The sequence below is a fragment of the Oryctolagus cuniculus genome, chromosome 3 (genome assembly GCF_051225735.1).
Source record: "Oryctolagus cuniculus isolate XC-2025 breed Fujian yellow rabbit chromosome 3, ASM5122573v1, whole genome shotgun sequence".
In the NCBI taxonomy this organism is placed as follows: Eukaryota; Metazoa; Chordata; class Mammalia; order Lagomorpha; family Leporidae; genus Oryctolagus; species Oryctolagus cuniculus.
The window spans coordinates 107514367-107658545 of record NC_142869.1 but is presented as its reverse complement, the minus strand read 5'-3'; the positions used below and the strand labels follow the sequence as shown (position 1 = coordinate 107658545).

Here is a 144179-nt window from a genome sequence, read left to right as displayed (position 1 = left end):
ATAAAATACAACGCTCTTTTATGATAAAAACTCTAAGAAAATTGGGTATAGAAGGAACATTCCTCAACACAATCAAGGCAATTTATGACAAACCCAAGGCCAGCATCCTATTGAATAGCAAAAAACTGGAAGCATTCCCACCAAGATCTGGAACCAGACAAGGATGCCCACTCTCACCATTGCTATTCAGTATAGTCCTGGAAGTTTGAGCCAGAGCCATTAGGCAAGAAAAATAAATCAAAGGGATACAAATTGAGAGGAAAGAAGTCAAACTATACCTCTTTGCAGATGATATAATTCTTTATTTAGGGGATCCAAAAGACTACACTAAGAGACTATGGATCTCCTAGAAGAGTTTGGCAAAGTAGCAGGATATAAAATCAATACACAGAAATCAACAGGCTTGTATACACAGAGAATGCCAGAGCTGAGAAAGAACTTTTAAGATCAACCCCATTCACAATAGCTACAAAAAAAATCAAATACCTTGGAATAAACTTAACCAAGGATATCAAAGATCTCTATGATGAGAATTACAAAACTTAAAAAAAATAGAAGAAGATGCCAAAAAATGGAAAAATCTTCCATGTTCATGGATTGGCAGAATCAATATCATAAAAATGTCATTCTTCCAAAAGCAATTTATAGATTCAATGCGATACCAATCATAATACCAAAGACATTCTTCTCAGATCTGGAAAAAATGATGCTAAAATTCATATGGAGGCACGGGAGACTTTGAATAGCTAAAGCAATCTTGGACAACAAAAACAGAGCCTGAGGCATCACAATACCAAATTTCAAGACATACTACAAGGCAGTTATAATCAAAACAGCCTGGTACTGGCACAAAAACAGAACAGATAGATAGACCAATTGAACAGAATAGAAATGCCAGAAATCAATCCAAGCATCTACAACAATTTATATTTGACCAAGGAGCTAACAAATAGTGCTGGGAAAACTTGATTTCCACATGCAGAAGTATGAAGCAGGACCCCTACCTCACACCTTACACAAAAATCCATTCAAAATGGATGGAAGACCCAAATCTATGACCCAATACCATCAAATCACTAGTGAGCATTGGGGGAAATCCTACAAGACATTGGCACAGGCAAAGAGTTCCTGTAAAACACCCCAGAGGCACAGGTAATAAAAACCAAAATTAACAAATGGGAATACATCAAACTGAGAAGCTTCTGTACTGCAAAAGAAACAGTCAGGAAAGTAAAGAGACAACTGATAGATGGGGAAAAATTACTTGCCAACCATTCAACTGATAAAGGATTAATACCCAGAATATATAAAGCTATCAAAAAACTCAACAACAATACAAACAACCCAGTTGAGACATGGGCAAAGGACTTAAATATACATTTCTCAAAAGAGGAAATCCAAATGGCCAACAGACACATGAAAAAATGCTCAGGATCACTAGCCATAAGGGAAATACAAATCAAAACCACAATGAGGTTTCACCTCACCCCAGTTAAAATGGCTTTCATTCAGAAATCAACATACAACAAATGCTGGTGAGAATGTGGAGAAAAAGATACCCCAATCAACTGTTTGTGAGAATGTAAACTGGTAAATCCACTATGGAAGACAGTTTGGAGATAACTCAGAAATCTTAATATAGACTTAGAATATGACCCAGGCATTCCAATCCCCAGAATTTACCCAAGCGAAGTGAAATCAGCAAGTAAAACAGCTATCTGCACCCCATGTTTATTGCAGCTCATTCACAACAGCTAATACATGGAATCTACCTAAATGCCTGTTAATTGAAGACTGGATAAATAAATTATGGGATAAGTATTCTATGGAATATTATACAGTGGTAAAAACAAATGAAATCTGGTCATTTGCAACAAAATGGATGAATCGAAAACATCATACTTAGTGAAATAAGCTAGTCCCAAAGGGACAAACACCATATGTTCTCCCTGATCTGTGAGAACTAATGGAGCACCTAAAAGAAAACCTGTAGAACTGAAATTGACACTATGAGAGGCAATGGCTTGAACATCCATTGTCTTGACTTTTGAGGAATAGTTTATTATTTTCTTATTTTTTCTACTTAATACCATTGGTTGAACTCTTTACTTAACATAGAATTAATCATAGGTATATAAAGTCAATTGAAACTAGATCCCAGTTAAAAATAAGAGTGGGAATAAGAAAGGGAGGAGCTATACAGTTCTGCACACATTCCCACAGACTTATCCCTAAGGATAAAGCTAAAAACTTGCCATGAGAATCCAAATCCCATTAAGGTAGGTTGTAATAATGCCACTTCATGTGTTTAAGTGATCATATTATATGTGTAATTGATCATATAGATAGGATTAAGTGTCAAAGGGATCACATAAATAAGACCAAGTGCTTGGTAATAACAACAGATAGAATTAAAAAGGAGAGAATGTTCCAACATGGGAAGCAGTCCACAAAGTTGACTCATAGAACAACAAATGCCCTAAACAGCACTGTGACCTCAGAATCAGCCCTTAAGAATAAGAGAGGGAGGAGATGTACAGTTAAGCACATGCTCAATCAGATTTGCCCCAAATGGTAGAGTTAGAAACGTGCCAGGGGATTCCAATTCAATCCCATCAAGGTGGAATGTACCAATGACATCTCACTAGTCAAAGTGATCAGTTTCAGTTCATAATTGATCATAATGATAGGATTAAGAGTCAAAGGGATCACATAAGCAAGACTAGTGTCTGCTAATACTAACTGATAGAATTAAAAAGGAGAGAATGATCCAACATAGGAAGTGAGATACACAGCAGACTCATAGAATGGCAGATGTCCTAACCAGCACTCTGGCCTCAGAATCAGCCCTTAAGGCATTCAGATCTGGCTAAAGAACCCATGAGAGTATTTCAGGCATGGAAAGCCAAGACACTCTGGCAAAAACAAAACAAAACAAAACAAAACAAAACAAAACAAAACAAAAAACCAACTGGCGCTGTGGCTCAATAGGCTAATCTTCTACATGTGGCGCCAGCACACCAGGTTCTAGTCCCGGTCGGGGCACCGGATTCTGTCCAGGTTTCTCCTCTTCCAGTCCAGCTCTCTGCTGTGTCTCGGGAGTGCAGTGGAGGATGGCCCAAGTCCTTGGGCCCTGCACCCACATGGGAGACCAGGAGAAGCACCTAGCTCCTGACTTCGGATCAGCGTGGTGCACCAGCTGCAGCGCGCCAGCCACAGTGGCCATTGGGGGTGAACCAATGGAAAAAGGAAGACCTTTCTCTCTGTCTCTCTCTCTCTCACTGTCTACTCTGCCCATCAAAAAAAAAAAAAAAAAAAAAACCTAAATGAAAGATCTCTGCGAGTGAGATCCTAGGGGGAAAGAACGGGCCATCAAAGAAGGAGGTACCTTTCTTTGAAGGGAGGAGAGAACTTCCACTTTGACTATGACCTTGTTAAATAAGATCCAAGTTGGCAAACTCAAAAGGCTTCCATAAGGCCGGCGCTGTGGCTCAATAGGCTAATCCTCTGCTTGTGGTGCCAGCACACCGGGTTCTAGTCCTGGTCGCGGCGCCGGATTCTGTCCTGGTTGCCCCTCTTCCAGGCCAGCTCTCTGCTGTGGCCCGGGAGTGCAGTGGAGGACGGCCCAAGTGCTTGGGCCCTGCACCCCATGGGAGACCAGAAGAAGCACCTGGCTCCTGGCTTCGGATCAGCATGGTGCGCCGGCCACAGCGTGCTGGTTGTGGCAGCGATTGGAGGTTGAACCAACGGCAAAGGAAGACCCTTCTCTCTGTCTCTCTCTCTCACTGTCCACTCTGCCTGTAAAAAAAAAAAAAAAAAAAAAAAAAAAAAAAAAAAAAAAAAAAAAAGGCTTCCATAGCCTTGGCAACTCATGACAAGAGCCTAGGGTGATTACTGATGCCATAAACAAGAATGTCAATTGTTAAATCAACCACAGGAGTCACTGTGCACTTACTCCCCATGTAGGATCTCTGTCCTTAATGTGTTGTACTATGTGAATTAATGCTATAACTAGTACTCAAACTGTACTTTACACTTTGTGTTTCTGTGTGGGTGCAAATTGTTGAAATCTTTACTTAATATATACTAAATTGATCTTCTGTATATATAGATAATTGGAAATGAATCTTGATGTGAATGGGATGGGAGAAGGAGCGAGAGATGGGAGGGTTGCAGGTGGGAGGGAGGTTATTGGGGGGGGGGGAAGCCACTGCAATCCAAAAGCTGTACTTTGGAAATTTATATTTGCTAAATAAAAGTTAAAAAAAAAAAGAATCAGCCCTTAAGGCATTCCGATCCAGCTGAAAAACCGAGAGCATTTAAGGCATGGAAAGCCAAGACGCTGTGGCAAAAAATGTTCTACATGAAGGATCTCTGTGAGTGTAACCCCAGTGGAAATAAGAGGCCATCGAAGAAGGATGTACTTTTCTCTGAAAGGGAGAAAACTTCCACTTTGCTTATGGCCCTGTCTAAATACTGATACAGTTTGTGGACTCAAAAGGCTTCTATGGCCTTGGCAGCTCATGTTAAGAGCCTTGGGTAATCACTGAGGTCATAAATAACAGTGTTAATAGTTAAATTAACAACAAGGAGTCACTGTGCACTTACTCCCCATGTAGGACCTCTGTCCTTAATGAATTGTACTATGAGAATTAACTGCAAAATTTGTTCTCAAATAGTACTTTATACTTTGTGTGTGTGCAAATTTTTGAAATCTTACTTATTATAGAGTTAGTCTTGTTTGTATAAAGTTAATTAAAAACAAATCTTAATGGAGAATGGGATGGGAGAGGGTGTGGGGGGTGGGAGGGCAGGTTTGGGGGGGAGGAATCACTGTATTCCTGAAGTTGTACCTATGAAATCTGTATTCATTAAATAAAAGCTTTCTTTAATGAAAAAAAGATTTCAAGATTTAAAAGTTTATTTGCATATTAGCTATAAACTAAAAAAACCTGGCATTTCTCTGCTCTACTGCACTTGAAAAAAAGGTTTTAACTCAAAATGAAAATAACAATACAGATAAGGGTTTAGACCAGTGAATTTGTCTACTACCACCATTTTGGCACAATTTCTTTCACCTTTTCAAGCATATGTATTTTACCTCAACAATTTACCTGTACTTTAACTTGCAAATAATTAATTCAATTCAAGTTCATTTTTTTTTTGTCTTCGGGGACAGGGATTCCATAACCCCTAACATCTACTTTTTTACCATGTGACACCTCAGAAAACTTTTTGGTTCCTATATCCAGAACAGTCATATGAACAAACATCTCACCACTGATGTCTCTTGGACCCTCATCTACCTCCATCTGGGTCTCTTTCTTTTGATCTAGATTGACATCAGGCATTTCTACATGATTGATTGATTGATTGATTGATTGATTCTCATGTTTATGTTGGACTTTAACCAATCAAAATTAAATTCAGTCACTCTTGATATTCCCATTGGTCTCCAGATGATCCCTCCCTGACTCCTCACCACACAATGACATCGCAGAACAAATTCACCAGAATGGCTAATACAGAACATAATACCAAGTGTTGACATGAATGCACATCTATCATTTACTGCAGGTAAAACATATAAATTGTTACAACTGGCAGTTTTAACTAAACAAATGCATAATCTATTACCTGAGACTTCCATTCTCCAGTATATAGTCACATAAATGTAAACATATAAGCATTATATGGACCAAAAGATATGGATAATCCTATAAGAACCCAAGCTGGAAACTTGCCAAATGTCTATTAACAGAAGAATTGGTCAATAAATTGTGGGAATTCATCAGTACTACACAATAGTAAAATCAAACAGAAAACTAAATGAAAAAAAGAATTATACCTTAAGTACCAATAAAAATGGAAAATTATCAAAGAATAAATTCAACAAAAAACATGGAAAAAATCATGAAGTTTAAAATACTACTGAGTGAAACAAAAGACTTAAGCACAAAGATAACAATATTTGCAGTAGTCATCACAACTATTCACAAATGTTTGCTGTTCTCATCCTGGGCATCTGGTAGGAAAGCACTCTCTATTCACTTGAACTTAGGTGGCCACTTAACTTCTCTGGCCATTGAAATGTGAGCAGAAGTGTCATTTCTGAATAGAAGATTAAGAGATGGTATGTGGGGCTGGTGCTGTGATGTACCCGGAGGAAGCTCCTGGCTCCTGGCTTTGGATCAGCGCAGCTCCAGCTGTTGCAACCATTTGTGGAGTGAACCAGCAGATGGAAAAATCTCTCTGTCTCTGCCTCTCTGTAACTCTGATTCCAAGTAAATAAATAAATCTTTTTAAAATTTTTTTATTTTATTTTTTAACGATATTATTCATTTGACAGGTAGAGTTACAGACAGTGAGAGACACAGAGAGAACGGTCTTCCCTCTGTTGGTTCACTCCACAAATGGCCACAATGGAACTGCACCAGGAGCCAGGAGCTTTCTCTGTCTCCTGTCGCTCCCCCTCTTCGTGGAGGAATGACACTAAACCCTGTCTAGGTTTCCTATCCGAGTCACGGCACCATTATGTCGCTCCCCCTCTTCGTGGAGGAATGACACAGGACCCTGTGCTGTTCTTTTGTCTGCTCGGCCCTCCCCGGGTTTGCTGCTGGTTCTTCGCGGGTTGGCTACTGACGCTTCCACCTCCGTGGAAGGGCGGTTCCCCCTGCCACTTTCCCCACTTCCGCGGGGGAGCGGCACACCACCGGCCGGCTCTCTCGGGGGCTGCACAGGTGTTCCTTCAGATAGATGTTCCTGGTGCATGTTGTCTCTCTCCTCCTTTATAGTCCTCTTCCACCAATCCCAACTCTGCTACCCACACGCCGAGTATGCTGCTCTCCTCCAATCAGGAGCAGGTCCTGCTGTTTATTGGTTGAACTGGAGGCAGCTGTGTAGAAGCTTTTTCCTCCTCTCCCAGCGCCATATTGTGGGAGAGCAGATGCATAGAATAAGTCTTAATTCCAGTAACAGTCTAGTCCGAGTTGCTCCCCACAATTCCCCCTTTCTTTTTATTTTTGGTGTTGATACGCGCCTGTCTTCGGTGCCCTGCGGCACACACTCTGCTCTGCTTGCTGGAGTTGCCCACAGGTGCTTACAAGCCCTACCAATCAGGCAAACCGAATCTGGGTCCTCTCTTCACCATGTTGTGAGGAAGTTTTTAGGTGCTGATGCGTGCCTGTGTTCGGTGCCCTGCAGCGCATGCTCTGCTCTGCTAGAACTGCCTGCAGGTGCTTACAAGCCCTAGCAATCAGGCAAACCGAATCCAAGCCCTCTCATTGCCGTCTTGTGGGGAGACTTATTGGTGTTGATAACGTGCCTGTCTTCGGTGACCTGCAGCCGCGCACAGGTGCTTATCGTCTTACTAATCAGGCAGACCGAATCCAAGCTCTCTCATTGCCGTGTTGTGGGGAGGCCTTATTTTTCTCTATTTCTCTATCTCCAGGCATTCCTATCTCTCCTATTTCACTTCTATCTGCCAGTATTCCTATTTCTCTCATTTTACTTCTATACTTCTATTTCTCTTATCCCCGCAGCTTCCCGGCGCCCGCCCCGAGGCTGCTTCTCGGCGCCTCGCCCCGTGGCGGCTTCCCGGCTCTGCGCGGCTTCCCGGCTTCACTCGCACTCCGTGGTCTCTGTGCCCTTCGCACCCGCACCATGGCCTCCGCGCTAGCCCTGCACTTCCTACTCGCTCCCCGTGCGCTCTCCCCATTCGTGCCCCGCGCGCGCTCTCTGCGCGCAGCGGCTTCCGCGAATCACACAGCCTAGCTTATGTTTCCGCCACCGGTATTCAGTCTAAGTTCCCCGGGCTAACCTGGCGAATTCAACCTAGCTCATGTCTCTGCTTCGGTTTGGCTTCCCGTCTTTTGCTCCCCGGGCTAATCTGACGGATTCCAACCTGGCTTACATCTCCGCCTCTGGTTTTAGATTTTTGCCTTTTGCTCCCCGGGCTGACTTGACGAATACCAAGCTAGCTTACGTCTCCGCCTCAGCCTGCCCCCGCAGCTTCATTTTCCCTAACATTTTTCTCTACCCGGTATGTTTCCCTAAGTTTCTTCCAACAATATTCCCCTCTCATTTCTCCTGGCTTCTCCCCACAGTCCGTATCCGAGTCTAAGTTTCTTCTAGCTTTCACTTTCGCTTTCGACCTTACAGATTTCTCCCAGCTTCCCCACCATAGTCCATATCCGAGTCTATGCCTAGGCTTTCGATAGCTTCTTCTGGCACCTTTTCCGTCCGGCTTTTCCCTAGGCTCTTTGCTAGTCTCTCTCTCCGGTATTTTCCCACTTCTTCCCGTTTCTTCCCTCCTAGGTTTCCTATCCGAGTCACGGCACCATTATGTCGCTCCCCCTCTTCGTGGAGGAACGACACTAAACCCTGCCTAGGTTTCCTATCCGAGTCACGGCACCATTATGTCGTTCCCCCTCTTCGTGGAGGAATGACACAGGACCCTGCGCTGTTCTTTTGTCTGCTCGGCCCTCCCCGGGTTTGCTGCTGGTTCTTCCCGGGTTGGCTACTGACGCTTCCACCTCCGTGGAAGGGCGGTTCCCCCTGCCACTTTCCCCACTTCCGCGGGGGAGCGGCACACCACCGGCCGGCTCTCTCGGGGGCTGCACAGGTGTTCCTTCAGATAGATGTTCCTGGTGCATGTTGTCTCTCTCCTCCTTTATAGTCCTCTTCCACCAATCCCAACTCTGCTACCCACACGCCGAGTATGCTGCTCTCCTCCAATCAGGAGCAGGTCCTGCTGTTTATTGGTTGAACTGGAGGCAGCTGTGTAGAAGCTGTTTCCTCCTCTCCCAGCGCCATATTGTGGGAGAGCAGATGCATAGAATAAGTCTTAATTCCAGTAACAGTCTAGTCCGAGTTGCTCCCCACAGTCTCCCATGTGGGTGCAGGGGCCCAAGCACCTGGGCCATCCTCCACTGCTATCCCAGGCCACAGCAGATAGCTGGACTGGAAGAGGAGCAACCGGGACCAGAACCGGCCCCCGTATGGGATGCCGGCACTGCAGGCGGAGGATTAACCAAGTGTACCACAGCACTGGCTCCAATAAATAAAAAGATATCATGGTGACCTTTTCTCTTTCCTATCTTCTGTCACCATGGAAACGTATGTCAAGACTGAACCTTTGCACCTGAATCTGAATGACATGAAGACAATAGCACTTTGTTGACCCAATGAATGTGTAGCATGAACAAAACAATTTTTTAAGCAGCTATGATTTTGTTTTTTGAAGATTAATATTTATTTGAAAGAGAGAGTACAGAGAGAGAAAGAGAGGGAGAGACAGATCATCCAGAGATCATCCATTCTCTGGTTTACTCTCCAAATGGCCACAATAGCTGAAGCTGGGCCAATCCAAAGCCAGGAGCTTAAAGCTTCTTCCAGGTCTCCCAAGAGGGTACAAGGGCCCAAGTACTTGAGTTCTTGGACCATCTTCCCAGTACTTTCCCAGGAATGATTTGGGAAGCAGAGCAGTTGAGACTCAAACCAGCACCCATATGGGATATCAGTGCCACAGGAGGCAGCTTTTACCTATTAGTCCACAGAGCTAACCCTGCAGCTATGAATTTTTACTGCAGCACAAGCTAGCCTATTCTAACTGCTACACTATTTCAGAACAGGAAAAATCACCACAAAGTATAAATTCATTAATATATAATTTTAATAAAAAAAAATAAAAATAAAGCCAATAAATACTAAGTTAATAACAGCCAAAAGAGAACAATGCATTTAAATTAACCCAACATTAAAAATGTGAAGCCCCTGGGGTCTACATCATAGTGGTATGTAGGGTTAAGCCCCCATTTGCAACACAGGCATCCCAAATGAGTGTCAGTTTGAGTGCCAGCTGGTCTACTTCCCATGCAGCTCTTGGAAACCAGCAGAAGATGGTCCAAGTATGTGGAACTGTGTCATCCATGTAGATCTACAGGGAGTTTCAGGTTCCTGGCTTTGGCCTGGCCTAGCCACAGCCATCGCAGCCAGCTGGGGTTGTAAACCAGCAGATGGAAAACAATGCTTAGGCTCCATCACGCTGTCTCTCCGTCTCGACCCCTGCCCAGTAACTCTGCCTTTCAAATAAATAAATATTTTTTTAAGATTTATTTATTTGAAATACAGAGTTACAGAGAGGCAGAGGTAAAGAGAGAGAGGTCTTCCACCCGCTGGTTCACTCCCCAGATAACCGCATTGGCCGGAGCTGCACTGATCCAAAGCCAGGAGCCAGGAGCCTCTTCTGAGTCTTCCACATGGGTGCAGGTTTCCCAAGGACTTGGGCCATCTTCCACTGCTTTCCCAGGCCATAGCAGAGAGCTGGATCAGAAGAGGAGCAGCTGGGACTAGAACAGGCATCCATAAGGCCAGGGCCTTAATCTGCTGCACCACAGCGCTGGCCCCTCAAATAAATAAATCTTTAAAAAATTTAAAAGGGGGCAGCACTGTGGCATAGTAGGTTAAGTCTCCACCTACAGTGCCAGCATCCTATGTGCATGTCAGTTTCTGTCCCAGCTGCTCCTCCTCCAATCCAGCTCCCTGCGTATGGCCTGGAAAAGCAGTGGAAGATGGCCCAAGTGCTTGAGCCCCTGCACCAGCAAGGGAGACCTGGAATAAGCTTCTGGCTACTAGCTTCAGACAGACCCAGCTCCAGCTGTTGCAGCCATTTGGGGAGTGAACCAGCAGATAGAAGACCTCTCTCTATGTATCTCCTTCTCTCTGACTGTAACTCTACCTCTCAAATAAATTAAATCTTTAAACAAAATAAATAAAAGTCATGTTGAACTAAAACTTACCTATGGTGAAAGAATTTAGCCTAGCAGCTACCTTGATGGAAAAAAAATTACTATTCTGACTGCAAAAGTGCATACTTTCTGGGGTGCTAAAATATTTCATGTTGTGATTTGGATGACAGACATGCAAGTATACATACATGTGAAACGTTATCAAGTCAGGGCTGGCACTGAGGCATAAGTGGTTAAGCCTCTGCCTGCAGCGCCTGCATCCCGTATGGCACTGCTTCGAATCCCTTTTTTTGACACTGCTTTGAATCCTGGCTTCCAATCCAGATCCCTGCTAATATGCCTGGGAAAGCAGTGGAATATGGCCCAAGTCTTTAAGCCTCTGCGCCAATGTGGGAAAACTGGAAGAAGCTCCTGGATTCTGTTTTCGGATAGGCCCAGCTTCAGCCGTGGCGGCCATTTGGGAAGTGGACTAACAGATGGAAGACCTCTCTGTTTCTGCCTCTCTCTCTGTAACTCTGCCTCTAAAATAAATTAAAATTTTTTTTTTAAAATTTAAAATAATGAAAAGCCCCATTTGACTAAAACACCATGGTACCAGTGTAAGAGCTGACTCAATGGAACATAATCAAGTTCAAAAAGAGATCTTAACAAACCAAGAGTATATAATAAAGGCATTACAAACCAGAGTCAAACAGATATTCAATAAATGATACTGTAACAACAAGAAACAAGTAGAGAGCATCCTGTGATTCACAGCTCACACTTTATAGCAGAATATCAAACATGTGGATGATTTAAATGCAAAAAAAAGAAACATCTAATTTCTACAAGAAATCTTTTTTTTTTTTTTACAGGCAGAGTGGACAGTGAGAGAGAGAGACAGAGAGAAAGGTCTTCCTTTGCCGTTGGTTCACCCTCCAATGGCCGCCGCGGCCGGCGCGCTGCGGCCGGCGCACCGCGCTGATCCGATGGCAGGAGCCAGGAGCCAGGTGCTTTTCCTGGTCTCCCATGGGGTGCAGGGCCCAAGCACTTGGGCCATCCTCCACTGCACTCCTTGGCCACAGCAGAGGGCTGGCCTGGAAGAGGGGCAACCGGGACAGAATCCGGCGCCCCGACCGGGACTAGAACCCGGTGTGCCGGCGCCGCTAGGCGGAGGATTAGCCTAGTGAGCCGCGGCGCCGGCAGAAATCATTTTTTAACACAATCTTAAGAGTGAGGAAGGCCTTTCTAAAAATAAATGCATAGATTTCAGGCATGGAAAGCAAAGACACTGTGGCAAAAAATGTACCTCATAAAGGACCTCTGTGGGTGAGATCCCAGTGGAAAGAAGTGGCCACCACAGAAGGACGTACTTTTCTCTGAATGGAGGAGAAAACTTCCACTTTGCTTATGGCCTTGTAGAGCTAGTGGATCCAAAAGATTTCCATCACCTAGGAAGTTCATGTCAAGAGCCTCGGAGATCACTGACGTCATACATGAGAGTGTTCATTGTTAAATCAGCAACAGGAGTCACTGTGCACTAACTTTCCATACAGGACCTCTGTCCCCAAAGAGTTGTATCATGAGACTTAATAGTAGAACTCATTCTCAAGAATCACTTCTTTTAGTGTTTTGAGTGGTATTCTTATGTTTTATAAGTTATAGTTATGTCTAAGAGCTTGCAAAAGATGTATCATTCTTGGGTTCTTCTTTAAAGATAATTAAGTTTCTAGAGGGAGAGAAGGGGTAAGAAAGAAAGAAAAAGAGGAAGGGGAAAAAATAGTGAAATCACCCTTAAGATGCAGTAACTTTGAACAGCCTTGTCTGGACTGTTGAGGAACAGTTTTTTTGTTTTCTTTATTTCTCTTTTTCTTCCTCAGACTAAGAGTTAAACTCTTTACCTAGAATAGAGTTAATTCTCTGTATATAAAGCTAAATGAAAATAGATCTTGGTTAAGAACAGGCCAGGGAAGGGGAAGAGGAGTGGGAGAGTGGGTACAGTGGAAAGAATTACTATGTTCCTGATATGTATTTATGAGATGTATGCAAATAAATAAAAATGCACAATGATTATGAACATTAAAGGACGTATCAAATAGCTTACATTTATATAAAAATACTGAATTTCCTCCAGAAAATATATTTGTGTGTGTATCATCTATGTGCATTTATTTTTACATCACGGGCATTTGCTACCCATTTAAAGACTAATTTTTATTTTTTTAAATTTATTTATTCAAGAGGCAAAGAGACATACAGAGAGTGAGTGTTTATCCACTAGTTCGCTCCTCAAATGCCTGTGATGGTTTGGGCCAAAGGCAGCAACTCCACCCATGTCTCCCACGTGGGTAGCAAGAGGCCAATTACTTAGACCATCACAGCTGCCTCCCAGGATCTGCATTATCAGGAAGCCAGAAATAAGCCAGAAATGAGTATCACACTCAGGCACTTGCATATGTGCTGCAGGCATATTAACTGCTAAATGAGATACCTGCGTCATGATGAATTTTTTTTTAATTTTTTTTTTAATTTTTATTTTTTGACAGGCAGAGTGGACAGTGAGAGAGAGAGACAGAGAGAAAGGTCTTCCTTTGCCGTTGGTTCACCCTCCAATGGCCGCCGCGGTCGGCGCGCTGCGGCCGGCGCACCGCGCTGATCCGATGGCAGGAGCCAGGAGCCAGGTGCTTTTCCTGGTCTCCCATGGGGTGCAGGGCCCAAGCACCTGGGCCATCCTCCACTGCACTCCCTGGCCACAGCAGAGGGCTGGCCTGGAAGAGGGGCAACCGGGACAGAATCCGGCGCCCCAACCGGGACTAGAACCCGGTGTGCCGGCGCCGCAAGGCGGAGGATTAGCCTAGTGAGCCGCGGAGCCGGCCGTCATGATGAATTTTTAAAAGACAAACAAAAGAAAAGGTACTAGAGATTGCCAACATATCACACACATAACAGTTATACAAAACTCATTCAGAAATTACTACAAACCCAAGAAAGCACAAATGTTAACATATGTTGGCATGGTTTTTAGGAATCCCCTTTTGCCAGGATTTAGTCTTTTTCTGCAGGTACACTGTAGTCCTCCAGGCATTCTATGCTCTGACTAAACTTTCCACCTTCACTCTAGAATGCCCTTTTCCCAAGATCTCTTGCCTATCAAATCTCTACATACCTCTAAGTAATTAAGTTTCAATGTCACCACTTATACACACTCGCCCTCATCTTTCAGGTGTAAGTAACTGGTCTCTGTACCCTTCGCTGGTGATGTTCTATCACAGGGATTTTCCTTGCATTTTTCAGAAGCTTAATGAAATACATGTCCTCCCCCCACCATCAGCAGCAATGCAAAGCAAAGGCTCTCTTCATCTTTTATCCCACACAAGGGCCTATTAAATGTCAGGTAAATCAAATAATATTAAATAAGTTAATGTGAAAGTACTTTATCAACAGGAAAGCACCAGAAAGCAAAGAATTTGAAAACATAAACAAAAAGGAACATTTTAAGTCAAAAATTTCATCTATAGGATAAAAAAAATGTTGATTGGAATCAGAATAGCAGTCACTTCTAGGGAAGAGGGCTAAGCCTGGCAGAGGAACCAAGGAAGTTTCTCTGATGGTGGAAACGTTTTCTATTTTGTGCTGACTGGTCCCATGAGATATTCATATATGTAATATATAAAAATATGTAAATAAATATGTATTTTACATATACCTATATATTATATATAAAATAGATTACCAACATGTACACTTTCCTCTATGTAAACAATATTTTAATTATACTACAACAAAACTGAAACCAAAATATTACAAATCTAATATTTAAACTGAGATAAAAGCAGGGGGCTTTGGTTGAAGAACAGCTACAGGACTTCAACGTCCTTCCATACTTTCCCAATGCCCTTTCCCTCCACCCCTCCAAACCCACTGATATATACTTGGAGCATCTAGGGCTCAAGGAACACTTCAATAACTGTATATTACACAAATCTAGGAAGAGAGTTCTCTGAATCAAAGGGCTGCATTCTTACCTATATCCCCAATCCAGAACGGCAGCACAAAACAGGGTCTCAAAACGCTTTTCCTGAATGGTTGTGAGTGGTAACTCAACTCTATAAGCATTCTATAATCTATGACATGACTATCTCATTACTATTCATCTATTATATTCAATACCGACTTGATAGTAATCTTGTTAAACAGAAAGTCCCAGTATCATGCATCCTGTGAGCACTTAAAAATTGTAAATACATCTGCAGTAAATTCTAGTGTTTCCCATATTGAAGATAAAAACATGCTACAAAGCAACAAATCAATTCCTCTTCTCACTTATCATGTCCAAGTGACTGATACCTCATCACAGCAGTGCATCCGGGCCTTGGCTTCACAGACACGGGTCACACACCTGGCTCCTGGCTTCGCATGTGCGCATTGTCCCGGCTGCAACACGCTGGCCAGTGTTGGCCACTGTGGGGGGGGGGGGGCGTTTTCCTGAGAGAAACATTCAGGAACATTTCGCAGACTATTGATTGGGGCACATGAAGCAGCTGCAACATTCTTAGTAAGTGACGGCTGAAATAAAACAATGTCCTAAGCTTAGACTGAGCATTCCCACTCTTTCCTCATAAAAAATTGCCCGTGGCTCCTCACAAATAAGATACAGGAATCAGTCCCATTAAAAGAGGAAAAGCCTCTTTCTCAACCTTACTAAAGAAACAAAGGGCTTTTTAGAATTTAAAAAAGAAAATTGAAAGGCGACGGCTTCCTCAGCCGCCGGTGCGGGGACGAGGCTGTGGCGCCGCGGACGCTCGGGCTTCGCGGCCTCAGGGCTCCGGCGCCTCCGCCCCCGAGAGCCCCGCCGCGGGCGGGGAAGGAGACGAGCGAGCGCGCGGGCGCCCGAGCCGAAACTGCCTTATTCCCGGCGCCGAGCGCGGCCCCGCCTGCCCGCGGGCGCCCACCTTCGCGTCTCCCTCCTCGCTTCCCTTCGCCGCCGCCCGCGCCGAGCCGCACTGTGGGTCCCAGCGGCCGCTGCGCCTCAGCGAGCGCTGGGCGGGCACGGAGGGGCGCCGTGGCGGCTGGCGTTCCCTGCACGCCGCACCCGCTGCGCCGCCGCTACGCCCGCGGGCTGCAGGGGCTGCAGCGGGTGGCCGCAGCGCCCGGCCCGCCGCCCTTGGGAGACGCTATCCGCTCGACAGGCGCGCCCCTCCGGAGTCCCAGAACTTAGTTGTTGTGGGGAATGGGGAGGGGGGTGGGTGCGCGGGCTTTCCTGAACACGCAATCGCTGTGACCGGGTTTCTTTCTTCCCTTCCCACGGCTCCTGGCATTTACCCCCTCCCGCCCCCTCTACCCGGGCGGGAGTTGTTTCCAGGATGAATTGAGGGCGAACCCGAGCAGCCCTGTGGCTCCGGTGGTGCGATGGAGCCCGGCCGCCAGAGGCGAGGGTGAGGCGGTCCCGGGCGCCCCCCTGCCCCGGCCATTCTCCCGGGAGGGTGGACCGCACTCCCCAGAACCTTGAACGGGGCGCACTCGAAGGCAAAGCTCCCGGGGAATGTGGGGCTCATCGCAGGGCTGCGGTGTTAAATCCCGGGCGTTAATCAGGCCTCAGCACCGCCGGAAGACTTGCACAACGCCCTATCACCTAGCCCGGTTCCCTCTGCCCTCACGTTCTCCTGGGCAGCAGCGCTGGCAGTCGCCTGGGGGAGCAAACCAGAGTGGCGGGAAGTTGGTCCTAACCTCGCTGTGGTCCCTCGTGGCTCCTTTGGGCAACAGCTGTCCACACCCGATATACCTCCAGTTCATGGCAAGGAAAACCCTGGAAACCCTCGCCCCTTCCTTCGCTACCGATTTTGCCCTTTCCTCGTGCCTCCCCATCAAGTGCAAGAATAACAAGCAGTGCCAATACATAGCAATAGTGACGTCTGCAGGAACTAACAATTAGCCATGGATCCGGCTGGATAATATCCAACGGGATGCTCAGTGTCGTCATCTACCCTTTTTTCAGTTTGTGGTTTTGTCTTGTACCTGGAAAACAAGGATCACATTTGCCACGCTCGGATCCTTTTCTTGATTCCTGTTTTTAAAATAAAGGGGTGAGGGGCATAAGGATGGACTGTAAGGATTGGGCTGCTGTCAGCTGTGCTTAACTACACACCTAAACCCTGGTAATAGGCTTTTCGTCTCCCCCAAAGCCTTTGTTTTGGCAGCTGAGCCAAATGTGCTTTCCAGAAAGTTCAACTATTTCTCTTCTTTCTTTCCTTCCTCCCCACTTGATGGCAAACATCATTATGAACGTGATTGGACAGCAGCTTGTTTCTTGACCCTGTAGAAGGCAGTCTCCTAATATTGCCAGAGGATGCCGTTGTGGGGTTACAGTTGTGATTTTAGCTGTTACATTAGCAGGAAAAAATGACGTGTTTGTTCTCGAGTGTTAAAAAAAAGTGCCCACAGTTTAGTAACAATTTCCAAAGGCTTTTTTTTTAAATTTATTTATTTTAGAGGCAAAGTTATAGAGAGAGGATGGAGAGACAGAGAAAGGTCTTCCATGTGTTGGTTTGCTCCCCAAATGGCTGCAATGGCCGGAGCTGGGCCAGCCTGAAGCCAGGAGCCAGAAGCTTCTTCCGGGTCTCCCACGTGGGTGCAGGAGCCCAAGCACTTTGGCCATCTTCTTCGATTGCTTTCCCAGGCCATAAGCAGTGAACTCGATCGAAAGAGGAGCAACTGGGATAGGAACTGGCACCCATAAGGGATGCTGGTGCCACAGGTGGAGGCTTAGCCTACTAAGCCACAGTGCTGGCCCCACCAGATGCATTTAAAAATGGGAGACTCAAAGTCCTGGACAAAATAAGCCCTGAACAGACTACATGCTCAGCTTAGAAAGAAAGAAGAATCGGTCTGGTGCTGTGGCATAGCGGGTTAAATCGCCTACATCTCCTGCATCCCATACTGATTCTTGTTTGAGTCCTGTCTGCTTCACTTCCCATCTAGCTCCTTGCTAATGGCCTTGGAAAGCAGAAGAGGATGGTCCAACTCCTTGGACCCCAGCACCTGTGTGGGAGACCAGCCTGACCCAGCCCCAACCATTGGGGCCATTTGAGAAGTGAACCATCAGATGGAAGACATCTGTCTGTCTCTCTGTTACTCTGCTTTTCAAATAAATAAATCTAATTTTAAAAAATCTCTACAGGACCAGTTAACTTCAAGGTGTATATTGGCTTTGTATTCAAGAAGAACAAAAGCAGTGCTTTTCGAAGCAGTTATATCAGTCATGGCAAATAAATATAAAGAAAATACCCTGAAGGGTGTGTGAGGTTCCAGCTGTTCTTGGAAAGTTCCATTGGGCTTTTAGAGAAGGTTTTGGTACAGCTCCATGCTCCTCGATACCAGTCTATCAGAAGGGATGTAATTGGCTGTATTCAGGAGATGGGTTTTATTCTTTGGCTTCAGAATGATATGGAGAAAATTGTCTCCTGTCTCCTAGTTGGAAGGAATCTGATAAGCCTTTTAGGCCTGTTCAAGCCAATTTTGAGTTCATCATGGTGGCTATGAAAAAATACTTTGTGCATAAACTGAGCCACAAGGGCAAGACTGGAATTGTCAACGATCCTAACAAGTCAGCGTTTGTCTTCGTTGATAGCACTTGAAGACTCCAAAAAAAAAAACAAAGCTACTATCTTCAAGTTACACAGCATCTACCTCTACCTGCCCCAGGAACAGCCCATCACTGGGCAGTGTGTGCCAGAGAGGATCACCTCTGTCCTTACATGGCAGAATAGAGACTGACCAGCAAAATGGAGACCAGAGAACGCAGGAGCAGTTTTCTTATTTTCTTACCACTTTATTCTTCCAATATTTAAAGAACATGCAGTCACGCACAGAGCACTATGTGTTTTAAAATTTGTTCCTCTTAGATTTGTTTTTATTCATTTGTATCTCAGAACAAATTACATGTGTTCTGCATGTTCTGTGTGTAAGAGTGTGTATAAATATTGCATATTTGTTACACTGCGTTTACCATCTTACTAAAAATGTGAATTGAAAAGACCATTGTGGCCGGCGCCGCGGCTCACTAGGCTAATCCTCCACCTTGCGGCACCAGCACACCAGGTTCTAGTCCCGGTTGGGGCGCCAGATTCTGTCCCGGTTGCCCCTCTTCCAGGAGAGCTCTCTGCTGTGGCCAGGGAATGCAGTGGAGGATGGCCCAAGTACTTGGGCCCTGCACCCCATGGGAGACCAGGATAAGTATCTGACTCCTGCCTTCGGATCAGCGCGGTGCGCTGGCTGCAGCTTGCCGGCCGCGGTGGCCATTGGAGGGTGAACCAACGGTAAAGGAAGACCTTTCTCTCTGTCTCTCTCACTGTCCACTCTGCCTGTCCAAAAAAAAAAAAAAAAAAAAAAAGACCATTGTACATGTAAATGGTTAAATACATCTGAAATCACAAGGTGATAATCACTGTTGATGGTCTTCCTGTTTGTCCTGGTTTTTGCCTCTGGTGTCTGTCTTCAGTATTTAGTGGGTAAGGAGCCAATTTTTTAAAACTTTTATTTAATAAATATAAATTTGCAAAGTAAAACTTTTGGATTATAGCAGCTTCCCCCCCTCCCATAGCCTCCCTCCCACTTGCAACCATCCCATCCCACTCCCTCTCCCATCCCATTCACATCGAGATTCATTTTCAGTTATCTTTATACACAGAAGAAGATCAATTTAGTATATACTAAGTAAAGATTTCAGCAGTTTACACCCACACAGAAACACAAAGTGAAAGGTACTGTTTGAGTACTAGTTATAGCATTAATTCACATAGTACAACACATTAAGGATAGAGATCCTACATGAGGAGTAAGTGCACACTGACTCCTGTGGTTGATTTAACAATTGACACTCTTGTTTATGGCGTCAGTAATCACCCTAGGCTCTTGTCATGAGCTGCCAAGGCTATGGAAGCCTCTTGAGTTTGCCAACTCCAATCTTATCTAGACAAGGCTATAGTCAAAGCGGAAGTTCTCTGCTCCCTTCAGAGAATGTTACCTCCTTCATTGATGGCCCACTCTTTCCCCCTGGGATCTCACTCACAGAAATCTCTCATTTAGGTCATTTTTTTTTGCCACAGTGTCTTGGCTTTCCATGCCTGAAATACTCTCATGGGCTTTTCAGCCAGATCCAAATGCCTTAAGGGCTGATTCTAAGGCCAGAGTGCTGGTTAGGACATCTGCCATTCTATGAGTCTGCTGTGTATCCCAATTCCCATGTTGGATTGTTCTCTCCTTTTTAATTCTTTTTAATTCAGTTAGTATTAGCAGACACTAGTCTTGTTTATGTGATCCCTTTGACTCTTAATCCTATCATTATGATCAATTATGAACTGAAACTGATCACTTTGACTAGTGAGATGTCATTGGTACATGCCACCTTGATGGGATTGAATTGGAATCCCCTGGCACGTTTCTAACTCTACCATTTGGGGTAAGTCGGATTGAGCATGAGCCGAACTGTACATCAAGGAGCCAATTTAACAGTGTATAAATATCATCTTTGCTAAAAAAAGATTACTTGAGAAGTGGAGTTACAGACAAAGAGAGGGAGATACAAATAGAGAGTTCCTCTCTCTGCTGGTTCTCTCCCCAAATGACCACAATGATCAGAGATGGACCAATCCAAAGACAGGAGGCAGGAGCTTCTTCCAGGTCTCCCAAGTGGGTACAGGAGTCCAAGCACCTGGGCCATCTTCCACTGCCTTCCCAGGTGCATTAGCAGGGAGCTGGATTGGTAGTAGAGCAGCCAGTACTCAATCGGGCCTGTATGGGATGCTGGCACCATAGGTGGTGACTTAACCTATTATACCACACCACAGTACCAGCCCTGTAACTAACATCTTAAAAAACCTGGGGCCAGCACTGTGGAGCACCAGGTTAAGCTGCTGTCTGCAGTGCTGGCATCCCGTATGGGCTCTCCACTTCTGATCCAACTCCCTGCTAATGTGCCTGGGAAGGCAGTGGAAGATGGCCCAAGTGCTTGGGCCCCTGTACCCATGAGGGAGATCCAGATGAGGCTCCTGGCTCCTGGCTGCGGCCTGGCCCATATCCAGATGTTGTGGCCATTTTGGGGGTGAACCTGTGCATGGAAGATGGCCTGATCTCTGTCTCTCCATTTCTGTAATTTTGACTTTCAAGTAAATAAATAAATCCATAAAAAATAATATAGCCTGGTGCTATAGCGCAGCAGGTTAATGCCCTGGTATGTAGTGCCAGAATCCCATATGTGTGCTGGTTCGAGTCTTGGCTGCTCCATTTTCGATCCAGCTCCCTGCTAATATGCTTGGGAAAGCAGTGGATGATGGCCCAAGTGCTTGGGCTCCTGTACCCATGTGGGAGACCCGAAAGAATTTCCTGGCTCCTGGCTTCATATCTGCTCAGTTCTGGCCATTGTACCCATTTAGGGAGTGAATTAGAGGATGGAAGACACCTCTCTCTCTCTCCTCTGTAACTCTTTCAAATAAATAAATTTTATTTAAAAAAGAATAAAAAACTTAATAGCTTTGCTATAATCACTTTTCCAGAGCACTATCAGATTCATTCTGATGACCTTAAGTGACTGTTGCCATATTTGTTTCCTAGTACTCTTGTATGTTTTTCTCAGATCTTTTTCCGCAAGATGCTGTTATGAAGTATTCTGAGTGTGGATGCAGTTGTACCCATTAAAGCACATCTGGGGTCTGAAGTAGCTAAAGTAGTTCTACAAATGGGAAATACTTTCATAGCTGCAGAGACTGATAGGTAGAGGACTTTGCTTTTTGGAGTTTTGATTTTAAAGAGAAGAGATTTGAATTACAAAAAAAAAAAAATCTGGTGATTGTGCAGTAATACTGGTTTCCACACCATCCTGAAGAAAGACTTGTTTCTGGAGTAGAAAAAAGTTATGAAAGTTGAGATCATAAATTGTAAAAAATAACCACTGAGTGTTGAAGTTCTCAAAGCAGAACTCATTTTGTACAATGAACATAAGTAAATACTGTATAGTTCTTTTGTCTTTTAAGTGAAGAAAAGCTGTGCTTAAGGGTTGCATACTTTTATTGGAGTAAACTTGAAGAAGCCTACCCCTTTGGAGTAAAACAATCCTTACCAGTTTCCAGTTGTTCTTAGCTCCTGGTTGGACCATGAAAACCTAAATAAAATAGGCAATAGCTCCCTGACTATTCAAGTGAATACACACAGAAAGAAATAAAACTAAAAAGCTAAGCAGGCCAGCACCGCGGCTCAATAGGCTAATCCTCCACCTGCGGCACCGGCACACCGGGTTCTAGTCCCGGTAAGGGCACCGGATTCTTTCCCGGTTGCCCCTCTTCCAGGCCAGCTCTCTGCTGTGGCCCAGGAGTGCAGTGGAGGATGGCTCAAGTCCTTGGGCCCTGCACCTGAATGGGAGACCAGGAGAAGAACCTGGCTTCAGATCAGCTCAGTGCACCGGCCGCAGTGCGCCGGCCGCAGCGGCCATTGGAGGGTGAACCAATGTAAAGCAAGACCTTTCTCTCTGTCTCTCTCTCTCACTGTCCATTCTGCCTGTAAAAAAAAAAAGCTAGGCAGATTTAAAACTTAGATTGAAACAGGAAGTACAAGCTATTTCCATATAACCTATTTGTTTTAATTCCACTTCAGTATACCTGCTATGCTTTATACCAGTACAAAAGGGCAGTTTACCTTGGATTTCAACTGTCTTGTCAAGAGAGAGACCTCCTGTTAATATCAATACACAAGATCAGTGGAGTCGTCAATTCTTGAAAGCACGTCCATTATACACCTGATAATGGCGTAATTGGTAACCTAAAATAACTTTTGATTAGTCACATCTACTCCAAATTACCCCAGGAAATAAATGATTGATTGCTAAAAACAAGCTCTAATATTTCACTGAAAGTAATGTTAATATATACCAAGTTTCTTAGAAAAGTTTGATAACCTTAAAACTTAGAAAATTTTTACTTTCCCTGCTCTAAACCTACAGAACTTTAATAACAATAATAGCACTACCGTTTATAGGGTCCTCTTTATATGTCTGACAACATTGCCATAAGCATTTGCAGATTTTTTTTTTTTTTTTGGACAGGCAGAGTTAGTAAGAGAGAGAGACAGAGAGAAAGGTCTTCCTTTGCCGTTGGTTCACCCCCCAATGGCCGCTGCGGCTGGCACTCTGCGGCTGGCACTACGCAGCCGGCACACCGCGCTTATCCGAAGCCAGGAGCCAGATGCTTTTCCTGGTCTCCCATGCAGGTGTAGGGTCCAAGCACCTGGGCCATCCTCTGCTGCACTCCCAGGCCAAAGCAGAGAGCTGGACAGGAAGAGGAGTGATCAGGACAGAATCCGGCGCCCTGACCGGGACTAGAACCCTGTGTGCCGGTGCCGCAGGTGGAGGATTAGCCTATTGAGCCACGGCGCCGGCCTTGCAGAATTATTAACTCATGCAATTTCCACAAAAACTTTATTAGGTAAGTGATAGTATCCCCATTTTTCAGATGAGCAAATTGAGGCCCAGAGAAGTTAATTTGTTCACGGTTACAGTGAGTAGTGCAGCCAAGATTTAAGTAATCTAGCTTCAGAGTCTGTTCTCTTAGCTACATTCAGAAAATAATCACAGAATTGTTAAGATAAAAAACTACCCTCATATTTAACAGGGATCACTTTTCAGTTAAATTTAAATACCTAAGAATAATTGTGTGTTAATTAAAGAGTTCAACCAATAGTATTAAGTAGAACAAAAAATACTAAAAGGAATAAAATAGTAAGCTGTTCCTCAACAGTCAAGACAAGGGTTGATCAAGTCATTGTTTCTCATAGTGTCCATTTCACTTCAACAGGTTTCCTTTCAGGTGCTCAGTTAGTTGTCACCAATCAGGGAGAACATATGATTTTTGTCCTTTTGGGACTGGCTTATTTCACTCAGCATGATGTTTTCCAGATTCCTCCATTTTGTTGCAAATGAGTGGACTTCATTGGTTTTTTTACTGCTGTATAGTATTCAATAGAGTACATATCCCATAATTTCTTTATCAGTCTTCGGTTGATGGGCATTTTGGTTGATTCCATGTCTTAACTATTGTGAATTGAGCTGCAATAAACATTGAGGTGCAGACAGCTCTTTTATTTGCCAATTTAATTTCCTTTGGGTAAATTCCAAGGAGTGGGAGGGCTGGGTAGTATGGTAGGGTTATATCTCGGTTTCCAGGAATCTCCAGAATGACTTCCATAGTGGCTTTACCAGTTTGCATTCCCACAAACAGTGGATTAGTGTCCCTTTTTCCCACATCCTCGCCAGCATCTGTTGTTGGTAGATTTCTGTATGTAAGCCATTCTAACCCGGGTGAGGTGGGAATAAGAGAGGGAGATGTACAGTTCAGCACATGCTCAATCAGAATTACACCTAATGATAGAGTTAGCAACGTGCCAGGGGATTCCAATTCAATCCCATCAAGGTGGTATGCACCAATGCCATCTCACCAGTCAAAGTGATCAGTTTCAGTTCATAATTGATCATAATGATAGGATTAAGAGTCAAAGGGATCACATAAACAAGACTAGTGTCTGCTAATACTAACTGAATTAAAAGGAATTAAAAAGGAGAGAATGATCCAACATGGGAAGCAGGATACACAGCAGACTCATAGAATGGCAGATGTCCTAACCAGCACTCTGGCCTCAGAATCAGCCCTTAAGGCATTTGGATCTGGCTGAAGAGCCCATGAGAGTATTTCAGGCATGGAAAGCCAAGACACTCTGGCAAAAACAAAAACAAAACAAAACAAAATCCAAACCTAAATGAATGATCTTTGCGAGTGAGATCCCAGGGGGAAAGAGTGGGCCATCAATGAAGGAGGTAACATTCTCTGAGGTAACATTCTCTGAAGGGAAGAGAGACCTTCCACTTTGATGATAGCCTTGTCTAGATAAAATTGGAGTTGGCAAACTCGAGAGGCTTCCATAGCCTTGGCAGCTCATGACAAGAGCCTAGGGTGATTACTGATGCCATAAACAAAAGTGTCAATTGTTAAATCAACCACAGGAGTCAGTGTGCACTTACTCCTCACGTAGGATCTCTATCCTTAATGTGTTGTACTATGTGAATTAACGGTATAACTAGTACTCAAACAGTACTTTACACTTTGTGTTTCTGTTTGGGTGTAAACTGTTGAAATCTTTACTTAGTATATACTAAATTGATCTTCTTCTGTGTATAAATAATTGAAAATGAATCTCGATGTGAATGGGATGGGAGAGGGAGTGGAATATGGGATGGTTGTGAGTGGGAGGGAGGTTATGGGGGGGGAAAGCCGCTATAATCCAAAAGTTTTACTTTGCAAATTTATATTTATTAAATAAAAGTTAAGAAAGATAAAAAACTATGAAAATATGCTAGTTATTCTAAGATGGTACATATTGATAAAGCAAACAAGCAAGTGGCTAATATGTGGGCAAGGTCAATACTATACACTAGTATACACTACTATAGTATACAATACCATATACTAGTATTTTTGTTGCAACTTTAAGTGTGAAATTATTCCCAATTAACGTTTTCAGAAGTTATCCCCCAATTTTTTGTGTGCCAGGAGTGGGGCCAGAGGAGCTTACTGGGGGTCAGAGTGCTGACCTGTGCGAGGTGAGGCTTGGGAGAGGCGGTGTTGAACAGGGATGTGCTTGTTTGGGGGCGGGACCTGCAGGGATACGGTCTCCAGTTCTGGGCAAGGTGTGAAGCTGAGCAGAGGGAACGGGGCAGGGTGCGGCGTGGGCTGCTGGAGCATTGGTAACCCTGGTCCTGTCCACCCCAGATTCGGGGCCAGACACACGCTGACCCTGCAGATGCCTGCGGAGCAACCCCAGCCAGCAGTGACCTTCCTGGAGGCGGCGTTCCCAGGGGCCGAGCTGTGTGAGGCACACGGAGGCCACATGATTTTCTAGTAGCAGCTGCCTGAGAGCTGGCGGTGCATGGCACGGAGTTCCAGATGGAAGTCTTCTCCAGAAGCCAGAGCAGAGTGGAAGGAAGAAGTGACCACAGCCCCCCCCCCATTCCCAACCCCATTCCACGTATCCCTTGGATTTTTAAAGGTATGTATCTTAAACTTACTTGTTCACAAAACTGATTAGTCATGCAGAGAAAAAGATATATACAATTCAAACAATGCCTAGTTTTCTGTGGTCAAATGTATCTGCATTTGTGAAGGGGAAAAACAAAGCCAAACAAAATCCAAGGCCTGCAGTCAGACAACAGATGGCAGCTTTTATTTAGCTGTCTTAATTTCCCATGGTAAGCTGGAGTTGTGCATTGTGCTGAAAGGAACATAGAACACTTCCATGCTTAGTAATTAAAATGTAGCCTGTAATACTAGTATTAGCTCTGACATGGTCATTTGGTAGTTCTGTGCACATCTGAGCTGTGAAGTATTGCTAAATATTAAGTAATTCCAATGAACGAATGTCATAATTCAAGTAAATCTGAAAATTTTCACTCAAGTCTTAAACTATCACATAAAGGGATGAGGAAGAGAGTAATGCACATTCAACAACTTAATGGGAAGAAAAGGGAAAACAAACGCCTCATGATTTTACAAAAAAAAATGTCTTGGCATTGGAGCTTTCTTCAAGGTGACTGAAAAACAAAACAAAACAAAACAAAACAAAATCTTTAAGAGTATGGACAGTAGTCGACTGTAATTTGTTTCCTTTCTTTAGGGAATTAAAAAGCAGTGTGGGGTTTCCTCCAAGATGGCGGAATAGGGAGGGAGCTCACTGATAGTCCAGGAAAAGATAGTTTAATAAAAGTGGAGATCCTGTAGTTTCAGGGAAGAGTTAGGGAAAAAACTGCAGAGGAAACTCTTCTGGAACTATTGGGACATGGTGGACCTACGAGGAGGGCACGGGTGCCCACAGCTCAGGACCCAAGCCGCCGAGTCTACGCGCCAGCACTGGAAAGGGAAGTGAGGCAAAACCTCAGTAGCCCAAGACACTGGTGGGAGAGCAGCAGGAAGAGCCTAGAGGAAACGAGGCTTGAAGCCCCATGAGGGAAATTTCACCAGGCTAACTAGAGGAGAGAAAAAAATAAAATAAAAGGGACCGGTACGGACAGGATTCTCTCTCTCTACTCACCTTACAAAGGCGAGCAAGACAAAGAGCAGGCACCATTTTGGACATACGTAAAAGCTGCACCACCTCTGGGCTGCACCCGCCCTCAGCCAAGCAGAAAAACCTGACTCTGGTGGGGAGAAATAACAGCATGTTAAGATCTAGTGAATGTGAGGAGCTAATGAACTGAGACTGAAAAAAAAAAAAAAACAACTGAGGGTGTGTGAGAGAACTCACGGAGTGCCTGAGATGCCATAAACTCTTGGCAACACGGTGGGAGATTACAGGGGAATTTGAGCTTACACTGAGGATGGCAGATTCTTTGTGTGGTCCTTGGGACAGAGCAGACAAATATTATACCCACTGGGGCCAAGATCAGACACTGACTGCCTTCAATTCCACTCAGCTGTGTGGAATTACTTCCCTTCTGAATAAAAAAAGAAAAAAAAAGAGAGATTAGATTTACCACGCCTAACCTGGGTGTGTCACCTTTGGCACACCCTTAACCCTGAAGAACCAGAGCTCTCTGGACACACCCACCACAAGCCTCTAAGGATCCATCAAAGCAGACAGTCCACTTAATCTAGAGTCGTAGTATAATGAGAAAAACCACCACAGCAAGGAAAAAAAAAAAGAAGAAGAAGAAACCAAAGAATATCTCCACAATGCCAAGCAACAAATGCAGAAACCAAGGAAACAAGAACAAGGAAGACATTATGGCACCCCCAAATGAACAAGTTATCCCAATCCAAGATTATGAAGATGATGAGATAGAAGAAATGCAAGATACGGATTTCAAAAAATTTTTGATAAGAACATTTAGAAGTTTTCAAAAGCAAATTCTTGAACTACAGAAATCCTTACTGGACAGGATAGAAAATCTCTCTCGTGAAAATGAAATTTTAAGGAGGAATCAAACTGAAACGCAGAAACTAGTAGAACAGGAAAGTGTGATAGTGAAGAGAAATCAAAATGAAATGAAGAACTCAATAGATCAAATGACAAACACATTAGAGAGCCTTAAAAACAGAGTCAGTGAAGCAGAAGAGAGAATATCGGACTTAGAAGACAGAGCACAGGAAAGTATACAGTCAAACCAAAGAAAAGAAGAGGAAATTAGAAATCTAAAAAATATTGTTGGGAATCTACAGGATACTATTAAAAAACCGAACATTTGGGTTCTAGGAGTTCCTGAAGGCATGGGGAGAGAGAAAGGATTAGAAGGCCTTTTTAGTGAGATACTAGCAGAAAACTTCCCGGGTTTGGTGAAGAACAGAGACATCCAAGTACAGGAAGCTCATAGTACCCCTAGTAAACATGACCAAAAGAGATCCTCACCATGACACGTTGTAATCAAACTCACCACAGTGAAACAAAAAGAAAAGATTATAAAATGTGTAAGAGAGAAACATCAGACTACTCTCAGAGGATCTCCAATTAGACTCACAGCATACTTTTCATCAGAAACCCTACAGGCTAGGAGGAAATGGCGAGACATAAGAGAGACTAAGAGAGAAAGACTGCCAGCCCAGAATATTATATCCAGAATATTATACCCTGGAAAGCTCTCATTTGTGAATGAAGGTGAAATAAAGACCTTTCATAGCAAACAGAAATGGAAAGAACTTGTCACCACTCGTCCAGCCCTGCAAAAGATGCTTAAAGATGTGTTACACACAGAAACACAGAAACATGGCCATCAATATGAAAGAAGGTAAAGGAAGCAAACGTCACAGTAAAAGATCACAGGAAGTTTAAAGCACATATTAGAAAATATCTTTGCTGGTTTGTGCCATGGCTCACTAGGCTAATCCTCCGCCTGCGGGGCCGGCACTCTGGATTCTAGTCCCAACTGGGGCGCTGATTCTGTCCTGCTTGCTCCTCTTCCAGTCCAGCTCTCTGCTGTGGCCCAGGAAAGCAGTGGAGGATGGCTCAAGTGCTTGGGCCCTGCACCTGCATGGGAGACCAGGAGAAGCACCTGGCTCCTGGCTTCGGATCAATGCAGCGCCAGCTGTAGCAGCCATTTGGAGGGCGAACCAATGGAAAAAAGGAAGACCTTTCTGTCTCTCTCTCTCTCTCTCTCTCTCTCACTGTCTAACTCTTGCCTGTCAAAAAAAAATAGCTTTGGGAAAATGGCAGGGCAAACTTACTACTTATCAATAGTCACATTGAACATTAATGGCCTCAACTCTCCAGTTAAAAGACACAGACTGGCTGAAGGGATTAAGGAACAAAATCCATCTATTTGCTGCTTACAAGAAACACATCTTTCTAACACAGAAGCATGAAGACTGAAAGTGAAAGGTTGGCAAAAAGATATTCCATGCCAACAGAAATCAGAAAAGAGCTGGTGTAGCCATCTTAATATCAGAAATAAATAAACTTTACCACAAGAATTGTTAAGAGAGACAAAGAGGGACACTATATAATGATTAAGGGATCAATTCAACATGAAGATGTAACTATTATCAATGCATATGCACCTAATTATGGGCACCGGTTTATTTAAAAGATTTGTTAAGGGACTTAAAGGGAGACTTAGAATCCAATACAATAGTACTGGGTAACTTCAATACTCCACTCTCAGAAATAGAAAGATCAACTGGACAGAAGATCAACAAGGAAACAGATTTAATCAACACTATAGCCCAAATGGGTCTAACAGATACCTACAGAACTTTCAATCCTACATTTGAAGAATTTACATTCTTCTCAGCAGTACATGGAACCTACTCTAGGATTGACCATATACTATGCCATAAAGCACGTCTCAGCAAATTCGAAAGAATTAGAATCATACCATGCAGCTTCTCAGACCATAAAGGAATGAAGGTGGAAATTAGCAACTCAGGAATCCCTAGAGCATATGCAAACACATGGAGATTGAACAACATGCTCCTGAATGAACACTGGGTCATAGAAGAAATTAAAAGAAAAATCAAAAATTTTCTGGAAGTAAATGAGGATAACAGCACAACATACCAAAACTTATGGGATACAGCAAAAGCAGTGTTAAGAGGAAAGTTTATAGCAATAGGTGCCTATGTCAAGAAATTGGAAAGGCACCAAATAAATGAGCTTTCAATGCATATCAAGGATCTAGAAAAACTCCAGCAAACCAGACTCAAATCTAGTAGGAGACGAGAAATAATTAAAATCAGAGAAGAAATCAACAGGATTGAATAAAAAAGATTACAAAAAATCAGCCAAACGAGGAGCTGGTTTTTTGAAAAAATAAACAAAATTGACACCCCATTGGCCCAACTAACTAAAAAATGAAAAGACCCAAATCAGTAAAATCAGAGATGAAAAAGGAAACGTAACAACAGATACCACAGAAATAAAAAGAATCATCAGAAATTACTACAAGGACTTGTATGCCAGCAAACAGGGAAATCTATCAGAAATGGATAGATTCCTGGACAAATGCAACCTACCTAAATTGAACCAGGAAGACATCGAAAACCTAAACAGACCCATAACTGAGACAGAAATTGAAATAGTAATAAAGGCCCTCCCAACAAAGAAAAGTTCAGGACCAGATGGATTCACTGCTCAATTCTACCAGACATTTAAAGAAGGACTAACTCCAATTCTTCTCAAACTATTCATAACAATTGAATAAGAGGGAATCCGCCCAAATTCTTTCTATGATCCAGCATCACCTTAATCCTTAAGCTGGGAAAAGATGCAGCATTGCAAGAAAATTACAGACCAATATCCCTGATGAACATAGACCCAAAAACCCTCAATAAAATTCTGGCCAATAGAATGCAACAGCACATCAGAAAGATCATCCACCCAGACCAAGTGGGATTTATCCCTGGCATGCAGGATGTTCAATGTGCACATATCAATCAATGTGATACACCACATTATCAGACTGCAGAAGAAAAACCATTATTATCTCAATAGATGCAGAGAAAGCATTTGATAAAACACAATACCCTTTCATGATGAAAACTATAAGCAAATTGGATATGGAAGGAACATTCCTCAATACAATCAAAGCCAACATCCTATTGAATGGGGAAAAGTTGGAAGCATTTCCACTGAGATCTGGTACCAGACAGGGATGCCCACTCTCACCACTGCTATTCAATATAGTTCTGGAAGTTTTAGCCAGAGCCATTAGGCAAGAAAAAGAAATTAAAGGGATACAAATTGGGAAGGAAGAACTCAAATTATCCCTCTTTGTAGATGATATGATTCTTTACTTAGAGGATCCAAAGAACTCTACTAAGAGACTATTGGAACTCATAGAAGAGTTTGGTAAAGTAACAGGACACAAAATCAATGCCCAAAAATCAACAGCCTTTCTAGACACAAGCAATGCCACAGCTGAGAAAGAACTTCTAAGATCAATCCCATTCACAGTAGCCACAAAAACAATCAAATACCTTGGAATAGACTTAACCAAGGACGTTAAAGATCTCTACAATGAAAATTACAAAGTCTTAAAGAAAGAAATAGAAGAGGATACCAAAAAATGGAAAAATCTTCCATGCTCATGATTTGGAAGAATCAATATCATCAAAATGTCCATTCTCCCAAAAGTGATTTATAGATTCAATGCGATACCAATCAAAATACCAAAGACATTCTTATCAGATCTGGAAAAAATGATGCTGAAATTCATATGGAGACACAGGAGACCTTGAGTAGCTAAAGCAATCTTGTACAACAAAAACAAATCCAGAGGAATCACAATACCAGATTTCAGGACGTACTATAGGGCAGTTGTTATCAAAACAGCGTGGTACTGGTACAGAAACAGATGGATAGACCAATGGAACAGAATAGAAACACCAGAAATCAACCCAAACATCTATAGCCAACTTATATTTGATCAAGGATCTAAAACCAATTCCTTGAGTAAGGACAGTGTATTCAATAAATGGTGCTGGGAAAATTGGATTTCCACATGCAGAAGCATGAAGCAAGACCCCTATCTTTCACGTTACACAAAAATGCACTCAATGTGAATTAAAGTCTAAATCTATGACCAGACACCGTCAAATTATTAGAGAACATTGGAGAAACCCTGCAAGATATAGGCACAAAGACTTCTTGGAAAATACCCTGGAAGCACAGGCAGTCAAAGCCAAAATTAACAATTGGGATTGCATCAAATTGAGAAGTTTCTGATTGCAAAAGAAACAGGAAAGTGAAGAGGCAACCAACAGAATGGGAAGAAATATTTGCAACTTATGCAACAAATAAAGGATTAATACCCCAAATCTACAAAGAGATCAAGAATCTCCACAACAACAAAACAAACAACCCACTTAAGAGATTGGCCAAGGACCTCAATAGACATTTTTCAAAAGAGGAAATCCAAATGGCCAACAGACACATGAAAAAATGTTCAGGATCACTGGCCATCAGGGAAATGCAATCAAAACCACAATGAGGTTTTACCTCACCCCAGTTAGAATGGCTCACATAAAGAAATCTACCAACAACAGATGCTGGCGATGTTGTGGGGAAAAAGGGACACTAACCCACTGTAAAAAAACAATGAAATCTGGTCATTTGCAACAAAATGTAGGAATTTAGAAAACATTATGCTGAGTTAAATAAGCCAGTCTGAAAGGGGCAAAAATCATATGTTCTCCCTAATTGGTGACAACTAACTGAGCACCAAAAAGGAAACCTGTTAAAATGAAATGGACAATATGAGAACAGTGACTTGATCAGCCGTTATCCTGAATGTTGATGAACAACTAATAATTTATCCCTTTTAGTATTTTTTTGTTCTACTTAATACTAATGGTTGAACTCTTTAATTAATACACAATTATTCTTAGGTGTTTAAATTTAACTAAAAAGTGATTCCCATTAAATATAAGAGTGGGAATAAGAGAGGGAGGAGATGTACAATTTGGGACATGCTCAATCTGACTTGCCCCAAATGGTAGAGTTTGAAATGTGCCAGGGGATTCCAATTCAATCCCATCAAGGTAGCATGTACCAATGACATCTCACTAGTCAAAGTGATCAGTTTCAGTTCATAATTGATCATAATGATAGGATTAAGAGTCAAAGGGATCACATAAACAAGACTAGTGTCTGCTAATACTAACTGAATTAAAAAGAATTAAAAAGGAGAGAACAATCCAACATGGGAAGTGGGATACACAGCAGACTCATAGAATGGCAGATGTCCTAACCAGCATTCTGGCCTCAGAATCAGCCCTTAAGGCATTCAGATCCGGCTGAAGAGCCATGAGGGTATTTCAGGCATGGAAAGCCAAGACACTGTGGCAAAAACAAAACAAAACAAAACAAAACAAAACAAAACAAAACAAAACAAAAAACATGACCTAAATGAAAGATCTCTGTGAGTGAGATCCCAGCAGAAAGTATGAGCCATCAAAGAAGGAGGTACCTTTCTCTGAAGGGAGGAGAGACCTTCCACTTTGATGATAGCCTTGTCTATGTAAGATCGGAGTTGGCAAACTCAAGAGGCTTCCATAGCCTTGGCAGCTCATGACAAGAGCCTAGGGTGATTACTGACCCCATAAACAAAAGTGTCAATTGTTAAATCAACCACAGGAGTCAGTGTGCACTTACTCCTCATGTAGGATCTTCTATCCTTAATGCGTTGTACTATGTGAATTAATGGTATAACTGGTACTCAAACAGTACTTTACACTTTGTGTTTCTGTGTGGGTGTAAACTGTTGAAATGTTTACTTAATATATACTAAATTGATCTTCTGTATATAAAGATAATTGGAAAGGAATCTTGATGTGAATGAGATGAGAGAGGAAGCGGGAGATGGGAGGGTTGCGGATGGGAGGGAAGTTATGGTGGGGGAAAAGCCACTGTAATCCATAAGCTGTACTTTGGAAATTTATATTTGTTAAATAAAATAAAAATGATATTTATGTAAAAAAAGAAGAAAACAAAACAAAACATGAATAATGGTAACGAGTACTAGTTAATTGATTTAACTTTCCTTTTATGCATCCTTGTTTTCCCAAATTTCTGCAGTGATCTTATTATTTTCATAATTTAAAAAATGAGTTTGTAAAATAAAATGTTAGCAAGAATCTCATTTAAAGTTTTGTCAACTTTAAAAATACAACAAGGTGATTTAAATAATTCTGTAAAATGGGGGTAAACCACAATTTTTAGAAATATACTTGTAGAAACATCAAGTACCTCAAATCAGTTTGCCTTCAAGGCAGCAAAATATAAACCTTAGACAATGGTTCACAAAAAAATGGTTTATGATCTTTGAGTGAGGAAATCCCTCCTTAACTATTATCTTTTTAAAAAGTACACATGGAGGCCAGCGCCGTGGCTCAATAGGCTAATCCTCTGCCTTGCAGTGCCAGCACACCAGGTTCTAGTCCCGGTGGGGGCGCCGGATTCTGTCCCAGTTGCCCCTCTTCCAGGCCAGCTCTCTGCTGTGGCCAGGGAGTGCAGTGGAGGATGGCCCAAGTGCTTGGGCCCTGCACCCGCATGGGAGACCAGGAGAAGCACCTGACTCCTGCTTTTGGATCAGCGCAATGCGCTGGCCGCCATAACATAGTGGGTAAAGCCACTGCCTGCAGTGCTGGCATCCCATATGGGTGCTGGTTTGAGACTTGGCTGCTCCACTTCCCATCCAGCTCTCTGCTATGGCCTGGGAAAGCAATAGAAGATGGCCCAAGGCCTTGGGCCCCTGTACCTGTGTGGGAAGAAGCAGCTCCTGGCGACTGTCTTCAGATTGGCGCAGCTCCAGCTGTTGCAGCCATCTGGGAAGTGAACCAGCTGATGGAAGACCTCTTTCTTTCACACACACACACTCTCTCTCTCTCTCTACCTCTCCTCTCTTTGTATCACTATGACTTTCAAGTAAAATAAATAAATCTTTAAAAAAAAAGTACACATGGTAAAAAAAAAATTCAAATCAGTACATAAGGCTGTAACATTTAGTCTGCCTGCTTGGAACTTATTGCTTATACTATTCCCCAGATCAAATTTTTATTAATAGTTTTCTTATGTAATTTTCAAAAAATTTTTATGCATATGTAAGCAGATATGTAATCTTTATTTTTTAAATAAATTGGATCATATTATATTTAGTATCCTGCATCTTTTTTTTTTTTTACTTAGTTTTGAATATCTCCTCTGTCAACACATAGCCTCCTCATCTTATAAGTGGCCACAAAACATTCTACTTGGTGAATGTACCCTAACCTTTGATCCATGCTCTGGTGGCGGTTATTATAAATTGTTTTTCTATTAAAAACAGTGAACATCCTTGAGGGAAGATAATTCTCACTGTGAAAGTATCCTTGTAGCATAAGTTTGTATAATTGCCAAGTCAAAGGGTGTTTGGATTGCTAAAGATGCTGCCAAAACTTTCTGCTTTCAATATAAAATGTAAGCCAAAGCTATAGCTCTAAAGATTGTACAAGGGGGCCAGCACTGTGGTGTAGCAGGTAAAGTTGCCGCCTGCCATGCTGTCATCCCATATGGGACTAGTTCGAGTCCCAGCTGCTCCACTTATGATCCAGCTCTCTGCTATGGTCTAGGAAAGCCAGTAAGTACTTGGGCCCCTGCACCCATGCGGGAGACCTGGAAATGAAAAAGCTCCTGGCTCCTGGCTTCAGATCAGCCCAGCTCTAGCTGTTGTGGCCATTTGGGGAGTGAACCAGTGGATAGAAGACCCCTCTGTTTCTCCCTCTGCCTTTCAAATAAATAAGTAAATCTATCTATCTATATATATGTACATAAAGAAGATTGAATGAGTCCAAACCTCCACTAGCAGGGAGTGAGCATGTGGTCTCCCCACTCCCTTGCCAAGACTGTCTTACCATGCTTTCTCCTCTCTGCCAACAGCATGCCTGAAAACTTTATTATGCTTCTGACATGGATTGTATTTATCACTGATGAAGCTGAGCATCCTTTTATGTTACTGGTCATTTTCACTTATTTTGAAACTATTCTTTACCAATTTTTATTTTCACAATTTTTCTTACTGATTAGCATCTTGTGTACATTAAGAAAATTAGCACATTGCTAATAAATGTCATAAAATTTCCTTTCTTTTTTGATGAATATACTGATGGTAATTTTCCTGCCACAATGTTTCTGTCATCAAACTTATCATTTTCCTTTATGGCCATCATGTTTCAGTCTTGTTTAGAAATACATTACCCATTTCAAATTAAATTTTTTGTATATAATTCCAAGGTTTTCTTTTTTGCATGTTTCAGTCTGGTATCCAAGGAAGGTGTCTTGGCTCCATACCATATCCATGGCTAACATCCTCAGGAGCTAACCTCTTGACCCACAACCAGCTTAGGAATCATTCATCTTTCCCCCTGATTTGCAATGCCCCTTTTGTCTCATAATCATTCTCTTAAGTAATTGGATCTATGTTAGGCTCTCTTTTCCTTTATTAATTTCATATTTGCTCTCTGCTATCAGACTACTTTAATAACTAGCTTGCTTTATAATATGTTTTAATATCTACTCCTATCTCCTGTAACTTTATCCTGGCTCTTTTTTTAAAAGATTTATTTATCTATTATAGAGGCAGAGTTGCAGAAAGAGGTAAAGACACAGAGAGAGGTCTTCTATCTACTGATGCACTCTCCAAATGGCCACAAACAGCCAGAGCTGGAACAATCTGAAGCCAGGCACCAGGAGCTTCTTCTGAATCTCTCACATGGGTGGAGAGGCCCAAGCACTATGGCCATCTTCTACTGCTTTCCCAGGAGCATTAGTAGGGGGCTGGATTGGAAGTAGAGCAGCCAGGATTTGAACTGGCACCCATATGGGATGCCAGTGCTGCAGGCAGAGGTTTAATCTACTATGCCACAGCACCGGCCCCATCCTGGCTCTTAAACCATTATTTCATTTGTAAAATTTCATTTTATTTGTGTTCCCCCACCCCCACTACATAAATTTTAATGAATTTGAAATTAAATAAAATTGACTCCTTATGCTACTGAGTTTTTATTCCATGGAAATACCTTTAATGTCAGTTTTATTACCACTCCCACCCTTATCTGACAGACGTTTCCTGTCTATGGATGCAGAAAAAGTGTACTTATGCACAATAAGGTTGGGACTGCCAGGCTGGGACTCAATAGTGGATTTGTTCTTTAAAGATTTATTTAAATTTTATTTGAAAGTCAGAGTTTGAGAGAGATCTTCCATTTTCAGGTTCACACCACTGATGGCTGCAAAGGCTTTGGCTGGGCCAGGCAGAAGTCAGAAGCCAGGAGTTCCTTCTGGGTCTCCTATATGGCAGGGACCCAACCACTCAGGCCATATTCTTAATGTTCCCTCCAGGAACATCAGCAGAGAGATGGGTTGGATGTAGAGCATCTGCGACATGTACCAGCACCTATATGGTATGCTAGCATCAAAGGCAGTGGCTTACCTTGCAATGCCACAGCACTGTCCCTGGTGGTGGATGTTTTGATACGAATTTTCTATAGAAAATTCAGTTAAGAAATACTTATAAAGAAACAAAATTTCAAGCATGATCATACCTTTAAAACCAGTGAGAAGTAATATCTTCAAACATTTTTCAACTCCCTGGAAACACTATATAGATCAATAAGTTCTGTTTTGTTTTTTACCTGACAGAGAAAGAAACAGAACTATATCCTCTGGTATAGTATACAAATTCCCAAAACAGCTGGACTTAGAGTGAAACTGGGAGTCAGGAACTCAATCCTGGTCTCCCTAGTGAATGGCAGGAACCCAAGTACTTGGGTCATCCTTGCTGCCACCTAGAGGACTCATTTATTACAGGAAGCTGGAATCAGGTGCTGAGTCAAGACCTGAACCCATGTACTACAACATGGGATGCAGGCATCCCAAGCAGTGTCAACTGGTACCTCACACAACCACCCCAAACAGAATAGTTCTTTAGTGTTTTCACACTGAGACTGTCTCAGCACATTCAAGGGGATTGAAAAGACTACATCCTTCTTGTCTCCTACCACTGCTCTGGATAAGTTCTTTGAAAGTATAACTACAGGAGCAGATATATTTTCCATTGCTCTCTCCAAAATGTGCTTCCCAATGACAAGACAGAGTGCCCAGCCTCAAGAAGCTGATGGCTCAGAAATATGCACTTCCAGTATAACGTGGCTCAGTTATAGTGGGGGATATTTACAGTCAAGATAGAGGAAGAAGCTTCTGCCTGGAACACTCGAAATTAAGAAGCCATTTTCTCTCCAGAGGAGGAAGTTCATTATTTCAACTGAGACTTGAAGGCAATTTCAGAAGAACATCCTAGGCAGAAGGCATAACATTTGCAAAGACACAGAGGAATATGGGATAGTGGAGGACCTACAGGCAGTTCAGAAGTATCACAGATTGGGAGAGGAGGAAGAAAATGGGCCAAATGGGCCTAGGTTATTCGTGGGACTCCTTAGGGTCATGCGATAGATGGGGTGAGCATTTGGTGCAGTGGGTAAGATGCCCCTTGAGATGCCCTATCCCGTATCAGAGTGCCCAGATTTGTATCCCAGCTCTGCTTCCTACTCCAGCTTCCTGCATATGGGCACCGTGGGGGACTGTGGGTGATGGCTCAAGTACTTGGGTTCCTGCCACCTCTTGGGAGGCCTGAATTGAGTTCTAGGCATCTGGCTTTGAGCTGATCCAGCCCCAGCTGATGCATGCATTTAGGGAGTGAACCAATGGATGAAAGTTCTCCCTCAGCTTACCTCTGATTCTCTGCCTTTCAAGTAAGTAAAATCAAAGTGCTCTGGTAGGAGAGCCAGGGATGACATAAAAGGCGGCAGTGGTGGGGTTTGGGATAGGGAACTGAGGATGGATCAGACGCCATCTCTGCATGTTAACTGCATCTACCCCAGGGAATATAAAGCAGGGAGAAAGCCTTGGTCTGGTAGGAAGCTTGGTAAGAGCCCCAAATGGCTTGTGTGGCTGCCTAGCTTCTGATGCACCCACCTTCTCACAGAGACACAACCGTAGGAGATAGGACACAGTGTGCGGTACCATTTTTATTTTCTGGGAATGCCAAGTAGGGGGTAGGAGGGAATTGAAGAGAGGGCAGGAGGTGAATGACTGTGCAGTCTGTCTGCACAGTGGAGTTGATTCCTTCTTAGGAGAGGATTTCTGTGGTTTCAACTCAGGATTCCACCTTCAAAAATTCTGAAACTTACAACACCCTGGTAAATTCAATTTGGTGGTTTAAAGACCACCAGACCAGTTTAGTATCTGCACATTTCCACAAGAGGTCTTCTGATGCCGGAATGAACTCACAGTACAGGGGCAATTTACAACATTTCCAGTTTAATCAGAACTCAAAATCCTTCAAGATTCGAGTCATCTCAACAAGAGAATACAAGACCTGAGGAGTCTGGTGGCTGGCACAGGTATAACAGAGAAACTAGGCCTGCATGACTTGTCAGAATGAAGAAACGGGGCTCAGTTCCTGTTGGCTTAGTTTTTTCCTTTGTTTGGAGCTCTTGCACAATGCATATGATAAAAACGCCAAGCCACAGACTCCAAGCAGCATGAGAGAAAAGAGCACGTACAAAGCCGTCTCTGCTTCCGTCGAGCCGAGCGACAGCCCCAGGAACTGGACTTCCTCCTGGCTCACGGGGCTCATGGTGGGGTCAGTGTCTAGGGAAGGACAAGAGAGAGCAGTTTGTGCTGTGGTGCTGACTCATTTATCACACCCACGTGCCCTAGAGTAGGCCCAGGCTGGGTCCCTGGGGTCCAGAGGCTACGTATTCCCCAGATCTGCACAGCGAGGGTGAGTGCCTTGCTGAGGTGAACATGCTGTCCCTTTCTCTGTGTGGCAAGAGCCTCTGACTGCAACTAAGCAGTTTTCTATTTTAAACATCTGTATCAGCAGTTGGGATATCATCTAAGTTGGATCGCTGCGCACTGGTACAGTGATTTATACTTTCGCAGCCTTCGACACACATTGGCCCCATGTTGTACAGGCCCTCCCTGCACTTTCCCAGTTCTTCAGCTGGGTCCTTCCGACTTCCCAGAGGCACCTGCCTAGTTTCTTGTCTGAGGTCACACAGCAAGGCAGTGGGAGGGCTGGATAAGAACCTAGACCTGCTTTTCCCGCACCAGGGCTTCGTTCTGGGGGATAACATTAGCCCCAAGTTTCCTTTGTTCATCCCAGGAGTGTCTGAAACATTCAATAAAATAAATCCTGGCCTAATGAATGAAGGGGTTGGAGAGGCAGAGGAGCATAATTAGCTGGACAGAGAGACAGGCCCTTGCTCTGGCCCCTCATCCTTTGGTTTTCGTCCCTCCCAGAGCCCCATCTCACCTTCTGGCTGGAGGAGACAAGGGTGAGGTCCCTCTGCAGGGTCGGGGAAGCCGTTGCACCGGACTATGGAGGCATAAAACTTGGCAGACTCTCTGGGGATCCTTGGCAGAGAAGGGTCACTGTAGTTCACAAAATGCAGACCAAACTTATCTGAGTAGCCATAGGCCCACTCAAAGTTGTCCACCAGTGTCCAGACTGTGTATCCTCGAAGGTCCACCTTGTCCTGCTGCACAGCTGCACAAACACAGAGTCTGGATTTGACCTTTCCTTATCCCAGTAAGACACTTCTGCCAGGTCCCCACAGCCAGCTCAGCCCACAGTGCTCCCCACTGTGTGACTCCAAGTAGAGCTGAAATTTGGCTTTAGCTCTTGGAAAGTGTAGCCTGCCCTTTCCCTGGTGTGTGGTGCCACCAGCATTTTTCTAGGTAGATTCAGCCCTGTGTGTGAGTTAGGACACAGGTAGATTGAGATAATCCCTTTGGGGTATCTATACTCCCTTCTCTCTGCATTGCAAGTTACCAATCTTGGTGTGTGCCTTAGAATGTTAGTGCTCCCACCTGTACAAAGTAAAGCACCCTTGGGACAAGGGTTGTGGTGCAGTGAGCTGCTACGTGTGACACTGGCATCCTATATCAGAGTGCTGGTTTAGTCTGTTTGCTCTGCTTCTGATCCATATTCCTGCTACTGCTACTGCTTGGGAAAACAGTGGAGGATGGCCCAGTTACTTGAGCCCTTGCCACTCTTGTGGCAGATCTAGATAGAGGTTTGCTATCAAAGAGCTGAACAAAGAACCAAAGAAGAAGAGAGGAAAGGAAGGAAGAAAGGAGGAAATGAGGATAAAATGAAGGAATGAAGGGAGAGGGGGAGGGAGGAAAGAAAGAAGGGAAGGAAGGAAAGAAGGAAAGAGGGAGGGAGGGAGGGAGATGGACCAACCATCTCACACACACACACAAAAAAGCCCTAGACGTGGATGAAAGATGTCTGCTGGGACAGATTTTCTAGCCATTCCCTTTGCCTGCTGCGAGGCTCTCTGTTACTCAGCATGGCTTTCTGTCCCCTTACTCTCATGGTCCCATCTCCAGTTGTTAGGGCTGGGCCAAGGGTCTCAAAGTTTGGTTTGGGGAACGGAAGACCCTACATGTGGACAACCGCACAGCCTGCTCCTCCTGGCTCTTCACAGTCCATCCTCAGGAAGGAGCTGCTGTCCAGAAACACCAGGCCTCAGGGAGGAGAGAGGACAGCAGGAGACTCAGGCCGGGAGCGAACATTTAGGGTGTCGGGCAAGTGGGTTTGCTTGCTGAGCTTAGAGGAAGGAAGACATTCAGAACGTGGCTCAAATTTGAAAGGCTTTACTATGATGGTGGTGGTGGGGGGTAGACATTCCCCTCCTGCAGATGCTGGCCATGTTTCCAACAGTGAAAGGGGTGGGCCTGGCATACCTTTGAGGGCCTCGTTGATGTAACTGCGGAGGTAGTAGATCCTGGTAGTGTCATTGAGGTACGAGTCTCCCCGATGGGACACCCCGTTCTCTGTTACATAAATCGGAGGGTTGTTGTACTCCTCCTTTATCCAGTTCAGGATCCTCCTGAAGCCAAAAGGTGTCATCTTCAGCCAGAAAGAGCCAGAGTCTGGCCAAGATCGATCTGTGATGGAAGCCACTCCCCTGTGAGTTCAAAAACTGAAGATCAGGTGGTGTTCTGTAAATCCTAAGGGGGTCTTTACACAAAACAAGACTTAGCCTAGGAAAAGCCTGAGGTTTTGTCTAGACTCAGAGTCATACAAATGCCAGAACAATCAAATTGCCTCCAACTCTCTTTTCACTTCTGGTTGCCCCCCTCAATACTGCTGTAACGCTGGAAAGCCCAGGAAGCTCTCTGTTCTGTGAGCTCTCTGCCTGTGCAGAGAGGAGTGGTCTTGTTTGTGGGACTGAGCCCTTCATGGGCTCCCTGTTGACAGGTGACATTTGACACCAGATGTGAATGGCTGTGGGTGTCCCAGGCTCTAGTCCTCCAGGGAATGCTGTGTCCTCAGAGAAGTAGCTCCCCTGAGTCACCTGTCAGTACCCCACACAGGTCACAAGAAGGGCCCTCATGTTAGGGTTAGGGTTAGGGTTAGGGTTAGGGTTAGGGTTAGGGTTAGGGTTAGGAGCAGACAGTCTGGGACCCTCAATTGTCCCAGACCTTGATCTGGCCATTCAGTAATAGACAAGGAGAGGACAACTCATACCACAGGAATGCATGCCGGGCACGATGTGCAAAAATGACGTCCCAAGAGTCCTACAGTCCAAATAAGGAGCAGCCTTTTAGATACAAGAAACATATCTCAGCAAGAAAGATACTTGCATACTGAAAGTGAAAGGATAGAGAGGCCGGCGCTGTGGTGTAGTGCGTAAAGCCACCATCTGCAGTGCTGGCATCCCATAGGGGCACCAATTCAAGTGCTGGCTGCTCCACTTTCCATCCAGCTCCCTGCTATGGCCTGGGAAAGCAGTAGAAGATGGCACATGTCCTTAGGCCCCTGCATCCACATGGGAGACTGGGAAGAAGCTCCTGGCTTCTGGCTTTGGATCAGCCCAGCTACAGTCATTGCAACCATTTGGGGAATGAAGCAGTGGATGGAAGACTTTCTCTCTCTCTTTATCTCTATGCCTCTGCCTTTCTGTTTCTGCCTTTCAAAAGAAATAAATAAATCTTAAAAAGTGAAAGGATGGATTCCATGACAACTGAAACAGAAAAAGAGCTGATGCAGCCATCCTAATATAGACAAAATAGGGGCCGGCACTGTGGCGCAGCTGGTCAACGCTCTGGCCTGAAGCGCCAGCATCCCATATGGCTGCTAGTTATAGTCCCGGCTGCTCCACTTCCCATCCAGCTCTCTGCTATGGCCTGGGAAAGCAGTAGAAGATGGCCCAAGCCCTTGTGCCCCTACACCCACATGGGAGAACTGGAGGAAGCTCCTGGCTCCTGGCTTTGGATCTGTGTCGCTCCCCCTCTTCATGGAGGAATGACACTAAGCCCTGCCTAGGCTTCCTATCCGAGTCACGGCACCATTATGTCGCTCCCCCTCTTCGTGGAGGAACGACACAGGACCCTGCGCTGTTCTTTTGTCTGCTCGGCCCTTCCCGGGTTTGCTGCTGGTTCTTCCCGGGTTGGCTACCGACCCTTCCACCTCCGTGGAAGGGCGGTTTCCCCTGCCACATTCCCCACTTCCGCGGGGGAGCGGCACACCGCCGGCCGGCTCTCTCGGGGGCTGCACAGGTGTTCCTCTTAGATGTTCCCCTTAGATGTTCCTCGTGCATGTTGTCTCTCTCCTCCTTTATAGTCCTCTTCCACCAATCCCAACTCTGCTACCCACACGCCGAGTACGCTGCTCTCCTCCAATCAGGAGAAGCTCCTGCAGCTTGTCAAGTTGGTGAGAGGCAGCTGGGTAGAAGCTGTTGCCTCCTCTCCCAGCGCCATATTGTGGGAGAGCAGATGCATAGAATAAGTCTTAATTCCAGTAACTTAGTCTAGTCCGAGTTGCTCCCCACAGATCTGCACAACTCTGGCCATTGTGGCCAACTGGGGAGTGAACCATCAGATGGAAGACTTCTGTTTCTCTCTGCCTCTCCTCTCACTGTGTAACTCTTTCAAATAAATAAATAAATAAATAAATATTTTTAAAAATATATCAGACAAAATAGACTGTAACACAAAAACTGTTAAAAGAGACACAGAAGGGCACTAGGTAATGATTAAGGGATCAATTCAACAGGAAGACATGATTATTATAAATGTATATGCACCTAACCACAGGGCACCTGGCCATTTAAAATAAATGTTAATGGATTTAAAGGGAGACATAGACTCAAATACAATAGTAATGAGAGACTTCAAACCCCACTTTGAGCAATGGACAGATCAACCAGACGGAAAATCAGCAAGGAAACAACAGAGTTAATCGACATTATAGACCAAATGGACCTAACAGATACCTACAGAACTTTGCATCCTACACACAGAGAATAGAGATTCTTCTCACCAGTGCATGGAACTTTCTCTAGGATTGACCAAATGCTAGGCCATAAAGCAAGTCTCAGAAAATTCAAGATAACTGAAATCATACCATGCATCTTCTCTGACCACAGTGGAATGAAGTTGGTAATCAATAACTCAGAAATCTCTAGAACATATGCAAACACGTGGAGACTGAACTACATGCCCCTGAATGAACAGTGGATTGTTAAAGAAATCAAAAGAGAAAAAAAAATTTCTGAAAGCAAATGAAGATGACAATACAACGTATCAAAACTTAGAGGATATAGCAAAAACAGTGTTAAGAGGAAAATTTATAGCAATTGGTCCTACATCAATAAATTGGAAAAGCACCAAATGAATGAGCTATCAGTGCATCTCAAGGACCTAGAAAAACAACAGCAAACCAAATTGGAAACTAGCAGGAGAAAAGAAATAATTAAAATTAGAGAATAAACAAGTGCTTGGCTCCCGGCTACCCATGTGAAAGACTCAGAGGGAGCTCCAGATTCTTGGCCTCACCCTGGATCACCCCTAGCTGTTGTGGCCACCCAGGGAGTGAACCAGTAGATGGAAGGACTCCCTCTCTCTAACTCATAAAGAAAGAAAAGAAAAGAAAAGAGAAAGGTAAAGAAAAGAAAAGAAAAGAGAAAGGTAAAGAAAAGAAAAGGAAAGGAAAAAGAGAAGAAAAAAATGAAGGGTCTGCATTGTGCACAGTGGGGGGTTAAGCCACTGGCACCCCATATCAGAGTACTGTATCAGGTCCTATCTGCTCTGCTTCTGACCAGCTCCCTGCAAATATACCTAGGAGGCATAAGATTGCCCAAGTACTTGTAGCCCTGCCACCTATCTGGGACCAGGATGGAGTTCCCAGGCTTCTGGCTTTGTCCTGACCCAACCCTAGTTGTTGTAGCCACTGGGGAGTGAACCAGCAGATGGAAGATCTTCTTCTCTCTGTCTCCCTTTCTCTCTCGGCCTTCTGCTTTTCAAGTGAACAAAACAAATTTTAAAAAAAGAAAAGAAAAACTAATTTTGTCTGTAATACATCTGAAGAGTGAAGAAAATTTGTCTGAAAAAGGAAAGTCAGATTAACGTTTAATTATCCCATTTGCAGACTGCTAGCTTATCTAGACTCCCATTGAGTCTCCATGTGGCCTGACCTTGTGTAGACAAGTCTCAGCCTGTCTCCAGTATCCCCTATCTTCCTTCTCAAGTTCCCTCTTTTGGGTCACTTCTGTCTTATCTCTCCTATGTAGTTCATACTAAAGAGGAGGTTTACTCAAGAGAGTTTTATTCCCTTACTCTGCTTCTTTGTGAATTCACCTGCCTTGTTACCAACCTAGGTGGTAACCAAGGCTGGCACTCTCTAGCTTAAAAACATCTTTGCTAAGGCTCTTGCCATGCAGGCTCCTTGTAGAAATCAGGCCCATCAGATAAGACTCAAGGTTAAGAAGAACTATTTTTAAGAAGAACTGTATTTTCGGAGGCAAGATGGCGGAATAGGAAGGGAGCATAGGATAGTCCGGGGAGAGACAGTTTAATAAAAGTGGAGATACTGCAGGTTCAAGGAAGAGTAGGGGAGGAAACAGCAGAAGAAACTCTTCCGGAACGCGTGATTCACAGTGGACCTGCGTGGAGAGCGTGGGAGCCCACAGTTCGGGACACCAGCGGCAGACTCAACACACCAGCGCTGGAACGCGAGGTGAGCCGAACCTCAATAGCCGGAGACACCAGCAAGCAAGCGGAGAGAGGAGACTAGAGGGAACGACCCCCGGGGGGGAAAAGTTCACCAGGCTAACTGGAAGAGAGAGAGAGAGAAAAAAAAAGTGACTGGTACGGACACGGGTTTCTCTCTCTCCGCTCACCTCTCAAGGGTGAGCAAGACAAAGAGCAGGCACCATCTTGGACATACGTCATAAGCAGAGCGACCTCAGGTCTGCACCGGCCCTGAGCCTAGCAGAAAAACCTGACTCTGGGCGGGGCGAATTAACAGGAGATTAGGACCTAGTAAATTTGTGGTGCTACTGAACTGAGACTGTGAAAAAAGAGACGGTGAGGGAGAGAACTCACGGAATTCACGTGAGTACTCTCCAGAGACGCTACAATTCCGTAACTTTGGCAATCCAGTGGGAGACTGAAGGAGAATTTGAGCCCACTCTGAGGGCAGAACAGATTCCCTGTGTGGTCCTTGGGAAAGAGCTTCTGATCTCTGGCTCCTGTGGGTATATCATTTGCCTGCTAACTACCTCCAACTTCGTTCAGCTGTGCAGAATAACTTCCCTTTTGAATCAAAAAAAAAAAAAAAAAAAGAGAGAGAGAGAGAGATTTACCATGCCTAACCTGGGAGTGTCACCTTTGGCACACCAAACAGAGCTCCCAGGCCACACCCATCTCAAGCCTCTAAGGCTCCATCAAAAATAGACAGTCCACTTAATCTAGAGTCATAGTATAACAAGAAAAAGCACCACAGTGAAGAAACCAAATATCTCCAATATGCCAAATAACAAACGCAAAAACCGAGGTAATAAAAACAAGGAAGTCACCATGACGCCCCAAAATGAAAAAGACACCCCAATTCAAGATTATGAAGATGATGAGATAGAAGAAATGCAAGAAGCAGATCTCAAAAAATTGATAAGAACATTAAGAAGTTCACAAAAACAAATGCTTGAACTACAGAAATCCTTAATGGACAAGATAGAAAATCTCTCTCGTGAAAATGAAATATTAAGGAGGAATCAAAATGAATCAAAACAACTAGTACAACAGGAAACTGTGATAGTGACGATAAATCATAATGAAGTGAAGAATTCAATAGATCAAATGAAAAACACAATAGAGAGCCTTACAAACAGAATGGGTGAAGCAGAAGAGAGAATATCGGACTTAGAAGACAGAGAACAGGAAAGGAGACAGTCAAACCAAAGAAAAGAAGAGGAAATTAGAAATCTAAAACATATTGTCGGGAATCTTCAGGATACTATTAAAAAAACCCAACATTCGGGTTCTAGGAGTTCCTGAAGGCATGGAGAGGGAGAAAGGATTAGAAGGCCTTTTTAGTGAGATATTAGCAGAAAATTGGAGAAGGACAGAGACATCCTAGTACAGGAAGCTCACAGAACCCCTAATAAACACGACCAAAAGAGATCCTCACACGACACGTTGTAATTAAACTCTCCACAGTGAAACATAAAGAAAAGATCCTAAAATGTGCAAGAGAGAAACGTCAGATTACTCTCAGAGGATCTCCAATCAGACTCACAGCTGACTTATCATCAGAAACCTTACAAGCTAGGAGGGAATGGCGAGATATAGCCCAGGTACTAAGAGAGAAAAACTGCCAGCCCAGAATATTATATCCTGCAAAGCTATCATTTGTGAATGAAGGTGAAATAAAGACCTTTCATAGCAAACATAAATGGAAAGAATTTGTCACCACTCGTCCAGCCCTGCAACAGATGCTTCAAGATGTGTTACACACAGAAACACAGAAACATGGTCATCAGTATGAAAGAAGGTAAAGGAAGGAAACCTCACAGCAAAAGATCACAGGAAGTTCAAAGCAGATATTAGAACTTATCTTTGGCAAATGGCAGGGCAAAGTTACCACTTATCATTAGTCACATTGAACGTTAATGGCCTGAACTGTCCAGTTAAAAGACACAGATTGGATGATTGGGTTAAGGAACAAAACCCATCTATTTGCTGCTTACAAGAAACACATCTTTCCAACAAAGATCCATACAGACTGAAAGTGAAAGGCTGGAAAAAGATATACCGTGCCAACAGAAATGAAAAAAGAGCGGGTGTAGCCATCTTAATATCGGACAACATAAACTTTACCACAAAAACTGTTAAGAGAGACAAAGAGGGACACTATATAATGATTAAGGGATCAATACAACAAGAAGATATAACAATTATCAATGTATATGCACCTAACTACAGGGCACCGGTTTATCTAAAACATTTGTTAAGGGACTTAAAGGGAGACTTAGACCCCAATACAATAGTACTGGGGGACTTCAATACTCCACTCTCAGAAATAGACAGATCAATAGGACAGAAGATCAACAAGGAAACAGTAGATTTAAACGACACTATAGCCCAAATGGGTCTAACAGATACCTACAGAACTTTCAATCCTACAGCTAAAGATTTTACATTCTTCTCAGCAGTACATGGAACCTTCTCTAGGATTGACCACATACTAGGCCATAAAGCAAGTCTCAGCAAATTCAAAAGAATTAGAATCATACCATGCAGCTTCTCAGACCATAAAGGAATGAAGTTGGAAATTAGCAACTCAGGAATCCCCAGAGCATATGCAAACACATGGAGATTGAACAACATGCTCCTGAATGAACACTGGGTCATAGAAGAAATTAAAAGAGAAATCAAAAATTTTCTGGAAGTAAATGAGGATAACAGCACAACATACCAAAACTTATGGGATGCAGCAAAAGCAGTGTTAAGAGGAAAGTTTATATCAATAGGTGCCTACATCAAGAAATTGGAAAGGCACCAAATAGATGAGCTTTCAATTCACCTCAAGGATCTAGAAAACCTACAGCAAACCAGACCCAAATCTAGTAGGAGAAGAGAAATAATTAAAATCAGAGAAGAAATCAACAGGATTGAATAAAAAAAAAAAAAAACAGTACAAAAAATCAGCCAAACGAGGAGCTGGTTTTTTGAAAAAATAAACAAAATTGACACCCCATTGGCCCAACTAACTAAAAAAAAGAAGAGAAAAGACCCAAATCAATAAAATCAGAGATGAAAAAGGAAATGTAACAACAGACACCACAGAAATAAAAAGAATCATCAGAAATTACTACAAGGACTTGTATGCCAGCAAACAGGGAAACCTATGAGAAATGGATAGATTCCTGGACACATGCAACCTACCTAAATTGAACCAGGAAGACATCAAAAACCTAAACAGATCCATAACTGAGACAGAAATTGAAACAGTAATAAAGGCCCTCTGTCGCTCCCCCTCTTCACGGAGGAACGACACTAGACCCTGCGCTGTTCTTTTGTCTGCTCGGCCCTTCCCGGGTTTGCTGCTGGTCCTTCCTGTGTTGGCTGCCAACCCTTCCACCTCGTGGAAGGGCGGCTCCCCCTGCCACTTTCCCCACTTCCATGGGGGAGTGGCACACCGCCTGGTTCCTCGTGCATGTTGTCTCTCTCCTCCTTTATAGTCCTCTTCCACCAATCCCAACTCTGCTACCCACACGCTGAGTACGCTGCTCTCCTCCAATCAGGAGCAGGATCAGCTCCTGCAGGTTATTGGTCGAACTGGAGGCAGCTGGGTAGAAGCTGTTGCCTCCTCTCCCAGCGCCATATTGTGGGAGAGCAGATGCATAGAATAAGTCTTAATTCCAGTAACTTAGTCTAGTCCGAGTTGCTCCCCACAGCCCTCCCAACAAAGAAAAGCCCAGGACCAGATGGATTCACTGCTGAATTCTACCAGACATTTAAAGAAGAACTGACTCCAATTCTTCTCAAACTATTCAGAACAATCGAAAAAGAGGGAGTCCTCCCAAATTCTTTCTATGAAGCCAGCATCACCTTAATTCCTAAGCCGGAAAAAGATGCAGCATTGAAAGAGAATTACAGACCAATATCCCTGATGAACATAGATGCAAAAATCCTCAATAAAATTCTCGCCAATAGAATGCAACAACACATTAGAAAGATCATTCACCCAGACCAAGTGGGATTTATCCCTGGTATGCAGGGATGGTTTAATGTGCACAAAACAATCACTGTGATACACCACATTAACAGACTGCAGAAGAAAAACCATATGATTATCTCAATAGATGCAGAGAAAGCATTCGATAAAATTCAACACCCGTTCATGATGAAAACTCTAAGCAAACTGGGTTTGGAAGGAACATTCCTCAATACAATCAAAGCAATCTATGAAAAACCCACGACCAACATCCTATTGAATGGGGAAAAGTTGGAAGCATTTCCACTGAGATCTGGTACCAGACAGGGATGCCCACTCTCACCACTGCTATTCAATATAGTTCTGGAAGTTCTAGCCAGAGCTGTTAGGCAAGAAAAAGAAATTAAAGGGATACAAATTGGGAAGGAAGAACTCAAACTATCCCTCTTTGCAGATGACATGATTCTTTATTTAGGGGACCCAAAGAACTCTACTAAGAGACTATGGAACTCATAGAAGAGTTTGGCAAAGTAGCAGGGTATAAAATCAATGCACAAAAATCAACAGCCTTTGTATACACAGACAATGCCATGGCTGAGGAAGAACTTCTAAGATCAATCCCATTCACAATAGCCACAAAAACAATCAAATACCTTGGAATAAACTTAACCAAGGACGTTAAAGATCTCTACGATGAAAATTACAAAACCTTAAAGAAAGAAATAGAAGAGGATACCAAGAAATGGAAAAATCTTCCATGCTCATGGTTTGGAAGAATCAATATCATGAAAATGTCCATTCTCCCAAAAGCAATTTATAGATTCAATGCAATCCCAATCAAGATACCGAAGACCTTCTTCTCAGATCTGGAAAAAACGGTGCTGAAATTTATATGGAGACACAGGAGACCTTGAATAGCTAAAGCAATCTTGTACAACAAAAACAAAGCTGGAGGCATCTCAATACCATATTTCAGGACATACTACAGGGCAATTGTAATCAAAACAGCATGGTACTGGTACAGAAACAGATGGATAGACCAATGGAACAGAATTGAAACACCAGAAATCAATTCAAACATCTACAGCCAACTCATATTTGATCAAGGATCCAAAACCAATCCCTGGAGTAAGGACAGTCTATTCAATAAATGCTGCTGGGAAAATTGGATTTCCACGTGCAGAATCATGAAGCAAGACCCCTACCTTTCACCTTACACAAAAATTCACTCAACATGGATTAAAGACTTAAATCTACGACCTGACACTATCAAATTATTAGAGAGCATTGGAAAAACCCTGCAAGATATAGGTACTAGCAAAGACTTCTTGGAAAAGACCCCAGAAGCACAGGCAGTCAAAGCCAAAATTAACATTTGGCATTGCATCAAATTGAGAAGTTTCTGTACTGCAAAAGAAACAGTCAGGAAAGTGAAGAGACAACTGACAGAATGGGAAAATATATTTGCAAACTATGCAACAGATAAAGGGTTGATAACCAGAATCTACAAAGAAATCAAGAAACTCCACAAGATCAAAACAAACAACCCACTTAAGAGATGGGCCAAGGACCTCAATAGACATTTTTCAAAAGAGGAAATCCAATGGGCCAACAGACACATGAAAAAATTATCAGGATCACTAGCCATCAGGGAAATGCAAATCAAAACCACAATGAGGTTCCACCTCACTTCAGTTAGAATGGCTCACATTCAGAAATCTACCAACAACAGATGCTGGAGAGGATGTGGGGAAAAAGGGACACTAACCCACTGTTGGTGGGAATGCAAACTGGTTAAGCCACTATGCAAGTCAGTCCGGAGATTCCTCAGAAACCTGAATATAACCCTACCATTCAACCCAGCCATCCCACTCCTTGGAATTTACCCAAAGGAAATTAAATTGGCAAACAAAAAAGCTGTCTGCACATTAATGTTTATTGCAGCTCAATTCACAATAGCCAAGACCTGGAACCAACCTACATGCCCATCAACGGTAGACTGGATAAAGAAATTACGGGGCATGTACTCTATAGAATACTATACAGCAGTCAAAAACAACGAAACCCAGTCATTTGCAACAAGATGGAGGAATCTGGAAAACATTATGCTGAGTGAATTATGCCAGTCCCAAAGGGACAAATATCATATGTTCTCCCTGATCGGCGACAACTAACTGAGCACCAAAGGGGAAACTTGTTGAAGTGAAATGGACACTATGAGAAACAGTGACTTGATTAGCTCTTGTGCTGACGGTTGATGTACAATGTAATACTTTATCCATTTTAGTATTTTGTTTTGTTCTAGTACTATTGGTTGAACTCTGTAATTAACACACAATTATTCTTAGGTGTTTAAATTTTAACTGAAAAGTGATCCCTGTTAGGAATTTGGAAAACATTATGTTGAGTGAAATAAGCCAATCCCAAAGGGACAAATACCACTTGTTCTCTTTGATAGGTGACAAATAAGTGAGCACCAAAAAGGAAACCTCTTAAAGTGAAATGAACACTATGAGAAACGGTGACTTGATCAGCCCTCACCCTGACTGTTGATGAGCAACTTAATATATTATCCCTCTTAGTATTTTTTTTGTTTGTTCTACTTAATACTTTTGGTTGAATACTGTAATCAATACGCAATTCTTCTTAAGTGCTGAAACTTAACTGAAAAGTGATCACTGTTAAATATAAGAGTGGGAATAAGAGAGGGAAGAGATGTGCAATTCGGGACATGCTCAAGCTGACTTACCTCAAACGGTAGAGTTAGAAACATACCAGGGGATTCCAATTCAATCCCATCGAGGTGGCATGTACCAATGCCATCTCACTAGTCCCAGTGATCAATTTCTGTTCACAATTGATCGTAATGATAGGACTAAGAACCAAAGGGATCACATAAACAAGAATAGTGTCTGCAAATACTAGCTGATAGAATCAAAAAGGGAGAGAATGATCCAACATGGGAAGTGAGATACACAGCAGACCCATAGAATGGCAAATGTCCTAACAGCACTCTGGCCTCATAATCAGCCCTTAAGGCATGCGGATCCAGCTGAAATGCCCATGAGAGTATTTCAGGCATGGAAAGCCAAGACACTCTGGGGAAAAAAAAACCTAAATGAAAGATCTCCACGAGTGAGATCCCAGTTGAAAGAATGGGTCATCAAAGAAGGAGGTACCTTTCTCTGCAGGGAGGAGAGAACTTCCACTTTGACCATGGCCTTGTCTAAATATGATCAGAGTCAGTGAACTCAGGGGGCTTCCATAGCCTTGGCAGCTCATGACAAGAGCCTAGGGTGATTACTGATGCCATAAACAAGAGTGTCAATTTGTTAAGTCAACAACAGGAGTCACTGTGCACTTACTCTTCATGTAGGATCTTTGTCCTTAGTGTGCTGGACATTGAGATTTAATGCTATAACTAGTACTCAAACAGTATTTTTCACTTTATGTTTCTGTGTGGGAGGAAACTGTTGAAATCTTTACTTAATGTATGCTAAACTGATCTTCTGTATATAAAGAGAATCGAAAATGAATCTTGATGTGAATGGAAGGGGAGAGGGAATGGATAAGGGGAGGGTTGCGGGTTGGAGGGACGTTATGGGGGGGAAGCCATTGTAATCCATATTCTGTACTTTGGAAATTTATATTCATTAAATAAAAGTTAAAAAAAGATTAAAAAAAATGTAGCTTAAGGTAACTTAATTCAGTCTAATGACAGATGTATGGCACTCTCTACCAAAGTACCAGTACCTTAAGGAAGATGTTAATTCCTTCCAGCAGTGCTACAAATTTGGTATAAATGGGTTAATTCATTCAAAAAAAAAAAAAAAGAACTGTATTTTAAGAACTATTTTTCCTTATGTATAAGAACAAAGTGACAGTACATATTTGACCAGGCAGAGGCCAGTCTAGCACACCACCAGTAAGGGAACTGATCACTCCCTGCATGTGCTATTATGTCAAATATATACCCTAGGCTCCAGAGGTGGAAGGCTGAGCGAGTGTGAGTGATACGTGCTAATTCTACCCTCACCCTGTTGGCTTCAGTGCATGTCTGGATGCCACAGGCAGTGAGAGAGTTTTGAGAGACGTCTCAAACTCAGGAGACATAAGACCTGAAGTACATTTTCATTTTTATGCTCTCATTCCAGCCATGAGGCAAATAATCTAATTTATTTTGACTCTTGAACTTAAATAAAAATGCCTCATCTTTTTCTGCACCACCCTCTGGCCTGATTACGAGCTAGAGGATGCAGAAGTTAGCCTAAGTGAGTTGTAAAAAGTGCCAGCCCCTCTTCTGTGACTCCCCATCTCAGAACTCTGTTTCCTAACTGGCTTTTTGCCTCTATTTCCCTGCATGTGCTCTAATATGCATTAAATTCTTTTCCAGAGCATCACAGGGTCCTTGGGTCTATTTAGTGAGCCACCAAGGTCCCTCTGCTATCACATTTGAGTGCTCTTGAGGCTTTTAATCCCAGTAGAGGAGAGTTTTTTCAATCAGGTGACCATTGCCCCCATTGCTGTCATTTTGCCAGGGCTGTCTAGGCAAGAATCTGGGCCCAACAACTTCAGATGCTATTTAATATACACGGATTAATCCAGATGATGAAGTCTTGGACTTGAGACACCTCCCAACCTTGAGGAGCCACCTCCTTCTGAGAAGCCATCTCCTCCTGGAACCATGTCTTGACCCCCATGCCCAACAATGCCCTTTTTCAGCGTGAAGCAGCCAGAGTGATCATCACCCAGTCCCCCTAATAGAAGTTAGAGTCCATTCTTCGGGGTGGTGGGGATGTGAGGAGTCAGATGGTTTAACAGGAAATCTGGAAATTGAGTATGGAAAATATTCCCCCCAAAAGTTATCCTTAGTGGGGCTGGCGCTATGTTGTAGTGGGTAGGGCCACCTACCTGTAGTGCTGGCATCTGATGTGGGCACCAGTTTGAATCCAAGCTGATTCTCTTCCATTCCGGCTCTCTGCTGTGGCCTGGGAAAGCAGTGGGAGATGGCCCAAGTCCTTGGGCCCCTGTGCCTATGTGGGAGACCTGGAAGAGGCTCCTAGATCCTGGCGCCGTCGGATTGGTACAGCTCCAGTCATTGCGGCCAATTGGGAAGTGAACCAGTGGATGGAAAAGTGCTCTCTCTCTCTATCTCTCTGCCTCTCCTTCTCTGACTTCCAAATAAATAAATAAATAAAAAGTTATAGTTAGCAAGGTCAGAAGTGCCCGCCTGCCCACTACTTGGGAGCTTCCAATCTTATCATGAGAATAGCAAGGCAGGGATGACTCCAACCTTCTGAGTTCCCAGTTTACTAAAAAACAAATTAGGTATCCCACCTTGTGATGGCTCTTTTTTAAAGATTTATGTATTTTTTTACTTGAAAGTCAAAGTGGCAGAGAGGCAGAGAGGCAGAGAGGTGGGGGGGTGGGGGGGGTGGGGTCTTCCCTCTGCTGGTTCACTCCCCAGATTGTTGCAATGGCTGGAGCTGGGCAGATCTGAAGCCAGGAGCTTTTTCTGGGTCTGCCAAATGGGTGCAGAGGCCTAAGGCCTTGGGCCATCTTCTGCTTTCCCAGGCCATAGCAGAGAGCTGGATCACAAGTTGAGCAGCTGGGACTCGAACCAGTGCCCATACTAGATGCTGGCACTGCAGGTAGTACCTTCACCTGCTATGCCACAGCACAGGCCCATGATGGCTCTTTTGTTTTATCATGAGCAAGCCAGACAGGATAAAGGATTGCAAATCAGATCTTTTGAAGGGTTTTTTCCCCTCCTTGTAACTGAATGTCAATCTGATTGTCAACTTCTTTTTTTCAAAATAGTGCTTAAAAATCCCAGTGCCTTGGGGCCTTTTGGGTATTTTTCTCTCTTGGAAGCCCCTCTTCATGCCACTCTGGCTGGAGGTCTTTTACTCTAATACATCTTGCTTTTAAATCTCAAAAAGAAAGTAAACAGAGAAAACCATTTTGTTGAAAATGTTTTTTTTAAAAACCGAGCACATCTGCCTTAATAGGAGGCTCCTGGAAACCCTGGCATTATCTCATGGACAGCTTGCTAGAGATTTCAACTGGGATATTGGCTAGTAAGCATCTTCAAACCCTTTTATGAGGCTTTGTAGGTCTCTTCATACGAGTAGGGCCAAGCGACACTCTCCAACACTTTCCAAACCTTGCTCTAGGTGCCCTGTTGGTAGACTTACCTGTCTGCATCAATGGAGGAGATGGTGGAAGGGTAGTTGAGGTTGTAGGCCAGAACAGTGGTGTAGTGATTGAACCCAAAAAAGTCATAGGTGCCATTGATCCTCCTCTTCTCACTCTCTGTGAACTCTGGGAGCCTGGGCAGAAACAGCCAGTAAGATAAGGGCTTTCATCAACGGAAGACTGGATAAAAAAATTTTGGGGTATGTACTCTATGAAATACTACATAGTGGTAAAAAAATGAAATCCAGTCATTTGTAACAAAATGAAGAAATATGGAAAACATCATACTAAGTGAAATAAGCCAGTCCAAAAGGGACAAATATGTGTTCTCCCTGATTGGTGACAACTAACTGAGCACCTAAAAGGAAACCTGTAGAAGTGAAATTGACACTATGAGAAACAATGACTTGATCAGGCCTTGTCCTGACTGTTGAGGAACAACTTACTATTTTATTCTTTTTACTATTTTCTTTTTCTACTTAATACCATTGGTTGAACTCTTTACTTAATATAGAATTCTTCTTAGGTGTTGAAATCCAATTGAAAATTGATCCCTGTTAAAAATAAGAGTGGGAGTAAGAGAGGGAGGAGATGCACAATTCGGCACACATTCCCTTGGACTTACACCTAAGGGTAAAGCTAAAAACTTGCCATGGGACTCCAAATCCTATTCAGTTGGCAGGTACCAATGCCATCTTACTAGTTAAAGTGATCAGTTTAAGCACATAACTGATTATAAAGATAGGGATAAGTGTCAAAGGGATCAGATAAATAAAACAAACTGTCTGCTAATAACAATAGATAGAATTAAAAAGAAGAGAATGATCCAACATGGGAAGCAGGCCACACAGCAGACTCATAGAATGACAAATGCCCTAAATAGCACTTCGGCCTCAGAATCAGCCATTAAGGCTTTCAGATCTGGCCAAAAAGCCCATGAGAGCATTTCAGGCATGGAAAGCCAAGACACCTACATGAAAGATCTCTGTGAGTGAGATCCCAGTGGAAAGAAGAGCCATCAAAGAAAGAGGTATCTTTCTCTGAAGGGAGCAGAGAACTTCCACTTTGATTATGGCCCTGTCTAAATAATGCTGGAGTTTGTGGACTCAAAAGGCTTCCATAGCCTTGGCAGTTCATGACAAGAGCCTTGGGTGATCACTGACATCATAAATAAGAGTGTCAATTGTTAAATCAACAATAGGAGTCACTGTGCACTTGCTCCCCATGTAGGACCTCTGGCTTTAATGAATTATAGTATGAGAATTAATGGTAAAACCTGTCTTCAAACAGTACTCTATACTTTGTGTGTCTGTGAGGGTGCATACTGTTGAAATCCTTACTTAGTACAGAGTTGAGCTTCTGTATATAAAAATAATTAAAAATAAATCTTAATAATGAATGAGATGGGAGAGGTAGTAGGAGGTGGGATAGGAGTTTGGATGGGAGGGTGGGTATTGAAGGAAGAATCACTATAATCCAAAATCTGTACCTATGAAATTTATATTTATTAAATAGAGCTTTCTTTAAAAATAAAGAAAAGAATAAAAGGGGCTTCAGGCAGAATCACCTTTGAGGAGACAATGTTGTGAGCAGGGTAGGGAAGCAGGAGGGGCCTTTCAGGTGGTGTAGGAAGTACCTGAGGCTCTTCCCACTGATGTGACAAGAGTCTCTTCTTGTTGGCAAAACAAGACTTGGCCTTTTATAAATTTCAACATACACACTTTTGTATTTCCTTCAAACACTAACACATAAAAATTCTGATGCTTACCATCTATGAAGTATTTCAAACTTACAAGCATGTCTGAGACTGTTATGTTCATAAAGTTATGATGGCTTTTGTGATCTGTATTTCTGCATTCTACCCTTGTGAGGCCCTCCAGAAATGTGGGTCGCTTGGGTGGTCTCCTCTCCATAGTCTACCCGTGCTAGTGAGGGAAGTTTTTTCAGATTATTTGGTGCTTGGATCCCTGTGCTCTCATGATTTTACTGAGCTTTGTTTTCTTTCTTTTCTTTTTTTAAGTGACCCACTAGGTTAAGCATTTTTTTTGTCTTTTACTTATTTATTTTTACTTTTCATTTTCCTCAGAAACCTTTTATTTAAGGTATACTAACTTCATGCATTTCATAACTAAAAATTTATGAATTCAGTGATTTTTCCCACCCTATGCACCTTCCCACCCTTCTTCTTCCTCCCTTTCTAATTTCCATTCTTATTTTTCACTAAGATATATTTTAAATTAACATTTTTTCAGAAACCTTTTATTTAAAGTTTACAAACTTGATGCATTTCATAAATAAAATTTAGGAACGTAGCAATTTTTCCCACCCTACCCTCTCCCACCCACACTCCTACCCTTCTTCCATGATGACTTTGAACAGCTCTTGTCTTGACTGTTGAGGAATTTTTTTTTTGTTCAGATTATTTGTTGAACTTTGTATTTAGTGTAGGGTTAATCTTATTTTATAAAGTGAATTGAAAACAGATCTTGGCCAGCGCCGCAGCTCAATAGGCTAATCCTCCGCCTGCGGCGCCGGCACACCGGGTTCTAGTCCTGGTCGGGGTGCCGGATTCTGTCCCAGTTGCCCCTCTTCCAGGCCAGCTCTCTGCTGTGGCCCGGAAGTGCAGTGGAGGATGGCCCAAGTGCTTGGGCCCTGCACCCCATGGGAGACCAGGAGAAGCACCTGGCTCCTGGCTTTGGATCAGCGCGGTGTGCCGGCTGCAGCGCGCCGGCCGCGGCTGCCACAGGAGGGTGAACCAATGGCAAAAGGAAGACCTTTCTCTTTGTCTCTCTTTCTCACTGTCCACTCTGCCTGTCAAAAATAAATAAATAAATAAATAAATAAATAAAACAGATCTTAGTAAAAAAATAATAATGGGAATAGGAGAGGGAGGAGCTTTGTTTTCTTAACACATGAGGGTAGTATGCCCGTGTACTCTGAGTGAGGAGACTTTTCTCTAAACTTGCCTAATGTGCACTTCAGCCAAATCCTGTGACACACGTGCTGACAGGGAGACCCTGGTACTTCTGGCATAGACGGTGCCAGGAGTCACCAAGTTCAGGCCTCTGACACCTTCATCTTGACCCTTCTGCTACCATCAACCTCGAGGATCAAAACCTTCCCTTCCTGGGGTTTCTGAAAAGCTGGAAGGAAACTAAAGCCCACGTGCTCAAGCGCTCCCTCCTCTGTCAGGAGCCAGCAGTGGCTCCTCGGGGCCTGGGGCCCAAAGGCCCTCTACCAGGTGCCCAGGCCCCTCCCTGCAGCTGGGCAGCTGGCCCCACTCTTAGCTACACACATCCCACTCACTGTTAGTGACCTCCAGGCTGCACTCATATCCCACCCCTCGGGTGTGATGAACTCTCGCAAATTCCGTTCCTTGTCAAGACTCAGGTCAACAGATATTCTGTTTAATCCACAAAGACTCCTGGGTCTACTGAGCACTCCCTGGTCCCACCTTGATGAAAGGGGGAATGGGATTCTGTAGAGCCCTGTCTTCTTAGTGGGCCTGTCAGCAACCTGAAGGAGCCAGACTTGGAATCCTGTCTTTACATCAGTGGACCCCACAGGGCCTGGATCTGACACAGCACTAGTGGGTACTCAGCACAGCTGTGTGGACAGTGTAGGCTCGCTGGCTTGCTAGAGACCAGAGCCACCATATCAGGCGTTAGGCACAGCTTGCTCTCAGCTCAAACCAGGCTAGGACTGGGGTATAATGCAGCGAGTGGGCTTTTCGATCCTTACTAGTGGGCTTTGAGGGAAAGACTTGGGCTACAGCAGAAATTCTTAATGAATTTCTTTTGCTTTTGCCTACTTATGTTCACATGGGCTGCTTTCAGAGCCATGTATATTCCCACAAGGCCAGGAATCTTCTCTGCAATTTGGACCCCTCCACAAACCACACCTCAAATGTCAATGAGATGATTCTCAAAGCCAGAGTGTAAACATCCTTCTCCATCACTTGATAGCTAGGTGCTCCCACACCAAATTTTTTGCCTCAGTTTCCTCATCATTAATAGGAATGAGACTACCAATGGAAGACTGACACATGTGAGTGTGGATGTTGCCACTACTTCCTGCACTTAAGAGCCTCGTGAGTCAGGAAGTGGGGGGTGCTTTGATGCACAGCACACCCCCTGCAGTGGAATGATGAAAAGCACATGCCTGGCAATCCCTGGCTGCTCCCCGGATTCCCTGATGAGGGGTGAAACAGCACAGAATGTGCTGGGGAAATGGTCCTGGAGTGAGGTAGTGAGGCTGCTAAGAGGTGGGTGCTCCTGGGACAGATCTCCTGGCTGTCCTGAAGCAAGGTAACAGTAGTACCAGCTGTCTGTTGTCAAGCCCCTAGGAGAGCCAGGTGCTGCACTGAGTGCACACATACACGATCATGTTTAACTTCCCAGCAAGCACAGACACGCCCCCTGGCCCAACACCCACGCTTGCACCACCTGGTCTCAAAACCTTACCGAGACTCGTTGAGACCTGCGGCCAAGCTCCTCTCACGGATCCGTGTCTTCATCACCTCATGGTAGTCCCCGTTCTTGAAAATGGGGTGTGCAAACCAGCCTCCCATAAACTGCAGGATGGGGAGAGAGCAGTCAGCTTTGGCATTACAGGGGAGACCCTGGAGGATAGTGATGGCCTAGCTCAGCAGTCTCATTGGCCTCACAACCTCCCTTCCTTTCTCCCCAACCTTAGAACTTGATTTCGACTCTTCTCCATGGCCCTGTGCAAAGTGCAGTTGAGCTGCCAGCAGGCCTCACCACTTGCATCTGTTCGTAAAGCTGCCACCTCACTGAGAGCTGTGCCTGGCCTCAGTGATCTCAGCTGGGAGTGAGAGGAACAGAATTCAGCACTGGCCCTGGCACCCGCCAGTCTTCCTGGCCACTCTAGAAAGGTCCTCCAGAAGCAGAGGACCAGACTGGAAGCTTCCAGGCCCCAGATCTGCTGTCTTACCAGAGACACTGAACCAACAACCTGGTCCTTCCTCATCACAGTGCCTAGGGGTCAACCAGAGCTTTCAGGACAGGGCTGAGCTGCAAGGATTTCTTGGCTGCCCAGACAAAGGGTAACCCTTCAGTGGCTTTGGGTTCATAGTCCCAAGGTGTTGAACTTCTTTTCCTTTATGAGGTCAAGGCCATCTTTACTGTAGGGTACACGGCACCCAAACACTACTGGAGAAGTTTCTCCCATGTCTCTAGATCCTCCCCTCCCCTGTGGCTGATGGCTGGAATGAGGGGGGAGGGTAGCCTTCCACTCAGTCCACAATGAACACACACTCCTTGATACAAGAGGTTTAAGTGCACTTCAAGGCAATAGCTCGGACCCTTTGCATTCCACCACACTTCTGCAGATTCTAATGGGAATCATGTCTGTTGTGGTCCTGGCTGCTGCAGCGTCACAGTCCACCAGTCAGGGGCTCACTCTAATGACAGCACAGCCTGACAACTCCTGAGTTCTGGGGTTTTGGTTTCAGGGGAAAATAGGATTGCTCTAATTCACCATTTCTGTGAGCGAAAGGAGGGATGAATTCATTCTGTAACAACCCATCCCACAACTGACTAGCAAGCCAGAACAGTAAGTTCTTTCAGTAATTTGTTGAGCTCTCCTGGAAAGTGAAATAGACTATGTTGGCACCTGCTCACTATTAGTGTCTCTACTTCCAGGGACGAAAAGTTCCACAACCAAAAGAATGTGCCCTTATTTTAAGTTCATGGAATTGGAAATTAGGGGAACTAATATGTTTTACAAAATCTCAAGCTCCTGGTTTAAGGGATTCTTAAACTGCAAGTAATAAAATTAGATGTTGCCACCTAGTGGTGCATTGGGACACTACAACCCAGTTCTATAGAAGAGTTAGAATTTCTTTGTTACTTAGTTTCAAAAGAATGCTACATCCAGTAAAGACTGTATGAATAAACAAATTTTTTCATATTTAAAAGGAAACAGGGGCCAGTGCCGTGGCGTAGTGGGTAAAGCAGCAGCCTGCAGTGCCAGCATCCCATATGGGTGCCAGGAGTCCAGGCTGCTCCACTGCCGATCCAGCTCTCTGCTATGGCCTGGGAAAGCAGCAGAAGATGGCCAAAGCCCTTGGGCCCCTACACCTGCATGGGAGATACTGAGGAAGCTCCTGGCTTCAGATTGGCAGAGCTCTGGCTGTTGTGGCCATCTGTGGAGTGAACCAGTGGATGGAAGACCTCTCTCTCTCTGCCTCTGCCTCTCTGTAACTCTGCCTTTCAAAGAAATATATAAATCTTTAAAAAAAAAAAGAAAAGAAAACACAACCCAAAATACTCTACTCCTTTCATTACAGCAAACTTCTGTTGTGGTTAGAGCGTCTCCACAGGAGAAAAACCAAGATAATGTGAATTTCACAGCTCACAAAAATCACAGAAATTAGATTGATTCCCATTCTATTTCCATTAGGCCATGACAAATGGAGAAAACAGAAATGAGTAAGAATAGTGCCCAATGAAGGAATCTGGAAAACATCATATTGAGTGAAATAAGTCAGTCCCAAAGGGACAAATATCATGTGTTCTCCCTGATTGGTGAAAACTAACTGAGCACCAAAAAGGAAACCCGTTGAAGTGAAATGCAAACCATGAGAAACAATGACTTGATCAGGCCTTGCCCTGACTGTCAAGGAACAACTTACTACTTTATTCCATTTGGTATTTTTTTTTTTTGTTCTACTTAATACCATTGGTTGAACTCTTTAATTAACACACAATAATTCTTAGGTGTTTAAATTTAATTGAAAAGTGATCCCTGTTAAATATAAGAGTGGGAATAAGAGAGGGAGGAGATGTACAGTTCGGCACATGCTCAATCGGACTTACCCCAACTGGTAGAGTTAGAAACATGCCAGGGGATTCCAATTCAATCCCATCAAGGTAGCATGTGCCAATGCCATCTCGCTAGTCAAAGTGATCAGTTTGATTCAGTGATCAGTGATTCAGTTCATAATTGATCATAATGATAGGATTGGGAGTCAAAGGGATCACATAAACAAGACTAGTGTCTGCTAATACTAACTGATAGAATTAAAAAGGAGAGAATGATCCAACATGGGAAGTGGGATACACAGCAGATGCATAGAATGGCAGATGTCCTAAACATCACCCTGGCCTCAGAATCAGCCCTTAAGGCATTTAGATCCAGCTAAAAACCCATGAGAATTTAGCAGATATGGAAAGCCAAGACACTCTGGCAAAAAAAAAAAAAATGACCTAAATGAAAGATCTCTGTGAGTGAGATCCCAGCGGAAAGTATGAGCCATCAAAGAAGGAGGTATCTTTCTCTGAAGGGAGGAGAGAACTTCCACTTTGACTATGGACTTGTCTATATAAGATCGGAGTTGGCAAACTCAAGAGGCTTCCATAGCCTTGGCAGCTCATGACGAGAGCCTAGGGTGATTACTGACCCCATAAACAAAAGTGTCAATTGTTAAATCAACCACATGTAGGATCTCTGTCCTTCATGTGTTGTAGTATGTGAATTAACGGTATAACTAGTACTCAAACAGTACTTTATACTTTGTGTTTCTTTGTGGGTGCAAACTGCTGAAATCTTTACTTAGTATATACTAAATTGATCTGTATATGAAGATAATTGAGAAGGAATCTTGATGTGAATGAGATGGGAGAGGGAGTGGGAGATGGGATGGTTGCAGGTGGGAGGGAGATTATGGGGGTAAAAAGCCGCTATAATCCAAAAGTTGTACTTTGGTAACTTATATTTATTAAATAAAAGTTCAAAAAAAAAAAAAAAGAACAGTACCCAAAGGAAAAACAGACCTGAACATATCTCATGGCTGCTTCCACGTCCTCTTGGTTGGAGGGGTCCCTGGGCTCAGCCCAGTCACTGTTGATGGTGATGGAAATCACACCTCCTTGGCTGGCCCGGTACACGTCATTGTACAGATGCCAGGCCTCAGCATGAGCCTTTATTAAGTTGTGGCCAGCAATATAGGGAGCAGTGCCAGGCCTCAAGGAGATCCCTGGAAACACACACATGGATATCAACTGACAGTGCACAGGAACAAGTGTTATAGTTCCCTGCCCACAGAGGGATCCTGTGTGTCAGAGAAAGAGTACAGGTTTTGGCATTAGGAAGAGTGGAATTGAAATCCTAGCTCATGGTAGGATGGTAGGCATCATCCCATATGGGACTATACAACTCTCCAGAGTGAAGCCCACACTTATCTCTGCAGCAGGCCTGAGTACAATAGCTTTATCCACACCATGTGGGAGATAGGCCCTGCACAGCCTCGTGCTGGTTCCAGTCAGGCTTCACGGCCATGCAGTGTGCTAGGGTCAGCCAAGTCAATTACTGCTACCTTTAGGATTTGGGGGTTAGGAATACAGGCTATAGACCTGTATAGCCTGACAAACTGTCCTTTCCTACATGAATTTTCCTTTCCTACACGGATTCATCCACATCCCCGAGCTCACAGAGCTTCCCACCTGAGCAGGTCAGAGTCACCAAGCAGAGGAATCAAGTCCTCTTGAGGATCTGCGATACGAAACTCACGCTTAGCAAATATGTCACGGTAGAACATCCAAAGCCTTGAGCAAGAGGCAGGGTCTGGAGGCTCTTCCATTTGGCTTTCTTGGCCACCTCCTCCCATGCCACCTAGATTTATTTCTTCAACATGCTAAGAGCTGACAAGTCAGGCCTGACTCTCTTACCTGGGGCATATACCCCATTGCCGTAGCCATGGTTGACAATGACAAAGGGTTCATTTAGTGTGATCCAAAACTTCACTTTGTCTCCCAGCCTCTGGAACAGGACATCTGCATACTCCTTGAACCTCTGCACAATGGTCTCATTCTCCCAGCCTCCAACATCCTGGAGCGCCTGGGGCAGGTCCCAGTGGTACAGGGTCACCTGTGAAAAAAGCCAGATCCGCAGTTCCATTCATTGTGCCTTCTATGGGAAGCACAAACATCTGCTAAAACTGAGGATTAATTATGAGAAAAAAGCTCAGTCTTTTCTTGAGTAGCAAGAAGAGGCAGGGTAAGTTACTTCTAAGGAGGGGAACTGGTGAGGGTGGAGAGCAAAAGTCTTGGATGTTTGTAAAATTCTGCACCATGTGAATTTATCGGCAATTCAAAATTTAAGGTTGAAAACAGCACTTCACTTGCAGTGTAAACGTGCTCCTCATTCCCACAGCCTCTGCTTGGGGACTTCACCGGGGCCAGGCCAGGGCCCTCTCTCACCTGGGGCTTGATGTTGGCGGCCAGAAGTGCATCAATGAGCCGCACGTAGTAGTTCAGGCCTGCTTCGTTGATGTAGTTGGTGGTTCCGTCAGGGAGGATGCGAGACCAGGAGATGGAAAAGCGGTAGTGGGTTATGGCCAGGTTCTGCAGGGCGACCACATCCTCAGAGATCTTGCGGTAACTGTCACAGGCCACATCTGCGATGTCATCGTTCTCAATCTTCAGTGGTGTGTGAGTAAACGTGTCCCAAATACTAAGGCCTTTGCCATCTGCTCTCCATGCACCTTCAATCTCACAATGACAAGGAAGACATGGCTGAATTCAGTCATTTTGTCAAACTCTCAAGAGATTCTTTTTTGTCTACCTGTGAGTGCCAAGACAGGACGTTTCCCAGCCTCACCTCTTCAGGAGCCTTCTCTCGCCACCCCTCTGGTTTCTGAACTCCCCTAGCTTTCTGTACACCTGCACCGACATTACATCACAATTTGCTGTTGTGAGTGTCTAGATTTTTGTCTTTCATCCTGCTGTCCCAGCGATGCATTCAACTGTCTGTTACACAGTGGGTGCTCAGTAAAAGACTGAAGAAAAAGTCCCTGAACACCCCCAGCATACTCAAATACCAGGGGACTGAGCAAATAAATGACCATAGTGAGGACACTAGCAGAAGTATTTCTCAGCATTGGAGACAGCAGATACAAATGTGGAAAACAGGAAGACTAGCTTTAACCTTATTGACTTGGACTGGAATAGAAAGTGTTAGTGTGCCTATGTGGTTTAATATTCATAGAGATACGGGTGGGTGTGGAAATATATATGTGTGTTTGTGTGTCTTTGTACATGCATGTCCTAGCCTTGAGTAAAAGTAATGACACCACAAATGCAGTAAGCACTCTTAGTATTCAGGTTATGGCTTCTAAATGCCATTCACAGCTAAAAGGATCCAGAACTCAGTATAGAAATGGCTGATTTGGAGGTTGGTGTTATGATACAGCAGATTAAGTAGCCTCTTGCAATGCTGGCATCCCATATCAGTGTGCTTGTTCAAGTCCTGGCACCCCGGTTCCAATCCAGCTTCCCGACAACGTGCACCCTGAGGGAGCAAATGGAGGCTCAAGCACTTGAGTCCCTGCCATCCACATGGGAGATCTGGATGGCGTTCTGGGCACCTGCCTTTGTTCTGGCCAATCCTACCTTTTGCAGGCATTTGGTGAGTGAACTAGGATGTAGAATATTTCTGTTTCCCAATATAAAATGGAATTAAAATTATAAAAGGACTTAGCATTCAAATAAAAATAGTTACTAGTTAATTTTATGGTAGAGAATCCTGGTAGACAATTTCTATTAAACTGATAAATAATGTTTCAGTAATGTTTGCATATATATGCATACACATATGAGAGTACTTCAAAAAGTTTATGGAAAATGGAATTAAAAAATAAATTTATTTTGGTATAAAAAATCTCTTATATTCAGGCATAGTTGTTCATAGTGTTCATTTTCCATGAGTTTGAGAATCCTGTGTGTGTGTGTGTGTGTGTGTGCATATACATACAGAGAAAGAATAAGGCAAATATGGCAAAATGTAAACATTTGAAAAGGCTGAGATAAGGGTATATGGGCGTCTCCAGAATTATTTCTGCTGCTTTTCTCTGTCTGAAAAGATTAGCAAATAGATATTAAAAAAAAAAAAAAAAACACATAATCTTGGCCGGCGCTGTGGCTCACTAGGCTAATCCTCTGACTGCGGCACTGGCACCCCAGGTTCTAGTCCCGGTTGGGGTGACAGTTCTGTCCTGGTTGTTCCTCTTCCAGTCCAGCTCTCTGCTGTGGCCCAGGACGGTAGGGAAGGATGGCCCAAATGCTTGGGCCCTGCACCCGCATGGGAGACCAGGAGGAGCACCTGGCTCCTGGCTTCAGATCAGCGCAGTGCGCCGGCCGTAGCAACCATTTGGGGGGGTGAACCAACAGAAGGAAGACCTTTCTCTCTGTCTCTGTCTCTCTCTCTCTCTAACTCTGCCTGTCAAAACAAAACAAAACAAAACAAAAAAAAAACACACAAAAAAAACCACATAATCTCAAGGGGTCAGCTAGTACTCTAGTCAAGAAACCCACATTACAAATACTTCTCATCCATTCTCAATTCATGCACCACACTGTTACTCAGAACACTCAATGTCACAATGAAATTATACCTGTTGATTGTCAAGATAAATAGAAATAGGTGCTCACTGTTATCAACTTAAAAATTCAAGATGTGTATTGGCTAAAATATTTTTTTAGACATTTCCTGCCCTTTGTATGGGCAGAGTTTCAGAATCTAGCAGTGTGCCCAGTGTTGTGTACAGTGGGCCAAGCAGACTCTTTTGACCCTGGCATCCTACATTTGGCTGCTGATCTGAGTACTGCCTGCTCCACTCCAAATCCAGCTCCCTGCTAATGTGCCTGAGAAAGCAACAGAATATGGACCAAGTATTTGGGCACCTGCAACCCATGTGGGAGACCTAGAGTTCCTGTCAGAGTTATAGAGAGGCAGAGGCAGAGGCAGAGAGAGGGAGAGAGAGAGAAAGAGAATCTTCCATCGCTGGTTCATTCCCTAAATGGCTTCAATGGCCAGAGATGAGCCGATCCGAAGCCAGGTCTCCCATGTGGGTACAGGGGCCCAAGTACTTGGGCCATCTTCTACTGCTTTCTCAGGCCATAGCAGAGAGCTGGATGGAAAGAGGAGCAACCGGGACTTGAACCAGCATCCATATGGGACGCTGGCACTGCAGGCCATGGCCTTACATGTTAAGCCACAGTGCCAGCCCCAGAGGATTCTGTTTTTTGATATACAACAGAATCCCACCTCTGACATCTTTGCATTTGTCTTAAGTGAACCTTTCACTTAAGTGCTAGAATTTCCTGGAGTCCACAAAATACAATACATGAATAGTATTTATGTTTTACTGATAAGTGATTTCAATTAATAAATACGTGTAAACTAGTCTAAGACTTTTAATAGTCTGGTACTGTGGTTCTGTGGCAGTAGGTATCACATGACCACTGGGAAAAACCCATGGGCTGAGACACTTAGTTCAGTTCACACCACCAGCCTTGCCTGGGTTCCAGAAAGAGTATACACAGCCCATTCCTGCATCAGCAAAGACAAAAAGAGGCAAGATGCTCCTTGCCATGCAAATCATTCTTTGCCTTTAATCTTTCATTTTTCTAGCAAAAAATAAAATCCTCATATTTTCTGTATTAGTGAGCTAATTTGACATAAATAATGTAACAATCTGATGCTGTAGGGCATCAGAAAACTTCCAGTCCCACATTTAGAGCCAATTTGATTAAGCTTCCTGCTTGGAAGAGACCAAGAATGAAATCAAGATTTCCAGTAGAGACTGTTAATACTTAAATATCTTTGCCCTTGTATTTCTGTCCAGGCTTCACCTGTTTCACCTGGCCCTACAAGTCCCAGCTCAGCACAGCCCACCTAACTGTGCTGACTGGACCAAATTTGAGGTTGTGAAGAAGCCAGGTTGTCCAGGAAGAGGAATCACCAGACCCTCACAACACAGGCACTCCCTTCAACAACTCCCAAGAGTTATTGGAATCCCTACTCTTCTGCGGCAGCAAGCCCAGATCCAGTGCATGGCAGCTGTGCAGTATGTGGTATGCACTTCCCTGAACTCCTTACCTGATACGAAGCAGTAGCTGCACTCCAGACGAAGCCCTCAGGAAACTGTCCATACATGAACTCATCCTCACTGGGCAGTGGCATGCCGTTGTTGGTAATGAGTTCTGTGTAGTAACTGGCTGAGATTCTTGCTGTGCGAGGCCTGTTCGCATCCTCAAAGTCAACATGATACAGTCCAAACTTGACTGTGTAGCCTCGAAGCCACTCAAAGTTGTCCATCAGAGACCAGGCAGAATAACCTCGAAGGTTGACACCATCGAGCCTGTAGGCTGGGAACATTTCATGGTGAGCAGAGCAGAGTTTTAACCCGGGAGGCAAGAACCCCAAGAAGCCTAGGCAAGACTGGCTCCTTCACTCAAACAATGGTTCTAAACTGTCAACTTGTGCACAAAGGAGCCTATGCCCTGAGAGGAACAGATCATCTTTTTGATCTTACTTTTTGCCATCTCTGACAAGCCCACAGCAAGTATTAATGACTAATCTTCACAAAATCAAATATTTCTGTAAGGCAGAGATACGTGTCAAATTCAAGGACCTCAGTCTGCTCAGGAGCTTAAGAACAGAACTGTGAATTAGAAGAGAGTGTCTTGTTCTAGGGTCAGTGGAAACCACTAGAATATGAGTCCTATGAGGGCAGAAGTTTATATTTTATCCCCAGCAGTAGATTAGAACATATCACAAGGTAGTATCTTAAGAACAAGTGAGTGGGGCTGGCGTTAAGCATAGTGGCTAAAGTGACTGCCTGCAATGCTGGCTAACCATATGGGTACCTGTTAGAGTCCTGTCTGCTCCACTTCTAATCCAGCTCCCTCCTAATGGCCTGGGAAAGGCAGCGGAAGATGGGCCAACTGATTGGGGCCCTGCCACAATGTGGAAGACCAATAAGAAGCTCCTGGCGTCAGCCTGGCTTAGAACCAGCTGTTGTAGCCATCTAGGGAATGAACTAGCAGAAGGAAGATGCCATTCTCTCTCTCCTTCTCTCTGTTTAACTCTGACTTTCAAACAAATAAGTTAAAAATGAAAGAAGAGGTGAGCAGATTCAGAAAAACAGTCTTGTGGGGCTTCTGTGTTATACACTTCTGCACTCTCTGACAAGACAACCAGACCTTTTTTAAAGCTTCCCAAACAGGCAAACCCACAAGACAAGTAGAGAGTTACACAGTTAGGACATAAGAGAGAGAATGGTCAATGGTTTGTAAATCACCCTGCCAGACCATTTCAAACACATGACATTTGGAATGCTGGAAGATTTTGTAAGGAAGATCAAGACCTCACATACCTTTCAAAGCTTCGTTGATGTAGGTTTTGTAGTAAAATATCCTGTCAATATCCTCCAGTTCTGGATTTGTCAGGCCTACCCCGTTTTCTGTGATGTAAATGGGGATGTCTCCATATTCTTCCTTGATCCAATTCAGGAGTCTCCGCATTCCAAAGGACGCAGCTCTGTTCATTGCCGTGGTCGGCCATGAGGTATCCTCCTCCTCAGCCAGTTCCTGGTCATCTTCGTAGGAGGGTGGGTTGAGCGCGGGTGTCTTATGCTGCACAATTTTGGAGGAATAGGTGTTGAGGCAGAAGACGTCGGCCGTACCCCTAATGTAGCTCTTCTCTTCCTCAGTGAAGCTTGGCAGGCGGGATGTGGCTAAGTGCTGGAGTTCACTCCTGTTGCCCACTTTCCACTTCATGGCATCGGGATAGTCTCCAGCTTTAAAAATGGGGTGGGCGTACCAGCCCAGGGTGAACTGCATCTTTCTGTCAGCTGCTTCCACGTCTCTTAGGACATCCGGTGACTTGGGCTCTGCCCATTCTGCGACAAGACTCAATGAGATGACCCCGTTCTGACTCTGCCTGTATTTCTCATCATACGTGTGGTAGACTCGGGCATGCGCTTTGATGAGGGCATGGCTGATCCTATAAGGTGCCCAGCCTGGGTCATTCACATTTGGGGGAAAGGTCCCTGAGCCATAACTCCACCATGAATAATACGTGGGCTCATTAAGGGTGATCCAGAACTTGACTCTGTCCCCAAACGTCTGGAAACAATAGTCTGCATAGCTGTCAAACAGATCAATCAAGGAAGGATTCTCCCAGCCTCCTATATCCTGGAGGGCCTGGGGCAGGTCCCAGTGAAACAGTGTCACCATGGGAAAGATATTGCTTGCCAGCAAGCCATCGATCAGCCTGTTGTAATAATCAACACCATGACTATTGATAGAACTGTTTGTCCCGGTTGGGAAAATGCGAGACCAGGAGAGAGAGAACCGATAGGCTTTCACCTTCAAAGCTCGAAGCACATTCAGATCAGCATCCAGTTGGTTGTAGCTGTCGCAGGCGATGTCTCCTGTGGAGCTGTCCATCACACCGTTCCCTGGGGTGTGAGTAAAGTTATCCCAAATGCTGGGCCCTTTGCCATCAGCATCCCAAGCTCCTTCAATCTGATACGCTGAAGAGGACACGCCCCACAGGAAGTCATCCCGGAATGTACCATGATAGAACAAGTCTCTTTCAAACTTGGTCTGGTTGGAGAACTTCTCCCAAACCACTTTAGCCTTGGAGGGCACCTCTGATGGGAGGGCCGAGGCTCTGGTTTTGGAAGGCAGGTGTGCTGAGTTAGGTGGTAGCGGTTGTTTTACTGCCTTGGTGAAGAAACCATTCTTTTCAATGATGCTGGTGAGAAGGAAGGCAGATTTCCTAGGAGTTCTGGGCTTGCTGCTCTCGTTGAAATTGACATGGTATAGCCCGAATCTCTGGCTGTAGCCGGCGGGGCCTTCAAAGCCATCCATGAGGGAGCGAGCAATGTAAGAACAAACATCCACTGAGTCCTCCCTGATAGCTGAGAAGAGGAAATCTCCATTACTTTTGCTGCTTTCTCAAAGTTTTCCTTTTCACATGACAGCTTGAAGTGATTTGGATTGCTCCCAAATCTTACCCTTTGCCTTCTCAGAATAAAAGAAACACACAAGACTCCCATAAAATACCAATTTACTTCTAGGGCTCTCATCAAAAGGAGCATCCTTATCATAAAAATAGTACTAGAGAGAATGTGTCCCTTCCTTGGTACCCTGGTTTAATACAGAATACATAAATCATTTAATCTTTTTTTAAAAATGTGCTTTTGCTTTTCATTGTTGATATTTGGTAATGCTGACATAAAACAATAACATACTACATATGAAAAATGAAATAAATCCCAATAAAAGCCTATTCCTTGGTGTAGTAGGCTAAATAGTGACCACCTAGCTCTGAAAGATATGTCTAAGTCCTAAACCAACAGACTTGTGAATATAACCTGACTAGGAAGTTTGCAAGGACTTTGCAAAGGTAACTGAGTTAGTGATCTTAAGATGAGATATTCCTAGATTTCCCAGGAAAGCCCTAAATCTAGTAACAAGTGTCTTTCTAAGAAGAAAAGGCCATGGGAAGTTGGAGACAGAGAATGGAGAGATGTAGCCATAAGACAAGAAATGTTTTGGCCGGCCCTGCAGCTCACTAGGCTAATCCTCTGCCTGCTGCACCAGCACTCTGGGTTCTAGTCCCGATCGGGGCGCCGGTTCTATCCCGGTTGCTCCTCTTCCAGTCCAACTCTCTGCTGTGGCCCGGGAAGGTAGGGGAGGATGGCCCAGGTCCTTGGGCCCTCCCCCAACATGGGAGATCAGGAGGAAGCACCTGGCTCCTGGCTTCAGATTGGTGTAGTGCGCCGGCTGTAGCGGCCATTTGGGGGGTGAACCAACAGAAGGAAGACCTTTCTCTCTGTCTCTCTCTCTCTCACTAACTCTGCCTGTCAAAAAAAAAAAAAAAAGAAAAAAAGAAAAGAAAAGAAAAAAAAATGTCTGGAGGCACCGACATTATGGCGTAATTGGTTAATGTGCTGCCTATGACACCAGCATCCTACATGAAAACTGAGTTAAGTCCTGACTGCTCAAACTGTGATGCGATTCTTTGCTGACACACCTGGGACATAAGCAGAAGATGGCACAAATACTTGAACCCCTGTCACCCACGTGGGAGACCTGGATGGAGTTCCAGGTTCCTGGTTTCAGCCTGACTGTTCCAGCCCTTATTGTATCTGGGAAGTAAAACAGTAGATGGGAGATCGCTGTCTCTGTCTCTTTCTTTATCTCTTTCAAATAAATAAATAAATCTTAAGAAAAATAAATGTATGAAGCCACAACAATATAGAAGAAGCAAGGAATATGATCTCTGAGATTTTGGAGGGAAAGCGGCTCTACCAACACCATGATTTTGGATATCTAGCTTTTATAAATGTGGAAGAATACATTTTTGTTATTCTGAATGTCCAAGTCTGTGGTAATTTGTTAGAGAAAACTCAGGAAACAAATATATTTTGTTCACCTCTGATTTGCTACACACTAGTCTAGTGATCAACCAAGAACCAAAGCCAAAGTAATAGGCAAAGCTGTGGATGCTAGCCTGGAGTAAGGAAAGCATTAAGCTTTGATTTTATCAAACTATAAAACCTCCCAACAAACACATTGGCTACATAAGAGAGGGGTAAAGTTGTTCATTCATTCAGAAAATAGGATAGTAAGCACCTACTTTATCCCAGGAGGGTACTAGGCTCTGGGATACAAAGATGAATAAAAGTATCATCTTTGTGGGTAGAGTGAAGAACAAAGCCTGGAAACCAAAAGGCCTCTGGGCCCCCTCCTTAATGTGTGTGGGTGTGTCAATCAAACTCTCAGAGCATTCATTTCAAAGTTGTTCCATGAGGATAACACGTGCCCTTTATTTACTGCACAAAGCTGTTTTGAGGATCACTAGAGATAATGTCTTAAAGGAATTCCAATATTACGAAGATTACAAAATTGTAACTGAAGCTGAGAGGAGTACAAGTGGAGGATGGAGAGAGTGTCTGACCTCAGGAACAGTGGCAGGTAGATCTCCATTTCTTATCACATTGCCCAAGACAGGCAGGTATCTCTAACCAACTATTTTCTCTGAATTTAGACAAGGCCTTGAAACCTCAACACAGCCTTCTAGGCAAATGGCTGCACTTACTGCTCTCATGACTGACTGCTTAATACTGACCTGTGAGATGAAACCTAGTTGCCATTATAGTGGAATAAAAAGGCATAGAAATAGTATGTTATGTTAGAATGGGATTGTAGGTACGGATCCAATGGATTAAATTGAAGGACATGGGATGTAGACATTATGTCTTGTTAAAGTAGATGGAGGTCAGTGTGGCTAGAGCAATGAGGGGTGATTTATCAGGTTAGAATCCCATGCTTAGTAATCTTGTGTCATACTTTAACATCCATGTCACTATTTGTCAAATCTCTGTGTCTTGCAGACTGAGTTCTCTATGTGAAGGATGATGGTTTAATATTGTACTCCCATACTCTTGTCCAATGCCTAGAACATAATAGGCACTAAATAAAGATTTGCTACACAATGAACTGAACAATGATGAGGCTTGATGGCTGGATAGCACTCAGATGAGCAGAAGTAGGAAGAAGGCATTCTAAGGAATAAGAAAAGGGAATCTAGGATAGGAGCCTTTAGGAAAGAGAATTAGGAGGATCAGCAAAGGGACTTCCCACTGTTAATGCTAATATTGTCTTTTGTCTTCATTTCCCACTAAACAAATCTCTGAAGACTTGGAGGAGAAGTACCACCCACCTTCCAATCACCAGCAGATGCACTGTTCTTACCCTTGAGCACCTCATTGATGTACTGATTGAAGTAGTCTACTCTCAAGGAATCATTGAGGAGATTTTCACTCTCCCCTATGGGCATGCCATTCCCAGCCAGGTAGATTGGAACTTTTCCTTTTGTATATTCCAAGGATACAAACTGCAACAGTCGCCTTATACCCCAGGGCACCACGCGAATCCAAGGAGACGAAGTCTGGGGCCATGCAGGGTCCGTGTGTTGGGAGAAGCCTCCGATGGTATCATAGCTGGGGATGCAGCTGTCTTCTGGGGCCTTGCTGATGAGGCGCGACGTGTAATGAGACAAACCCAGAAAATCAGCAGAGCCTTTTAAGAGCTGCTTCTCTGTGTCGGTGAACTCCGGGAGCTGTGCGACAGGACTAGGGCACTGTTCATTCCTTTGCTGGATCTGAGCCTTCATGGTGGCCGGGTAGTCCCCATCCACAAAGATGGGGTGTGCAAACCAGCCCAGCATGAAGTGCAAGAAGCGCTCAGAGGCTGCAAGGTCCTCAGGTCGCTCTGGAGACAGGGGTTCTGCCCAGTCTGAGTTCAGCACAATGCCCACACGGCCCTGCTGCTGTGGGCGATGGTGGCTGTTGTAGTGGTGCCAAGTCCTGGCGTGGGCCTTGAGGACCAAGTGAGCCACCTTGTGGGGAAGAACGAAGGAAAACAGTGCTTAGTAACAACAGCAAGGACAAGAGCAAGACTAAAAAGCCAATAACAAGTTAACAACAACAAGGTCATCAAGCGAACACCAATGTCAACAATATCCACAGGCCAGTAAAGATAACACCAGCAACAAAGTCAGTATCAACAGCATCAACACTAATACAAAGTAATCAACAAGTCACTGATACCAACAAGTCAATCATAATGCCAACCAGAAAACTACACAACTGAGTCAATAACAATTATCAGTATATCAACCTCATAAGAGCTTAATACTGATGTCAACAAGTTAACATCAACACCACTATCAACATCAGCTAGTCAATAGCAATGTCAGCAATATTAAAAGTATCAATAATGTCAGTTAATCAACAACATTGTTGACGACAATGTCAGCAATACAACTCCCACATCATCAACAGAGTCCAGAAGTCACCAAGTCAACAACAGCATCAACAACCACATTAAAAACCACTAACATATTGAGCACCTATTACTTTGATGCAATCCTCACAACCACCACCTGTGGGAAGTACACTTATTATTAGCACTTTACAGATGAGGAAAACACAACCCACATATGTGTAAAAACTACAAGATTCACAGTTACAAATAAAGTGAGAACACAAAATCCAAGCAGTCCAATTCCAGGTTTGCTATTGTCACCCATAATGCTATACTGCCTCTGTCCTTAATAAGTGCTTATTGACCAGTTAGTTAATGGGCCGTATTGTTTTAAATACCACACAAGAGAGAAGGCCACTGTTTCTAAATCACCTATTCTCTTTCTCTTGAATGAAATCTGGGAAGAAAATTCACAACCAGGAATCTCTTTATGGATTTAACTCGTGGTCTTAAAAGTCAACAGCTTTTCTTGGTGGAGGATTATGGGCTAATGTGGGTGAAAGAGGTCTGTCCAGATTATAACAAGCCTACATTTAAAGCCCGACTTTGCCACTAACTTGCTTTATAAACTCAGAAATCTGATCTCTCAATGTCAGCTTCCTTGCTGCAAGCAGCAGGTGACTAGGGATCTCACGGGGAGGCTTACATGATTACAGTGCAGACTGTATCAAGCAGAAACCTGTAGGGCAGGAGCAAGACTTAGATTTTTGCTCCCTTTCCTTTTTCCTTTTTATCATCTAAAGATGATGACACTGGATTTTGAAGAATTTCATATCAAAATATGCCCTACAGACTGAAACTCTACGCTGCTTCTCATGCCACAAATCTAAGTACTTAATCAGGTTCTAAACTCAATGGCAAACTGCACACCTTTCCAAAAGTCAGGAATGCTTCCCCTCTACACTGGTCAGTGTCAGGGTGGGGGCTCAGTGGAATACTAGACAATCATCTGCAATAGTCATGTTACAAAGTCAAGTAAGCAATGAGCACTAAATGAGGTACACTGTGATAGTGCCATAAACACAAAGAATCCAAGACAGGAAAGAAACTTTGGGAGAATAAGAGAAACTATTTCTTTAAAATTTTCCCATAAATAGTTGCTATTTGAATTTCCATCCTCAAAATTCATTACAAAGCCCTAAGCTTCAATGTGGTGGTATTTGGGGACGGAGTCTTTTGGAAGTTATTGCCTACTGATGAGTTCATGAGGCTGTGTCCCTCATAATGGGATCAAGGCCATTACATGAAAGGCAACCAGAATGATCTGTCTCTCTCTTTCTCCCCTCCTCCCTTCCCCAGCATATGAGGACACAACAAGTGATGGCTATCTGCAGACCAGGAAAACAGCCCTCATCACAACCTGACCATGCTGACAATTTGGTCTTGGGATTGTCAGACTCCAGGACTGTGAGAAATAGACATCTGTTGGGGTTGGCGCTGTGGCATAGTGGGTAAAGCCCCCACCTGCAGTTGTGGCATCCCATTTGGGCACCAGCTCAAGTTCCAGCTACTCCATTTCCGATCCAGTTCTCTGCTATGGCCTAGGAAATCAGTAGAAGCTGGCTCAAATCCTTGGGCCCCTGGACTCGCGTAGGAGACCCAGAAGAAGCTCCTGGCTCTTGGCTTCAGATCAGTGCAGCTCCAGCCATTGTGGCCAATTGGGAAGTAAACCAGCTGATGGAAGACCTGTCTCTGTCTGTCTCTCTCTCTACCTCTCCTTCTGTGTGTAACTCTTTCAAATAAAATAAATCTTAAAAAATAAATAAATAAAAAATAAGCATCTGTTCTCACTAGTCAATGGCAACATAGCAACCTGAGTTAAGACAGTGAATGGTATCATAACATTTTAACCAATGTGAAGGGTCCCCAGAAAGTTCACAGAAAAGCCATTTGATACAAAAAAGTGCATGTGAGGCCGGCGCCGCGGCTCACTAGGCTAATCCTCTGCCTAGCGGCGCCGGCACACCGGGTTCTAGTCCCGGTCGGGGCGCCGGATTCTGTCCCGGTTGCCCCTCTTCCAGGCCAGCCCTCTGCTGTGGCCAGGGAGTGCAGTGGAGGATGGCCCAGGTGCTTGGGCCCTGCACCCCATGGGAGACCAGGAAAAGCACCTGGCTCCTGGCTCCTGCCATCGGATCAGCGCGATGCGCCGGCCGCAGCGCGCCGGCCGCGGCGGCCATTGGAGGGTGAACCAACGGCAAAGGAAGACCTTTCTCTCTGTCTCTCTCTCTCACTGTCCACTCTGCCTGTCAAAATTAAAAAAAAAAAAAAGTGCATGTGTTTTAAAATTTTTGGCACCAAATAAACTTATTTTTCACCTCCATTTTTCCATGAACTTTTTTGAAGCATCTCCATAAATAAAAGCAGGAAACGAAGGAGAAATATGAAGGTAACGTTTTAATCAAAGTTTCTGTAAAAATAGTTCAGGAGCCATAGTTCAAAGATAAGAAAAAAAGCCTAAGCAGAATGATTTCGATGAGTTCCACAACAAGGGCACAAAAAGAAAAGTTCAAATCGTCCATTTCAGAGAACCATTTATGTATATATGTGTTCATCTGCTGAACAAGAGCAGACTGGAAGCTTCATAGCAGACATTCAGGGCAGGGTTAAGCTGCCTCTTGAGGTGCCTGCATCCCCTAACAGAGTGCCTGGGCTCCAGTTTCCCTCTACTCTCCATTCCATCTCCCTGCATCCTGGGAGGCGGCAGACAGTGGCTCAAGTACTTGCTTTGCAGCCACTCATGTGGGAGACCCAGATGAAGTTCTAGGCTCCTGGGTTTGACCTTTTCAGAATCGGCTATTGTGTACATATAGGGAATTAAGTATGGATGGGAGATCTCTCTCTCTCTCTCTGTTTCAAATAAAAGCAATAAGTAAATTTAAAATAATAAGTAAATAAGTAAAATTTAAATTTAAAAGAACAGAAGCTTTGACTTATGCACTAAACTTCTGGCATTTCATTGAATCAATTTTTCATGGTGTTCCAGCTCACCCTAACTATGGTGATTTTGAGTTGTTCTCTAACTGAATTACTTGCATTAGTATCATCTCTCCTAAAAGGTTACAAAATATCAAGGTCATAGCTGAGTTTCTCCTCTTAACGCCTAGCATGGAATACAGGAGATACTCAAATTTTAGAACAAAACTCTAAATGTGACAGGGAACCACAGTGATGTGTATAACTTGACAGATGTTACAAGAAAAAGCTGATGGATTTCTAGGGGATTCTGAAGAAAAAGGGAAAAGATGGAAGTCCCAGGTGAAGTCATTTTAAATTTTGTCCTCAAAATGACATTCCCTTTTTGCTCAAGCAAGGTCCTGACCACCCTCTGGAATCCAACTTCTCTCCTCTGCTCCCTGCCCCACATCTCAGCCAGGGTGTTGAGGGACAGAACACTGGATGTTCACATAAACCAATCACCATAGTCCCTCACCAAAACCCAGTGATGGGTTCGGGCATGGGAATGCAGCCTATCCAGAGATAAGAGAAAAAAAGGACGTGTATGCTGTGAGTGCCAGAAAGAGATGGAATTTCTTTCCTGTTGCTCTTGAACTATAAAAGCAAGCTCATTGTCAATGAGGGGAACAAGAGAGGTTAACCCAACACTATTTGGGTCCTAGTGGCATTGGGTCTGCTCTGATCAAGTACCAGCCCAACCATGCTAAAACCAAGAGTTTTCAGTTTCTTTGAATAATAAATTTCCTCCTAGGGCCAGCGCCAGTGGCTCAGTAGGTTAATCTTGGCCTGCGGCATCGGATTCCATCTGGGCACCGGTTCTAGTCCCGGCTAGAACCTCCTCTTCCAATCCAGCTCTCTGATATGGCCTGGGAAAGCAGTAGAGGATTGCCCAAGTGCTTGGGCCCCTGCACCCACATGGGAGACCAGGAAGAAGCACCTGGCTCCTGGCTTTGCATTGGTGTGGCTCCAGCCATTTTGGCCATTTGGGGAGAAGGAAGACATTTATCTCTGTCTCTCCCTCTCACTGTCTGTAATTCTACCTCTCAAGTAAATAAATAAAAACTTTAAAAAAATTTCCTCCTTACTGAAGTCAGTTAGGACTGTTTTGTTGTTTTGACATTTGCCACTTAGAGTCCTAGCTGACATGGGAATCTCTCTTCAGGGTGAAGGAGTTTCAGGCTCAAAGCATGGCCTCAATATGGCAACCTGCGAGTGATGTTACAATCACATGGTGTATCCTCTCTGAGCCCCAACTCTCTCATCCTTCAGCGCCATTCTGAGGATGTAAGAACTGTTTTTAAATGCAAGCATGGGCTGGTGCCGCGGCTCACTAGGCTAATCCTCCGCCTTGCAGCGCTGGCACACCGGGTTCTAGTCCCGGTCGGGGCACCAGATTCTGTCCCGGTTTCCCCTCTTCCAGGCCAGCTCTCTGTTATGGCCCGGAAGTGCAGTGGAGGATGGCTCAAGTCCTTGGGCCCTGCACCCGCCTGGGAGACCAGGAAGAAGCACCTGGCTCCTGGCTTCGGATCAGCATGGTGCGCCGGCCGTAGCGCACCAGCCGCGGCGGCCATTGGAGGGTGAACCAATGGCAAAAGGAAGACCTTTCTTTCTGTCTCTCTCTCTCACTGTCCACTCTGCCTGTCAGAAAAAAAAAATGCAAGCATGGTGTCAGGACAAAATAACATGACCAACTATTTATGATTCCTTCTTTTCCCATGATTGATTTAAAGATCAAAAAGAAGTATTTGTTGATGGGAAGGAGACAGATAATATGACTTTCTTACAGTCAAATACCCCTTCTGCTTGGATCAGTAGGAGATGCAGAGATGGGAATACCTGAAATGAGGCGATCCCTGGGTCTGAGATGCCTGGTGCGTGTTGGCCGGTGCCATAACCCGCGTAGCTCATCACCCATGGCTCGTGGAAGGTCACCCACAGCTTCACATGGCTCCCGAACGCAGAGAAGCAGAAGGCTGCGTAGTCCACAAAGGCATCCACCACGCTCTCATTCTGCCACCCTCCCTCATCCTGTAGGGCCTGAGGCAGGTCCCAGTGGAAAAGCGTGGCCATGGGCTCAATGTGGGAGTCCAGCAGGCTGTCGATCAGCTTGTTATAGTAGGCGACGCCCTGGGGGCTAGGGCTGCTCCCGCGCCCCATGGGGAAGATCCGGGACCAGGAGATGGAGAACTTGTACACCTGAGCCCTGAGGCCGCGAAGCAGGGCCACGTCAGAGGCCCACTTGTAGTAGCTGTCACTGGCCACCTCCGGTGTCGCCTGGCCCTGGGCAGCTTTTAGATGCCCAAACTGATCCCAGACACTGGGTCCTCTTCCGCCCTCAGCCCAGCCTCCTTCCACGTTAAAGGCTCCCGTGGAGACGCCCCACAGGAAGCCTTGGGGAAAAGCATCCTGCAGGAATGCATCCCTTTCTGCCCTGGGCTGGTGAGCAAACATTTCCCAGACTCTCTGGTAGGCCGACGCAGGGGCTGAGTTCCTGGCAGCTCTCTCGTGGTCTGTCTGAAGGGCCAGGCTGTCAGTCAGAAAGCAAGACATGCTGTGGATGGAGTAACATAAAGAGACATAATAATTAATCAGCCTGGGGTTTACAAATGCCCCCACACTGATGGACAGTGGCATTATCATTAATGAATAAAGATTCCAGAAACACCGAGTCAAAAAACATATCCAACAAAGTCAACTGGTACATGGAAAAGTCATTACTATTATCCCTATTTGTTGTTGCTCTTGCATGAGTAAAACGTTAATTAATGTTTGCTGTTTTATGTACTATATTGTTCTAGAATGCTATCCTGAGTTCTGGTGCCATAATTTATTTTTCTTTTTATGTATTGTTTATAAAACACAGTTACTAACAACTTCAGGCACAAGTATTTGAAAGAGCAATTATGTTGCCACGTGTGATCCCTAAAACACATATTAGAGTGGTTGGTTTGAGTCCAGCTCTTCTGCTCATCCATCTTTCTGCTGGAATGTTTGCCTTAGGCAGCACTTGATGGCCAAATACTGGGACCCTCTCACCTACATGGGAGACTCAGATGGAATTCTAAGGTCCTGGCTTTGGCCTTCTCAGCCAGGTATCGTGGGAATCTGGAGAATTAATGAGTGGATAGGAGATTTCTGCTTGTCTCTATTCTATCTCTATATCTCTAGCTCTCTTTCTATCTTTCATATAAATAAACAAAGAAAAATTTTAAAAAATAATTATGACTTCAGTAATAAAGACCCTCCGAACAAAGAAAGGCTAGCACCATATGGCTTCACTACTGAATTCTATCAGAGTTTTAAAGAACTAATTTTGGCCGGCGCCGTGGCTCACTAGGCTAATCCTCCACCTGTGGAGCTGGTACTCGGGTTCTAGTCCTGGTTGGGGCACCAGTTCTGTCCCAGTTGCTCCTCTTCCAGTCCAGCTCTTTTCTGTGGCCCAGGAAGGCAGTGGAAGATGGCCCAAGTGCTTGTGCCCTGCACCCACATGGGAGACCAGGAGGAAGCACCTAGCTCCTGGCTTCTGATCGGCACGGCACGCCGGCCGTAGCAGTTATTTGTGGAGTGAACCAACGGAAGGAAGACCTTTCTCTCTTTCTCTCTCTCTCTCTCACTCACTGTCTAACTCTGCCTGTACAAAAAACAAACAAACAAACAAACAAAAAACTAATTTCAGTTATTCTCAATCTGTTCAAAACGGTCAAAAGAGAGGGAATCTCCTAAACTCCTTCTATGAAGCCAGCATCACCTTAATTCCTAAACCAGAAACAGACACAAGAGAGACAGAGAACTGTAGACCAATATCCCTGATCAACATAGATCCAAAAATCCTCAACAAAATACTAATCAAATCCAAAAACACATCAGAAAGATCATTCACCTGGACCAATTTGGATTTATCCTAGGTATGTAGGGATGGTTCAACATCACAAATCAATAAATGTGATATATATCACATTAACAAATGAAGAACAAGCATCATATGGTTTTCTCAATAAATAGAAAGCATTTGATAAAATATAACATCCTTTCATGATAAAACCTTAAGCAAATTGGATATAGAAAGAAAATTCCTCAGCACTATCAAGGCAATTTATCACAAACCCAAAGCCAGCATCTTACTGAATGGGGAAAAGTTGGAAGCATTCCCACTAAGATTCTGAACCACACAAGGATGCCCATGCTCTTCATTGCTATTCAATATAGTCCTGGAAGTCTGAACCAGAGCCATCAGGAAAGAAAAAGAAATTAAAGGATAAACTTGAAAAGAAGGAAGTCAAATTATCCCTACTTGCAGATGACAGGATTCTATATATAGGGGAACCAAAAGAATCCACTAAGAAACTATTAGAACTCAAAAAATTATGAGTTTAGTAAATTGGCAGGATATAAAATTAACACATAAAAATCAAAATAAGGCTTTGTATACAGGCAATCCCATGGCTGAGAAAGAGCTTTTAAGATAAATCTCTATCACAATAGCTTCCAAAAAATTAAATACCTTTGAATAAATGTAACCAAGTAGGTCAGTGATCTCTATGATGAAAATTATGAAACATTTTTAAAAGGAAACAGAGGAAGACACAAAAAATAAAAAAGTTCCATGTTTATGAATTGAAAGAATTAATATCAAAATGTCCACACTACTGAAAGTATTTTATAAATTCTATGAAATCCCAATCAAAATACCAGTGACATTCTTCTCAGATCTAGAAAAAAATGCTAAAATTCATCTAGAAACACTAGAGATCCCGAATAGCTAAAAAAAAATAAAAAATTAAAAAAAAAACCTTACACAATAAGAACAAAAACAAAGCCAGAGGCATTCCAATACCAGATTTCAAGGCATACTACAGGGCAGTTATCATCAAAACAGCCTGATAAAGGCACCAAGATGGTGGAATAGAGAGGGAGCTTACTGCTCTAGCCTAAAGAAAGATGGTTAAAAGAAAATATGCAGAGCGTACAATTTCAGGGAAGAGTTAGGGAGACAACAGCAAAGGAAACTCTATTCAAATTAGAGGGACAGTGTAGATCTACATGGAGGGTGTGGATGTGCACAACTCAGGACCCCAGCAGCCGAAAGCCTCAGCACCGCTTTGGAGAGTGAGGTGAGACCAGACTGCAGAAGCCCAAGTCACTGTGATAAAGCCACGGGAAGAGTCTAGTATAAGCCCAGCTCCGAACAGTCTACCTGCCAACCTAGAGGGAAAAAAGGTGGCACATTTCCTTCTCCCTGATCACCCAGCACCAGTGTCCTGTAACTAGCCAAGAGTGGGCGGGCACCATTTTGATGTATGTAACAGCTGTGCTAGCTCATGTCCGTGCACAAGCAACTAGCTGAGAAGAGATGCCTGAGTCTGGCTGGGAGAACTTATGGAGCTGGGTGTTCCATACAGTGGTAGCCTTGTGTGCTGGGACTATGAAAACACGGTGGCTGCTTTTGAGGGCACAGGGTGTGGCTGGTTCTTTGGGTAGTCACTGTGGGTGGCTCTACATGCTCAGGGCTCCCTGATTTCCTGATGAGGGTCACTGCTGTGGGATCTGTGCTCACACCGAAGACTGAATGGATCCTTTGTGTGGTTCTTGTGGCAGCATGGATGAATATTGTATCCAGTGGGGCTAGCACCCAGGCATTGGTCTCCTTGGAGGAGAGAAGGTAAATGTGAGACTATGTCAACACAGCATGACACATGACAAACCTCCCCTCTGATAAAGAAAAAAAAGAGGAGACTTACCACACCCAGTTTGGGAGTCACATTGGACATTCCCCTCACTTAGAGCACTGAATGGAGCTCCCTGGCCACATAACACACACCTCAGGGTATTCACTGAAAGAGCAGACACTCCACTAATCCATAGTGCCATAGTCAAAAGACAAAACTCATCACAGGGGAAAAAATAAACAAGTATCTCCACAAATGCCTTAAAAATGCAGTAATTCAAGAAAAAAGGTAGACAACATGACTCCCTCAAAGGAAGACATCGACACTTCAATACTAGAATATGAAAATGAAGAGACTGAAGAAACACCAGAAATGGAATTCAAAAATTGATAAATGAACTAAAGAAATCTGTACATGATATAAAAGAAAATTTTTCTCATGAAATTGAGATTTTAAAGAGAAATCAAAACAAAATATTAGAAATGAAGAATTCAATAGGACAAATTAAAATGTGGTGGAAAGCCTTAACAGAATTGGTGAGGCAGAAGACAGAATATCCAAGTTAGAAGACAAATCTATGGAAAGTTTACAGTCAGACCAAAAATATATATTAAAAAATAAAAAAAATAGAAAACTAAAAAAACGTTGCAGATCTATGGGATACTATCAAAGAACCCAATATACAGGTCTTGGGAGTTCGTGAAGGCATGCACAGAGAAAGGATTAGAAGGCTTTTTAGTGAAATAATAATAGAAAACTTTCCTAATGTGGAGAAAGAAAGGGACATCCAAGAACAGGAAGCACACAGAACTCCTAATAGACGTGACCAGAAAAAAATCTTTACCATGACACATTATAATCAAATTCAGCACAGTGAAACATAAAGAAAAGATTCTAAAACATGCTTGAGACAAACGTTAGATTACTTTCAAAGGATCCAATTAGAGTGATAGCAGACTTCTCATCAGAAATGCTACAGACTAGGAGAGAATGACAAGATATAGTCAAAGTGTTAAGAGAAAAAAACTGTCAGTCCAGAATGCTATAAGCTCTCATTTATGAATGAAGGTGAAATAAAGATCTTTCAAAACAAACAGAAGTTGAAAGAATTTGTCAGGGCCAGCACTGTGGCGCAGCAGGTTAACACCCTGGTCTGGAGTGCCTGCATCCCATATGGGCTCCATTTTGAGACCCGGCTGCTCCACTTCCAATCCAGCTCTCTGCTATGGCCTGAGAAACCAGTAGAAGATGGCCCAAATCCTTGGGACCTTGCACCCCCATGTGGGAGACTCAGAAGAAGCTCCTGGTTCCTGGCTTCAGATTGGCACAGCTCCAGCTGTTGAGGCCATTTGGGGAGTGAACCATGCGATGGAAGACCTCTCTGTCTCTGCCTCTCCTCTCTCTGTGTAATTCTGACTTTCAGATAAATAAATAAATCTTTAAAAAAAAAAAAAGAAAGAATTTGTCACCACTCATCCAGCCTTAGAAGAGATGCTTAAGGATGTACTACATACAAAAACACAGAAACGCGGTCATCACTATGAAATAAGGTGAAGGAAGAAACTCTTCCAATAAAAGTACAAAGGAAATTCAAAGTAAACAATAGGAATATTTTTGGAAAAATGGCAGGGCCAAGTTGTTATTAATCAATAGTCACCTTGAATGTAAATGGCCTCAACTCTCCAGTTAAAAGATACAGACTGGCTCAATGGATTAAAAAACAAAATCCGTCTATTTGCTGCCTACAAGAAACACATCTCACCAACAGACTGCAACTAAAAGGATGGAAAAAGAAATTCCATGCTAACAGAAACCAAAAAAGAGCTAGTGTAGACATCCTAATATCAGACAAAATAGACTTTAACACAAAAACTGTTAAAAGAGACAAAGAAGGATGCTATGCAATGCTTAATAGATCAATTCAACAGGAGGATATGACTATAGTAAATGTGTATGCACCTAATCACAGGGTACCTGGATATTTAAAGTAAATGTTAATTACTCTAAAGGGAGACATAGATTCCCATCAATAGTAATGGGGGACTTAAATAACCCCCTTTCAGCAATGGACAGATCAACCAGACAAAAAATCAACAAGGAAATAATAGCTAAGTGACATTATAGACAAAATAGACCTAAGAGATATCTACAGAACTTTTCATCCTACAACTGCAGATTACACATTCTTCTCATCATTGTATGGGACTTTCTCTAGGATAGACCACAGGCCAGACCATAAAGCAAGTCTCAGCAAATTCAAAAAAATTTAAATCATACTATGTATCTTCTTTGAACACAATGGAATGAAGCTGGAAATCAACAACTCAAGAATCTCTAGAACATATACAACATGTTTCTGAATGAACAGTGGTTCATAGAAGAAATCAAAAGATAAATAAAAAAACTGTTGAAGAACAGGTTTTTTTAACTTTTATTTAGTAAATATAAATTTCCAAAGTACAGTTAATGTATTACAATGGCTTCCCCCCCATAACTTCCCTCCCACTCGCACCCTCCCATCTCTCTATCCCTCTCCCATTCCATTCATATCAAGATTCATTTTCAATTATCTTTATATACAGAAGATCGATTCAGTATATATTAAGTAAAGATTTCATCAGTTTGCACCCACACAGAAACACAAAGTGTAAAATACTGCTTCAGTACTAGTTACAGCATTACTTCACATTGGACAACACATTAAGGACAGATCCCACATGAGGAGTAAGTACACAGTGACTCCTGTTGTTGACTTAATTTGACACTCTTGTTTATGGTGTCAGTATTCTCCCCAGGCTCTAGTCATGAGTTGCCAAGGTTATGGAAGCCTCTTGAGTTCACTGATTTCGATCTTATTCCAACAGGGTCATAGTCAAAGTGGAAGTTCTCTCCTCCCTTCAGAGAAAGGTACCTTCTTTGATGGCCCTGTTCTTTCCACTGGGATCTTACTCACAGAGATCTTTCACTTAGGTCTTCTTTTTTTTCCAGTGTCTTGGCTTTCCATGCCTAAAATACTCTCATGGGCTCTTCAGCCAGACCCGACTGCCTTAAGGGCTGATTCTGAGGCCAGAGTGCTGTTTAGGACATCTGCCATTCTATGAGTCTGCTGTGTACCCGCTTTCCATGTTGGATCCTTCTCTCCCTTTTTGATTTATCAGTTAGTATTAGCAGACACTAGTCTTGTTTGTGTGATCCCTTTGACTCTTAATCCTGTCATTATGATCAATTGTGAACTGAAATTGATTACTTGGACTAGTGAGATGGCATTGGTACATGCCACCTTGATGGGACTGTATTGGAATCTCCTGGTACGTTTCTAACTCCACCATTTGGGGCAAGTCCGATTGAGCATGTCCCAAATAGTACATCTCCTCCCTCTCTTATTCCCACTCTTATATTTAACAGGGATCACTTTTTAGTTAAATTTTAAACACCTAAGGATAATTGTGTGTTAATTACAGAGTTCAACCAATAGTACTAGAACAAAAAAAAATACTAAAAGGGATAAAGTATTAAATCGTACATCAACAGTCAGGACAAGGGCTGATCAAGTCACTGTTTCTCATAGTGTCCATTTCATTTCAACAGGTTTCCCCTTTGGTGCTCAGTTAGTTGTCGCCGATCAGGGAGAACATATGATATTTGTCCCTTTGGGACTGGCATAATTCACTCAGCATAATGTTTTCCAGATTCCTCCATCTTGTTGCAAATGGCTGGATTTCATTGTTTTTGACTGCTGTATAGTATTCTATAGAGTACATGTCCCATAATTTCTTTATCCAGTCTACTATTGATGGGCATTTGGGTTGGTTCCAGGTCTTAGCTATTGTGAGTTGAGCTGCAATAAACATTAATATGCAGACAGCTTTTTGTTTGCCAATTTAATTACCTTTGGGTAAATTCCAAGGAGTGGGATGGCTGGGTTGTATGGTAAGGTTATATTCAGGTTTCTGAGGAATCTCAAGACTGACTTCCATAGTGGCTTGACCAGTTTGCATTCCCACCAATAGGGGGTTAGTGTCCCTTTTTCCCCACATCCTCTCCAAAATCTATTGTTGATAGATTTCTGAATGTGAGCCATTCTAAACGGGGTGAGGTGAAACCTCATTGTGGTTTTGATTTGCATTTCCCTGATAGCTACTGATCTTGAACATTTTTTCATGTGTCTGTTGGCCCATTGGATTTCCTCTTTTGAAAAATGTCTATTGAGATCCTTGGCCCATCTCTTAAGTGGGTTGTTTGTTTTGATGTTGTGGAGTTTCTTGATTTCTTTGTAGATTCTGGTTATCAACCCTTTATCTGTTGCATAGTTTGCAAATATTTTTTCCCATTCTGTCAGTTACCTCTTCACTTTCCTGACTGTTTCTTTTGCAGTACAGAAACTTCTCAATTTGATGCAATGCCAAATGTTAATTTTGGCTTTGACTGCCTGTGCTTCTGGGGTCTTTTCCAAGAAGTCTTTGCTAGTACCTATATCTTGCAGGGTTTTTCCAATGCTCTCTAATAATTTGATAGTGTCAGGTCGTAGATTTAAGTCTTTAATCCATGTTGAGTGAATTTTTGTGTAAGGTGAAAGGTAGGGGTCTTGCTTCATGATTCTGCACGTGGAAATCCAGTTTTCCCAGCACCATGTATTGAATAGACTGTCCTTACTCCAGGGATTGGTTTTGGATCCTTGATCAAATATGAGTTGGCTGTAGATGTTTGAATTGATTTCTGGTGTTTCAATTCTGTTCCACTGGTCTATCCATCTGTTTCTGTACCAGTACCATGCTGTTTTGATTACAACTGCCCTGTAGCATGTCCTGAAATCTGGTATTGTGATGCCTCCGGATTTGTTTTTGTTGTACTAGATTGCTTTAGCTGCTCGAGGTCTCCTGTGTCTCCATACGAATTTCAGCATCATTTTTTCCAGATCTGAGAAGAATGTCTTTGGTATTTTGATTGGTATCGCATTGAATCTATAAATCGCTTTTGGGAGAATGGACATTTTGATGATATTGATTCTTCCAAACCATGAGCATGGAAGATTTTTCCATTTTTTGGTACCCTCTTCTATTTCTTTCTTTAAGACTTTGTAATTCTCATTGTAGAGATCTTTAACATCCTTGGTTAAGTTTATTCCAAGGTATTTGATTGTTTTTGTAGCTATTGTGAATGGAATTGATCTTAGAAGTTCTTTCTCATCCATGGCATTGCCTGTGTATACAAAGGCTGTTGATTTTTGTGCACTGATTTTATATCCTGCTACTTTTCCAAATTCTCCTATGAGTTCCAATAGTCTCTTAGTAGAGTTCTTTGGATCCCCTAAATAAAGAATCATATCATCTGCAAAGAGGGCTAGTTTGAGTTCTTCCTTCCCAGTTTGTATCCCTTTAATTTCTTTTTCTTGCCTAATAGCTCTGGCTAGAACCTCCAGAACTATATTGAATAGCAGTGGTGAGAGTGGGCATCCCTGTCTGGTACCAGATCTCAGTGGAAATGCTTCCAACTTTTCCCCATTCAATAGGATTCTGGCCATGGGTTTTTCATAAATTGCTTTGATTGTATTGAGGAATGTTCCTTCCATACCCAGTTTGCTTAGAGTTTTCATCATGAACGGGTGTTGTATTTTATCAAATGCTTTCTCGGCGTCTATTGAAATAATCATACGGTTTTTCTTCTGCAGTCTGTTAATGTGGTGTATCACATTGATTGATTTGTGCACATTGAACCATCCCTGCATACCAGAGATAAATCCCACTTGGTCTGGGTGGATGATCTTTCTGATGTGCTGTTGCATTCTATTGGCCAGAATTTTATTGAGGGTTTTTGGGTCTATGTTCATCAGGGATATTGGTCTGTAATTTTCTTTCAATGCTGCATCTTTTTCTGGCTTAGGAATTAAGGTGATGCTGGCTTCATAGAAAGAATTTGGGTGGATTCCCTCTTTTTCTATTGTTCTGAATAGTTTGAGAAGTATTGGAGTCAGTTCTTCTTTAAATGTCTGGTAGAATTCAGCAGTGAATCCATCTGGTCCTGGCTTTTCTTTGTTGGGAGGGCCTTTATTACTGTTTCAACTTCTGTCTCAGTTATGGGTCTGTTTAGGTTTCCTATGTCTTCCTGGTTCAATTTAGGTAGGTTGCATGTGTCCAGGAATCTATCCATTTCTCATAGGTTTCCCTGTTTGCTGGCATACAAGTCCTTGTAGTAATTTCTGATGATTCTTTTTATTTCTGTGGTGTCTGTTGTTACATTTCCTTTTTCATCTCTGATTTTACTGATTTGGGTCTTTTCATTTTTTAGTAAGTTGGGCCAATGGGGTGTCAATATTGTTTATTTTTTTCAAAAAACCAGCTCCTCGTTTGGCTGATTTTTTGTAATTTTTTTTTATTCAATCCTGTTGATTTCTTCTCTGATTTTAATTATTTCTCTTCTCCTACTAGATTTGGGTCTGGTTTGCTGCAGTTTTTCTAGATCCTTGAGATGCATTGAAAGCTCATTTATTTGGTGCCTTTCCAATTTCTTGACGTAGGCACCTATTGCTATAAACTTTCCTCTTAACACTGCTTTTGCTGTATCCCATAAGTGTGCTGTTATTCTCATTTACTTCCAGAAAATTTTTGATTTCTTGAGTGACCCAGTGTTCATTCAGGAGCATGTTGTTCAGTCTCCATGTGTTTGCATATGCTCTAGGGATTCCTGAGTTGCTAATTTCCAACTTCATTCCTCTATGGTCTGAGAAGCTGCATGGTATGATTCTAATTCTTTTGAATATGCTGAGACTTGCTTTATGGCCTAGTATGTGGTCAGTCCTATAGTAGGTTCCATGCACTGCTGAGAAGAATGTAAATTCTTTAAATGTAGGATTGAAAGTTCTGTAGGTATCTGTTAGACCCATTTGGGCTATAGTGTCGTTTAAATCTACTGTATCCTTGTTGATCTTCTGTCCTGTTGATCTATTTTTGAGAGTGGAGTATTGAAGTCCCCCAGTACTATTGTATTGGAGTCTAAGTCTCCCTTTAAGTCCCTTAACAAATCTTTTAAATAAACCGGTGCCCTGTAATTAGGTACACATACGTTGATAATCGTTACACCTTCCTGTTGAATTGATCCCTTAATCATTATACAGTGCCCTCTTTGTCTCTCTTAACAGTTTTTGTGTTAAAGTTTATTTTGTCTGATATTAAGATGGCTACACCAGCTATTTTCTGGTTTCTGTTGGCATGGAATATCTTTTTCCAACCTTTCACTTTCAGTCTGCATGCTTCTTTGTTGGAAAGATGTGTTTCTTGTAAGCAGCAAATAGATGGGTTTTGTTCCTTAATCCATTCAGCCAATCTGTGTCTTTTAACTGGACAGTTCAGGCCATTAATGTTCAATGTGACTATTGATAAGTAGTAACTTTGCCCTGCCATTTGCCAAATATATTTTCTAATATATGCTTTGAACTTCCTGTGATCTTTTGCTGTGAGGTTTCCTTCCTTTACCTTCTTTCATACTGATGACCGTGTTTCTGTGTTTCTGTGTGTAACACATCTTTAAGCATCTTTTGCAGGGCTGGACGAGTGGTGACAAATTCTTTCCATTTATGTTTGCTATGAAAGGTCTTTATTTCACCTTCATTCACAAATGAGAGCTTTCCAGGATATAGTATTCTGGGCTGGCAGTTTTTCTCTCTTAGTACCTGGGCTATGTCTCGCCATTCCCTTCTAGCCTGTAGCATTTCTGATGAGAAGTCTGCTGTGAGTCTAACTGGAGATCCTCTGAGAGTAATCTGACGATTCTCTCTTGCACATTTTAGAATCTTTTCTTTATGTTTCACTGTGGTGAGTTTGAATATAACGTGTCGTGGTGAGGATCTCTTTTGGTCATGTTTACTAGGGGTTCTATGAGCTTCCTGTACTAGGACATCTCTGTCCTTCTCCAAACCGGGGAAGTTTTCTGCTAGTATCTCACTAAAAAGGCCTTCTAATCCTTTCTCTCTCCCCATGCCTTCAGGAACTCCTAGAACCTGAATGTTGGGTTTTTTAATAGTATCCTGTAGATTCCCAACAATATTTTTTAGATTTCTAATTTCCTCTTCTTTTCTTTGGTTTGACTGTATACTTTCCTGTGCTCTGTCTTCTAAGTCTGATATTCTCTCTTCTGCTTCACTGACTCTGTTTTTAAGGCTCTCTAATATATTTGTCATTTGATCTATTGAGTTCTTCATTTCATTTTGATTTCTCTTCACTATAACACTTTCCTGTTCTACTATTTTCTGCGTTTCATTTTGATTCCTCCTTAAGATTTCATTTTTTGAAGGAGATTTTCTATCCTGTCCAGTAAGGATTTCCGTAGCTCAAGCATTTGTTTTTGAAACTTCTAATTGTTCTTATCATAATTTTTTGAAATCCGTATCTTGTATTTCTCCCATCTCATCATCTTCATAATCTTGGCTTGGGGTGTCTTGTTCATTTGAGGGTGCCATAATGTCTTCCTTGTTCTTATTTCCTCGGTTTCTGCATTTGTTGCTTGGCATTGTGGAGATATTCTTTGGATTCTTCTTCCCTTGCTGTGGTGTTTTTTTCTTGTTATACTATGACTATATTAAGTGGACTGCTTTTGATGGAGCCTTAGAGGCTTGAGATGGGTGTGGCCTGAGAGCTCTGTTTGGTTCCTCAGGGTTAAGGGTATGCCAAAGGTGACACTCCCAGGTTAGGCATGGTAAATCTCTCTCTCTCTCTCTCTCTTTTGATTCAGAAGGGAAATAATTCCGCACAGCTGAATGGAATTGGAGGTAGTTAGCAGGCGAATGATATACCCACAGGAGCCAGAGATTGGAAGCTCTTTCCCAAGGACCACACAGGGAATCTGTTCTGCCCTCAGTGTGGGCTCAAATTCTCCTGCAGTCTCCCACTGGGTTGCCAAGGTTACCGAATTGTAGCATCTCTGGAGAGTACTCACGTGAATTCCATGAGTTCTCTCACCCACCGTGTCTTTTTTCACAGTCTCAGTTCATTAGCACCACAAATTTACTAGGTCCTAATCTCCTGTTATTTCACACCGCCCCCCCCCCCACCCAAGAGTCAGGTTTTTCTGCTTGGCTGAGGGTGGGTGCAGTCCTGAGGTCGCACCACTTATGACGTATGTCCAAAATGGTGCCTGCTTTTTGTCTTCCTCGCCTTTGAGAGGTGAATGGAAAGAGAGAAACTCATGTCTGTACCGGTCACTTTTTTTTTCCTCTCTCTTCTAGTTAGCCTGGTGAACTTTTCCCCACAGGGTTTCAAGCCTCGTTCCCTCTAGTCTCCTCTTTCCACTTTCCCGCCTGTGTCTCGGGCTACTGAGGTTCGGCTGACCTCGCGTTCCAGTGCTGGTGCGTTGATTCTGCTGTTGGTATCCCGAGTCGTGGGCACCCATGGCCTCCACGCAGGTCCACCGTGAATCACTAGTTCAGGAAGAGTTTCCTTTGCTGTTTCTTCCCCTACTCTTCCTTGGACCTGCAGTATCTCCACTTTTATTAAACTGTCTCTTCCTGGACTATCAGTGTGCTCCCTTCCTATTCCGCCATCTTGCAGCTCTCCGAGAGATAGGGCTGAAGAACATGTTTTTTTTTCATACTATTTGTTGAACTCTTTACCTAGTATAGAGTTAATATTCTATGTTTAAAGTTGATGAAAATAGATTTTAGTAAAAAGTAAGAATGGAATGGGAGAGGGAGGAGGAAGAGGGGTGGGAGGACTGGTATAGTGGGAAGAATCACTATCACTGTGTTACTAGAGTTGTATTTATGACATGTATGAAGTTTGTATAACATAACCAGAAGGTTTATGGGGGAAAAAGTGAATAAATAAAATAAAATCATAATATTAAAAAAATAGCCTGGTATTAGTAAAAAAAAAATAGACCTGTGCATCAATGGAATAGAACAGAAACTCCAGAAATCAAACCACACACCTACAACTAACTTATCTTTGATAAAGGAGCTAAAATGAATCCCTGGAGCAAGAACAGTCTTTTCAACAAATGGTTCTGGGAAAACTGGATCTCTGCATGCAAGTAGGAAATACGACCTCCACCTTACATCTTAAACAAAAATCCACTAAAAATGGTTCAAGGACCTGTCTATGACCTGATATCAAATTACTAGAGAACATTGAGGAAATTATGCAAGGCATGAGCATAGGCAGAGACTTTTTGGAAAAGACCCCATAAGCACAGACATCAAAGGCAAAACTGACAAATGGGTTACATCAAGCTGAGAAGCTTCTGCAGTACAAAAGAAACACTCAGCAAAATGAAGAGGCAACTGACAGAATGGAAGAAAATATTTGCAAACTGTGAAACCAGTAAAGGATTAATATCCAGAATCTATAAAGGGCTCAAGAAACTCAACAGCAACAAGACAATCCAATTAAGAAATGGGCAGGGGCCAGCTCTGTGATGTAGTGGGTAAGACCACTGCCTGTGGCACCAGCATCCCATATGGCCACCGGTTCAATTCTGGCTGCTCCATTTCCAATCCAGCTCTCTTCTATGGCCTGTAAAAGCAGTAGAGTATGGCCAAAGGCCTTGTATCCTTTTGGGATACTTGGAGGAAGCTCCTGGTTCCTGGCTTTGGATCAGCACAGCTTCAGCTGTTGTAGCCATCTGAAGAGTAAACCAGTGGACGGAAGACCTCTCTCTCTCTCTCTCTCTCTCTCTTTCTCTCCCTTTCACTGCCTGTAATTTTACCTCTCAAACAAATAAATGAATCTTTACAAAAAAAGAAGAAAAAGAAAACTCATGCTTTGCAGGCAGGAACCACTGTGATGTGAATGATATCTAGCAGAGGGGCAGAACTGAGCAATGGTTGGCAGAAGCGGCTAACACTCATGTGGAAAAGGAGGCTGAGCATAAGAAATCTCCTTGACTGTGTGCCATGGCGTCAAGTGGGAATGATGCACATAGCAGGCAGGTTGCCCAGAATAGAAACAGCAAAAGTGACAGGGACACTACAGAAAGGCCTCCCTCCCAAGGAGGGAAGTCCTGCAAGGGAGCTTCCAAACCTCAGCCCTTCTGTCTACTCAGCACCAAGTGCCCACATTTGCTAGAATGGCTGAGTGGCAAGGGGAGAAGATTGTCAATGGTATGGCTCATCTAGAACGTTCTCACCAACCTAGAGGCCAACGAGGGGAGTGTGCCACCCTGGTGCTCAGCTCTAGCTGCTCGTAACCTCACCCTGACCCGATCCTCCAGTCTCACCTGCAGGGGTCAAACTTCTCGAGGGAGAAATCTATGTTAGCCCTCTCTAAAACCCTTCCCCCTGTGCCACATCCACCTGAGTAAGGGCCCCGGGTGTCAATTTCAAGGTAGGACAAGCGGGCCTGGTGAAGTACCCGGGTCAGGGTGGTAGAGAGGAAATCTCAGGGCTGGTGCCACTTGTGCTTTGCAATCACTGGACTCCCAGGAAACCCATTTTGTTTGGCCTTTGAGTTTCTTTCCTGGGGACACAGCCCAGCACCCACGGTTGGCCCCATGTGTGGTCAGGGAGCAGCTCCACCTGTGTTCACTGCTCTGCTTGCACTCCCAGGGCACAGCCTGAAGGCCAGCAGCGGCCCTGAGTCTGCTGACTGGAAGAGAGTAGAGGAAAGAGAGAGGGAGGTCACAGCTCAGAAAAGAACAACTACTCCAAGAAGAAAGGGATAGGAGGTGGTGGCACTGATGTTGACACACTTTGGAGGTGCATGATAGGAGAGCTGTAGCTGAGGGTCTGGAAGCCTAGTGATCGTCTCCAGTGTTTGTCCTATGTTATTGCCTGCTGTGTGAACTTAGCACATCCTCATGGAGTGCTGAGGTTCTGGGAAAGCACACCACCCTTTTCTTGCCCACTTGAGAAGCATATCAGGATCTGAAAGCTTGAGATTCTAACTGTGCATAGCCTCAAGCATGCTCTTACTTTTTATAAGTATATATTTATAAACTTTGGTACTCTAGTCACTCAGTAAGAAATTATTTGCAGCTCACCACTGATTAAAATCTGTATCCCAAGAACACTGTGAGGGTTCTGCAACAGCTGGCTTTCCTCTACTCTGTCTCATCATGGGGGTGACATATTACCCTAAAAGTGCAGACAACTCATATTATGTGACTTCAGTGAGGTGGTCAGATCTCTCTCTAACCTGGTCTTTCTTCCAATGCTCACTTCCTCCAAGAAAATCTTTTTTTTTTTGTTTTAATTTTCATTTATTTGAAAAACAGAGTTGAAGGGAGAGGGAGAAAAGGAGGAGTGGGGGGAGAGGAAGAGGAAGAGGGAGAAGGAGAAGGAGAAGGAGAGGGAGAGTCTTAGTCTTCAATCTGTTGCTTAATTCTCCAAATGTTTGCAACAGCCAAGTCTGGACCAGGCTGAAGCCAAGAGCCAGGAACTCAACTGGGTTCTCCCACGTGGGTGGCAGGGACCCAGGTACTTGAACAAATATCTGCTGCCTCTCAGGGCAGTACTAGCAGGAAGCTGGAATTGGAAGCAGAGCTCAGACTCAAACCCTGGGACTCCAATATGGGATGTGGTTGTCTCAAGAGGCACCTTAAATACGGTGCCAAACGCCTGCCCCAATTTAACAGGGTCTTAAACTAGAAGGCCAGGACTGGAGTCCCAGCTCTGCTGGTTGTATGCAGCTTGGTGAATGAAAAGGTGAGAAAGCCAGACTGTGTGAGCCCCAGAGTAGAAATCAGTGAGAGATGGATTCTCCCCGTTTTCCTTCTGAGCCTTCATTTCTCTATTCTATTGAGTGGCTATAATAAATCCACTGGCCTGAGAGTCAGTGACACCAGTCCCACGAGATCACGCATGTGCAAGAACAGCAGGAGAGTTAACATTACCTTTTCTTGGAAGTTGATGAACAGTTCAGAAACGCATTAACATCAAACCCAAGGGTGAGCACTTGGTCTTTATTTATGGCTGTAAGAGAAGAAGCTTGATTAACCTGAAGCCTGACTAAGGACACACTTGTCTGAATTCACAGAAAATATCATAGGCTGGAAAATACCATGGACTAATGGTTTTGGAGGTCAGACATGAATTCTACTTCATATGACTTGAAACAGTGGGTCTCACATTTCAGTGTAAATCAACATCACCCAAAGAGCTTGTGCAGATACAGGCTGCAAAGCCCAGCTTGCGTCTAATGCAGCAGGTCTATGGCATTTCTAATAAGTTCCTAGATGATGCTGACACAGCAGGTGATGCTAGTGACCACAACTTGGAGGGCCACTGATTTAGAAGACCCCAAACATTAGAAATGGGAGTGGTGGGGGTGGCAGTAGTGGCGGTGGTGGTGGTGAGCGGCACTGTAGCACAGCTGGTTAAAGCAGCACCTACAGCTCCGGCATCCCATACAGGCGCCGGTTTGAGTCCCGGCTGCTCCATTTCCGATTCAGCTCTCTGCTATGGCCTGGGAAAGCAGTAGAAGATGGCCCAAGTCCTTGGGACTCTGCACCCATGTGGGAGACCCAGAAGAAGCTCCTGGCTCCCAGCTACGGATCAGCTTAGCTCTGGCCATTGCGGACCTTTGGGGAGTGAGCCAGCGGATGGAAGACCTCTCTCTCTCTCTTTCTCTCTCTCTCTCTCTGGCTCTACCTCTCTCTAACTCTTTCAAATAAATAAAATAAATCTTTAAAACATTTAAAAAAAGAAATGGGGGGACATTTGGGTTAAAACACACATAATCATAAAAGTTATCATTTGACCCAAAGAGAAAGGAGTGGTATTTAAGAAGAGAACTGGTTATGCTATCAAAGGTGAGTTAGGGTGAGGGCTATTCAATGGAGTCTGTGGACCTCCTGACTTGTGAAGGCTTTTGATGCCAGTGACAGTAGGGGTTATAGGATAAGGAAGAACATTATGGATTTCTCCCACTGGCCTAGGCAGAGGGTGTCAGGACTGAACATCAGCCCTCGGCCTGTGACCCTCTGCCCCTTCCTGCAGAGCCGCCAGTGGCCTCCAGCCTCAGTACCTTAACAGCCCCCTCCTCCCCTGACTGGATCAGAGCAGCCTCCTGATCCACAATCAACCAATCAGATTCACTCTCAAGAATAATCTGAATGAAGAGACAATGAGAAGATGGTTTTTGAGCTGTGAGTCCAGACCTGAAGGTTCTTAGCATCTTGGTCAGAGGTTTGCCAGGGTTAAGGTAATGAGGATGTGGATCAAGGGGAAGCAGATGGCGCTGGCTGGAGACAGAGAAGCACCAGGCAACCCTGCCAGGAGGGGCAGAAATGAGGGACCTTGTACGGAGAGGTAACTGAAGGGGATATAAAAGTAGAGATCGGCTGCCCGCTTACAACTCACACCCGAGCCTGACGGCTTGTCTCTGTATGAAGCATCCTGGGCATACCTGCATAGAAGCTCTCCTCTTTCTTGGGTCAGGGGGTGCTTGCTGCAAGGCAGCATCAACAGGAAGGCAGGAGACACCTGGTGCATGGGAGGTGCCTCCGGACCAGCCTCCTCCCTTAGAAACTTCAGACTTTTGAGACTGCTACCCACCAAACCAGTGTGCCAAATGTCACTCAGAACCTCTCCCCAGTCTTCCACTCACCTTCGAGAAGACTGAAGAGCAGGCTGGCTGGGCTCTTCCTGGAGGAGGGGCAGTCCTGGAGTCTCAGAGTGAAGATGAAAACTTTCACTTTTGGCTCAATGGTCTGAGAAAGATAAGGACCAACAAGTAAACCCAAACTGCCTAGGAAGTACCTTCTGATAATGTACAAAGTTCCAAGAACAAAAGCTACCAACACTCATTCTTGCTTTGGAAATGATCTTTAGCCATCTCAGCTTATTCAGAATGAGCTACACTTTCAATGACACAGGCTACCATCCTCAGTAAAGGGCCACCTCCAGTTAGTCCTTCATCAAAGGCCTAGGAGGCAGCTCTTCAAGCCAGGGACTGTTAGGATAATCAACAAGGCTATTCACTTATGGCAAGAGCAAGTGTTAATCAAGAAGCTTAATTAAGACGCCATTAGCATAGGACTGGCATTCTGGCATAGTGGATTAAACCACAGCTTGCAATGCCAGCATCCCATATGAGCACCAGTTTGAGATCCAGCTGCTCCATTTCCAATCCAGCTCCCTGTTAATGTGCCTGGGAAAGTAGTGGAAGATGGCCCAAGTCCTTGGGTCCTGCATCCACATAGGAGACCCAGAGAGGCTCCTGGCTTCAGGCTGACCCTGCTCTAGCCGTCCTGGTCATTTGGGGAATGAACCAGCAAATGGAACATCTGTCTCTTTCTCTGCATGTCCTTCTCTGTGACTCTACCTTTCAAATGAATAAATAAATCTTTTAAAAAAATCCACCAGCATAATATTTATGGGCATCTGAGGTCTGCTTCAAGATAATCCCAACAGGGAGTGAGGAGATAGGGGTATAGTTCAGACAAAATCAGCCTTGGGCCAACAGCTTTGGAAGCTGTTAATGGCTTCACAGAGGTTTATTCTACTTTTGGATGTGTTTGAAATTTTCCATAAGGAGAAGTTAAAGGAGTTGTCATCATTACATTGCAACACATTTGATTTCCCCTGTTTCTAGCCATTTCTGTATGAAGACAAACATTTCTAAGCTGCCATGTTCAATGACTTGCTTTGGGAAGATTAGAGTTTGGTCATTTTTCCCACACTAACTTTTTCCACTTCTGAGAAGTTAAAAGTCACAAATAGAGGCCAGTCGCAACACATCAGAAAGGAGCTAGGCAGTCTTCATTTTCTCACAGCTACCAGGACCATGTACGTTGTTTACAGAGGAAGCATCTGAAGCCTTCGGAGCCAAATGAGTTGGCCCCGACCACACAGTCACTGGGCAGTGACGCCCCAGGTCTCTCGCTCTTTGCACATGCTGGGTGACTGCAGGAGAGCCACATAGTTGAGGGTGACCTGTTCAAAGAACCAAAGTTCCTTCCTTCCTGAAAGATCTTTACACAGGGTGGGGACGCCTGTAGTGTCACAGGATGGTACAGCTGGAGGAGCCTTGGAGACTCTCTGTCCTGTCTCTGTGAAGTGAAGAACCCCCTGAGATGACAGAGCCTTTTCTGAGAAGTGGATGTGAGATCCCCTGTGGGCCTCCTGCAGGGTTCAGACTCTATGATATGACCTGGCTCTCCATCCAGGTGCCAGGCTTGATGATGTTCTCAGGCTCTGAGACATCTGTGGGAAGCTTAGGGAGGGTGCACAGTGCTCTGGGGGAGTGCAGGGAATAGAAGCAGGTGCCTACTGCTCCTTGCACTGCCTCCAGGAAGACGTCCCTTTAAGAGGACAGTGGGCCACCAGTACAAGGAAGGAATATGTTGAGAAAGCCACCGTGGACAACACGGTTCAGGGTCCCATGGACACAACCCGGCTCCTCTCCTCAAGAAGGACCCTGCTGTTCTTCCTGTCCTGTGTGTGGTAACCATGCAAGCATGTACCAGTGCCCCAGAGAAGGAGACTCCTCTCTGGCAAAGTTGTTACCACTTGTCATTCTGATCTTTGAGCTGCAACTGAGCTGACAGGTGCAACATGTGGAATTGAATTCCTACCAATGAAATAAGTGAAATAAGATCTCTCGCACGATTAAATAATGATAAATGGCTGCGCAGTTTGTCCAGGAAGAGTTTTACTAGGTGGCTGGCTGGCTGTGAACTGAGGCTTCACAGCATTGTTCAGACACTGGTGGGAGCAGATATTTTGATAATGTTTGACATAAAACAAGAAGCACTCCAGATCACATCCTCAAGCACAAATGGCACTAGTTCTGCTGCCTGCCTCTCAAAGGCCTGCTGTGTCTGTGTGACCAAGATGGTTTTAGAACATGAGCAGTTGGGGCTGGCGCCGTGGCTTACTAGGTTAATCCTCCGCCTGCGGCACCGGCATCCCATATGGGCACTGGGTTCTAGTCCCAGTTGCTCCTCTTCCAGTCCAGCTCTCTGCTGTGGCCAGGGAGGGCAGTGGAGGATGGCCCAAGTACTTGGGCCCCTGCACTCACATGGGAGACCAGAAAGAAGCACCTGGCTACTGGCTTTGGATTGGCGCAGCACGGCCGTGGTGGCTTTGGGGGGTGAACCAACGGAAGGAAAACCTTTCTCTCTCTGTCAAATAAATAAATTAAAAAAAAAAAAAACATGAGAAATGTCTGAACCCATTAGCTTAGCAACAAGCTCTGGTTGAATTCCTCATGGAGGACAAAAGGTAGATTTAGTCAGCATGGGTAATAGATGACCTGGAAGATAGCACGGCGCTGTTTAAGGCCCAGAAATCTTGGCCACAAGCCCACAAGTTCAGGTTCTGGGTTGTAAATAAGTTCAGGTTCAGGTGAGAAGGTGTTTACAAAAACAACTAACATCATTTACGGTTTTAAAAATGTCACACTTGTCATAATGCACCTACACAGCTTATCTTTGTTTTGGAAATGCAGTGTGTTGTCTAGAATGAAAAGGTCCTGGTTCTCATCCCAAAATCAATACTCAGTGCTCAGAGTTTGAGGTTGTTTAAGTTTCCTTAACCTTGGAACATGTTGTAGGATAGAAACCATGTGTGGACTAAGCTCCTTGCACAGTGGCTGGCATGAAGCACTATATTCATAGAGTTCCTGCGGGTGCACTGATTGTCCTTGACTGGATCATATTACTGTTTGTAGGTAGGAAAAGCAGTGGTGTCTACACTGCAGGCTGGAAGCATAGGCACTGGGATTGGATTGATGCTTGGGTGCCCATTGCAAATCTCCTGCCTCAGCTTCAATGTAACTGGGTATCTGCTTGGCATTACTGATTTGGCCTTTCAATGGAGAGTTCCTTCGATAAACTATTCTGGTGGTGGAGGTTGTGGGATTTGAAACTGAGAGTTGTGAATAGGGGCTTCCCAGCCTGCCTCCTGATAGGCACAGGGCTAAAAAGAGAGAAAAGTGGTTTTATGCCCCAACCTACAAAGGCAAGAGTTCTTATATGAGTGAATCCTGGTGGTCAGGTATCTGCAGAGAGGCCTGAGAGAAGACTGCTCTTCAGGGTTATGCACAGGAACACCAGTAAGACTTGGAAGGTGCAAGAGAAACTGTGGGATAGTCAGATATTTCCTACTGGGAGATGGGAGATAGTTGGAACACAAAGGAATTAAGCAAGGCAGTCACAGTGCAGGAACCAAGCATATGTCATAGCTGGGTAGAAGGCTCCAAAGAAACCTTCTCTAATGGGTCATCATCCTTAGTCTTCAGAAAAACTGTATTGGGCAGGGGAAGGAGAATCCCAAGGTTACTGGAAGGTCCCCACAGTTGGGATCTTCATCAACAGACCCAGGTGTGAAATTTTTAAAAACTGTGGTAAAATACATATAACAGGCCGGCGCCGCGGCTCACTAGGCTAATCCTCCGCCTAGCGGCGCCGGCACACCGGGTTCTAGTCCCGGTCGGGGCGCCGGATTCTGTCCCGGTTGCCCCTCTTCCAGGCCAGCCCTCTGCTGTGGCCAGGGAGTGCAGTGGAGGATGGCCCAGGTGCTTGGGCCCTGCAGCCCATGGGAGACCAGGAAAAGCACCTGGCTCCTGGCTCCTGCCATCGGATCAGCGCGGTGCGCCGGCCGCAGTGCGCCGGCCGTGGCAGCCATTGGAGGGTGAACCAACGGCAAAAAGGAAGACCTTTCTCTCTGTCTCTCTCTCTCACTGTCCACTCTGCCTGTCAAAAAATAAAAATAAAAAAAAATACATATAACATAAACGTTACCATCTTACCAATGTTTACGGGTACAATTCAGAGGAATTAAGCAGATTTCCACAGATGTGTAATGATCACTACCACTGACTGATTTTTAAAACTCAGAATGAACAGCAGAATTTCAATTCACAGATTACTTTCCAAAGAGCAGAAGATCTAAGTGAATTTTTCCTTCACAAGATAATGCTCGTCATCCTTCCTAGGAAGACTGCCTGACAGCCCATGCTTCTCGGGATGCCTTCGATGGAAACCTCCCCAAATGCCCCTCAGTAGGCCTTTGGACTGTGAGTGCAAGTCCAGTTCATGCATCAGACAAACCATAAATGTCTAATATGCTCTCAGGAAACTTTATCATAATCACCAGTAAGAAAAGGTTTCGAATTACCTGCAATTTACTCAGCTTCTCTGGTAGACTCGTCTCACTTTGGCATTCATAAGACAAATCAAGAGAGAGGAAATCAACTGTGTCCTAGAAATAAACAGGTTGTTAGAGCGTAAGTATTTCAAGACAAAGAGCTGCTCAGAAATACTCTTTTTGTTTTCCTCCTTACTACTAAAATTAATAGGTTTTATCATTATTTATTTGAAAGTCAGCATTACAGAGAGAAAGGACATACCTACACACACACACACACACACAGAGAGAGAGAGAGAGAGATCTTCCATTGGTTCATTTCTCAAATGACTGCAACAGCCAGGGCTGGGTCAGGCTGAATCCAGGAGCCAGGAGCTTCTTTTGGTGTCCCATGTGGGTGCAAGGGCCCAAGGACTTGGGCCATTCTCTGCTGCTTTCTCTGGTGTATTAGCAGGGAGCTGGACCAGAAGTGGAGCACTCAGAACTCAAACTGGCACCCATATGGGATGCCAGCACTGCAGGCAGCAGCTTTATCCAATACATCACAGCATTAGCCCCTAAAATGAATAGTTTAAAATAGGGTTCTCCAAGGGAAGAGGAAGGTGAAAAGAAGGGGATGGAGTGAGAATGTGTGTGTGTGTGTGTGTGTGTGTGTGTGTGTGTTGGCAGGGGTGGAGGACAGGTTTGCTGTGTGTTGTTGGGAATGTACCATCTATATGCTCAGCCCTGGAACCGGCAGATGGAAAACACTCAGTTAAGTGTGTATGATGAAAGGGATGAATTAAAGAGTGAGTAAGAAGAAATGATGGGTAACCACCAATGTAGCGGAGCACCAGGGGAGATTGTTGGAGGCAAGAGCTGCCCCTGCGTGGTATCAGCTTCCTGGCCCTCACATTTTGCCAGGATGGAAGCAATAGATCCTTTAGCCCCCATGGGCTCCACAGTGATCTCTTCAGGCCTACTCACCTACTGGTTTCTGTTTTAATTTTAGGCCATATTTGAAGCCCACTCAGTTAACCCTGGCCCAGCCAATTCTACTAGCCAAGAGCACAGCCGTCATGGTCCCGGTCCTTGACAAGCGCATCCACCCTCTTATTAAGGATTACTCCTCTGCCTTATCACTGGTCTGCATGTGCTCAAAGAACACCAGATCCACAGTCAAAACACGTGGAGGACTGAGGATAATGGCATCTGATGAGAATCAGGTGCACTATGCTTTACAATTGATTACCCATTGCAAACTGTTGAAATCTTTACTTAATATATGCTAAATTGATCTTCTATATATAAAGATAATTGAAAATGAATCTTGATGTGAATGGAAGGGGAGAAGGAGTGGGAGAGGGGAGTGTTGTGGGTGGGAGGGAAGTTATGGGGGCGAGGAAGCTATTGTAATCCAAAAGCTGTACTTTGCAAATTTATGTTCATTAAATAAAATAAAATATAAATTAAAAAAAAGAAAAAAAATTGATTACCCATGTGCTCCCTACTGCTTTCCCAATCAAGTTGTCAGTGTTGACTAAAGTCTTACACCATCGCTCCATGCTGGCAATTATCACTCGAACTTTCTCCTACTCAGCCTCTGTGATCTTGCTTCTGTGTGTCAGTTCTGCACAACACACAATAATTGAATTCCAATTTCTGAAAGTCACTGTGGTAGGTACATAGGTTGGAGAGTTTCACTTAATGATGTATGAGATACACAGAAGCATACAAGTTAACAAGGAAGCACAGTAAATGTGACAGTTAACATGAAGAAAAGGCAGAAAGTTAGAAGTTAGAAAAATCCAAACCAGTGGTTCTCAAACTTTGGTGGGAATTATACTCACCCAGGAACTTGGAAACCTAAGAAGGCCCAGGTCCAACTCACCATGGTCAGCGGTCGTCTCTGTGTCCTCTACTAACTCTCAAGGTGATTGTGATACACAGAAGAGTTTGGGAACCTCTGGTCTGACAAACGGCTAGAGTTCAACTTCTCATAGGGGAAGGGTACTTTAGATTCAGAGGGAGATTATTATTAAGCGAGGCCTGCTAAAGGAAGACACATTCACAGGGACAGTAACAATGGGTGGGATTTTTCCAGAGGAAGATTTGTGGAAGGATGGAGGTCAGAAAAGACATCAAATAGAGAGTCAAGGAGAGTGGGAAGCAAACAGCACACACACAGTATGATAGCAAGTGGAGGACACACACACACACACACACACACACATAGACAAAGGCTGTGAATGACTGATACCCTTTCAGGAGAGTATGGCTCTAGCAGGGAATGCATCGTATCTGTGTTGTTAGATTACCTAGGAGTACTGCCTGGCATGGATGGGGCAGAGAGACCAGTTCAAAGGCTACTACAGGATAAGCATTTTTCTAATCAGTATTTAAGTCCCGAGACCTTACCTGACTGCTGTTATTACCTGGTATAAAGTAATTTAGACTGTATCTGGCCATGTAATATGCCTAGGAGTTGTTTATCCAGGCCTTATCACATGTGAACTGGTGAAACTAAAGACTGGACCCTGACACGGGGGGTGCCCAAGAAAGTCTAGATGCTAACAAGAGGGCAGCATCTCCAGCACCTTGTCAATGCCACAGAACTACAGAAATCAGCACTTTTTCTGATGGTTTTCCACATTGCCCCACAGTCAAGAGAGAGGCAAAGCTGTTGACTTCTCAGATTCTTCAATATTTTTTTTTAAATCATCATCCAGAGGTACAGTTGAGAGATGTAGAAACTAGGATGGGTACTCTGGGGAGCACATTTGAAAAACTCTTTTACATAATACCTGTCTTGCTATTGATCAATCTCTTCTCCAGGAAACTATTCTGGACTATTTTAAAAAATCAGAGCAAGCTGAGGCATTTGAGTCTTTGTGTGGGTGAGGTGAACAGACCAACCAAGAGCTGGAACTACAACAAAAGAGATTTTGTTTTTAAAGTAATCATGAATCTAGAGAATGTACACTACTCAGAAGAGGCATCTGCAAAACTGTCCAACCAAAAGTCAAAAATTTCCCTCTTCTTTTTTAACACTAAAACCACAACTTTCCCTGGCTGCGCTCTCTGTGGGCTCTTATCACCTTGGCAAGTGCAGGCGTGGATGATTCTAGCAGCAGCTCCGAGATCTCTTCAGCCTGGAGGACCACGGAGACCTTTCCTCCTGAAACCAAGCAGATTAGTGAACAGCAAGTGAGTGAGGGCAGGGGACTGACTGCGGAAGCCACTGGGGCACGCATTTCCTTTCTATTTGATGTTCACCAACTTTCCAAAGTATTTCTGAAGAAATCACCACATGACATTCCTCCAGATGAGTAATTTTAGAAAATAACCTGATCTTAGCAAGCCTCCAGCTGGCGTTGTAGCATTGAGGGTAAAGCTGCTGCCTGCAGTGCTAGAATCCCATATGGGCACCGGTTCGAGACCTGGCTGCTCCACTTCTGATCCAGCTCTCTGCTATGGCCTGGGAAAGCAGTAGAAGATAGCCCAAGTGCTGGGGCCCCTGCACCCACGTGGAAGACCCAGAAGAAGCTCCTGGCTTTGGATTGGCGCAGCTCCAGCCGTTGTGGCCAATTGGGGAGTGAACCATTGGATGGAAGACCTCTCTCTCTCTCTCTCTCTCTCTGCCTTTCCTTTTCTCTCTGTGTGTAACTCTGACTTTCAAATAAATAAATACAATCTTTAAAAAAATAGAAAATTTTGTCTTACAAAAATAACGCTCCTTTACAGTATGTTTTTATAGATCAAGACTATGAATTCAAGAGCACCTGGAAAAGTCTTGTTAAAAGAAAAAACTATCTTATTCTGCCTCCAGCAAGCAAAGCAGGGGCAATGAGAGAACTATAAACAATCATTGAATCTACAGCCATACCACCCTGAACACAGCCAATCTCCTCTGATCCTGGGGGATTCTGATGAAGACCACAGCTGGAGCTAGGATTCCTCATTCAGTGTTGCTATTTAACATCAATTTTCATTCCACACTGGATTCCACATTCCCTGAGGACTGAAACTTCAACATTACTTTAGTTCCCTCAAGTATCAAACTTAGGGCTGGATCTTCAGAAGGGCCTGTGATTTGGAAACACTAAGGAAAAACTGCACAAAGCTAGGTTCAAGACTGGAACTATAGAATAATGTGACTGAACTCTCTCTCATCCAGATTCTCCACAGGCAGAATATAAACCCATCTAATGAAATCACCACTACCAATCACAACAGTGCTTATTTTGATAAACATAGAATTTTAAAATCATCTGAGCAGGAAACATTCAGTCTGCATTTTGATAAGCTAATGGGATGCAAGTGTCTCAACAGGTACCTTAACTGCTGGAGGTCAAATATCAAGCCCTAGAAAATAACTTTATAAAAAGATTTATTGTTTTACAAGATGTATTTATTTATTTATTTATTTGAAAGGTAGAGTTACAGAGAGGCAGAGGAAGAGAGAGAGAGAGGTCCTTCCATCTGCTGGTTCACTCCCCAGATGGCTGCAACAGCCAGAGCTGTGCCAATCCAAAGCCAGGAGCCAGGAGCTTCTTCCAGGTCTCCCATGTGGGTTGCAGGGGCCCAAGCACCTGGTCATTGTCTTCTGCTTTCCCAGGCCATAGCAGAGAGCTGGATCAGAAGTGGAGCAACCAGGACTCAAACTGGCACTGCAAGCCGTGGCTTCACCCACTAAGGCTCAGTGCCAGCCCCTAAAAGATTTATTTTTAATTTGAAATGCAGAATTACAGATGGAAAGTGAGAAAGACAGAAAATGAGAGAGAGAGAGAGAGATCTTGCATCCACTGGATCACTACCCAAATAGCCACAATGGCTAAGGCTGGGACAAGCCAAAGCCAGGAGCCTGGAGCTTCTTCCTGGTCTCCCACGTGGGAGAAGGACCCAAGCACTTGGACCGCTCTCTGCTGCTTTTCCCAGGTGCATTAGCAGGGAGCTGGACTGGAAGAAGAACAGCCAGGACTTGAACTGGTGTTCATATGGGATGCTGGTGCTTCAGGTGGCGGCTTAACCCGCTGTGCCACAGTGCCGGCCCTAAAAACTTTTAAAAATGTTTATTAGGGGAAGCATAACTCTCCACTTCTTAAATGTGGTCTATACATAGTGACATCTTTCTAAAGGGTAAAGTATGGAACAGAGAACAAAAATTAACTTTATAGTGGAGAAACATGACAAACACTACCTCTGCCAAGTATTTAATCAACAGTCATAAATCAAGTTGACAGTATAAATCCTTGATATGATATGATGAAAATGGCACTTACTCACTTACTTCTGTGATTAAAAGTAATGAAGGTCTGGGGCAGGTGGTTGGCCTAGCATTTAGGATGCAGGTTAAGATGCCCATTTCTCATGTCAGAGTGCCTGGGTTCAAATCCTGGCTCTACTCCCAGTGTCATGCCAGCTTCCTGCTAATGCGTACCCTGGGAGACAGTGGTGATGACTCAAGTAGTTGGCTCCAGTAGGGAGCTTCAGCCCTGCCAAGCCCCAGCCACTAGGGCATTAGGGAAGTGAACCAGTTTCTCTATTTCTCTCTCTCTTACTCTCTGCTTCTCAAGTAAGCAAATAATCTTAAAAAATAAGAAAAGTCTGAAAAACTATCACAGTTTAGAGGATCCTAATCGGCCATAACTAAAGATAATGTATCCTGAACAGGATCCAGGATGGCAAAAGAACATTAAGGAAAAGCTAAGGAAATTGAAAAAAAATTAGTTAATAATAACACATCCATATTGGTTCATTAATTATAACAAATGTATCAAGCTATTGTAAAAAAAATGTTAGTATAGGGAAACTGGGTGTAGGGAGAGAGTGGCTTATGGGGACACTAAACTACCTGTTCAGTTTTCCTGTAAATTTAAAACTGTTTCAAAAAATAGTCTATTAATATTTTAAAGTTTTGCTTAAAAAGAAAAACTTTTATGAACCAAATATGGCTTTTAATTCTACAGATTATCTTTGACTTCTTAATGATTGTCCCTCAATCATACAAAAATTCAATTAGCAAATAAACATTAACAAATAAAATGACTCCTCAAAGAATGGGTACAGACAAGATGCACGATTACGTAAGAACTTTGAGATTCATGGGACTGGGGGAAGGGGATGGGGCATGAGAGAGATGAATATCTTTGGTAACTGACCAGGGGCCTGTGCTGTGGCATAGCAGGTAAAGCTGCCACCCACAGTGCCAGTATTCCATATGGGAGCCAGTTTGAGTCCCGGCTGTTCCACTTCCAATCCAGTTCTCTGCTATGGCCTGGGAAAGTCGTAGAAGAAAGCCCAAGTCCTTAGGCCCCTGTACCAGCGTGAGAGACCCGGAAGAAGCTCCTAGCTCCTGGTTTCAGATTAGCTCAGCTTCGGCCAGCCATTGAAACCATCTGGGGAGTGAACCAGCAGATGGAAGACCTCTCTCTCTCTTTCTCTGCCTCTCCTCTCTCTGTGTAACTCTTTCACATAAATAAATAAATCTTTAAAATATTTATTTACTTGAAGGGCAGAGTTACAGAGAGGCAGAGGCAGAGAGAGAGAGGTCTTCCATCTGCTGGTTCACTCCCCAAATGGCCACAATGGCCGGAGCTGCGTCAATCCGAAGCCAGGAGCCAGCAGCCTCCTCTGGGTCTCCCATGCTGGTGCAGGGGCCCAAGGACTTGGGCCATCTTCCACTACTTTCCAGGCCATAGCAGAGAAGTGGATTGGAAGTGGAGCAGCTGGGTCTTGAACCGGCGCCCATATGGGTTGCTGGCACTCCAGGCCAGGGCATCAGCCCGCTGCACCACAGTGCTAGCCCCTCAGATAAATAAATTTAAAAAAGAAAAGAAACCATCCAAAAACATTTGGAAATTTTAAATAAACAAAATGTAATTTTAAGTAATTTTAACAATTAGCATTTAAATACTAACAGAGAGACGGGCATAAAGGACTGCAACATTGGCAACCCATATTAGCACTAGGTCATTTCCTGACTACTCTACTTCCAATCCAGCTACCTGCTAATGTGCCTGGAAAAAACCCATGTGGGCGTTCCAGAAGAAACTCCTGGGCCTTAGCTTCAGCCTGGCTCAGACCTGGCTGTTGTGCCACTTGGGAAATCAATCAGTGGATGGAAGATATCTTTTTCTCTCTCTCCCTTTCTCTCTTTTGCTCTGTAACTCTTTCAAATAAATATACAAATTTTTAAAAATACTATCATAAACATCAGCCAAAAGAAAAGATTGATAAAGTTGGCTAAAAGAAAGAACTTCTTATCAAAATCTCTAAAAAAAAAAAAATGAAAATAACATGGGCTGCTGTTGTGGCACAGTAGGTTAAGCTGCTACCTTCAATGCCAGTATCCTGTTTGAGCCACTTTTGATCCAGGTTCCTGCTAACATGCCTAGGAAAGTAGTGGAAGATGGCCTGGATGCTTGGGTCCCTGCACTCATGTGAAAAGACCCCTGTGGAGTTCCAGGCTCCTGCCTTTGGCCTGGCCCAGCTCCAGCTTTGTGGGCATTTGGGGAGTGAACGAGTAGATGGAAAATCTCTCTTCCTCTACAACCCTGCCTTTCAAATAAATAAATAAATCTTAAAAAATTTCAGAAAAATAACAGATACAAACTGCAAAAAACTATCAATATATAAAATCAACACAGATTAAAGGATAAAGAAATCCTACAAGTCAATAGAAAAAAGACAGGAGCCAGCACTGTGGCACAGTGGGTTAAAGCCCCAGCCTGCAGCAATGGCATCCCGTATGGGCACTAGTTCAAGTCCTGGCTGCTCTACTTCCGATCCAGCTCTCTGCTATGTCCTGGAAAAGCAGTAAGAAGATGGCCCAAGTTCTTGGGCCCCTGTACCTGCATGGGAGACCCAGAAGAAGCTCCTGGCTCCTGGCTTCGGATCAGCTCAGCTCTGGCTGCTGTGATCACTTGAGGAGTGAACCAATAGAATGGAAAACCTCTCTCTCTCTCTCTCTCTCTGGCTCTACCTCTCTCTGTAACTTTGTCTTTCAAATAAAATAAATCTTTTAAAAAAAGAAGAGACAAACAATATACAGAAGTGTAAAAGATATAACAGGAGTTTCACATAACAGGAAATAAATATAGGTAATAAATACATGAAAGTATTTCAACCTGAATTGCAATCAGGAAAATAAGCTCATAAAGACTTTCACATTCTCTAGACCAGCGAAAATTTAGAATTTTGACAATTACACATTTGAGGGCTGAGAAAAACTCTTACACATTGTTCTTGAGAATCTAGGTTGGTACAACCATTGTGGAAAATAGTCTGTATTATCTCTCAAAGCTAAGGATACACAAGAAAAATTCTTGCACATGTACGGAAACATGTACAGGAATGTTTGTAGCAGCTATGTTCATAAAAACAGAACCTGAAAATAATTCAAATGTCCATAAGCAGGAGAATGGACTAATAAAACATGGCTTAGGCACACAATGAAAAACAACAGTGAGAAAGAATAAATAGCAGCTATATTCAACAACAATGGAAAGTAATGAGGATGGGTACTCCTCATCTCTACCCCTAGTCTTAGCAGACTTCCCAGCTCAGGGGCTTTGTAGGTGTCTGAATTCCTGGCTTGCTCACTCCTTTCACTCCAAACTGCTCAAATAGTAGCCCAAGACCAGCCTTTCTGGCAACTCCATCGAAAAGACTTTCATCTGCCTTTACTTTTTTTTTCTTCCCTTATGCTGCCCCTCTCTTTTTTTGTTAATGGAATTAAAATGCAGTAACATAAGCTTTACCATTCTAACCATTTTTCAGGAGTGCTAAGTATATTCACACTGTGTGTAATCCATTCCCAACTTATTCAGCTTGCAAAACAGAAATTCTACACTCATCAAATCACTCTGTATTTTCCTCTCCCCCAAGGCCCTGTCCACCACCATTTTACTTCCTGCCCCCATGAATTTTTAAAAAATATTTTTATTTATTTAACAGGCAGAGTTATAGAAGGAGACAGAAAGAAAGAGATCTTCCATCCACTAGTACACTCCCAAATGGCCACAATGATGAGGGCTGGGCCAGGTAGAAACCAGCAGTCAGGAGCTTCTTCCAGGTGCAGAGGCCCAAGGGCTTGGTCCATCTTCTGCTGCTTTCCCAGGAGCATTAGCACAGAGCTAGATCAGAAGTGGAGCAGCCGGGTTTAGAACAAGCACCTACATGGGATGCCAGCACAGCAGACAGCAGCGTAATATGCTGTGCCACAGTGCTGGCTCACAAAGAAGGGCTAATTCTTTTTAAAAAGATGTATATTATTTATGTGAAAGAGCTACTGAGAGAGAAAGAGAGAGATCTTCCATCCCCTGGTTCACTCCCCAAATAGCTGCAACGGCTGGGACTGGGTCAGTCCAAAACCAGGAACCAAAAGCTTCATCTAAGTCTCCCACATGGATGCAGAGGCTCAAACACTTGGATCATCTTCCACTGCATTCCCAGGAGCATTAGCAGGAAGCAACTGGGACCCATATGCAATGCAGTGTTACAGGCAGTGGCTTAACCCATTATGCCACAATGCCAGACCCTGTCAACATGAATTTGACTACTTTCTTTACAAGTATATAAAGTGAGATCATACATGACTTGCTTTTTTTGGAGACTGGTTCATTTCACCTAAGGAAATATCCTCGAGGTTCATCCATGTTGTACTGCAAGATATAATTTCACTAAAAAAATTTTTTTGTTGGGGCTGGTGATGTGGCACAGTGGATTGAGTTACCACTTGAAATGTTGGCATCCCATAGGGGCACTGGTTTGAGTCCTGGCTGATCACTTCTGATCAAGTTTCCTGCTAATGCGCCTGGGATGTGGAGGATGGCCCAAGTGGTTTGGCCCCTAATCCATGTGGGAGACCCAGATGCAGCTCCTGGCTTTGGCCTGGCTCAGTCTTAGCTGTTGAGGCCATTAAGGACTGGACCAGTGGATGGAAGTTCACTTTCTATCTCTGTCTGTAACATCACCTTTCAAATAAAAGTAATAGTCATTTTTAAAAATTAAAATAATGCCTATTTAAAAAAAAAAGTCTTAACTGTTGCACCAAACATGCACCCCAACACTTACTTCTCAAAGAAGTAAGTAACATGTCCTATTTCCATTGGAAAGCCAAAACAATATTCATTTTACAATAATATACAGATACGAAGGAACTATTCAAGGTGAATGGGATGAAATGCCAAGTCCTGCCTTCAGGAGAGAAGATGGGTGACAGAACCTGCCAGTGAATCAGCCACAGGATCACTGTACTCACCCTGAGCAGCATATTTTTGGTGGTAAATCTCATAGGCTTTTCTGTGGGCCTCAGTGAGGAGCTGGAGATGCCAAGCTCTTGACTCCTGCTGAGGGAGCTCCCTTATGGCTGCCTCCAAGTCACTAAAGGTGAGCCAGACCCCCACGAGGTCCCCAAAGGCATGGAAGGCGAAGGTGGCATACTCAGCAAAGAGGTCGGTGAAGACGGCGCTCCTCAGGGCGCTGCTGGCAGGGAGGTGCTGGTGGTGCAGGACGACCATGGGCTGAAGCTGCGCAGCCCTGAGGGCCTCAAGGAGCTGCCGGTAGCACCGCACTGCGTTCCCATCTGGGTCTCCGGAGCGTCCTGCTGGGAGGAGCTGTGCCCACGACAGAAACACTTTATAATGGGTGATCTCACTGGCACGAAGACTGCTGAAATACTCTGGCAGGAAAGCGGGCAGTGGCTGGGAACAAACATAAAGGTCTTTGCCCCCTGCTGCAAAATCAGAAGTCTGGTTTCCCTGTGGATACTGCAGGCTGAGCAGTAGGTCAGTGGTTAGAGGCCCTGCAGCTGAAATGAAATTGCTATCAGATTCCCAGTCTGACCCCTGGCAGGAGAAACTCAGGAGGACAGTAAAGACTATACTCCAAAAGAGCTCCATTTTCAAGGAGCTACCAGGAGGTATATGGAAGGACGCCTGGCTTTATAGCTCCAGCTGATGTTATAAAATACAAAGGGATTATTGGCACTTAATATTTAACCAGGTTATCTAGGATAAAGAAATCGATGCATGGCTCGTTAATGTAACAGATATAACCATAGAAAAGCAATAAGAGATAACACAGAAATTTTAAACTTTCCACCCAAGCAGAGGAACCTGAGAAAATGTCTGAAGAAGTGTTCACTTTTTTTTGCCTTACATATGATATTAAAATATGTCTATATAATAGACATTGAAGCACTCATTAAACTGATCTTCTCCTTTAAAAACAGGTAAACAACACAATTTGTAAAATATTCCAACAACATAGAAACACTTATGAAAAAATGCAAATTCCTCTTTACCTACTCCCATTGCCTTTGTAGGATAAGCACCTGCAATAATTGGCCTCCTTCCAATTTTCTTTCTCTGCATAGCTTAATTCAGGAATCAAAATGCCTGGATTTAAACATCATCTGGCTAAAGTTACTTCTCTGTGCCAATTTTCTCACCTGTAGGACAGGGATTATTGGGGTAGGCATTGTGGTAAACTAGTATAAGCCATTGCTTGAGATACCTGTCTCCCACATCCCAGTGGGAGGTGTCCCAAGTTCTGCATTTCCAATCCAGCTTCCTGATGTTGTGCCTAGGAAGGCAGTGGATGATGGTCCACGTATGTAAGTCCCTGTCATCTATGTGGGAGACCAGAAAGGTTTTCAAGGATATTTCAGACATCTGGGGAATGAACCAGCAGACAGACAGTGAAATCTCCTTTTGTCTCTCTTATTTTTCTGTCACTCTGCCTTTCAAATAAATAATTCTTAAAAAAGAAAAGGGATAATTAATGATAGGTAGAAGATTAAATGGGTCATTCTTGTAGCATTTTTAAAACAGTGAAACTCAGGGATACCCATTATTACTGATATACAGATGCAATCATGTGATAATATTTAATTTGTGTAACATAAGTTAACATATACAGGTTCATGCTACAAATATTGTTCCTCAGCTTTCTTTTACCTACTCAATGGCTCGTGGAGCTCTGTGTATACCAGGATATACAGACTCACCTTTAACAAACACATAGCCTTCCATAAGAATGGCCCATATTAGCACTGGTTCCTTTTTATTTATTTATTTATTTATTTTGACAGGCAGAGTGGAGAGTGAGAAAGAGAGACAGAGAGAAAAGTCTTCCTTTGCCGTTGGTTTACCCTCCAATGGCCGCCGCGGTGGCACGCTGCGGCCAGCACAACGCGCTGATCCAAAGCCAGGAGCCAGGTGCTTCTCCTAGTCTCCCATGGGGTGCAGGGCCCAAGCACTTGGGCCATCCTCCACTGCACTCCCGGGCCATAGCAGAGAGCTGGCCTGGAAGAGGGGCAACTGGGACTAGAACCCAGTGTGCTGGCGCCGCAAGGCGGAGGATTAGCCTGTTGAGCCGCAGCGCCGGCCTAGCACTGGTTCCTTTTAAGTTTAAATGTGTGGCAAACAATGCTGCAAATGGATGTCTTTATATACATCTTTGTCCATTTATCCATTGTTTGAAAGATTTTTTTTTTTTTGACAGGCAGAGTGGAGAGTGAGAAAGAGAGACAGAGAGAAAGGTCTTCCTTTTGCCGTTGGTTCATCCCCCAGTGGCCACCACGGCTGGCGCGCTGCGGCCGGTGCACCGCGCTGATCCGAAGCCAGGAGCCAGGTGCTTTTCCTGGTCTCCCATGGTGTGCAGGGTCCAAGCACTTGGGCCATCCTCCACTGCACTCCCTGGCCACAGCAGAGAACTGGCCTGGAAGAGGGGCAACCGGGAAAGAAACCGGGACTAGAACCCAGTGTGCCGGCGCCGCTAGGTAGAGGATTAGCCTATTGAGCCACGGCGCCAGCCTTGAAAGATTCTTACAAATTGTTTCTGACTCAACAGGCATACCCATTTACATTTTTATCTGGAATGCAAATAATTTTTTGAAATGTAAATAATTTTCCAAAGTAGGCTCAAATTTAAATCCTATGTACAGTTTGGGACATGCTCAATCAAACTTGCCCCAAACGGTAGAGTTAGAAACATGCCAGGGGATTCCAATACAATCCCATCAAGGTGGCATGTACCAATGCCATCTCACTAGTCAAAGTAATCAGTTTCACTTCACAATTGATCATAATGACAGGATTAAGAGTCAAAGGGATCACACAAACAAGACTAGTGTCTGCTAATACTGATAAAATTAAAAAGGAGAGAATGATCCAACATGGGAAGCAGGCTACACAGCAGACTCATAGAATGGCAGATGTCCTAAACAGCACTCTGGCCTCAGAATCAGCCCTTAAGGCATTCAGATCTGGCTGAAGAACCCATGAGAGTATTTCAGGCATGGAAAGCCAAGACACTATGGCAAAAAACAAACTAACTAACTAACTAAATGAAAGATCTCTGTGAGTGAGATCCCAGTGGAAAGAACAGGCCATCAAAGAAGGAGGTACCTTTCTCTGAAGGGAGGAGAGAACTTCCACTTTGACTATGACCTTGTCTAAATATGATCAGAGTCGGCGAACTCAAAAAGCTTCCATAGCCTTGGCAACTCATGACAAGAGCCTAGGGTGATTACTGACGCTATAAACAAGAGTGTCAATTGTTAAGTCAACAGGAGTCACTGTGCACTTACTCCCCATGTAGGATCTCTGTCCTTACTGTGTTGTACAATGTGAATTAATGCTATAACTAGTACTCAAACAGTACTTTACACTTTGTGTTTCTGTGTGGGTGCAAATTGTTGAAATCTTTACTTAATATATACTAAATTGATCTTCTGTATATAAAGTTAATTGAAAATGAATTTTGATGTGAATGGGATGGGAGAGGGAGTGGCAGATGGGAGGTTTGCAGGTGGGAGGAAAGTTATGGGGGGGAAAACCACTGTAATCCAAAAGCTGTACTTTGGAAATTTATATTTATTAAATGAAAGTTTAAAAAATCCTATGTATAGGCCGGCGCCGCAGCTCACTAGCCTAATCCTCCACCTTGTGGCGCCGGCACACTGGGTTCTAGTTCCGGTCGGGGCGCTGGATTCTGTCCCAGTTGCCCCTCTTCCAGGCCAGCTCTCTGCTGTGGCCAGGGAGTGCAGTGGACCCAAGTACTTGGGAGACCAGGAGACCCCATGGGAGACCAGGAGAAGCACCTAGCTCCTGCCATCAGATCAGCGCAGGTGGGCCGGCCGCGGCGGCCACTGGAGGGTGAACCAACGGCAAAGGAAGACCTTTCTCTCTGTCTCTCTCTCTCACTGTCCACTCTGCCTGTCAAAAAAAAAAAAAATCCTATGTACAGCTGGAAGTGTACGTCAATCTGCTTGGCTAACAAGTTGTAAAATTTCACATTTTTTGTAAACTTCCATTACCACACTGATTACCTAGAGGTGAAAGTCTTCATTTTAATCGGTCATCTGTTTTCCTTCTGTTGTTTATGTTCATATTCTTTCTCAATTTTTGTTGTAGCTTACTACTAACACAAAAACTTTCAACAGAGTTTGTATATCCATATTAAAACATAATACAGAAAATTTTCTCCACCTTTTAAGTTGGTTTATGTCTTTCAAGATATATGACCTGGTACCATAATTTTTTAAAGCTCCCATGTCAAACCTATTTAAGTATTTCTATACTTTTGTTTTTAATCTTTAAATCTTCAACCACCATGAATTCTGTGTATGTTGCATGTCAGGTCAGTTTCTAACATGTTGTAGAATAGACCATTCCTCCCTTACTGTGACATGCCACCTTATCAGTAATGGAAAATCTATATGTGTAGATGTTTCTGGACTTTGACTAATTTATCTATTCCTGTGCAAGTGCCACACAATTTTAATTATCATAGTGCATTAATTACTGTTGTTTTCTTATAGGACAAGGCCTCTCCTATCTTGCTTTTTTCCCCTGAATCTTCTTGGTTATATTTGCATATTTTCTTCTCCATGTGACCTGGATATATTTCTAATTCTGAACATCCAGATCTACCTCATTTTTATGTGTATCCCACAGTATAGCTATGTTACAACATACGTAATGACTTTCTTATCAATGGACATCTGTTGAGACTCAGGTGAAAAGGCATTATATTTACAGATCAGTTGATAACTAAAATATTCAAACCTTCCCATTCTGGAAAATTACATCTATCACCTTATCTGAAATATTTACCTAATTGTCCTCATAAAGTTCTCATATACATTTCTGTTAGTGTAGGCAGACAGCTAGATATGAGCAGAGTCCAGATATCCTGGAAAGTCTCAAGGACTTTCCATATCATTACAACTCAGAAACTCTAGGATTGGCAAATTACCGTATTGTCAGCTATATTAAGTGACAATTAACTCTAGGTTCATTATGATATTAGCATTGGGGTTTGACTACTACTTACCTCCAGAATCACCATGACCGATACAAAAGGACCTCATTAGGAAAGAAAATATCTGGTACCTCTATTTCAGGAAAGCCTCATCTATTTCCAGAGCTCTCCTCCATATCCCATGAATATTCTTGCCCCATTATTACAAGTTAAAGATAAAAGAAAAATCCCCTGAGATCTTCTGGGCAGATACTCCCCTCACCCAAGCCTGTCTGCTCTCCTACTCTGGAAAGGTGTACTTTCCCTTACAATAAACTCTGCTCACTCTACTCAACCCTGACAGCCCCTAGAATTCTTTCTTGCAGCTTCAAGGACCTGAACATGTCCTCTGGGAACACTTCATTAATCACTTCACCTTCTTGACCAAGTACCTCTCTAGGGGCTGGCACTGGCATCCCATACTGGAGCACCAGTTCAAGTCCTGGCTGGTCTACTTCCAATCCAGATCCCAGCTAATGTACCTGAGAAGGTCACAGAAGATGGCCCCAATACTTGAACCTTTGCCACCCATGTGAGAGACTAGGACAAAGCACCTGGCTCCTGACTTGAGCCTGGGCCAGTCCTGGCTATTGTGACCACTAGGGGAATATAAACCAGCAGATGAAAGATATTTATTTCTCTCTCTCTCTCTCTCTCTCTCTCTCTCTCTGTGTGTGTGTTATATGTGTGTCCCTATCACTGTGCCTTTAAAATAAATAAATAAATAAATGTGTGGAAATGTACACACACACATATGTGTAAAATGGACTTTATTTGCAATAACAACTTCACCTGGCTCTGAAACTTCAAAACTGTCACTAATGGCAGGATAGGGGAGGGGAAGACAAATTCACTGAAAGGAAAGTATCTTTTCTGGGGTTAAAATTTTCCTTTGGGTAAACACTTGGACAAACTGAAGTTTAAGTTCCAGTTGTTTTCTTTCAGGACCTCCCTATCCTATCTTCCTTATGAAGTCAGAACCAGTGCAGGGAGAAGCTGGTCCTAATCAAAGTAGGACATGGCTCCTTGCTGTCTCTTAAATTTTCACATCTTATCCTAGAACCCCCACAGGAAGACAGATCCTGCACTTCTAGGATTCCTTCTCCAATTTCAAGGCTTCTCCCAGCCTCAGTAATTAGCAAAAAGCCTGGCAGGAGCATGTGCCCTGCATCTACTGATGTAACTTCTCCATCTGTTTCCAGTCCCCCCTCATCCTATTGCTTTTCAGTTCTGGAAGACGGATGTTACTGTTTGCAGCTCATAGTACAGACACACCTTGTCTAACTGGCTCTACAGTACCCAGGACATCCTCGACTGTTAAAGGCTTCTACAGTAAGAACTGCTGCTAATATCAGGAACCAGAAACTGCCAGGATCACAAACCATACTGTCTTTTCCAGGAAGAAAGCCATAAAATGTAGGGACATCTTGCAATATAAAAAATTAAACATTCCCCCTCCCCCCAAAAAAAAACATTTTGAAAACAACCCTTAGAAATTCCTCTTAGAACACAGAAATCAATTATTGGAGGATAATGAAGCAATAAACTTTCGTTTTTAAACCATCTAAAGAGCAATCTTCACCCTCTTTGGTGAGGTGGCAGAAATAGCGACTGCAGTGGAGAGTGAGGAGCTTAAGCCTGGAGACCTGTGCCTGATCAGGAGTAGCTAGCTGCGGGAGGAGCAGAGATTGGGTGCAGAAGAGGGGGGACTCCGCTTCGGGCGCAGGTTCTCGGAAGCACACAGCCGGGGTGAGGCAACTTCGGCTGGCAGTGGGGGTTGCCCGCGTGTATCTAGTGCACCTTGGATTCGACAGGTGGGCAATCCCTGTGGCCATGTGCCTTGGCCACTGTCCGATCAGGACTCTCGGCTCGGGAGCTGAGTGGGAGCCACGGCCATCGCAGAGGCATTAAGGGGCGTTACTCAGTGGTTGTAACTTCGGGGGCAGAGTCCAGGCAGAGGAATTTTATTTCAGTAAAGGGGGCCTTCCGAGGGGACAGCAGGCCCTCCCCTGCCCAGGCCCCCGTGCTACATACCAGCTGGTCCTGTAGCCGGGCGCACCTAGATGTCAGTTGCCAAAACTACCCAGAGAAGGAGAGTGTTACCTGACCGAGGCTTCATTGCCTGTGCTCCGCTGCCCGCCCACAACCCTGGCCCGGCCCTGAGCCTCCCATCTAGGAGCAGGCTGCAGCTAGGGTGGTGAAGTCTCTGCTGCCTGAGGCTCTGTGAAGCCAGCCTGTTGAGTCTGTGTGCTTGAATGGCACGTTGCTGTCTAGATGAAACGAGTATGCGGCCTTTCTTTAATGCCTGCTAATGGTGGGATGCCTCAGCAGAGTTTGGGAGTCTCTCACCCAGCTCTGATGTCTACAGGACTACCCTGTTGTGCCAGTCAGACACATGTTCAACTATGCAGCATTCTTCTCTCTCTATAGCGTGTCCCCTGGCTTCAGTACTAACACTTTGACTTGCACTTGCCCATCATGAACTGGAGTAAAGATGAAAGCACATCTGGCTTGTCCTGTAAACCATCAGCTACAGAAGGGGCTTTAAAATGACTCTAATGTGCCTTGGACTTGGGTTTTCAGATTCACATATCAGCTTAGTCTTGCTTCTGTTCAGTAACTGATGTGATCAGTTTATTGGTTATTCAATCCACCTGATGTTCTTCAGTACAATTTGTAGAGTAGTTACTTTCATTTTGCAAATTGTTGATAGCACTGTTTCTATTACAAATGCAATCTCAGTTTGACTCTGAGAAGTTTATCCCTTGTGCTCTTAAGTTAGGAACACTACTGCTATTCAAATATTCTGCTATTCAAATATTTGAATAAAGTAGTTGATGTAATATTTCTCAAGTTCTGAATGAGAAAAGTTTTTTTTTCATTTTCAGAATATTTTTTAAAAATTACAATTTATCTGAAAGGTAGAGAAATAGATGATCTTCCATCTGCAGGCTCACCGCCCCCCCCCCCCAAATGCCCACACTAGCCAGGCTGGAACTCTATCAGGGTCTCCCATGTAGATGGAAGAACCCAAGTACTTGGTCATCATCTGCTGCCTCCCAGTTGCATTAGCAATAAGCTGGATTGAAAGCAGAATCAGAAGCAATCATTAAGGGATGCAGAAACGCTAAGCAGGCTTAAGTTCCTGGCAACAACGCCTGCCTTACTATCAGACTATCTGGTTACTAATCATAGTTTTGAGTTGAGTAAAAAGATTTAATATCTTAGATGGGGTTTTAAAATTCCACATTCCATCATTCCTTAATTTGAAATTTCCACAGAAAGATTTATTTATTTAAAACGTAAAGTGAAAAAAAAAATCTTTCATTCATTGGTTCAGTCTCTAAATGGCCCCACAGCCAGGGATGGGCCAGGCTGAGGCAAGAAGCCAGGAAATCCCACAGGGTCTCCTATGTGTGTAGCAGGAACTCAAGTACTTAAGCCTTCATCCACTGATTCCAGGCACATTAGCAGGGAGCTGGTTCAGAAGCAAAGTAGCTGAGCCTTAAACCCACACTCCTACGATAAGATGCAGATGACCCAAGCAACAGCTTAAATCACTGTGCTACAATACCTGTCCCTGATTTGATTTTTATTCAATTATTTTCCTTAATATATCATGTATTTACTTGTTGGGGAATTTTTCAACTTCCAACTACAAGGACAGTTAGGCTGCAATTCTGCATGATCTAGTTCAAGGATGAAATATTTTTTTGAAAATATAAGCAACTGTTGGTTAATTATTATGTTAAAACTGTCAATACTTAAAAATAAATGACTTATTTTGAGAATAGACGATTGTTTATAGCTCTTGTATCTTCCATTGAGGAATAGTATCTTGTTTTTTTCCCTTCATACTATTTGTTGAACTCCTTTACTCAGAGTAAACTATACGATCATTAAGTATAATGAAAATAGTTGGAAAAAAAAAAAAAAGAATGGGAATCCGAGAGGGAAGGAGAGGAAGGGCTGGCACATGGGTGAGAGGGAGGGTAGGGGGGGAAGTCCCACTATGTTCCTAATTTTGTATATACAAAATATATGAAAATTGTATAACAAATAAAATTTTAAAAATAAATTAATACCAAAGAAAAAAATTAAAAATAAAAGATAACCCACTATCTTAAGAAAAAATCTGGAATTAACTTTGGAAAGTTACCTCCAAAACCTTTAATTTTTTTTTTTTTTTTTTTTTTTGGACAGGCAGAGTGGACAGTGAGAGAGAGAGAGAGAGAGAGAAAGGTCTTCCTTTACTGTTGGTTCACCCTCCAATGGCTTCTGCAGCTAGTGCACTGGGCTGATCCGAAGCCAGCAGCCAGGTACTTATCCTGGTCTCCCATGGGGTGCAGGGGCCAAGGACTTGGGGCATCCTCCATTGCCCTCCTGGGCCACAGCAGAGAGCTGGACTGGAAGGGGGCAACCAGGACAGAATCCGGCGCTCCAACCGGGACTAGAACCCAGTGTGCTGGCACCACAGGCGGAGGATTACCCTATTGAGACGCAGTGCTGTCCCAAAACCTTTAATTTTCATATTCATTCTCTAATGACTCCTTAGCAAGGTGGGAAATATGGGCGCCGGTTCAAGTCCCACTGCTCTACTTCTGATCCAGCTCTCCGCTATGGCCTGGGAGGACAGTGAAAGATGGCTCAAGTCCTTGGGCCCCTGCACCACATGGGAGACTGGAAGAAGCTCTTTGCTACTGGCTTCGGATTGGCACAGCTCTGGTGCTGCGGCCAATTGGGGAATGAACCAGTGGATGGAAGAACGCTCTCTCTCTCTGCCTCTCTCTCTCTCTCTCTCTAACTCTGACATTCAAAGAAATAAATATATCTCTTCTTTAGATAAAAAAAAGAAAGGACCTAGGAGAATGAGGTTACTCAGAACAAGGAAGAAAGTATTTCTAAAAGAAATGATCAAGTGTGATAAATGCTACAGACAGGCTGAATACCTAGAATGACCACTTGAGAAGTAGAGAAAAGCTGTTAGGGCCTATAAGGGAGTGGATGAATGAACTAGAACTGCATCATTATCATGAGTTTAACCAAACAAAAGTTAACAAAATACCTGATTGAGACTTGTGGTCATGAATTTAAATAAAACAGGATATGTGGCCATATACTTTCCTTTGAGTATTTAGCTGCTCAAAGATAAATTTAACCAAGGGTTGGGTTCTGCCAAGTTAGGAAGACAAAGGAAAAAGTTGAAAGTGTGAGACAACAGGAATTACTGGGCTGTGTAAGGTGTGAACTAAGGATATCAGGAAGATAAAACCGAGGAAATACGTGGTCAGGATACTTGAAGGTTTACTGTATGACCAAAGGTGCATAACGCTGCTGGGGTGGGAAACAAAACATTCAGATAGCATCTCCAAAGCCACATTCCCTGATTTAACCTGATTTTGCATTCTGACTGTTTTAGTAGGGGAAATAAGTCACTCTCTGTTAATTCTCCCTTGTTTTACAACGAGTAATTCTGATCACGTTCTAGTAACATAAAACTAATATTAAAAAAAAAAAAAAAACCTTCATTAATGAACCTACAAAAATAAGGTATGAACTCCCTCCTTCATTAATATTATGGGCAAGTGCAGTTATATACAAACATAGTATGTGACTGGGTAAATAACTTTCTCAATGTTTATCTTTTTATTTGTAAGTTCCTCTACATAATCTATTTCTGATTCGATTTCCTTCAAGTACCAGTTAACAAGCTCACTCCTCTTTAATGCTGACTCACTCTCTTCTGCAACAAAAAGTACATGTATAGAGGATTATTTTCTGGCAAATTATTTTGCCAAAGCAAATTGAATTGCTAGACCTTGGGGTATGCATACACAATAAAAGCATGTACAGATTAGGTAATCATCAACCTGTCAGAAAGTATATCATTGAAATAAGGTTTCCAGTGTCATAACATAAGCCTGAAATAACTTGTCATATTATTTTTATTAAACACACCTTACTTTATCCAGAAGAGGAGGAAAACATAATAAAATAGAGATTATAAGAAGGAAGTTTCCTAAAGCTATTAATATCGGAAAGTATGAAGGTCTCTCCTTCTTCTTATGATTTACCATCTATGAGAGTGTTCACCAATAGCAAGCAAAAAGCATAAATCAGGAATGAGGCAATAGCAAACAAAACTTAACTAACTTTTCCTCTTTGGAAAGGGGAAGACTTTCTAGAGTCAAACAAGGAGTGAAATCTATAATCTTCCTCTTAAAATAAGAAATTATCACTATTTTAGCAAGTGTAGCCATATAAAGTTATTACTCTGCTTCTTGAAAATGTGAAAAGTGGGCCGGCGCCGCGGCTCACTAGGCTAATCCTCCGCCTAGCAGCGCCGGCACACTGGGTTCTAGTCCCGGTTGGGGCGCTGGATTCTGTCCCGGTTGCCCCTCTTCCAGGCCAGCTCTCTGCTGTGGCCAGGGAGTACAGTGGAGGATGGCCCAGGTGCTTGGGCCCTGCACCCCATGGGAGACCAGGAAAAGCACCTGGCTCCTGGCTCCTGCCATCGGATCAGCGCAGTGCGCCGGCCGCAGCGCGCCAGCTGCGGCGGCCATTGGAGGGTGAACCAACGGCAAAGGAAGACCTTTCTCTCTCTCTCTCACCGTCCACCCTGCCTCTCAAAAAATAAAAAAAAAATAAAAAAAATGTGAAAAGTATTCACATGAGGAGGGATTAAGATGGTAGAGTAGGGAGGGAGCTTACTACTTTAGTCTAGGAGAAGATAGGTTTTAAAAAGTGGAGAGAGTGCAGTCTCAGGGAAGAGTTAGGGAGAAAACAGCAGAAGAAACTCCATGCAAATTACAGGGACACAGTAGACCTCCGAGGAAGGTGTGGGAACACACAAATCAGGATCCCAGCAGCTGAGCTGTGGAAAGAGGTGAGATCAGACTGCAGCAGCCCAAGCCATTGGCAATAAAGCTGCAGGAAGAGCCTGGAAGGAAACCGGCTTGGAGCCCTGTGGAGGATAGTGTACCTGCCAAACTAGAGGAGGAAAACGAAAAGTGGGGCATGTTTCTCTCTCCCAGATCACCCTGCAATAGTGTTCTGTAAAAAGCTGATAGAGGCCCCATTTTGGACATGTATAATAGCTTCAACAGCTAGTGTCCACACCCAGCAACCAGCAGAGTAGGGACTCCTGAGCCAGTCAGGGAGAACCGACATGGGGCTTGATGCTCATGACTGTGGGAGGCTTGTGTGTCAGGACTGTGAAAACACTTAGAATGCGAGGCTTTGAAAACATTGAGGCTGTATGGGAAGGCTCAAGGTGTGGCAAGGACTTGGGGCAGTTACTGTGGGAGGCTCCACACACTTAGAGCTTCCTGGTTCTCTGGTGAGGGACATTGCTAGGGAATCTGCTTACACCAAGGACTGCACAGATCCTTTGTGTGGTCCTTGTGGAAGTGCAGATGAATATTTTACTCACTGGGGCTAGTGCCCAGGCATTCATCTCCTTTGAGGAAAGGAGTTCAGCTGAGTCTATGCCAACAGACAAGAACAAACCTACCCTCTGATAAAAAAAAAAAAATTTACCATGTACAACCTGGGTGTCACCTTAACACTCCTTTCACCCTAGAACACGGAACCCAGCTCCCTGGCCACACTCACCACATGCCTCTAGATATTCCCTGAAAGCAGACACTCCACTAATCCACACATAGTCCAAAGATAAAAATTGCCACAGCAAAAAACAAAAACAAACAAACAAAAAAAAATGAGTATCTCCACAAATGCCGAATAATAAATGCACCAATTCAAGAAACAAGAATAAAGAACACAACATGACGCCCCCAAAAGAATACAACACTTTAGTACTAGATTGTGAAGATGAAGAGTTTGAAGAAATGCAAGAAATGGAATTCAAAATATTGACCATAAGATTATATAGAAGTAATCAGAAGCAGATGTATGAACTATAGAAACCGTACATGACATGAAAGAAAATTTCTCCCACAAAACTGAGATTTTAAAGAGAAAACAAAATGAAATCTTGAAAATTAAGAATTCAACAAAACAAATAAAAAATGCAGTGGAAAGCTTAACAACAGAAGCAGTAAAGCAGAAAAAAGAATATCAACTTAGAAGACAAAGAACAGGAAAAAAAAAGAGAAGAGGAAACTAGAAAACTAAAAAACACAGTTGGGAATTTACAGTATACTATAAAACAACCTAACATATGGGTTCTAGGAGTTCCTGGAGGTGTGGAAAGTGAGAAAGGACTAGAAGGCCTTTTTAGTGAAATAATAACAGAAAACTTCTCTAATTTGGAGAAAGAAAGGGACATACAAGTTCAGGAAGCACATAGAACCCTTAATAGACATGACCAGAAAAGATCTTTACCACAACACATTGTAATCAAATTCACCACAGTAAAGCATAAAGAAAGGATTCTAAAATTTGCACAAGACAAATGCCAGATTACTTTGAAAGGATCTCCAATTAGACTCTCATTAGCGGACTTCTCATCAGAAACCCTAAAGGCTAAGAGAATGGCAAGATATATCTTAAGTCTTAACAGAAAAAACTGTCAACCCAGAATACTATACCCTGCAAAGCTCTCATTTACAAATGAAGGTGAAATAAAGACTTCCAAAACAAACAGAAATTGAACGAATTTATCACCACCCATACAGGCCTACAAAAGATACTTAAAGATGTGCTGCACATAGAAACACAGAAACATGGTCATCACTACAAAAGAAGGTAAAGGAAGAAAACAATTTGGGACATGCTCAATCGGACTTGCCCCAAATGGTGGAGTTAGAATCATGCCAGGGGATCCCAATACAATCCCATCAAGGTGGCATGTACCAATGCCATCTCACTAGTCAAAGTAATCAGTTTCACTTCACAATTGATCACACTGATAGGTCTAAGAGTCAAAGGGATCACACAAACAAGACTAGTAGTGCCTGCTAATACTAGCTGAGAGAATCAAAAAGGGAGAGAACGATCCATCATGGGAAGCGGGATACACAGTAGACTCATAGAATGGCAGATGTCCTAAATAGCACTCTGGCCTCAGAATCAGCCCTTAAGGCAGTCGGATATGGATGAAGAGCCCATGAGAGTATTTTAGGCATGGAAAGCCAAGGCACTCTGGAAAAAAAAAAAAAAACACCTAAATGGAAGATCTCAGTGAGTGAGATCCCAGTGGAAGGAATAGGGCCATCAAAGAAGGAGGTACCTTTCTCTGAAGGGAGGAGAGAACTTCCACTTTGACTATGACCCTGTCAGAATAAGATCAAAGTTGGCAAACTCAAAAGGCTTCCATAGCCTTGGAAACTCATGACTAGAGCCTAGGGAGAATACTGACACCATAAACAAGAGTGTCAAATTGTTAAGTTAACAACAGGAGTCACTGTGTACTTACTCCTCATGTGGGATCTGTCCTTAGTGTGTTGTCCAATGTGAAGTAATGCTATAACTAGTACTGAAACAGTATTTTACACTTTGTGTTTCTGTGTGGGTGCAAACTGATGAAATCTTTACTTAATATATACTGAATTGATCTTCTCTATATAAAGGTAATTGAAAATGAATCTTGATGTGAATGGAATGGGAGAGGGAGCGGGAGATGGGAGGGGTGTGAGTGGCAGGGAAATTATGGGGGGGGAGAACCACTGTAATCAATTAACTGTACTTTGAAAATTTATATTTACTAAATAAAAAATAAAAAAAGGAAACAGAAACATGGTCATCACTACAAAAGAAGGTAAAGGAAGAAAACATCTCAGTAAAAGTTCAAAGGAAATCCAAAGTAAAAAAAAAAAAAAAAGGAATATTTTTGGAAAATGGCAGGGCAAAGTTGTTACTTATCAATAGTCATCTTGATTATAAATGGTCTCAACGCTCCATTTAAAAGTACAGACTGGCTCAATGGATTAAAAAACAAAACCCATCTATTTGCTGCCTACAAGAAATACATGTCACCAACAAAGATGCATGAAGACTGAAAGTGAAAGTATGAAAAAAGATATCCCATGCCAACAGAAACCAAGAAAAGAGATGGTGTAGGCATTCTGATATCAGACAAAATAGACTTTAACACAAAAACTGTTAAGAGAGACAAAGAAGGGCACTATGTAATGATTAAATGATCAATTTAACAGGAAGATGTCACTATTTTAAATGTATATGCACCTGATCACAGGACACCTGATTATTTAAAAGAAATGTTAAGGGATCTAAAGGGAGGCATAGACTCCAATACAATAGTAATGGGGGACTTCAATACTCCACTTTCAGCAATAGAAAGATAAACCAGACAGAAAATCAGCAAGGAAACAGCAAATTTAATTGACACTATAAACCAAAAAGACCCAACAGATACCTACAGAACTTTTCATCCTACACGTAAAGAATTTACAATCTTCTCACCAGTACATGGAACTTTCCCTAGGACTGACCACATACTAGGCCATAAAGCAAGTCTCAGCAAATTCAAAAAAAAAATTGAAATCATACCATGCATCTTCTCATACCACAATGGAGTGAAGCTGGAAATCAGTAACTCAGGGATCTCCAGAATATAAGCAAACATATGGAGACTGAACAACATGCTTCTGAATGAACAGTGGGTCATTTAAGAAACCAAAAGAGAGATCAAAAAAATTATGGAAACAAATGAAGATGACAACACAACATATCACAACCTATGGGATACAGCAAAAGCAGTGTTAAGAGGATAGTTTACAGCAATTAGTGCCTATATCAAGAAATTGGAAAGGCATCATAGAAATGAGCTCTCAATGCATCTCAAGGATCTACAAAAACAACAGCAAACCAAACTCAAAACTACTAGGAGAAAAGAAGTAATTAAAATTAAAGAAATCAACAAAATTGAATTAAAAAAATACAAAAGATCAGCAAAATGAAGAGTTAGAGTTTTGAAAAAATAAACAAAATTGACTCACTGCTGGTCCAACTAACCAAAAAGGGAGAGAGAACACCTGAATCAATACAATTAGAGATGAAATAGGAAATGTAACAACAGACCCACAGAAATAAAAAGAATCATCAGAAATTACTACAAAGAACTGTATGCCAACAAACTCATAAACCTAGAAGAAATGGATAGATTCCTAAACACTGCTGCTCCACTTCGGATCCAGCACCCTGCTAATGTGCTTGGCAAAGTAGCAGAAGATGGCAAAGTGTTTGGGTCGCTACACTCACAGGGATCCTCAGATGAAGCTCCAGGCTCCTGGCTTCTGGCTTCAGCCTGGTCCAACCCAGGCATTGTGGCCACTTGGGGAGTGAACCAACAGACAGAAAATCTCTCTCCAATGCTTTCAAATAAATAAATAAATCTTATAAGAGGTAGGCCTTTCTAAAAATAAATGGACAAAGATTATGAACATAAACGTAGATAGCAAAAAGCTTACATTTATGTTAAAATGCTGAATTTCCTCAGAAAATTTATGAGGATACAATATATGTGCATTTATTTTCACTAATGAGAATCTGCTACACACTTAATGACTAATTTTTATTTTATTTAAAAAATTTTTATTTATAAGAGTGGGAATAAGAGAGGGAGGAGATGTACAATTCGGCACACATTCCCACCGACTTACACCTAAGGGTAAAGCTAAAAACTTACCATGGGACTCCAAATCCCATTAAGTTTGCAGGTACTAATACCATCTTACTAGATAAAGTAACATTTTAAGTGCATAACTGATCATAAAGATAGGAATAAGTGTTAAAGGGATCACATAAATAAGACCAAGTGTCTGCTAATAACAACAGATAGAATTAAAAAGGAAAGAATGTTCCAACATGGGAAGCAGGCCACACAGCAGACTCATAGAATGACAAATGCCCTAAACAGCACTCTTGCCTCAGAATCAGCCCTTAAGGCTTTCAGATCTGACTAAAAGCCCATGAGAGCATTACAGGCATGGAAAGCCAAGACACTGTGGTAAAAAAAAAAAAAAAAAAAAAAAAAAAGGCCTACATGAAAGATCTCTGTGAGTGAGATCCCAGTGGAAAGAAGGGCCATCAAAGAAGGAAGTATCTTTCTCTGAAGGGAGCAGAGAACTTCCACTTTGCTTATGGCCCCTGTTTAAATACTGATGGAGTTTGTGGACTCAAAAGGCTTCCATAGCCTTGGCATTTCATGACAAGAGCTTTGGGTGATCACTGACATCATAAATAAGAGTGTCAATTGTTAAATCAACAATAGGAGTCACTGTGTACTTGCTCCCCATGTAGGACCTCTGTCCTTAATGAGTTGTAGTATGAGAATTAATGGTAAAACTAGTCTTCAAACTGTACTTTATACTTTGTGTGTCTATGTGGGTGAAAACTGTTCAAATCTTTACTTACAGAGTTGATCTTCTATATATAAAGATAATTAAAAATGAATCTTAGTGAAGAATGATATAGGAGGTGGGACAGGAGTGGGGGTGGGAGAGTGAGTATGGGGGGAAGAACCACTATAATCCAAAATCTGTACCTATGAAATTTATATTGATTAAATAAAATCTTTCTAAAAAGTTTAATTTTTTGAGGCACAGAGATAGATACACAGATTGAGCTCTCATCCACTGGTTCATTCCCCAGATGTCTGTATTGGCTAGGAATGGGTTGGGCCAAAGGTAGGAACACAATCCAGGTCTCCTATGTGGGTAGCACCAGCCCAATTACTTGACAGCTGCCTCCTAAAATCTGCATTAGCAGTAAGCTGTACTCATGAGCTTGAGGTGGGTATCACACCCAGGCACTCCCATATGGGTTGCAGGCATCTGAACTGCTAGGCCAGATGCCTGCCCCTCGATGACTTTTTAAAATATGAACAAAAGAAAAACACAAGAGAATTCCACAACACAAATATCAGATTCACAAAACTCATTCATGAAACAACACAAACTCAAAAAAGTAGAAATGTTAGAATGGTTTTTAGGAATCCCTTTTTACTAGGATCCAGTGTTTCTCTGCAGGTACAATATATTCTTCCAGATATTTTATGCACCTTCACTTTAGAATGCCCTATCCCCAAAATCTCTTGCCTATCAAAACTGTACATATCCATCAGTATTAGGGTTCAATGTCAGCACTTCCACAACCTCCCCCCCCCTTTTAGGGATAAAGCCTGATCTCTGTACTCTTTGCTTGTGATGTTCTATCAAGGGATTTTCCTTGCATTTTTCGGTAGCTTAATGAAATACATATCTTGTCCCCACCACATTATCAGCAATGCAAAGCAAGGGCTCTCCTATTCATCTTTCATCCACACAAGTGCCTATTAAATGTCAGGTAAATCAAATAATAATAGATAAGCTTGTGTGAAAGTACTTTGTCAACAGAAAAGCACCAAACACTAAAGAATTTGAAAACTTAAACAAATAGGGACATTTTTAAGCCAAAGATTTCATCTATAAGACAAAAAAATGCTGACTGAAATCAGAATAGCAGTCACTTCTAGGGGAGAGGACTAAGCCTGGCTGAGGAACCAAGGAACTTTCTGGGATGGTGGAAACATTTTCTATCTTGTGCTGAATGGTCCCAAGAGATATTCATATATGTAATATATAAGTATGCACATAAATATGCATTTTACATATACCTATATGTATATTATATATACAATAAATGTTGCCAACATGTACACATTCCTCTACGTAAATTATATTTAAATTATACTACAAAATACTAAACCTAATATCTAAAATAAGATAAAAGCAGGGGGCTTTGGTTGAAGAACAGCTACAGAACTTCAATGCCATTCCATAATGCACCTTTTCCCTCCACTCCTCCATCACCCACTGACATATGCCTGTAGCATGCAGGGCTCAACGAATAGTTTAAAAACTACATTATGCAAACCTAGGAGGGTTCCCTTTAAGCCCAAGGACAGCATTCTTATCTATATCCCCAGTCCAGAACTTCAGTACAAAAAGGGGTCTCAAAACGCTTTTCCTGAATGAATGGTTTTGAGTGGTAATTCATCTGTATAAATGCTCTGACATGAATCTCATTACTACTAATATAGCTACTATACTCAATAGACACTTGATAGCAACATTGTTAAACAGAAAGTCCCAGAATCATGCATACTATGAGCACTCATCAGTTGTAAATGCATCTGCAGTAAATTCTAGTGTTTCCCATATTGAAGATAAAAACATGCTACAAAGCAACAAATCAATTCCTCTTCTCACTTATCATGTCCAAGTGACTGATACCTCATCACAGCAGTGCATCCGGGCCTTGGCTTCACAGACACGGGTCACACTCTCAAGCCGTCTCACTGTAATCCTCCCTGAAGACTTGGTTGGTCCAGAGGCATCCCTCAGGCAGAGGCATCTCTACTGTTCCACAATGGAGTCCTCTGATTCTTCGGAAATCTGTTTCAGAACATCATCAAGTCAGAGAAACACTTCCGCTTGAACAGCCCCGCGGTAAGAAATGTACAGGTCTTTCAGGTGGCAACAATCTGGGAAATTAAGCTCCTTGAAACTTTCCAGTCAGTGACAGTGAATTACTAATCCTAGGCAGTTGAAGGAAAGTAACACCGGGGGGGGGGGGGGGGGGTCGTGAATTTCATGTACTGAATTTAGGAACATGAAGAGCACAGGCTTACTAGTCAGGCAAATGACCATTTCTAAACGATGCTTAGATAAGCTGAGAGGCAATGGTACAGGATGTGATGCCTTTTACACCTCCGCTATCACACTTCATGAAACAAATGAATGCTCAGGCTGTATTAGCTCCATTAACTCACACGGCGTTTGCAGGCAAAAGGTCGGCATATACATGCTTACCAGCTGTTTCTCTAAACCTTGCATCCAAAACGCCTCATTTTCCATAGCAAGGAACTCAGCATATTAAGGAAGCACAGCGAGGTCACAGAGGGACCACAATACAGTCATGGGGAACAGATGTGCCTAAGCTTCTCCAACACACAGATAATCACCTGAAGGCATGGGGTTAACACAGCCAAGGGTCACTGCCCAAGTCAGCTCAGACAAGAGGGGACAAACCTCCATTAGAGTCAAACAAAATTTTTTTTCATATTCTACTTTAGAAAAAAATGCGAAAAAGCAATACAAGCACATTACAGACACTTGTTTTTAAAAATAAGCGGCCGGGTGAGTATTCAAATTCTACACAGATTGAAGCCGACGAACTCCCTCAGCTACCTAGCTAGTCATTCACGAAGGCTCAGAATCCAGCGTTTTCCTGAGAGAAACATTCAGGAACATTTCGCAGACTATTGATTGGGGCACATGAAGCAGCTGGAACATTCTTAGTAAGTGACGGCTGAAATAAAACAATGTCCTAAGCCTAGACTGGGCATTCCCACTCTTTCCTCATAAAAAACGGCCCGTGGCTCCTCACAGATAAGATACAGGAATCAGTCCCATTAAAAGAGGAAAAGCCTCTTTCTCAACCTTACTAAAGAAACAAAAGGCTTTTTAGAATTAAAAAAAAAAAAAAATTGAAAGGCAACGGCTTCCTCAGCCGCCGGTGCGGGGACGAGGCTGTGGCGCCGCGGACGCTCGGGCTTCCCCGCCTCAGGGCTCCGGCGCCTCCGCCCCCGAGAGCCCCGCCGCGGCCGGGGAAGGAGACGAGCGAGCGCGCGGGCGCCCGAGCCGAAACTGCCTTATTCCCGGCGCCGAGCGCGGCCCCGCCTGCCCGCGGGCGCCCACCTTCGCGTCTCCCTCCTCGCTTCCCTTCGCCGCCGCCCGCGCCGAGCCGCACTGTGGGTCCCAGCGGCCGCTGCGCCTCAGCGCGCGCTGTGGCGGGCACGGAGGGGCGCCGTGGCGGCTGGCGTTCCCTGCACGCCGCACCCGCTGCGCCGCCGCTACGCCCGCGGGCTGCAGGGGCTGCAGCTGGAGGCCGCAGCGCCCGGCCCGCCGCCCTCGGGAGACGCTATCCGCTCGACAGGCGCGCCCCTCCGGAGTCCCAGAACTTAGTTGTTGTGGGGAATGGGGAGGGGGGTGGGTGCGCGGGCTTTCCTGAACACGCAATCGCTGTGACCGGGTTTCTTTCTTCCCTTCCCACGGCTCCTGGCATTTACCCCCTCCCGCCCCCTCTACCCGGGCGGGGGTTGTTTCCAGGATGAATTGAGGGCGAACCCGAGCAGCCCTGTGGCTCCGGTGGTGCGATGGAGCCCGGCCGCCAGAGGCGAGGGTGAGGCGGTCCCGGGCGCCCCCCTGCCCCGGCCATTCTCCCGGGAGGGTGGACCGCACTCCCCAGAACCTTGAACGGGGCGCACTCGAAGGCAAAGCTCCCGGGGAATGTGGGGCTCATCGCAGGGCTGCGGTGTTAAATCCCGGGCGTTAATCAGGCCTCAGCACCGCCGGAAGACTTGCACAACGCCCTATCACCTAGCCCCGTTCCTTCTGCCCTCACGGTTCGCCTGGGCAGCAGCGCTGGCAGTCGCCTGGGGGAGCAAACCGGAGTGGCGGGAAGTTGGTCCTAACCTCGCTGTGGTCCCTCGTGGCTCCTTTGGGCAACAGCTGTCCACACCCGATATACCTCCAGTTCATGGCAAGGAAAACCCTGGAAACCCTCGCCCCTTCCTTCGCTACCGATTTTGCCCTTTCCTCGTGCCTCCCCATCAAATGCAAGAATAACAAGCAGTGCCAATACATAGCAATAGTGACGTCTGCAGGAACTAACAATTAGCCATGGATCCGGCTGGATAATATCCAACGGGATGCTCAGTGTCGTCATCAACCCTTTTTTCAGTTTGTGGTTTTGTCTTGTATCTGGAAAGCAAGGATCACATTTGCCACGCCCGGATCCTTTTCTTGATCCCTGTTTTTAAAATAAAAGGGAGAGGGGCCGGCACCGTGGCTCACTAGGCTAATCCTCCGCCTTGCGGCGCCGGCACACCGGGTTCTAGTCCCGGTCGGGGCGCCGGATTCTGTCCCGGTTGCCCCTCTTCCAGGCGCCAGCTCTCTGCTGTGGCCAGGGAGTGCAGTGGGGGATGGCCCAAGTCCTTGGGCCCTGCACCCCATGGGAGACCAGGAGAAGTACCTGGTTCCTGGCTTCGGATCAGCGCGGTGCACCACGGCCAGCTGCAGCGGCCATTGGAGGGTGAACCAACTGCAAAGGAAGACCTTTCTCTCTGTCTCTCTCACTGTCCACTCTGCCTTCAAAAAAAAAAAAAAAAAAAAAAAAAAAAAAAAAAAAAAGGATTGGGCTGCAGTCAGCTGTGCTTAATTGTCGCTCCCCCTCTTCGTGGAGGAGCAACACAGGACCCTGCGCTGTTCTTTCGTCTGCTCGGCCCTCCCCGGGTTTGCTGCTGGTTCTTCCCGGGTTGGCTACTATCCCTTCCACCTCCGTGGAAGGGCAGTTCCCCCTGGCCACATTCCCCACTTCCGCAGGGGAGCGGCACACCGCCGGCCGGCTCTTCTCGGGGGCTGCACAGGTGTTCCCCTTAGATGTTCCCCTTAGATGTTCCCGGTGCATGCCGTCTCTCTCCTCCTTTATAGTCCTCCTCCGCCAATCCCAACTCGGCTGCCCACACGCCGAGTATGCTGCTCTCCTCCAATCAGGAGCAAGTCCTACAGTTTATTAGTTGAACTGGAGGCAGCTGTGCGGAAGCTGTTTACTTCTCTCCCAGCGCCATATTGTGGGAGAGCAGATGCACAGAATAAGTCCCAATTCCAGTAACTCAGTCCAGTCCGGACCGCTCCCCACACTTAGTTACACACCAATCCTAGTAACAGACTTTTTGTCTCCCCCAAAGCCTTTGTTTTGGCAGTTGAGCCAAATGTGCTTTCCAGAAAGTTAGTTCAACTATTTTCTTGCTTTCCTTCCTCCCCACCTGATGGCAAACATCATTATGAACGTGATTGGACAGCAGCTTGTTTCTTGACCCTGTAAGGTGGCAGTTTCCTAATATTGCCAGAGGATGCAGTTGTGGGGTTACAGTTGTGATTTTAGCTGTTACATTAGCAGGAAAAAAATGACTTATTTGTTGTTCTCGAGTGTTAAGAAAAAGTGCCCACAGTTTAGTCATGATTTCCAAAGGCTTTTTTAAAAATATATTTTATTTATTTATTCATTTATTTATTTTAGAGGCAGAGTTACAGTGAGGAAGGGGGGACAGAAAAGTCTTCTACCTGCTGGTTTGATCCCCAAATGGCTGCAATGGCCAGAGCTGAGCCAGCCCGAAGCCAGGAACCAGAAATTTCTTCTGGGTCCCCCACATGGATGCAGGGTCCCAAGCACTTGGGCCATCTCCTTCCACTGGGGAAACCCAGGGCATAAGCAGAGAGCTGGGTCAGAAGAGGAGCATCTGGAATCGGAACCGGTGTCCATATGGAATGCTGGTGCCACAGGTGGAGGCTTAGCCTGCTAAGCCACAGGCCCCTCCAGAGTCTTTAATACCACCTGTTTTTCAAAATAGGAGACTCAAAGTCCTGGACAAAATAAGCCCTGAACAGACTACATGCTCAGCTTAGAAAGAAAGAAGAATCGGTCTGGTGCTGTGGCATAGCGGGTTAAGCCCACACCTGCATCTCCTGAATCTCATATTGGTGCGGGTTTGAGTCCTGGCTGCTTCACTTCCTATCCAGCTCCTTGCTAATGGCCTTGGAAAGCAGAAGAGGATGGTCCAACTCCTTGGACCCCAGCACCTGTGTAGAAGACCAGCCTGACCCAGCCCCAGCCATTAGGGCCATTTAGGGAGTGAACCATCAGATGGAAAATGGCTCGCTCACTTGCTCTAACTCGGCTTTTCAAATAAATAAATAAATCTCACCTCAAAATATGTAGTTGACCAGTTGACTTCAAGATGTATTTTGGCTTTGTATTCAAGGAGAAGTAGAATAAAAACAGCACTTTTCAAGGTATCAAGTTATATCAGTCATGGCAAATAATTATGAAGAAAACACCCTAAAAGGTATGAGAGGTTCTAGCTGTTCTCAGAAAGTTCCATCGAGGTTTTAGAGAAGGTTTTGGTACAGCTCCATGCTCCTCGATACCAGTCTATCAGAAGGGATGTAATTGGCTGTATTCAGAAGATGGATTTCATTCTTTGGCTTCCGAATGATATGGAAAAAATTGTCTCCTGTCTCCTAATGGGAAGGAATCTGATAAGCCTTTTAGGCGTGTTCAAGCCAATTTTGAGTTCATCATGGTGTCTAGGAGAAAACTCTTTGTGCGTAAACTGAGCCACAAGGACAAGACTGGAATTGTCAGTGATCCTAACAAGTCAGCATTTGTCTTCATTGACAGCACTTGCAGACTCCAAAAAACAAAGCTACTATCTTCAAGTTACACAGCATCTACCTCTACCCGCCCCAGGAACAGCCCATCACTGGGCAGTGTGCTCCAGAGAGGATCACCTCCATTCTTACATGGCAGAATAGAGACTGATCAGTAAAATGGAGATCAGAGAATGCAGCAGCAGTTTTCTTACCACTTTTTTCTTCCAATATTTATTTTTATTTTTTATTTTTTATTTTTGACAGGCAGAGTGGACAGTGAGAGAGAGAGACAGAGAGAAAGGTCCTCCTTTGCCGTTGGTTCACCCTCCAATGGCCGCCGCGGCCGGCGTGCTGCAGCCGGCGCACCGCGCTGATCCGATGGCAGGAGCCAGGAGCCAGGTGCTTTTCCTGGTCTCCCATGGGGTGCAGGGCCCAAGCACCTGGGCCATCCTCCACTGCACTCCCTGGCCACAGCAGAGAGCTGGCCTGGAACATGGAGTCACGCACAGAGCACTATGTGTTTTGAAATTTGTTCCTCCTAGATTTGTTTTTATTCATTTGTATCTCAGAACAAATTACATGTGTTCTGCATGGATTGTGTGTAAGGTGCTTTGTATATTTGCTGCACTGTGTTAGCATCTTACTAAAAATGTGAATTGAAAGAACCATTGTACATGTAAATGGTTAAATACATCTGAAAGCACAAGGTGATAGTCACTGCTGATGGTCTTCCTGTTTGTCCTGGTTTTTGCCTCTGACGTCTGCCTTCAGTATTAGTGGATAAGAAGCCAATGTAACAGGTATAAATAACGTTTAAAAAAACTTAATAGCTCTGCTATAATCACTGTTGTTCCAGAACACTATCAGATTCATTCTAATGACCATAAGTGATTGTTACTAGCCATATTTGTTTCCTGGTATCCATGTATTTTTTCCCCCAGATCTTTCCCCCAAAGTTGCTGTTATAAAGTATTCTGCTGAGTACCCATTAAAGCGTATCTGGAGTCTGAAGTAGCTGAAGTAGCTCTACAACAGAAATACTTTCACGGCTGCAGAGACTGATAGGTAGAGGATTTTGCTTTCTGGTGTTTTGATTTTAAAGAGAAGAGATTTGAATTACAAAGGGAAAAATTCTAGTTGATTGTGCAGAAATACTGGTTTCTATGCCAATGAAAAGAAAAATTTGTGAGGGTTTCTGGAGTAGAAAAAGTTGTAAATGTTAGGATCTTAAATTGTAAAAAAAACTATTGAATGTCGAAATTCTAAAAAAACGGAACTCACTTTGTGCAATGAACGTAAGTAAAATACTATATATGGGTTTTTTTCTTTTAAATGAAAAAAAGCTCTGCTTTATCCCTTTGTAGTCAAATAATTGCTTACCGGTTCCCAATTGTTCTTAGCTCCTGGTTGGAATATGAAAAAATGAAAACCTAAATAAAACACACAAATAAAATTAAAAACTTAGGCAGATTTAAAACTTAGATTGAAAAAGAAAATATGGGCTATTTCCATATAACCTATTTGTTTTAATTCCACTTCAGTATACCCACTCTGCTTTACACCAGTACAAAAGGGCAGTTACCTTGGGTTTTAACTGTCTTGTTTATTTTATTTTATTTTTTTGATAGGCAGAGTGGACAGTGAGAGAGAGAGACAGAGAGAAAGGTCCTCCTTTTGCTGTTGGTTCACCCTCCAATGGCCGCCACGGCTGGCGCGCTACGGCTGGCGCGCTGCGGCCGGCCCACCGCGCTGATCCGAAGCCAGGAGCCAGGTGCTTCTCCTGGTCTCCCATGGTGTGCAGGGTCCAAGCACTTGGGCCATCCTCCACTGCACTCCCAGGCCACAGCAGAGAACTGGCCTGGAAGAGGGGCAACCAGGACAGAATCCGGCGCCCCGACCGGGACTAGAACCCGGTGTGCCGGCGCCGCAAGGCGGAGGATTAGCCTAGTGAGCCGCGGCGCCGGCTGGGTTTTAACTGTCTTGTAAAGAGAAGAGACCTCCTGTTACCATCAGGGGAATAGACAGGATCAATCGAGTCCTCAATTCTTGAATGTATGTCCACTGTACACCTGGGAATGGCAAAACTGTAACCTAATTTCAAATAAGAAAATGGCTTTTGATTAGTCATAACATCTACTCCAAACTATCCCAGGAAATAGATGATTAATTGCTAAAAACAAGCTCTAATATTCCACTGAAAACAATGTTAATAAATACCAAGTTTCTTTGAAAAGCTTGCTATGGGGCTGGTACTGTGGCATAGCTGGTAAAGCCACCGCCTACAGTGCTGGCATCCCATATGGATGCTGGTTCAAGTCCTGGGTGCTCCACAAACCATCCAGGTCTTTGCTGTGGCCTGGGAAAGCACAAGAACATGGTCCATGTCCTTGGGTCCCTGTGCCCATGTTGAAGAAGCTCCTGGCTCCTGGCTTTGTTTTGGCACAGCTCTGCCCATTGTGGCCATCTGGGGAATGAACCAGTGGATGGAAGATTCTCTCTCTGCCTCTGCCTCTCTGTAACTCTGACTTTAAAATAAATAAATAATCTGAGAGAGAGAGGGAGGGGGAGAGAGAGAGAGAGAGAGAGAGAGAGAGAAGCTTGATAAGTTTGATTTCCCCCATAAAACTTTAATAATAATAATAGCACTAACATTTATAGGAATCTCATTATATGTCTGACAAAGTTGCCATAAGCATTTGCAGAATTATTAGCTCATGCAATCTTCACAAAAACCTTATTAGGTAGGTGATAGTATCCACCTTTTTCAGATGAGCAAATTGAGGCCCAGGGAAGTTAATGTGTCCAAGGTCACAGTGAGTAGTACAACCAAGTGTTCAATAGTCTAGTTTCAGAGTCTGTTCTCTTAGCTACCACATTCAGAAAATAATCACAGAATTGTTAACATAAAAAAACTACCAAAAACAATTAAGTTATTCTCAAATCGTTCAAAAATACATATTGATAAAGCAAATGAGCAAGTGGTTAACATGTGAGCAAGGTCAATGGGGAATGGGTGTTCTATATACTAGTATTTTTCTTGCGACTCTAACTGTGAAATTATTTCCAATTAGAGTTTTCAAAAGGTATTCCCTCAAATTTTTACAAGTGTGTAACTTGAACTTATATGCTCTCAAAACTAATTAGTCCTTCAGAGAGAGATATATAAAATTCAGAGAACGCCCAGTTTTCTGTGGTCAAATGGTCATTTGTGAAGGGAAAAAACAAACCCAAACAGAAGCCGAGCTCTACAGGCACACAACAGATGGCAGCTTTTATTTGGATGTCTGAAGTTCCCACAGTAAGCTAGAGTTGTGCACTGTGCTGAATGGAACATAGAACACCTCCATGCTTAGAAATCAAATGCAGCCTTTAATCTCAGTATTAGCACTGACACGTGGGCATTTGGTAGTTCTGTGCACATTTGAGCTGTGCAGTGTTGGTAAATATTAAGTAATTTCAATGAACTAATGTCAGAATTCAAATAAATCTGAAAATTTTCACTCAGTCTTAAACTATCACATGGGGGGAGGGAGTAATGCACATTCAACAACTTAATGGGAAGAAATGGGAAAACAGATGCCTCACGATTTTACAAAAAAAAAAAAAGTCCTTGGCATCAGAGCTTTCTTCAAGGTGACTGAAGTATGGACAGTAGTTGACTAATTTGTTTCTTTTCTTTAGGGAATTAAAAAGCAGTGTGTACCTGTCCTTGCCCAATCCTGTGTCACCCTAAGGGCTAAGACAGGTCAGCACACATACATGTATCAGGAGTTGAGCTGTGTATCTTCCAAGACCGAGAAGAGATCAAATCAGGACATGATGGGGGCCAACAAATTTATGTCCTGTTTCAATGATTTTGATCTGTCATAGGGTCCACTGATTAAGTTTACTGCTGCCAAAATGGGTGTTCCTGGCATTTAGAGTAGCCTGACCACAAAAGAAAGAATTGTGACAGTGTTAAAAGAACATCTGGACTGGCTGATAAATGTAACAATATGCTCCATTGCACTCATAATTGGCTAAGTGCAAACCAAAATAATGAGGTTATTTTTCATCTATTGGATCATTAAAAAATATTTTGGGAGTGAATCAATGGATAGAGGCACTCTCTTGCTCTCTCACTTCTCTCTGTAGTTCTCTTTTTTTAAAAAAAAAATTGTATTTATTTATTTGAAGGAGTTACACAGAAAGAGAAGGAGAGGCAGGGAGGTCTTCCATCCACTGGTTCACTCCCCAGTTGGCTGCAATGGCCAGAGCTGTGCCCATTAGAAGCCAGGAGCCAGGAGCTTCTCTGGGGCTCCCACATGGATGCAGGGGCCCATGGACTTGGGCCATCCTCTACTGCTTTCCCAGGCCATAGCAAAGAGCTGGATCAGAAGTGAAGCAGCTGGGACTAGAACTGGCATCCATATGGGATGCTGGCATTCCAGGCGGTGGCTCTACCCACTACGCCACAGCGCTGGCCTCTGCCAAAATTTAGTGCTGGTTACAATCCATGTTTAATTATTTTCAGTTAAATAGTCTGCAGATATTTGGTTATTTTTGAAAAGATATAATAAGCACTTAGCTCTGCTAAACCCAGAAATACATTTCAGTGACATAGTAAAGTTTCCCTCTGCCCACCAGTAAATGGTTATGCCAGTCAGACATTATGGGTCTAAACTTGGAGCAATCTCTTAATAGATATAACTTTTAAAACATTTCCTGTTATGGTATAACATGCAGTATATGTAATGAGCATATATTAAGTGAACAACTTAATGACCATTTTTTTGAAGATTTATTTATTTGAAAGGCAGAGGTAAAGAGAGGCAGAGGCAGAGGCAGAGAGAGAGGTCTTCCATTTGCTGGTTCACTTCCCAAATGGCTGCAATGGGGCCAATTGGAAGCCAGGAGCCTGGAGCTTCTTCAGGGCCTCCCAAGTGGATGCAGAGGCTCAAGGACTTGAGCCATCTTCTGTTGCTTTCTCAGGCTCATTAGCAGGGAGCTGGATTGGAAGTGGAGCAGCTGGTACTTGAATGGATGCCCATATGGGATGCTGGCACCATAGGCAAAGGCTTAACCTATTACACTACAGTGCTAGCCCAACTTAATGACTTTTTATGTGTAGGTATACCTGTATGTCTGTTATCCAGATCACAACATGTAACATTTCAGCACCCCCGAAAATATGCACTTTCCAGGTCAAAATAACACCTTCTCCTTCAATCAAGGTAGCCCCTAGGCTAACTTCTTTGACCATAGATTAATTTTAGCTCAACACGATTTTTTAAAAATTTTTTAAATTTATTTCAAAGGCAGAGTTAGAGAGAGGCGGAGGGAGAGAGAAGTCTTCTATCTGCTGGTTCACTCCCCAAACGGCTGCAATGGCCAGAGCTGAGCTGATCCAAAACCAGGAGCCAGAAGCCTCATCCAGGTTTCCTACATGGGTGCAGGGGCCCATGGACCTGAGCCATCTTCCACTGCTTTCCCAGGCCATAGCAGAAAGCTGGATCAGAAGTGGAGCAGCCGGGGCTGGAACTGGCGCCCATATAGGATGCTGGCACTGCAGGGGGCGGCCCTACCAGCTACCCCACAGCGCCGGCTCCAACACATGACTTTTATAATTAGCATGCCTATAGTAAAGATAAGTCCAAAACTGAAAATAGAACATATTTGCCTTTTTATACCTTGGAAGAACTTCAGAAAATTGTTGTGGAGATGTTGAACTTAACAGAAAGGTGGTACATAAAGGAAGGGTTTTATATTTTATTTCCTAAAATTATATATACAATGGCCAAAATAGGCACCATATATTTCTGCCCATGTCTTCTTATCATCATGATATTTTGTACCCTAATTTAGATGTCTCCTTTTAGAAAACATGCGGTATTATCTAACTAGTATTTTTCATTGCTATTTATTATGTGAAAAGTGTGTGCACTCACACTTTCCATTTGATGGGAAAGTCAGTTTTCAAAATTGGTAGAAAATAGTATTTATGGGACTACATTTTATTTGAAGTTTCAGTTTTCAAAGAAAGTAATTTGCAATCAATAGATCCTGGCCTTATTCCTTAAGAATCTTTGAAATACTTTATAGGTGATGATGAGCAGTCTACACAGATGGCTGCAAGATGAGAAGATCAGAAAGTAACATAAGCATCTTCACACAGTTTTATTACTATAAAAATGGATACCAAAAGTTTTGCCTATATATTTTTTGAAGATTTTATTTATTTAATTGAGAGGTAGAGTTACACACAGAGAGAGGGAGAGAAAGAAGTCTTCCATCCTCTGATTCACTCCCCAAATGGCTGCAACAGCCAGAGCTGGGCCGATCCAAAGCCAGGATCCAGGAGCCAGGATCTTCTTCCTGGTCTCCCATGTGGGTGCAGGGCTAAGGACCTGGGCCATCCTCCACTACCCTCCCAGGCCACAGCAGAGAG

At 43.6% G+C, this 144179-nt stretch overlaps 1 protein-coding gene and 2 pseudogenes across 1 annotated transcript; 2 read left to right on the top strand and 1 right to left on the bottom strand.

Annotated features, from left to right (window-relative positions):
* The first annotated feature begins 17535 nt into the window (after positions 1-17535).
* LOC103348825 (uncharacterized protein C6orf62 homolog pseudogene) lies at positions 17536-18493 on the top strand (annotated as a pseudogene).
* A 20296-nt stretch (positions 18494-38789) lies between these two features.
* On the bottom strand, positions 38790-114184 carry LOC100353264 (lactase/phlorizin hydrolase). Its single transcript, XM_002712429.6, has 17 exons — positions 113524-114184; positions 106358-106437; positions 103311-103394; positions 98797-98899; positions 97082-97160; positions 80433-81147; positions 74568-75213; positions 70175-71725; positions 68896-69164; positions 65217-65507; positions 64686-64884; positions 63792-63994; positions 60459-60568; positions 55995-56129; positions 41541-41764; positions 40102-40335; positions 38790-39434 (listed from the first exon to the last, which is right to left on the bottom strand). Exons 1-17 carry the CDS (start codon positions 114161-114163, stop codon positions 39217-39219), a joined length of 5781 nt encoding a protein of 1926 aa, XP_002712475.3. The 5' UTR covers positions 114164-114184; the 3' UTR covers positions 38790-39216.
* Positions 114185-136952: 22768 nt separating this feature from the next.
* Positions 136953-137914, top strand: LOC100351576 (uncharacterized protein C6orf62 homolog pseudogene; annotated as a pseudogene).
* Positions 137915-144179: the final 6265 nt, after the last annotated feature.

What these genes read in the sequence shown, in the direction of transcription:
- LOC100353264 (XM_002712429.6), bottom strand. Translation starts at nt 114,163, where the DNA reads ATGGAGCTCTTTTGGAGTATAGTCTTTACTGTCCTCCTGAGTTTCTCC. An exon ending in TCATCAACTTCCAAGAAAAG is followed by an intron (nt 81,148 to 97,081) that starts GTAATGTTAACT and finishes CTCCATCCACAG; the next exon opens with CATGTCTTGCTTTCTGACTG. An exon ending in GCAGGTCTCAACGAGTCTCG is followed by an intron (nt 56,130 to 60,458) that starts GTAAGGTTTTGA and finishes GTTTCTGCCCAG; the next exon opens with GCTCCCAGAGTTCACAGAGA.